The following is a 137,462-nucleotide window of genomic DNA, read 5'->3' as shown; positions in this document are numbered from 1 at the left end:
CAGGGTCCCAAATGTTCAGGCTTCAGTTAAAAAGCACTCATCATATCAATAAGAAAGATCTTGAATTGAATGAAAACAGACAATACCTAGATGATTGAGATGGCTGAATTATCTGACAAAGATTTTAAGGCCATCATCATAAAAATATTTCAACAAGCAATTATGAACATGCTTGAAACAAATGAAAAATTAGAAAGTTCCAGCAAAAAAAAGTTTAAGCAAAGAAATAAAAAATATAAAGAAAAACTGAACAGAAATTTTATAACTAAAAAATACAATAAAAACTCTCAATGGATGGGCTCAACAGCGGAGTGGAGGGGACAGAGAAAAGAATTGGTGAACTGAAAGATAAAAAAACAGGAATTATTCCATCTGAACAACAGAGGAATTGGAATTTAAAAAAAGCAGGGTCACAGGTACTTGTGGGATTATAACAAAAGATCGAACATTCATGTCATCAGATTCCCAGAAGGAGTAGAGAAAAAGAACAAGACTAAAAAAAGTACTAGAAGAAATAATAAGTAACTCCTCAAATTTAGCAGAAGTCAAACCTACAGATTCAAGAAGCTGTGCAAACCCTAAAGAAGATAAACCCAAACAAATTCATGCCAAGAAAGATCATCATCAAATTGCTGGGAACTAAAAACAAAAAAATCTTGAAAGTGGTGAAAAATGACACCTTGCCTACAACAGATTAGCAATTTGAATGACAGCAGATTTCTCTTCAAAGACCATGGAGGCCATAAGAAGTGGCACAATTTATTTCAAGTACTGAAAGAAGACTGTCAACCCAGATTCCTATATCCAGCAAAAATATCCTTTAAGAAGGAAGAAGCTACCACTCAACAACAAAAGACAAACAACTCAATTAAAAAATGAGCAAATGATTTGAATTTAATTTCTCCAAAGAAGATATTCAAATGACCAGCAAGCATATGAAAAGATGCTCAATGCCATTAGTTATTAAGGAAATGCAAATATATCACAGTAAGATACTACTTCACACTTTCCAAAAAGGCTATAATTTTTAAAAATGGAAAATAACAAGTGTTGATGAGAATAAGGTGAAATTGAAACCTTAATCCCCTTGTGGCAGGAATATAAAATGTTGCAGCTGCTGTGGAGCACAGTTTGGCAGCTTCTCAATATGTTAAACATAGAATAAATCCAGTAATTTCTCTGCTTGGTATAGATCTCAAAGAACTGAGAGCAGGTACTCAAAAAAATACTTGTACATGCACACTCATAGCAGCATGATACTAGCAATAGCCAAAAGGTAGAAATAGCCCCAGTGTTCACTGATGAATAAATGGATAAACAAACTGCAGTATATACATACAATGGTATACTATTTGGACATAAGAAAGAATGAAGGGACTTTCCTGGTGGTCCAGTGGTTAAGAGTCTGCCTTACAATGCAGAGGACGTGGGTTTGATTGCTGGTTGGGGAGCTGGGATTTCACATGCCATGCAGCTGCTAAGCCCTGGTGCCACAACTAGAGAGTCCGGTGCACTGCAATGAAGGATCTGCATGATGCAGCACGGACCCTGTGTGCCACAGCTGGGACCTGACACGGTCAAATGAATAAATATTAGACATTTTTAAAAAAGAAAGAATGAAGTACTGACGTGCTACTACTTTGATGAACCTCTAAAACATGCTAAACGACATAAGCCACATATGATTTCATTTATATGAAATGTCCAGAATGGACCAATCCATACAGACAGAAAGCAATCAGTCATTGCCAGAAGTTAGGGAATGACTTCACAAGGAACAGGGCTTCCTTTTGGGGTGATGAAAATGTCTGGAACTAGATAATGGTGATGGTTGCTTAACAATTCAAAGGTACTAAACTCAACGGAAATGTATACTTTAAAATGGTTAAAATTGTGAACTTTGTGTTTTATGAATTTTGCCACAATTTAAAACTTAGTAACAGGGAAATCCTAGCAAGATTTTTTTTGTGGACATAGACAAAATTATTATAAAACTTGTATGGAAAGGCAAAGGAACTAGAATAGCTAAAACATGTTTTGAAAAAGAATTAAGTGGGAAGAATCAGCTCATCCACTTTCAAGGTTTATTAAAAAGCTACAGCAGTAAAGATGGTATGGTATTGGCAGAAAAATAAATATCAGATCAATGAAACAGAATAGCGAACTCAGCAGCAGACCAAAACAAATATGCCAGTTTATTTTTTTTTTACAAAGGTGAAAAAGCAATTCAATGGAGAAAGAATAGCTTTTTCAATACATATTGCTGAAGAAACTGGATATCCATAGGCAAACAAAGAGCAAACAAACAAAACTTTCAACCTAAGCCTCATACGTTATTAAAAAACTAACACCAAAGTGGACCAACAGTTTAAACGTGAAGCATAAAATTTTTAGAAAAAAACAGAAGAGAAATTCTTCATGATCTAAGGTTAGACAAAAATTTGACACCAAAAACATAATCTGTAAAAGGAAAAATTGAAGAAGAAGATGTCATCAAAAGTAAATATATTTGCTCTGCAAAAGATACTATTATGAGAATGAAAAAGACAAGCTAACTGGGGAAAAATATGTGTAAACCATATACTCAAGAAAGGATTATTGTGTAGAATATACAAGAACTCTCTAACTCAATGATACAAAAAAAAAAATACAATGAGAAAATAATCAAAAGACATGATGGAACATTTCCCCAAAGAGGATATACAGATAGCAGATAAACACATTAAAGGATGTTCAGCATCATTAGCCATTAGGGAAATACAAATTAAAACCACTAGATATCACAACATACCTATCAGAATGGCTAAAATTTAAAATGACAATCTCAAATGCTGGTGAGAACAATGCAGAGAAACTGGATCAGTCATACATTGCTTGTGGGAATGTAGAACAGTACAACCACTGTGGAAAACAGTTCATTTACCAAAAAAAAAAAAAAAAAGTTTATTTAAAGAAAAACCCTAACTATGCAATTTTTACATGATCCAGTGTTTACACTCCTGGGCATTTATCCCAGAGAAATAAAAACTAATGTTCACACAAAAAAACCTATGTGCAAATCTATTAATGAAAAGCCAAAAACTGGAAACAACACAGATGTCCTTTAACAGGTGAATGGTTAAAGAAACTGTGGTACATCTATAGCATGGAATAGTACTCAGCAATAAAAAAGAACAAACTATTGATATACACATAACTTGGATGAATCTCCAGAGAATTCTGCTGTGTGATAAATGCTAATCCCCAAAGGTTATATACTCTAACCTGTTTATATAGCATTTTTATAGAAATGGAGATCAGATTAGTTGTTGCTAGATATTAAGGTGGAGATGATGATAGGAGGGAAGTGAGTGGGGCTACATAGGGGATCCTTTGATAGAAATGTCCTGTATCTTGCTAAAGCAAGGATAGTCCCTATAGAGAAAAGACTTCTGCTAAACCAGTTTAGGTCATGGTAGTATGAGACCACCAAGGATTGAGAATATCTGTCAGTATTCCTCAACCAGAGTGGTACCACCTTTTAGGGGGCCTTTGGAAACATGTAGGGGCATTTAAAAATTTACATTGACTGGGGATGGCACTTGACAGGGGAGGGGAGACAAGAATGCTAAATGTACTGCACTGGGCAGGACAGTTCCACACACACACACACACACACACACACACACACAAAAATTGTCCCTCCCATAATGTTAATAAGGCCCCATTAAGAAACCCTGAAGGCAGTTTTATACTCAAGTGCCTATGACACACCTCACTATGCTTTGAGCCCTAATCTCCCTTTTTCATTACTTTCACTGCCTCTGCTCTACCCAACTCAGTTTCTCAAATTCATCTTCATGATTGAGAGGATAATCCTTTTTCAGATTTTAGAAGATCCACAGTTTCCATGGAGATCAGGAGCCTCTGGTCCATAAAATAAATAAATAAGTGTGCTAGTGATCCAGATGCTGAATACACAACAAAAGAAACATGAAATATGAAAACACTTTATGGCAACATGACAGGATTTTCTATCCAACTAGTTAATTCTCTCCCCTATAAGACCTCAAGATAGAAATTAATATAAACCCAAATAAACAAAACACAATCTGTGAGGGTATATATCTGTGAGTGGATATTCTTCAGCAACTGGGGTAAGTTTTTTAGAGCTACTCAATGCATACAGCCCCCCAACCCACCCCCACCATGGGGCTTTCCCGGTGGCTCAGTGGTAAAGAATCTGCATGCAATGGAGAAGATGACAGATGGATCCTTGGGTCAGGAAGATCCCCTGGAGGAGGAAATGGCAACCCCACTCCAGTACTCTTGCCTGGAGAATCCCATGGACAGTTGAGCTTGGCTGGCTACAGTCTATAGAGTTGCCAAGAGTTGGATGAGACTGAAAGGACTTAGCATACTCGCACAATGTCCATAGTATAATTGCTTCAAAGAGAATATAAAATATTCTTTGAGCAGGAAAAGCACAGACATACTTGAGCATTCTCTGAGGATGGGGCTCATATCTCTCATTAGATTTTCAAGAGGAGTTTGTGATCCAAAAAAATTAAGAATTATTGATTTATAAATTCTTAATCCCAAGTAATCTCATATGGCCACCATCCTAAGCAGTTCAATGAAAGAACACCTGTCTTTTGCTCACTTGCAGTCTTTGATTTTAGAAACATTTTATTTTTGGAGCGCTCATCTTAATACAGGGAAATGCAAACACTGCATTCTTCACCTTTGCAGGAATTGATAAAAACATTAAATGTGAGGTGGTACAAAGAATACGTCTTTATGTAATAGCTCCAAATGAGTAAAACAGCAACATACCAAACTATGAAAAATGAATGCCTTTATATTTAATTTAAATTTAAACTCATGTGTACTAAGTCGCTTCAGTCGTGTCTGACTCTTTGTGACCCTGTGGGCTGTAGCCAGTCAGGCTCCTCTGTCCATGGGATTCTCCAGGCAAGAGTACTGGAGTGGGTTGCCATTTCCTCCTCCAGGGGATCTTCTTGACCCAGGGATCAAGCCCACATCTCCTGCATTGCAGGTGGATTCTTTACTGCTGAGCCCCTGGGGAAGCCCCTCCATCTCTCTAGTCTACATCAAAAACCTTGGGTTATGGGACTTCCCTGGTGGTCTAGTGGTTGAGAATCTGTCTGCCAATGCAGGGGTCACGGGTTTGATCCATGGTCTGGAAAATTCCCACATACCACAGAGGAACTAAGCTCCAAGTGACACAACGACTGAGCCAGTGCTCTAGAGCCCATGAGCCACAATCCCTAAGCCTGAGGAGCTGCAACTACTGAAGCCCATGTGCCTACAGCCCGTGTTCTGCAACAAGAGAAGCCACTGCAATAAGAAGCCTGCACACTGCAAGGAAGAGTAGCCCAGCCCCACCACCCCCAGTCACAGCCAAAGTCTGTGCACAGCAATGAAGACCCACCAAAACCAAAAATAAATAAGTAAATCTTAAAAAAAAATCCTGGTTCACAAAGACACTAACATTATTACTCATTTGTTTTATCCAATAGTATACCCACAATCCTCAAGGATCACATCCTGGTTGGAGCAAAGAGGCTTATGTAATTCAATGAAGCTATGGGCCATGCTGTGCAGGGCCACTCAAGACAGACGGGTCATAGTGGACACTGACAAAATGTGGTCCACTGGAGGAGGGAGTCTCAAACCACTCCAGTATTCTTGCTGTGAGAACCATGAACAATACGAAAAGGCAAAAAGATATAAAGATGCCCAGTATGCTACTGGGAAAGAGCAGAGGGCAATTACTAATAGCTCCAGAAAGAATGAAGAGACTGGGCCAAAGCAGAAACAGTGCTCTGTTGTGCATGTGTCTGTGGTGAAAGTTCTTCGATGCTGCAAAGAACAATATAGCATAGGAACCTGGAATGTTAGGTCCATGAATCATCATAAATTGGACATGGTCAGGCAGGAGATGGCAAGAATGGACATTGACATCTTAGGAATCAGTGAACTAAAATGTATAGGAATGGGTGAATTTAATTCAAATACCATTATATCTACCACTGTGAGCAAAAATCCCTTAGAATAAATGGAGTGGCTCTCATAGTCAACAACAGAGTCTGAAATGCAGTACTTGAGTGCAATCTCAAAAACAACAATATGATGTCGGTTCATTTCCAAGGCAAACAATTCAACATCACAGTAATCCAAGTCTATGCCCCAACCATTGATGCCAAAGAAGCTGAAGTTTACCAGTTCTATGAAGACCTACAAGACCTTCTAGAACTAACACCAAAAAAAGATGTCCTCTTCATTATAGGGAATTGGAATGTAAAAGTAGGAAGTCAAGAGATACCTGGAATAATAGGCAAGTTTGGTCTTGGAGTACAAAATGAAGCAGGGCAAAGGTTAACAGAGTTTTGTCAAGAGAACACAGTGGTCATACCAAATACCCCTCCCAACAACACAAGAGATGACTCTACACATGGACATCGCCAGATGGTCAATACTGAAATCCAATTGATTGTATTCTTTGCAGCCGAAGATGGAGAAGCCCTATACAGTCAGCAAAAACTGGAACTGACTATGGCTCAGATCATTAGCTCCTTATTGCAAAATTCAGACTTAAGTTGAAGAAGCTAGGGAAAACTTACTAGGCCATAAGGCCAATCCCTTATGATTATATGGTGTAGGTGACAAATAGATTCAAGGGATTAGATCTGGAAGACAGACTGCCTGAAGAACTATGGACAGAGGCTCATGACACTGTACAGGAGGCAGTGATCAAAACCATCCCAAAGAAAAAGAAATACAAGAAGGCTAAGTGATTGTCTGGGGGGGTTTTACAAATAGCTGAGGAAAGAAGAGAAGGGAGAAGCAAGGGAGAAAGGGAAAGATATCCCCAACTGAACGCAGAGTTGCAGAGATAGGAAGGAGAGATAAGAAGACCTTTTTTTTTTTTTTTCCAATTAGCAATAATCGCACCTTCGGATAAACCTCATTGGCTACGATACTGCCACTGCACAAAGCTAAGAAGACCTTCTTAAATGAACAATGCAAAGTAGAGGAAAACAATAAAATGGGTAAGATCTCTTCAAGAAAATTGGGGGAAGAAAAGGAAAAAAAAAGAAAATTGGAGATATCAAAGGAACATTTCATGCAAGGACGGGCATGATAAAAGACAGAAATGGTAGGGACCTAACAGAGGCAGAAGAGATTAAGAAGACATGGCAAAAATACATAGAAGAACTATACAAAAAAGGTCTTAATGACCCAGGTAACCACGATGGTGTGATCACTCACCTAGAGCCAGACATCCTGCAGTGTGAAGTCAAGTGGGCCTAAGGAAGGGCAACAAATTCCTGCAAATTCTCTTTTCATTTTTATTCTATTACAAATATTTTCTAATTTCTCTTGTTATAGCCAGTGGAGGTGATGGAATTCCAGCTGAGCTATTTTAAATCTGAAAAGATGATGCTATTAAAGTGCTGTACTCAATATGTCAGAAAATTTAGAAACTCAGCAGTGGCCACAGGACTGGAAAAGGTCAGTTTTCATTCCAGTCCCAAAGAAGGGCAGTGCCAAAGAATGTTCAAACTACCAGACAATTGCACTCATTTAGCATGCTAGTAAGGTTATGCTCAAAATCCTCCAAGCTAGGCTTCAGGAGTACTTGAATTGAGAACTTTCAGATATACAAGCTGAATTTAGAAAAGGCAGAGGAACCAGAGATCAGATTGTCAGCATTCAGTGGATAATAGAGAAAGTAAAGGAATTCCAGAAAATCTTCTGCTTCATTGACTACATGAAAGTCTTTGTGTGGATCACAACAAACTGTGGAAAATTCTTAAAGGGAAGGAAATACCTGATCACCTTACCTGTGTCCTGAGAAATCTGTATGCAGCTCAAGAAGCAACAGTTAGAACCTTACATGAAACAACTGGCTGGTTCAAAATTGGGAAAGGAGTACAACAAAGTTGTATACTGTCACCCTGCATATTTAACTTCTATGCAGAGTACATCATGTGAAATGTTGGGTTGGATGAATCACAGGCTGGAATCAAGATTCCCAGGAGAAATATCAACAACCTTACATATGGAGATGATACCACTGGCAGAAAGCAAAGAGGAACTAAAGAGTCTCTTGATGAGAGTGAAAGAGGAGAGTGAAAAAGTTGGCTTAAAACTCAGCATCCAAAAAACTAAGATCATGGCATCCAGTCCCATCACTTCATAGCAAGTAGAAGAGGAAAAAGTGGAAGCAGTGACAGATTTCATTTTCCAGGACACTAAAAATCACTGTGGACGGTAACCGCAGCCATGAAATTAAAAGACTCTTGCTCCCTGGAAGGAAAGATATGACAAACCTAGACAGCATATTAAAAAGCAAAGACATCACTTTGCCAACAAAAGTCTCTATAGTCAAAGCTATGGTTTTTCCAGTATTCACATACAGATGTGAGAACTGGACCATAAAGAAGGCTGAGCAGTGAAGAATTGATACTTTTGAATTGTGGTGCTGGAGAAGGCTCTTCCCCTGGACTGCAAGGAAATCAAACCAGTCCATCCTAAAGGAAATCAATCCTGAATATTCATCGGAAGGTCTGATACTGAAGCTGAAGCTCCAATACTTTGGCCACCTGATGTGAAGAGCTGACTCACTGGAAAAGACCTTGATGCTGGGAAAGATTGAAGGCAAAAGGAAAAGTGGGCAACAGAGGAAGAGATGGTTAGACAGCAATACCAACTCAATGGACATGAATTTGAGCAAACTCCAGGAGATACTGAAGGACAGGGAAGCCCGGCATTCTGCAGTCCGTGGGGTCACAAAGAGTCAGACACAACTTAGCGACTGAACAACAACAACACCTAGAATACTTTCAGAATAACAATGCCAATTCTACCACCAATAATATGACTACTTAAAATATCTTTGCACTTCTTTTTGTCCTTAAATGTATATACCGCTTGGGATGTCACAGTCAAATTATTGATTTTAAATCACTTGGATTGTTTGGGTGGGGTCATTTTACATTTCTGTAATAAAACCCTTGTGATACGGCTTTATGTGGTGAAGAGAAAAAAATTTTATTCTGTGGACTTCTGGATTCTGAATTAAATGTAGAGCAAATTAGTGCACGTGCCTCAGTGACACTATTTGAAATCAGTCCTTGTGTTAATTTCACTTGGCAGGTACTAAGAAATGATGATCCCTGACGCCTATGACTGCAAAAATACAACGTGGCTAAATTCCTTGGTTGCAATCTCTTAAAAGGTCACAAGATTATGTTACTCCACAAAAGTATCTTTCTGAATCTCTTTTTCTCTCACTTTATCTAAGTTCCTCTCCCCTTCAAAAAATTGTATCCCCATTCCTTCTTTCCCTCATTGACTTTGCTGGCCTCCTCCCTCAGCAACTCAGAAGCTTATGTGTTTGTGTGTATACCTGCAAAGAGGAGCTGCTATATATATAAGGTAATGAAAATGAAGGCGGTTGGGGAATAGACAGCTGCGAGGATCTGAGCTGGTAGACTGAAACAAACACTCATCCTAAACAACTCAGAGCTCAGATTTCTTCTCTAGACAGCTGGCTTTTTAAGGCCTTCTGAAATACTCTACAAAGATGGGGGAGGGGCTGTGAACTACCTCTGCTATGGACCTTATTTAAAGTCAGCTACCTCCTAGATATGTTCTGTAGAAACTAAATGCAATATTCAATATGGCAGGGATAAGGGTGGTGAGCTAAAGGTATACAGTTGTCCATTCTAATTTTTAAAGGCCTGAGGGCTTTTAAATTATTGACAGTGCTGGAGGGCTGCTTGGAGTAGGCAGTGACTAGAATCATGTAAGCTCACACTGGATATCTGATTTGCTGGTCATATTTCTATCCTTGCTGTGCCACTTGGCACCCTATACTCCATATTCTTTCTAATCCTCCTACCCTCTCCACCCTTCCCACCCCCTTGCCAACACTCCAACAGCCTACCCCCATCAACACTCCTGGAATTTTGGACTTAGCTATTTTTAAAACAGTCAACTCAGTAGCCACCTCCCTCCCCCGCTCAGCTGTCCAGTACTCCGGCCAGCCATCTAGTCCCCCTTCCCCCCACACCAGACCTTCTCTGGTTCCCTGACCTCAGTGAGACTGCAGCCGGTCTGGGGACCTAGGGGAGACATGGAGAAAGAGACGGGGGATTCCCTGGCTGGAGCTGACTGATACAGTAGACAGTCATGGCTGGAGAATTGGATATCAGACTAATGTTTGACCTCTGGAAACAGTAAGTCAAAATTAAATTGCAATTCCTTTAAAAAAGCTTCTAAATTGAAGTTAGAATCTCATAAAATTATGACATCAACTTGGATGTCTCTGGTGCAAATCTAGGATCTCTTCCATACCAAGGTGCCCCAGTCTCCATTTCTCCTTCTGTCTTAAGCTTTCTGGCCTCTGGCCACTAGAAGTTTAAACCTCCATCTCTCCTCTGGGAGTCTGAGCTCTCTCCTCCTGTTACCTCCAGACTTCTGATGAAGTCTCCTTCTTTAGTAGAAGTTTCCTACACCTCCTATTCTGTGGTTTCCTCGCCAAGGCCAAATTTAGCTTCAGATGATTAGTCACGGATACCCTCTATCTTGTTCCTACTTATCAGTGCCCTTCACACTGGGCTTCCAAGGGCGGGGATTACTCCTTGTGATTTCTCCCCACAACCCTAGTCCCATCGTCCTATTCTCCCTCCTGCACGACTCTCCCTCAGTCATATCCCTGACTCCAGAGAGAGTGGTCTGGCAGGAGGGAGTTAGCCCCTCCCCAAGCCTTGTCCTCATCAAAAGACTGACTTCTAAACTTGCAAAGTTAAGATCGATGGAAAGGTAAGATCAATGGAAAGAGTGGTTCTTCAGTCAGATTTGAAGAAATGTTGACTCATGAAGAAGAAATGTTGACTCATAACAAATATTGATTTGCATGCTTGGTTTGCATCCATTGTTCCATGAGACAGAGGGATAATTTTAGCTCTCTACAGTAGATGAAACAGACTGGCTCCCTTTTCATTTGAATACTGATTCCAGAGATGGGATGTGTATCCCACCCTTACTCCTCCTTACTGAAAATTCTGACACAAAGGAGGAAAATCAATGAATGACCTCTGGAGGGTGTCCTCTCCTGATTGGGAAGAGCAAATAAGAGGTAGTCTCTGATGTATTTTCAGATCCTAATTCTGTTGGGGAGCCCACTGGTACGACTGAGATCTGATCTATCCACATGATTCCTCTTTTTGACATTTCTGCTGTTTGGTAGCTCAGTATGGGGCAATACAGTGGACTCTGCCCCCCGAGTCCACTCAACCTTTCTTCCACCCCCACCTAGGGGTATTGCATAAGGGGCCTGAAAGTGGTCACAAAAGCAGGGCACAGAGGCTTAACAGCCTCATGTTTAGTTCAGGGAGTCTCATTTCCCCTAAACTCCAGTTAGCTCATTCTTTTCTTGATCTTCCCAGATTCTCTTCACATCATTCTGAACAATCTTCAACTCTTCTCTTCCCCATGCCCAGCCACATTTCTTTTTTCAGTCCCTTACAGGACGTCCGGTCAAAATTCACTAGGTAGGAGGGTCATCAGCTGGAAAGAACCGGAACCTGGGGGGACCTGGCTGGATAGGTATGGGGGACCCAGGCGAGTCCCCTAGTCCCTGGTCCCCCCATGGCAGTCCCCCAACTCTAAGCATTCTCACTCTCCTGCTGCTCCTCTGTGGACATGGTAAGGAAGGGTTAGGTAAGGCTTTGGGGGACCTAGGGGGTAGGCTGCTATGTAGGGGTGGGCATGTGAGCTTGGGTGAATGAGATGAGATGGGTGCTGAGGGGTCCCAGTCACTTGCCCCACTCTCAGATAGGTATATTTTATTCACCATTCAACTTGGGGAAGGGCACTGGGAAAGCCCTTGATCCACAGGCAGAAGAGATCTAGCAGGGCTTACCCATCTTTAGCAAGACTGAATGAGGACAAGACTAGGAAGCTGGGGGCTGGCGGCTGGGGACTGGGAACTGAGGGAGGCTCTCAGCTGGGTTTTAGGATCTGCTGCTATCCCCCCATGAGACCTGGGAGAATTATGGTTGAGGTTGAGCGGGGATCTGGGGACCAGCTCACACTCCTCTCTCCCTTCCTCCCTCAGCTTATTCTCAATGCAAGATCCTCCGCTGCAATGCTGAGTATGTATCTTCCACTCTGAGCCTTAGAGGTGGGGGTTCACCAGGAGCCCTTCGAGGAGGAGGCCGGGGTGGAGGGGTGGGCTCCAGCGGCCTCTGCCGAGCCCTCCGCTCCTACGCGCTCTGCACTCGGCGCACGGCCCGCACCTGCCGCGGGGACCTCGCCTTCCATTCTGCTGTGCACGGCATCGAAGACCTGATGATTCAGCACAACTGCTCCCGCCAGGGCCCGACGGCCCCTCCCCCACCCCGGGGCCCCGTCTTTCCAGGCGCAGGCCCGATCCGCGCCTCTGGCTCCCCAGCCCCGGACCCCTGTGACTATGAAGGCCGGTTTTCCCGGCTGCACCGACAACCCCCAGGCTTCTTGCACTGCGCCTCCTTCGGGGACCCTCACGTGCGCACCTTCCATCACCACTTTCACACGTGCCGTGTCCAAGGAGCCTGGCCCTTGCTGGATAACGACTTCCTCTTTGTCCAGGCCACCAGCTCCCCCGTGGCATCGGGGGCCAACGCCACCACCACACGGAAGGTCAGGGACTCAACTGCTCCTCCATGGTCACCCCAGGGTTCCACTCCCATGCCAACCCCACCAGTTTTCAGCAGCGCGGCTCTATTCCCTTTCCTCCTCAACCACTCCCACATCTTGAAGCACTCCCTCTTACCGAACACTTGCTCCTGTAAATCCCTTTCCCTCCGAGGAGAGGAAAGTTGAGAAGCCCTGGGTTGAGGAGTTACAGAAAGGAAACTTTTCCTTCTCCTATGGCAGGAGCTGAGGTTGAGCCCAAACAGGAAGGAAAGGGATGGAGCAGGGATGAAACAGTATCGGAACATAAAGACAGGATCGAGGAGTGAGGCCCATGATAAGCCTTGCATCTCTGCTGGGATCAGATCCCTGACTATGTACAATAATGAGGCCTGGTTGATGGAAGCGGGGAGGGTTGCACTGAGCCCCAGATAAACTGTGTTTTCCCTCTTGCCCTTACAGCTCACCATTATATTTAAGAACATGCAGGAATGCATTGATCAGAAGGTCTACCAGGCTGAGGTAGACAACCTTCCCGCAGCCTTTGAAGATGGTTCTATCAATGGAGGTGATCGACCTGGGGGCTCAAGTTTGTCCATTCGAACGGCTAACCCTGGGAGCCATGTGGAGATCCGAGCCGCCTACATTGGCACAACTATCATCATTCGGCAGACAGCTGGGCAGCTCTCCTTCTCCATCAGAGTGGCCGAGGACGTGGCCAGGGCCTTCTCAGCTGACCAGGATCTGCAGCTCTGCGTTGGGGGATGCCCTCCGAGTCAGCGGCTCTCCCGTTCAGTGCGCAGTCGTCGGGGAACTATAACCATGGATGCTGCCAGGCAGCTGTGCAAGGAAGGGCTGCCGGTTGAAGACGCTTACTTTCATTCCTGTGTGTTTGATGTTGTCATCTCCGGTGACCCTAACTTTACTGTGGCAGCTCAGGCAGCTCTGGAGGACGCCCGAGCCTTCCTGCCAGACTTGGAAAAACTACACCTCTTCCCCTCAGATGCTGGGGTTCCTCTTTCCTCAGCAACCCTCCTAGCTCCACTTCTTTCTGGGCTCTTTGTTCTGTGGCTTTGCATTCAGTAACCAGGCCAGCATTCAGTAACCATGGTGGGTCTAGAAGTGATTTGCAGATAGAGATTGGCAAGGGAGAACATAAGAATCACTGAAGGGAAACGATGAGGGTAAGAAACACATGAAACAATAACATTTTTCCAGAGTGAGAGAGGACTTCAGTCTAGGGTTGAAATGATCACAGAATAAGGATTCTGGGCAAGGTTTCTGCATTCCAGACCTCAGTAGGGGCTCTTCACTAATTTTCCCAGTCTCTTTTATAGTAAGCAAATTGTTCCAGTCCATCTCCTCCTGAGACCACCCCTGCAAGCATAGAGGTTATGGGGTCCTGAGGATCAGTAGAAAACTTAAGGGTTGAGACTTTTAATAGAGAAGAACTGAAAGAGGAAGACATGATCATTACCCATCAGAAACTCAAAATCGAATTATATTTTCTCTTGGAAGGTAGAAAGAGGAGGAAATGATGAGGAAAAGAATCTATTTGATAAGTATGATGTGGGAAAGATGTATTCTGCTTTCTTGGTTCATAAATGAAGTGGGAGTTGCTTGGATTTTTGGTGAAAGGAATCTCTTGTCTTTGGAGAATGACACAGGTAGGAAAGAAGCTATCATCCCCACCCCTAACTAATCTGATATTAAAGCTATGGAGTCTTCACATTGCTGTCTATGTTGAATCTCTTTACAGACGCTTAAGATGGCATAAAGTCAATGTGTTCACTTCACCGAAAGAGGGCTCAAAAGCATGAGATATTCTGCCTTCAGGAAGTTTACAGGCTATTAGGGAGACAAACTGACTTACATGGAGTGATGAGTGTGTAATTATTCACTAAATTCCATGATACTATGAATTCAAATGGGAAGATGATTGAGAAGAACTCAAATAATAAATAATAAGAGGTAATGGAGGAGATAGGATCTGAAGTGATCTTTGAAGACTGGGTAAGATTGGTTTTGAATTAAGGATCTTCCAGGCAGGGGAAACCATCTAGACATTCACAGATTCATGATTCAGTGAAGAAACCAGCAAAATTCAAATGAAGTAGATGAGAAGTAAGGGATAAATGGATAGAAGCGAGATTATGAAGTGCCTTGAAAGTGGGGCCAAGGAGTTTAAAATTCAATTAACAGCTAACACTTATTGAGAGCTTAAAACCTGCCAGTCCATTTTCTAAACAATTTAAAATTATTAATTAAAAAAAATAAAATAAATAATTAATTTATCTAATACTCACAAGTCTCTAAGGAAGGTAATTTTCTTATCTCTATTGTTATATAAGGAAAATGAGGTACAGGAAGACTAAGCAACTTTTCCACAGTAACGCAGCCTACAAATGGTAGAGCTAGAAACTCAATCCAGGAAATCTGGCTTCGGAGACTTAATTTAATCTTGACACTATACTGTCCTGTCAAGAAAACAGCTACTGAAGATTTTAGTTGTGGACTAGGCAGGGAAAGGGAGCTGCAGGCAGTGGCTGCCATCACAAAAACTATTTTCTTCTTCTGTCATATGAAACCCAAAAGGGAGAGCTGGAAAGCAGGGGGAAGCCCCAGATAGAAGGAATCTAGTTTGCAGAAGAAAAGCAAATAGAAGCTGTTCTAGTCCAGGATGTTCTAAGGTAACAGTGCTTCAGTCCTCCCTCTTCTCTCAGTCTCACCCATCTAACCTAACTCCCCAGGGCACACATACACACCAGCCAGTGCTTGTTGGTCTGCTATTTCAGATTTCTTTTGCAATTCTTTACCTTCTATCCCTAACTATCTTCTCTAAGGACCACAGCCACTCTGCCATTCCCCCAGAGAACAGTCTCTTTACTTTTAAAGATGACCTGCTTCCCTGATGGCTCAGATGGTAAAGAATCTGCCTGTAAGGTATGGGTTCAATCCCTGGGTCAGGAAGATCCCCTGGAGGAGGAAATGGCAACCCACTCCAGTATTCTTGCCTAGAGAATTCCATGGACAGAGGAGCCTGGCGGGCTACAGTCCATGGGGTCGCATAGAGTCGAATGTGACTAAGACACTTAGCTAATCCAGAAAACAATCTGTTCTAATGGAAGACAATTAGAGGAAACATATCCATTGCTGTCCTCACTTACAGATAACTTAGGCATTTTAACTCATAACATCTTTTTGAGAAACTGCTCTTTATATTGGTTAACTCAAAAGAGTACATAACTTCATCCCTCAAGTGTGGGAATTTCAAGTAAGTTAAGAAGAATTTCATAGCCAATCGGGGAGTGAGATTCTTTCATGGCAGCTGTCATTTGCTTCATTTGCCCAAACTCAGGGTTAACCCTATTATCAATGGAGTATTTAAAAATGAATAGTTCAAAATAAGCACATGAAAAGATGCTCAACATTATTACTCATCATGGAAATGCAAATCAAATTTGAAAAACAAGGAGAAAACACTACATAACCACTGGAATGGTTCAAATTAAAAAGACTGACCATATCAAGTGTTGGCAAATTGTGAAGCTCTGACATGCTATTGGTGGGAATATAAATTAGTACTACTTTGTAAAATTTTTGGCAGTTTCTTCACAAGTTAAGCATATACTTACCATACACTCTAAACAGTCCACCTCTAAGTGTTTCTCCAAGGATAAAGACTTGCCTACAATACCACTCAGCAATAAAGTGAAATAAACTACTGATACAAACAATAATATGATGAATCTCAAAATAAGAATGTAAAGGAAAGAAGCCAAACAACAACAAAAAAAGAGTACATACTGTATGTTCCCATTTGTATAAAATTATAAAAAGTGTAAACTAATATATACTGACAGAAAAAAGATCAGTGGTTGCCTGTGGATGGTCTGGGGAGGGACAGAGGGATGGTTTACAAAGACACATGAGGAAACTGGAGTAGAATGTTCATTATCCTGATTGTGGCAATGATTTAAAAAATCATGAAACTATACACTTCAAATATGTGCAGTTTATCAAACATCAGTACATCTAATAAATGTGTAAGTAAAATAAATAGGTAGCTGGCCTTTCCCTCTTCCTTTGGTGGGTAAGTCAAAGGCTTAGAAAGACCACTGTATAAAAAGGAAGATTATAACAGAATTTCCTTCTTCTAGGAAAACAGGAAAGAAGAGGATGACAAGGCAAAGAGAGCATTTAGGGATTTCCCTGCTGGTCCAGTGATAACGACTTCGCCTTCCAGTGCAGGGGGTGTGGGTTTGATCCCTAATCTGGGAACAAAGATCCCACATCCCTGGAGGCCAAAACACTAAAACATAAAACAGAAGCAATACTGTAACAACAAAACATAAAACAGAAGCAATATTGTAACAAATCCAATACTTTAAAAATAGTTCACATAAAAAAAAGGAAAGAGAATATTTAAACATTTTATACTCTCTCTTCTATCACAAGGACCATATTCCTTCCTCCAGATTCTCAAGGTCAGAGATCATGGAAAGGACATTTTCTGGTTTAAAAACAAGCCAGTGCTTCATTTTTGTCTTTCCACTTCGCTAACAGTCAGCAGATGGCGCTGATGACTAAAAAGAATTACCCAGTGGGGCTGGCGCCCCACTTCAAGAGAAAGAAAACTAATTTCTTAGATTGTCTAATATGTTGACTATCTGAGAGAAAATATTAATAATTGACATTTCTGAATTGGCATTTCAGAAATAAACTTAAAGGAGGCAGGTTCAAGAGGGAGTGGACATATGTATATACTTATGGCTGACTGACGTACAGCAGAAACTAACACAACACTATAAAGCAATTACCCTCCAATTAAAAATAAATTTAAAAAAGAAATAAACTAAAGGTAGGTGCATAATAAACTAAATAAATTGCTTAAATAATTATGGCTTCATAACAAAGGGTTGTTCAAGACATGAAACAATCAAAATATACTACTTGACTCCACAATTGATGTTCTTTATAGTGATAATTTAGAATTAATATAGTCATAATTGGATTGTGGTGCTGGAGAAGACTCTTGGGAGTCCCTTGGACTGCAAGGAGACCAAGCCAGTCAATCCTTAAGGAAATCCACCCTGAATATTTATTGCAAGGACTGATGGTGAAGCTCTAATACTTCAGCCACCTGATGCAAACAGCCAACTCACTGGAAAAGATCTTGATGCTGGGAAAGGTTGAAGGCAAAAGGAGAAGAGGGCGGCAGAGGATGGGCTAGTTAGATAACATCACTGACTCAATGGACATGAATTTAAGCAAACTCTGGGAGACAGTGAAGGATAGGGAAGCCTGGCGTGCTGCAGTCTGTGGGGTCACAAAGAATTGGACACAGCGGCTAAACAACAATAATAGTGATAATAATGTTAATATTGACTACTGACTTGGCCAAAATTGTGATATAACTCTATCAGGAGGATGAGGTAGGAGGAATGGGAAGGTAGGGATAGGGAGTATAAGACACATAAAATTTCAAATACTGTAGCAAAAAGAGAGTATGATATGTCTAATATTGGGCTGCTCTGGTGACTCAGATGGTAAAGAATCTGCATGCAACGCAGGAGATCCGGGTTCTCTCCCTGGGTGGGTAAGATACCCTGGAGAAGGGAATGGTTATGCACTCCAGTATTCTTGACTGGAGAATCCTATGGACAGAGGAGCCTGGGGGCTACAGACCAAGGGTCGCAAAGAGTTGGACATGATGGAGCGACTGACCCCATGGACTGCAGCACGCCAGGCTTCCCTGTCCTTCACTATCTCCCAGAGTTTGCTCAAATTCATGCCAAATACTTATAAATTAAGAAATAAAAGAGAAATATATAATTTAGAAATATGAGAGGCTTCCCTGGTGGTCCAGTGGTTAAGAATCTGCCTTGCAATGCAGGGGACACTGGTTCGGCCTCTGGTCTGGGAAGATCCCACATGCCAAGGAACAGCTAAGCCTGTGCACCACGAATACCGAAGCCCGAGAACCTAAAGCCTGTGCTCAACAGAGAAGCCACTGCAACAAGAAGTCCGCGCAGCGCAACTAGGGAAAGCCCTGCAGCAACGAAGATCCAGCACAGCCAAAAAAATATCAATTAATTCATTCACGAAAAAGAAATACGAAGTAAATACCAGATTAAAAAGTTGAAATAATTGAAAGAGAAATAATTAGAGTGAACTGAGAACTGCTGTTTTTTTATGTAAGAATTAAAATTATGGGATTTTTGACTAAGTTATATTACATTATTTTGATTTTAAAAAAGAGACTGCGGCCGCCAGCGGGTGGCAACCCCGGCTCGGCCACGGTGCTGCTGGCCGTGCATGCCGTGGTGAGGCCGCTGGGCGCCGGCCTGGACGTGGAGGCCCAGCTGCGAAGGCTGCAGCTGAGTGCGGACCCCGAGCGACCAGGGCACTTCCGGCTGGAGATGCTGGGCGTGGGCCCCAGGGCGGTGGTTTGGAGTGGCCCTTGGAGTCTGTCTCCTACACAGTCCGAGGCCCCCGCCAGCATGAGCTGCAGCCTCCACCGGGGAGGGCCTGGGAATCTCAGCCTGCCCCTCGCCAACCCTCAGGAGGCTCAGCGGAGGGCAGCCCTAGTCCGAGATGCTACCACGGTAGGACAGAATGGCAGTGACATCTTGCCCCCAGCCCTACCCCCAGAATCGCACCCTGTCTCCCCACCCAGTCCCCTTGAAGTGCCCACACCCAAGGCCCCCCAACCCAAGGTGGATCGTCCTTGGAGCCCTGGAGACCTGCTGGAGAAAGGAGAGCTGGCAGGGCGCCTGACCCGGGCTGTAGAGGGTGGGGATGAGAAGCGAGCAGCCCAAGCAGCAGCCATCCTGGCACAGCATCGCGTGGCCCTCAGGGTCCAGCCCCAGGAGGCCGGCTTTCCTCCTGGCCCCATCAGGCTCCAGGTCACAGTTGAAGACGCTGCGTCCTCTGCCCATGTCTCACTGCAGGTTCACCCCCACTGACCATCAGGGCCCTCCAGGAGCAGGTGTTCTCAGAGCTCGGCTTCCCACCGGCCGTGCGGCGCTGGGTCATCGGGAGGTGCCTGTCTGTCCCTGAACACAGCCTCGTTTTCTATGGGATCCGGCGGGACGGAGACCCTGCTTTCCTCTACCTGCTCTCAGCTCCCCAAGAAGCCCCAGGACACAGTCCTCAACGCCCCCAGAAGGTGGATGGGGAACTAGGCCGCCTGTTCTCGCAGTCATTGGGGCTGCCCCCAACCCCTCAACCAGCCAACTCTAGCCTGCCCAGCCCCCTTCAGCCCGGCTGGCCCTGCCCTTCGTGCACCTTCATCAGTGCCCCAGGCCGCCTCGGCTATGAGATGTGCAGCACCCAGAGGCCCTGTGCTTGGGACCCCCTTCCCACAGCCTCCACCCAGCAGCTCCCAAAGGTCACGCGGAGAGAGGATGGCCCTTCCCTTCCAGGCCCAAGGTCCCTGGACCCCCTCCTGAACCTCTCAGGAAACCTCTGCTGATTGCTCGCTGGGGTCATTAAAGACACTTCTGAGCTGAAAAAAATAAATAAATAAAAAAAGAGACTGCATTTCTACCTTGGCCAGTCCTGAGTATTTCCCCTTAACTTCTTATACTTGTGGACATCTCCATCATTTTTCAAGCCCACCCAACCCCCTTCCTACCCACTTTACCCCACCTTGTATACTTCATGGCAAGTTCCTTCCCACATTTCTTCTCGAGGAAGTAGAGATAATTTCCATGGTCCAGTAATTGCAGGTTCTCCAAATCAGTGCCAAGAAACTGCAGCAGCACTAAGGAAAGGAAGGAAGGCAGAACATTAGAAAATAATAGGCCTTCCTCAGTTTTCCTGCCTACTCCCAAACCAAATTATTCATCATCCTCCTAATAGTTATTAGGAAGAAATAAGTCACATGTGTTTCCTGAGATATAATTTCTGTGTGATTGGAGGGTCAGCTTTGAGAAAGTGAAAGAGAAATCAAGAAATATAATTGGATTCTGCCTCTACTGCAGGGTTACTGTGGAATCATTCTTTGCTACTGGTTCAAAGAACCAATCTTTTGAATATCAAGGGTTTTGTGGACTTCCCTGGTGGTATAGCAGGTAAGAATACACCTGCCAATGCAGGGGACACAGGTTCCATCCCTAGTCCGGGAAGATTCCACATGCCTCGGAGCAACTAAGCCTGTGGGTCTGTACTGTAGAGCCCACAGGCCAGAACTGAAGCCTACATGCCTAGAGGCCGTGCTCTAAAACAAGAGAAGCCAAGGCAATGAGAAGCCTGTGCATTGCAATGAAGAGTGGTCCCGGCTTTCCACAACTAGAGAAAGCCCTTGCACAGCAACAAAGGCCCAATAAAAACTGTGTAATCGGTCTTTGATACAGCATTCTTCTTCCACTTCTACCTATGAGGAACTAGTTAAGCTGGATTTTTTAAAAAATTAATCAGTCTTTCATCCTGCCTTCCAACCCCACCTCACTCCAGCAAAGAATCAAAAAGTCCTTTGCTGAAAACTGTAGCACCTGAAACAGAAAATGTTCTGCCATGGTTTAATTTTCTCTTTATGGAGGTCACTGCCCTGCATCTACCACGACCAAGCCTACAGGGAGAATACCATCAGTGCTGGAGAAGAAACCAAAACCAGAAGAATGGGCAATGGGATGTGCTAAATGTGCGACACATTAGCTGATCAGGCTAAAATAATCCTATGGATTGACTTTGACCCTTATTTAGAATTTTTGTAACACCTAAACTATGCCAGACCATAAGAAAATATGGCTCCTATCTTTGGGGAACTCAGTTTAGTGGGGAGGAACAAATAAACAGATATATGATTAACATTTATAATATAGAGAAATATGTCCAATATGCTATTGAGAATACAAAGAAAGTGACAAATCTGCTTGTAGAAATCAGAGAAATCTTTACAAAGGAGGTGACTTTTTTTAAGGATCAGAGATGTGCTAGTGGCAAAATTTTCAAACCATAAATTAGACGAATTTCTTCCTAGTTCTGTGAATTAAGCAAGCCTCTTGAGCTCTCTATATTGCAATATTCCTTTCTGCAAAAATATCTCCTTCTTCTTGAGATCAAAAAATCATCTTCCTCACTCAGGGGAGCCGTCTGGTCAAGTTTCTGGTCTCAGAAATGCTTCTGTGTGGCCTAAGGATCTTGATTTTGTTGTTGTTGTTCAATCTCTCAGTGGTGTCCAACTTTTTGAGACCCCATGGACTACAGCAAGCCAGGCTTCCCTGTCTTTCACCACCTCCCAGAGCTTGCTCAAACTCATGTCATTGAGTCGGTGATGCCACCCAACCATCTCGTCCTCTGTCGTCCCCTTCTCCTCCTGCCTTCAATTTTTCTCAGCATCAGGGTCTTTTCTAGTAAGTCAGCTCTTTGCATCAGGTGGCCAAAGTATTGGAGCTTCAGAATGAGTCCTTCCAATGAATATTCAGGATTGATTTCCTTTAGGATTGACTGGTTTGATCTCCTTGCAGTCCAGGGGACTCTCAAGAGTCTTCTCCAGCACCACAGTTCAAAAGCATCATTTCAATTCTATACTACCTAGGTTTGTCATAGCTTTTCTTCCAAGGAGCAAGAGTCTTTTAATTTCATGGCTGCAGTCACCATCTGCAGTGATTCTGGAGCCCAAAAAAGTCAAGTCTGTCACTGTTTCCACTGTTTCCCCATCTATTTGCCATGAAGTGATGGGACCAGATACCATGATCCTAGTTTTCTGAATGTTGAATTTTAAGACAGCTTTTTCACTCACCTCTTTCGCCTTCATCAAGAGGCTCTTTAGTTTCTCTTCGCTTTCTGTCATAGGGTGGTATCATTTGCATATCTGAGGTTGTTGATGTTTCTCCCAGCAATCTTGATTCTGGCTTGTGCTTCATCCAGCCCGGCATTTCTCATGATGTACTCTGCATATAAGATTAAATAACCAGGGTGACAATATACAGCCTTGACGTGCTCCTTTCCCAATTTGGAACCAGTCCGTTGTTCCATGTCTGGTTCTAACTGTTGCTTCTTGACCTGCATACAGGTTTCTCAGGAGGCAGGTAAGCTGATCTGATATTCCCATCTCTTTAAGAATTCTACAGTTTGTTGTGATCCACACACAGTAGACTTTAGCATAGTCAGTGAAGCAGAGGATCTCGATAGTACTTTAATTTATCCACTGGGTGGCACGGCTGAGCCAACTGGATTACAGAATTGTGTAAGAAAGAACTTCTCAGAAAAGCGGAAGTTGGGTTAAGCACAAAATGTCCCAGCTCCCTCATATTTATAAACTCAGTACAGTCCAACTTTCCCTCATAGGAAAACAAACCATCACCTCTCACCGCCTCACCACCCTTGCTCTATACGTAACTGGGCCATAGGCTTTGAGGAAGAGGGACTGGTTATGTTCAAGTGTAGCAGAAGAAACGGAGATTAGGTTTCTTATTGTTGATAAGAAACAATACTAGGTTCTGAATTAGTGGCATATTCTATTGCACAAACATATCCCAATCTATCAATTCAATTTCTATTTAATAACATATTTTCTCTATGAAATGTACTCTTCTAGATGCTATGAAGAATAAAAATATTTAAAAGGATACAGATCCTGCTCTCTAGGAATTCATTCCATAGGAGAAAAAAGACACTTTACATGTAAGTTCCATATGAGAAATATAAAAAAAATGTGGAATGGAGTATTCAAAGAGAATGGAATTCTATTTGGCTATAAAGTGAGAGATAAGGGGATTTGGGAATCAGGAAAGGTTTCATAGAGGAAAAGTTATTTGGCCATCTACTGAAGAGCGGGTAGGATTTTAAAAAGTAGAGATGGGGAGGAAAGTCAGGCATTCCAGGTAGAGAGAAAAGTATAAGCAAATGCAGAGAAAGATATATTAGGGGAACACAGTGTACTCAGGTTTGGCTGAGGAGTAGGGTACATTTCTGAGGAAATAGTGGGAAATAAGACTGGAAAGTTTAGTTGAGGTCACTTTGTGAAGGCTTTAAGTAGATTGAAGTATTTTAATCTGATTCAGTAAGCAGAGGGTTTGGGAGCATCAAAGAACAGATAGGAACTCAACTGTGTAAGATTAATGTAGTTGAGGTTTATGGATTACAGCAGAAAGATCAGTTTAAAACTATTCAAAATAATTTATGCAAAAGTATTAATAACAAGGATATGAATCAGAGTGATGGCAGGACAGTAAGAAATAACAGCTTCTAGGAAAACACTGGAATGATGGCCTCTTCAGAATTTGGCAATTGACTGAATGTGAGGAATGTCAGAAAGGAAGGAATTGAAGACAGTTTCTAGATTTTATGCCTTGATATCTAGGGGAACATATAATGGTCCCATTAAAAGAAACAAGGGTAAGAAGTGAGTTTGAGCACAGGGAGAAGATTATGAATTCCATACTAGACAAGTTGAGTTTGAGATGCCAACTAGAACTTTCAAGACAGGCTAGAGGTTTCCATGAGTGATGTACAGATGGAAAAACTGAACAACAAAGCCTGAAGACAGAAAAGGAGACAGCCAAGAAGAAAAACTTTCAGCGGGGCAGAGAAAAAAGGAATTTCTGACAAGGGAGAAAAGGATAAAGTCCAAAAGAACATTTAAATTTACAAAGATGGCAGTTTTCAAATTATATAGAAGTCAAGGGGAATATGACCTAAAAAATGACTCTGGTTTCCTCTGGAAACTTAAAGAAAATCATTTCAGTGACAGCAGAAGCCAGGCTACAAAGGGACAAGTTTAGCCAACAGAGAAAGCTGGCAAAAGTTATTCTCTTAAGAAATTTGACAGTAAATGAAAGAAAACATATGGGGGATAGCATGAAAAGGGAAAAAAGTATTTTATATCATAAGGCTACCTTAAGAAATATCTTAAAGGAGTCTGCAGTGGTTTTGAACAAATTAATTCACCTCCTCTCTCCATCTTTCCCTGAAGTTGGACAACTCTCAGATCTTCATTCCTTCCTCAACATAGTAGAAAAATAGAGACACCAATAAACATAAAATATGGACTTCAAGATGAGATGATTTCTTTTTTTTAATGGCTGTTCTGGGTCTTCTAAACTGCTGGGGCTTATCTTTAGATGAGGCAAGCTGGGGCTACTTGCTAGCTGCAGTGCTCAGACTTCTCACTGGAGTGGCTTCTTTTGTTGCAGAACACAGACTTCTCACTGGAGTGGCTTCTTTTGTTGCAGAACACAGACTTCAGTAGTTGCAGCTCCTGGGCTCTAGCGCCCAGGCTCAATAGTGGCCCACAGGCTTAGTTGCTGCAAAGCATGTGGGATCTTCTCAGATCAAGGATCGAACCCGTGTCTACAGCATTGGCAGGCTGATTCTTTACCACTGAACCACCAGGGAAGCCCCAAGATGAGTGTTTTTTAAATTGAGGTATGTTTGACATACAACATTATATTAGTTTCAAGTGTACAATCTAATGATTGACATTTAGATATGTTGCAAAATGATCACCACAATAAGCCTAGTTAACATCTGTCACCATATATAATTACAGGATTTTTTCTCGTGATGACAACTTTTAAGATCTACTCTCTTAGCAACTTTCACATAGGCAATATAGTATTATTAACTATAGTCACTATGCTGTGCATTACATCTCTATGACATTTATTTTATAACTGTTAAGTTTATACCTTTTGACTCCCTTCACCCACTTCACCTACTCCCTACCCCAGGCAACCAGCAATCTGTTCAGATGAAGTGGTTTTTTTTTTTTTTTAATAATTAAAGCTAAGCTGAGAAACAAGAACCTTCAGAAAACAAACTAGAGACAAGACTCTAGATTAAGTATTAAGAATCCTCAGTTTAAACTGAGTGGAGAATGGCTCCACCAGTTACTAGCTATACGTCCTAGAGCAAGTCTACTTAACTAAAATAAGGAAGTTCCTCTCTTTAAAAAAAATATGACTGCTAGAGTCCCCTTTAACTTTAATATTTTATGAGTCTTATCCTAAACCCTTTAAAGTGAAGATCAAACAAGAAACCATGTGTTAAAGCACTGAGAAGCAGGATAACACATTAGAAAGAGTATCTAGTTTATTTATTTATTTTGGCCACACCACACTCAAGGCATCTTAGTCCCTGATCAGAGTCTAAACCCACACCCCCTGCAGTGGAAGCAGGGAGACTTAATGGCTGGGCTGCCAGGGAAGTCCCCAAGAGTATCTACTTTAGATCAGACAGACCTGGGTTCAAGATTTTGCTCTACTTACAGAATCAGTGACTGCAGGGAAATTACTTAACCCTCTGAGCCTGACTTAACTCTGAGTCACAGAGTTATTGTGAGAATTAAATGAAATAATCTAACCTTAAATCCTTCTATAACAAGGTGACAGATGAACCTATAAATAAAATATTACTGAGATAATTATGTAAAGGACCTGGTCCATTACAGGTGCTCAGTGACTTGGAGGAATAGCCAAAGTTGATCAGCCTCAAATGCCACACTCTCTTTTAAACCTTTATTTGTCTCTAAATTAATATTCCCTAGAGGAAAATGGGAAAGATAAGAGTAAAAGGGAAATTTTCAGAGTGAAATGAAAGTAGTGATTAAAAGGGAAAAAAAGGGGGCTATTAGGAACCTTGAGTCTTTAGAGTCCTAATGTTTATCAGAACATAAGTTAAAGAAAAGCGAAATGCAACCAGCTCTTTGTATTTGATCGGAACTGAGCGTAGAGGGCACTTCTCTCACTAAAAGCTTTGGCTTTGCTCAACCACCTCCTGTAAAGCAAACAATAATCATCGCTTGGCTTCCTATTGATACTGGGATTGAAGAGGGTGGGGAAGGAACAGGTAAAGATGATCTAATCTGCAAAACTCTTGGATTTAGCCCTCCTTTGCTGTTCCTTACTGGACCTGCTGTTTTCCTCCTTTGCATCCCACAAATGTTTGTACTCGGTTTTCAGGACAGAAGTTTGTAAGATTTTTTCTTCTTTGGCACAGGAACTGAGAAAAAGAATCAGAAGGCACGTTTTTATCAGAATACCAGGTTATAAGGTGAAAGGTTGTAAACAACTCTGTCCAGGACAACTCCATTTCAGAACATATCTTGGCTACAGGCCTGGTAGGCAGCAGCTGCCAAAGTGAAATCGTTTTCTGGCATTTAAGGGAACCCAGGCACAAAAGAGCGCAAACAAGTGGTCTGCACTAAGTTTTGCAAAATGGGAAAGAAAGAAGAAACTGGAGCCCAAGAGAGGGACTTAAAGCAAAAGAAAATGGTATTAAGATTAAAAAAAAAAAATCAAGTCAGTACTCCATAGCTGTGCCCAAGTAAATATTGGCATTCCCCTTTCTCTAAGATGTTCCAAATATATACCACCCTGGTCTGTCACACTCACCTCTCCTCCCTGCCCCTCAACATTTATGCAGTTACACATCACACACTGTTTAATAATATTGTCATTATGTATGTACTTATTTGTCAACATTTTGGTATTTCAGATTTACATACACTTGCTCATCTATCAACCTAAAAATTCTCTCAGAAGCTACGATTGAACATTTTAAAATTACTTTAGTGAGAGTCTCACCTTCCCTGCTCTACCTACTTCAACCAATATTGTTGACCAACTAAAAACAACACAGGCCTTATTGGTTAACTTTCTTAAACAGGGTGCCACCTCAAACCCACACACCCTAAGGATCAACATGTTCCCCTTTTTGTTCTGGGGGTTGGTCCTGTGGGTGTGTGTTTTCCAATAGTCTTGATGTCTGATTCTTGAGCTTGCTTAATAGTGCAGTTGGGTTGTAACTTGTTAGCCTTAAGGTGTCAACCCAGTTAGGGTGTGCAAGCAATAAGAAGGATCCTTCACAGCAACGAATAGCCATCTTCTTGCTAAGAGGGTAGGATCTCTACATATCCTAATGCTTGTTTACTTCCCCATCTCAATCTCTGGAACACTGTCTTCCTCTTTCTAGCACAAGAAATGAGGTAATAATCTCCTGATTCTCCAACCCATGGGAGGAACTCAGGAATCAAAGAAAAAGAATTCCTCTATCTGTGCATACAAGTCTTTCTTATTGCATCTATGAAAAATTTCTCAGGAGTCAGCTCCTAAGGCACCTCACGGCCAGCTAGGGAAAAACCCATCTGACAGAGAGCCAAATAACACAGGATGAAGAGTCAGGGTTTCTTTTAGCTTGAACATACAGTGTGCTAAAGATCCTTTTGTCTTTTCTTCCCGTTCTTACTTATTTCTAAACAGTCTAGGGGGAAAAACTTTTCAAAGACTGCAGAATGGTTCCTTCTAACAGAAATACGGCCCTCTTTCCCGGACACTTTCTCTCTGACAAATGACAACTTTCCTGCTTTTAACTAACTTGAAGGCTGTGAGGAGTGTGAGCAGCAGATTTAGAGGTGTACCTTTGATTTAGTAAGTTGGAAAGGGGAGAAAGACGAGAGAGTTAAAATAACTCAGGGAAAAGATGACTAGAGTGAAGCATCTTTTTTTTTTTTTTTTTTTTTAATTACTTTCCTGGAGAAGCAGCGAGTGAGTGAGATACTCAAGAGAAAGAACACACTTTAACGAAGAGGTAATGAGGTAACTGGGAGAACAAAAATAAAATGTTCCCTAACTCTGCAGATAGGGACTGAAGAGATGACGGGATAAGAGGCAGGATGTGGACACGCCCGTACTGTACTGGTCCAGAGAACAGAGAGAACCGAGTGGAGGACGCAGGGAGGGGCAGGGGCGCACAGACCAGAGCCCCCAGCCTCCAGCCCAAGGGGCTAGAAAGGGAGTGGCGGGTGGCCAATCAGTCCCACACATGCGCTTTGCTGTGACCACTGGAGAGGTTAAAAATTTGTGACAAGTTCTCCTTTCCTTCCACACAGCCGGGATTTTTTATGGGGGGAACGGGAAGTAACAGGGGGTTGTTTGTTGATTTTTAAGAGCGATGGGGGGCAAGAGAAGGACAAAGGGGATCTTCCGGAACAGTAACGACTGAACTCCCTGTCCTCCGCCCCATCCTAAAGTATTCTTGGAGCTCTGGGATTGTTTTTCACACGACTTGCGATTTGTGAGCCGGGAATAAACAGTCGCTTCTAAATTAATTACATTGGCTGAGGTTAGGCACGAAATTCCATCATAAGCACATTTTCTTTTTACCTCAAAATATAGCTCCCACTCCAAAAGCATCCGCACCCGCCCTTCGAAGACCACTGGCCTCGGCTAAATTTTGGAGTCAGCGAAGCATTCCTTCCTTGGGCACAGGGGAAGCCGCCCTATAGCCCCGCCGCCCCCTCCTCCCAGCCCCGCAGCGATGCACAACAACCATTTTCCCCGCCAGGAGCACACTGTGTCCACGCGCTGCTGAGACCTCGCTGATTGGTGGGGCTCCTGGTAAACAAGGAGCGGGCAGCCAATGGGAGAGCTGTGCACGAGGGCAGCACGAGCCTCCAGGCCAGCGCTCGCGTGGACCTGCCTGCCGGGCTACTATATAAAGCAGTTTCCGGCTCTCAGTTGCAAACTATCCTTTCGTCTTCTGAGGTGGGGCTCGTGAAGCCTTCCCGCTGAGATTTGGAGCTTTCCTCCAGCTGTTAGAGGGAAAGAAAGCAAAGAAAGCTTATTTTTCTCTTGCGATCTCTTGATATAATTCGCGGCTTACATTTTTGGGTGGACGTGTTTTCAAAAATTTAGTAGAGAAGTGAAAAGTGAAAAAGTTTTAACAGCAAAGGATCCTTTGAGAGTTTTGTTTTGTCGTCATTTTTAACTCTTAAGCAAACCCAGCCCAACATGGTGATGTTCAAGAAGATCAAGTCTTTCGAGGTGGTCTTTAACGACCCGGAAAAGGTGTACGGCAGTGGGGAGAAGGTGGCTGGTCGGGTGATAGTAGAAGTGTGTGAAGTCACTCGAGTCAAAGCTGTGAGGATCCTGGCTTGCGGAGTGGCCAAAGTCCTGTGGATGCAGGGATCCCAGCAGTGCAAGCAGACGTTGGACTACCTACGCTACGAAGACACGCTTCTCCTGGACGACCAACCAGCTGGTGAGTGACCCAACTGTTTGCTGGAGGGTGAAAGCGGATTGATACAGATAAAGCCCACACTGTAGATCCTAAGTTGCTTGCTTGGGTTGTGAGGTTTGAATTTTGTGTGGCTTCCTTATCTTCTTTAGTTTTAACTTGCAGACTCCCCCCCACCCCCCAAAAAGGGTGATTTGTGCAACTTCTCAGGGTGCTGTGTTCTGCGGGTGATCCTGAGGGATGTTGACTTAGCTATTGAAAGATTTTTATGTCTTCATAAATTGCTTGTTCTTTGCTTGCTTCTTGTTTGAGATGATAATAGGTTAATAGTGCTTTCAGCACTGTAGGGCTTTGCAACTTTTTGCCCAGCGAATGCATCAGAATCTCATTTAAGAACATAAGGGGTTCTGCAATAACTCTTGCATGCTGCCCAAAAATTCCTTATAGCACAGATGCATTTTAAGTGTAACAAGAAACCTAGAAACTACTCCTTTTTCTCTCCCTTCAGGTGAGAATGAGATGGTGATCATGAGACCTGGAAACAAATATGAATACAAGTTCGGCTTTGAACTTCCTCAGGGGTAGGTTATGAACTAAATGCATCTGTGATCTTACCTGTCTGTAAAAATCTTCCCCACTTTTGATAGTTACTCTTCTTGGAGAGCATTTTTAAATTGTTTGCTTTTTCTTGATAAAGGCCTCTGGGAACATCTTTCAAAGGAAAATATGGGTGTGTGGACTACTGGGTGAAGGCTTTTCTTGATCGCCCCAGCCAGCCAACTCAAGAGACAAAGAAAAACTTTGAAGTGATGGATCTAGTGGATGTCAATACTCCTGATTTACTGGTGAGATTCATTTTAAGAGTCTATTCTTCTGGGTTTCAGAGATAAATAATCAGGTTTTTAGGGCATTAAAGTGAAGCCAGTCAGGGAATAAAGTCCTTAAGTCATCAAGGTGGGAGGGAAAACGACCTAATTTAAGCAGTGGAAAGAGAAGCAGAGAAAGGATCTCTAGAGATTCTCAAAACGCCTTTTTACACTTCATTGTACATAGGAACCTGTGTCAGCTAAAAAGGAGAAGAAAGTTTCCTGCATGTTCATACCTGATGGGCGGGTGTCTGTCTCTGCACGAATTGACAGAAAAGGATTCTGTGAAGGTAAAAATCTAGTGCTTTAAAATGGGAGACTTAAAACAGGAACTGTGGGTTTGGGAATAAGGGCAGGAGGCAGGGACAGGTTAAAAGTCATGGACTGCTCTGAGCATCAGTTTTCATCTTTCTCATTGCCAGGTGATGAGATTAACATCCATGCTGATTTTGAGAATACATGTTCCCGTATCGTGATCCCCAAAGCTGCCATTGTAGCCCGCCACACTTACCTTGCCAATGGCCAAACCAAGGTGCTGACGCAGAAGTTGTCATCAGTCAGAGGCAATCATATTATTTCCGGAACCTGTGCATCATGGCGTGGCAAGAGCCTTCGGGTGCAGAAGATCAGGCCTTCTATCTTGGGCTGCAATATCCTGCGAGTTGAATACTCCTTACTGGTGAGTGGGTGGATGGGGTTGGAGAGAGAAATTGTTCATTCGTCAAAATGATAGTGGTGTTTCTCCAGATTTATAGCCTGAAAAACTGATGTCTTCCTTTCTAGATCTACGTTAGCGTCCCTGGCTCCAAGAAAGTCATTCTTGACCTGCCTCTGGTTATTGGCAGCAGGTCAGGCCTCAGCAGCCGGACGTCCAGCATGGCCAGCCAAACCAGCTCTGAGATGAGTTGGGTAGACCTGAACATCCCAGATACCCCAGAAGGTGAGCCAGACACCTAATATCATTTTTTCCCCTCTGGCCTGGGTGGGTTTGTAAAATTGTGATGGTTAGGCTTTTCTTGGCTGGGTTTCTTATCTCCATGCTTTCTCTCTCTAGCTCCTCCTTGCTATATGGATAGCATTGCTGAAGATCACCGGTTGGAGAGCCCCACTACTCCTCTGCTAGATGACACAGATGGTTCTCAAGACAGCCCTATTTTTATGTATGCTCCGGAGTTCAGGTTCATGCCACCACCTACTTATTCTGAGGTGAGAATTGTCATTTACCACATTTGTGCTAAGCCTTTTATAGGAAGTTAACTTCTTGGGATTGCCAGACTGGATTGTTGTTTTTTTCCTTACCCAAACTAAAATACTCTTTTTCTTCTCTTCCTCCCAGGTTGATCCCTGCATCCTGAACAACAATGTGCAGTGAACATGTGGAAGAAAAGAAGCAGTTGTACCTACCTGTTTCTTTTTATCTCTCTTCCTGGACTCTTTAATTTTTTAGAGACTCAACAGTCTCCACAGTGGGGTACAGGTCCACCCCAGCCTCTGACTCTCCAGTATAGGAGGTGATCTGCAGGCAATCTCCTGGGCCTTAAAGGGTGCGCATTCATCTTCAGCCAGCGAGATGATGTGGTAGAGTTTTTTGCTAGATGGGTTTAAAAACACATTAGAAAAAAAACTAAGGCCCATCCCATTTTCTTGAATCTCTTTGAAAATTGAGGCATTTTCAGTAATTTTGAGTAAGGGGTAGAAATGGCATCCTGGAATGGTGTTCCTACGGTTGAATGGAGGGAATTATGTAATAGATATTGTTATAACAATAGATCTTGAACCTCTGCCATGTGGAGGAGAGCCCATTTAGAAAACTAAGAAAGTGAAAAGAAAAAATGGTCATGGCCAAAACTTTGGGAAAACGATGTTCTTAAAACCATTGTTCCCCATTGTTTGTACACTTACAGAAAAAAAAGAAAAGCCCGCCAGAATTGATTGGGTTTGGACTTTGGAGCAAGCTTCCCCTGTGAATTAAAGGGGAGGAACTCTTAAGTTTCTTTGTTTAGAAAGTATTTTTAATCAGTCATAAAGCAGTAGTAACTGTGCCCCACCAGAGGTCTTAAAAGCCATTTTTAGAGCCTATTGCACTGTGTTCTCCTGTTGGCAAACATTTTTATGTGGGAGAATGTTTTTTTTTTTTTTTCCATGTGACTCCTTGGAATTGATTCTGAGGCAATGTCCTTAGCACTTTAGTTTGTGTCAAATTTGGGGTTTTTTCCTTTCTCAGATGGAAGTTAAAACTGGTCTACTATGTCTCTAGGGGTAAGCACAATGACAGGGAAAAAAAAGTGTTACTGCTTTTGAGACTTTGTCCAGTGTTCAGAATTCTGCAGTTCTGACACTGATTACGTGAGAAGGGTTGCTGCTATCAGCCTTGCCCACTGTGACTTCTCCAAACCCAAGGAGAAACCCTAGATAAAATGCCCCAACACTGTGATCAGAGCATCCAGATGTTGCCATGAGAAATCAGAAGGCAGATCTTCACAGAAGCCCCAAGGGCTCACTTCCTGCCCAGTGTTAGGAGACAGGGTTGTTGACAGCCCCTGTCTCAACTGCAGTTTTTAGCACTTGGTCAGTCACTCTCCGCCTTAGCACTTTGTTCACTGTCCTGTGTCAGAGCTCTGAGCTCTATCTACCCTTTTCTGGAAAAGTATGTGGGCTGAAGGTGGTTTCATTTTTTGTTTTTTAATTGTATATCTTTTTGTATGAGAAAAACTATATTTTGTACTTAACCAGATATATTTTTCACCCCAGGTGGGGGTATTCTTTGTAAAAAAATAAAAAGTTTTTTTTAATGGCAAAAAAAGTTTCTCTTCTTGTCTGTGAGATAATATTGAAGTTATTAGAAAAAAAATGTGCCTAAAGGAGCTTTCCCCCTTACTTCACAACTCAGATTGTTGAAAACCCTATAGAGAAACCATTTCTTATTGATCCTAAGGACTATAGTCAGCATGGGGGTTAGGAGGGTCATGAGAGAAGGAATTTGAGCTACATTGTCTTTTGTCCAATTCACTGAAGAAGTTCAGTGAATAGTGGGGTCTTTTGGTGGTCTAAGCTAGTTTTCTACATCTTTAGTTAATCATTACTAAACTTCTTCAACTTTGGAGTATATAAGGCTTCTTTTGCTTGTTTAATGAGCTCCTGAAATACAGAGAAATGAATTTTGTAAGGGCATTTGGGAGGAAAGTGTTATGGTACTTTGATTTCTTATTTTGGTTTCATCATAGTTTCTTGCCAGTAAAAACGTGGTTTATATGTAGGAAGACAATACAGGACTAAAGGGTTTTTACAGTTAAGAATATCAAGTTTTTTGAAGACAGCTACCATTTTCTTTTTTAATCGCTGCATCTCCTACAACAATTCCTATCCAGGCACATGATCATAACTCAGTAAATGTTTGCTGAACATTCAAATCCACCTTCATCCTTACAGTATGCTTTACCGTTCCTGTTACTTCTTTGTAGAGTGATAACAGATTGATACCACAGCTCCACCTCTAATTGAAATGATTATTATTCCTAAAGGAGTGACTTACAGTGATAAAACCCCAAGATGGCAGAGATTAACATACTTTCTGATTTCTGTTGCATTTAAACTTCTGCAGACAAATCTAGCCTTAGCCTTTATTGGGAGAGGGGGGTTGGCTTTTCTGTGGATCTCCACATAGTAATTCCCAACTTCAAACTCCTGAAAGTTCATTAAAAATGAAAGTGTTAGTTCAGTTGTGTCTGACTCTTTACAATCCCATGGCTGTAGCCCACCAGGGTCCTCTGGAATTCTACAGGCAAGAATATTGGAGTGGGTAGCCCTTCCTGACCCAGGGATCAAACCTGTGTCTCTGCATTGCAGGCAGATTCTTTACCGTCTGAGCCAACAGCGGTCATAAAATCAATGTAAATTGAACAGAAAGTGAGATTGAAAAGATTATTTTCCAGTTCAGTCTTAGTGTCTAGCTTTCATTCTCAGTAGCTCTTTTGTGCCTCCTGTTTTTTCTTTATCAAGGCATCAGGGTCTAGCTCTGGTGCCATGGTCACCTTCACTCTCACCTTTGCCTCCTCCATTTCTTACCTATTCAAGAATTTATGGCCTCCTCCCTCTTTCAAATCTATGACCAGATTTGAAACCAGGTCAAAGTTGATGGAAAAGTTTTTCTGGAGCTTGTTTTCCAGGGACTGGAGGGGTGGGGCAAGGACAAGAGCTGGCCAGAGGGCAGGACAAAGAGAAGGGGAGACCATGGAGCACACAACTCTGGTTGATTGTGTACACAGCCTGGCTACTGGAGTGTGATACAAGAAGGGGATGGAGAGGGTAGATAACTTACAGCCAAGTTCTCATAGAGACTTGAGCCTTGAAGGGCCAGAACATATGCACCCCCTCCTGATAGCAGGAGCCTAATAGCTCAAATCCAGTACAGTCCAACAGAACTGTAATGATGGAAAGGTGGTACATTTGCACTAATACAGTAGGCACTGTTCACACGTGACAAGTGAGCTCTGAAATGTGTGGCTGCTTTTTACTGACAAACTGAATTTTTTTTTTTGTTTTAAATTTAGTTGGTTCCATGTGACTAGTGACTGTTGAACAGCACAGAAAAATCTGAGGAAGGAAGTAGACAGCTATAGCTGTTCACCCAGAGGAAATACATCCCTCCCTTAAAAAGCACAAAAGTCTCTACTGGACTTCCTTTTGGGTTTGATACACAACTCCTACCTCACCTCAGGACATCTACATATGGGCCCACTTAAGGAGTCTTCCTTGGGTCCTAGCCCAGCTGCTTCTCCATTTAAGTGGGTCGATATTTTGGGTCTTCCTTTCCCATACTCTTCTCATATGTCTATTAATTTTTAAGGAACTATAACCTACACATACACCCATTAAAGGAGATCCAGTTCTTAGTACCATTTATTCATTAGGTCTAACCTGGTATAGGAAGATCTAAAAGAAGACAGAAATAAAACTATCTAAAGAGAGAAAATAGCCAGAGAAAGTAAAATTAATAAGAAAATAACTGATACTTCTACAATCAGGATCCTGGACCACCCTGATAACTCTGAACAGACTGGAATAAACAAAGATATAATTTGGGAGAGAAAAGTATGGAGAAGATCTGCCCAAGCACCTGGTCAATAAAAAAAAAAATCACATAAGAGCTAAAGGTTATGAACTGGGCTGAAGAAGTGACTTTTGCCCAGTTTCTTCACTACTATATAGACCTTTTCCTAGAATTCCTTCCATGGACTATCTCTAGGTGACAAAATGCGTAAGATGGATAAGGAAAATGTTTTGCCGACCCTCCAGTGGCCCAACCCTTGTCTCAAGCATCCTGAACTCAGTAGTTCTGGAGTTCAGTCTCTGTTCTGTCCCTATATCCACTTCCATTTCCTAAGCTGAAAAACTCCCTCTCAAAGATAGCTACAAATCCAGGGCTGCGGTCCTGGCCCAATAGGTGAGTCTATAGCCTAGAAGAAGTTCAAGATCAGCCTTCTTATACTATTAAGGAGAAACAGTATAGAGTGGTAATTAAGCACATGTACCCTGGAGTCAAGCTATCTAAATTCAAACCCTACTTCCACCACTTAACAAACTGTATGACCTTGCAATTTGTTTAACCTGTGCTACAGTTTATCTGTAAAATGGAAAATAATACTACTACCTACCTTAGAAAATTGCTGTAATGATTTAAAAAATCTGTGGGAAGTGTTTCAACAATGGCAAACAAGTGCTTTTTAAAAATTTTAAATATTTATTTATTTTTGGCTGTTCTGGATCTTCATTCTTCCCATGGGCTTTCTCTAATTAACGAGAGCAGGGCCTACTCTCTAGCTCTGGTGTGCACGGGCTTCTCATTGTGGTGGCTTCTCTTGTTGCAGAGCATGAGCTGTAGGCTCACGGACTTCCATAGTTTCAGCTTGTGGGCTCTAGAGTTTGGGTTCAGTGGTTGTGGCAAACAGGCTTAGTTGTCCTAAGGAAGATGTGGGATCTTCCTGTACCAGAGATCGAACTTATGTCCCTTGCATTGGCAGGTGGATTCCTATCCACTGTGCCACCAGGAAAGTCTGGAAACAAGTGCTTATTATCTAAAATATTGCGAAGGCATATTCACCACCACCAACCACCTTGATTAGCTCAGTCCCAGGCATGTCCCCAGAACTGTCTTCCTCTGACCTGTCATAAATAACACTACTCTCTGTTCCTCTGAATTCCCTTCCCGTGTTGGGGGAACAAAGGAGTCTGAGAAGAGGTCAGGGTACAGAAGCTGACTCCACCTTAGTTAATTTTGTGGTGGGAGAGAGGTGGCCCGTTATTGGGACTCCCGACCACTGGGCCAGGACAGGCCCTCTGCACACTCCCATGGTATAGTTCTTTCACACTCCTGTGTGCTTCACAGGCCTCTGGAGTTACTCCACCTTCTGGAAATTAGTTAATTGAGTTCTCAACTTTTCAGTACTGTGGTGTTGCCAGAGTTGGACACGACTCAGTAACTAAACAACAACAATCTTTTCAGTACACAATTTCAGGGGAAAGATTCCCACTTGAAGTGATAAGCTGAGAAACAGAGAGTGATGGATATACAATGTGACACTATGAAGAACTCTCAGACTCTTCATTTGAAGGCATTGCATCTCATTTGATTTACTTCCCTAAGGTAAATGCATGACTGAGTAGCACAAAAACCAGTGGAGGTGAGCTCCACTGATGAAGCTCAATTTAGCCAATTTAGGCTATTCCTGTCTTGTCTTGACCCTTCCCTTGGTGTGACCCTGCTGTGTCCCCTAGGGATCCTGTTATGTATGGAGAAAAGAATGGACAGGCTCTGAAGGCTGGAGTTTTTCTGACTACCAATCGGTTGGTCGTCTTCAGGTAGTAAAGTGATGGGAGAAGGAGGAGGAGAGGCAGAACACGGGGATGGAATTGTGAAACCCACAGGCTTTGGGTCCTGAGATGTCACTCAGGTCCATTCTTATTCCTCGCTGAGTGATGGAGCTGCTGACCATCTCTCCAAGTCAATCAAACAGTCAGTAAACAGGTTCTTGGAAATGTCTGGCTGGGTACCCAGCTCAGATATTTTTATCCTCTTGGATAGATGGACAGAGGAAGGATTTCAGTTGCTGGGAGGAGAGGTGGTGTTCATGACTGTGAGAACTGTGTTTTCCTTGTATGGTTCTGTGGCTAAAGACCGCTCCCTCTCCAGTCCACCTGTCTATATTCCAACTTCCTCCTTCGCCTATCCAGGCTCACAGTTTCCTTCTTTCCTTCGTCTCCTGTTCTCCCCTTTCTCTGTTTCATCTTTCGTGCTTGCCTCATCTTCCAACTCTGAGGAATCTTTGATTTCTGTTTCAGACCCCAATATGTTTTCAGCTCCATATCCCTGAATATCAGGGGAAAGGTGGTTGGGTGCTGACCAATGGCTCCTTTGCTTTTGCTGGAGAAAATGTTGCCTGCCACTGGTACCCAAAGGCTTCTCTTTAATTATATTTCCCGAGTTGTCCTGTAGGAGAACTCCATTCTCTCCTGCAGCCTCATGAACCTTACTGCCCCCGACTCTTGGGAAGAGAATTGGAGGTCTTGGAAGGCCAGGTTTGGGCCACACATACCTTTGGAAAGTAGAAGAAATGTTGGTAGAGGTCAGAGGCAGCAAACCATGGGCCCATGGGTGGAATCAGCTTGCAGGTATTTAGACATTTCTACAGTTTTTTCTTAAATATCAATATTTGAATTGGTTGTAAACATTTTAAATATCCGGGAGGAGGGCATGGCAACCCACTCTAGTATTCTTGCCTGGAGAATCCCCAGGGACAGAGGAGCCTGACGGGCTACAGTTCATGGGGTCGCAAAGAGACGGGACACAACTGAGTGACTAAGTACAGCACAAACACTAAACAATCAGATGTCAGTAAACCCCACTGTCTGGCTCCCCCTAGAAAGTAACCATCTTTGGTAACACTGAGCCCACACTCCTTGGTGGCATCAACCCGCTGGAGCTAAGAGTTAAGCAGACTCACATGTATCAGTTCTCGCCATCCCCTATTGCATTCCACTCACCTGCTTCACTTCTTTATACCCTTGTCTGGTGTTAAGGTTTGTCTTAGGTTGTTACCTCTGGTCTAAGCAGAGCTTCCCTAGTATTTCCTCTGAAGGACCCCTAAGATTACGGAGACTGAATTTCCCCCCCCCCAGGGTTCCAGAACCATCCAAAGTAACCTGTCACAAGCCAGAAATGTCTTTGAAGTATCTGTTTTATGTTTAAAAACTACAAGTTTTGACTTATACGGCAGAATATATTTGTGTAGTTTTCGTATAAGAATAGTGTATCTTCCCCTACCAAATCTTAAAAGTAAATTTGACATTCTGGAAGATGTGCCATGTGTAGCCTGCGGCTCCAAATATATTCACCATATCACCCGTTGGTAAACTAATTTCAGTAGCACGATGCTAAAGACATGAGGCAAAAAGAGACATGGAAAGAAAGATGTGGCTAGAGAGTCAGAAAAGGAAAGGAATCTGAAAGACAATGAGTTGGAGGGACAAGCTTGCTTTCTGGCTCTTAGCCTCCCCTCCTGACCTAGCCCAGCCCAGCTCCTGAGAAGTTTGTAGACACCCCTGATAGCTCTGGACAGGTGTTAGAGTGGTGGCTCAGGGTGAAAAGCTAGTGTCAAAACAGGCGCCAAGTATGGGAGAGGTGAAGGGCCAAGACCAGCCAAGTATGGTCAGACAGGAATCATTGTCCAGGGGCCAAGGAAGAGGCTTGCAGACAGGAAGCGGAGGGCTGAGAAAAGGACTAGTCAGCATTTGTCCTTTCTCTCACTGAGCCCATCTTTGTTTCACATCCTCTTACCGCCCCTGCCCAAGAAAAAATGAGGCAAAGAGTTACCCTGACCTCCTTAGAAGTAGGAATTTCTTCTCCAGTATGTCTGTTTCTCTGGCCACAGAAGAATATAAGGAGGATGAGCACTGGGACTCCTTTCCCCGTCTACATGGATGTCATCTATTCTTTCCAAGATAGGAAATACCCCAGATCTGTGTCCCTGACTCAGCTTGTTTCCTCCACTCCTTTGGTGGCAAAGACAGGTCTAACCTCCCTCCTGTTCCAGCACTATTGATGCTGTCGTGGTGGTGTTTTAGTCATTAAGTCGTGTCCACCTCTTTGCGAACCCATGGACTGTAGTCCACTAGGCTCCTCTGTCCATGGGATTTCCCATGTAAGAACACTGGAGTGGGTTGCCATTTCCTTCTCCAGGGGATCTTCTAGACCCAGGGATTGAACCCATGTCTCCTGTGTTGGCAGACAGATTCTGTACTTTTGAGCCACCAAGAAAGTCCACTATTAGTGCCACCCTGAGTGTAACAGAGAATGTTAGAGACACAGTTGGATATTTCTCCTTGTCCATTTTATACTAAGGGAAATGGAATTACAGGGTGGAGAAGATTCAAGGAGAGGCAGGGGTCCAAGTTTTGGGAACCCCCAGTCCACAGCTGAGAATGCCAGGAGGAGGAGAAGTTTGAGAATGGAGAACAGTCCCAGAGTCAGAGGTCGTTGGGGCACACCACCCCCTGCATTGGTCAGGACTGGGTTGACGAATCCCTGGATTCCTTTCCCAAAAGTCTTGGTGCCCAGGCTGTTCACACTTAGCCTCTCAGGTCCTACAGTTAGGGTTGGATCACTCTCTTTCCACTGACTCCCATTAGAGTTGCAGAGGGAACCTCCTTTCCCTCCAGAATACAAAATGGCAAATTAAGTCCTGTTGGGGATAATGCAAAGCCCTTTTTGAGGTGATTCTAGGAAACTAGAACTTATTTCCAGCTTTCTAGTCCCAAATGATCTTGGGGAAAAAGTAAGTCTCAGTAGGGGAAAGGTCAGTGAAGAAGAGGTCACCACTGTTCTGGCTGTATTAGCTAAGGGAGCTATTTCTGTTTAGCTCATTTCTCCTCTTTATCCTCTGGCCAGACATGCTATGTGAGAAGGATAGAGGAGATCTGCCCCATAGGCCCCTTCCTCAGTCAGAAATTCCCTAGGAGCCTCCTTGAGTCCTGGCTTGGTGGTTGTGACCTTGAACTCTTCTTCCTTGCTAGTTAACTTGGGCTGAAGCAGTTTCTTGGAAAGGACTGCTAGATGCCTGAGATATCTTTAGCATGTCCAGATGAAAATGGGGTGGGGAAACCCAACGGATGGAATGAGTTCAGCAAAAGTTGGACACATCTTCACCTTTGTTCTCAGGACCACTTGGATTCTTGCAGCGGATCAACAACGACTTGAAAGATTCCTTGTGGATGTCTAAATTCTGCTTCATACATGAAGAATTTGAGACTCGTAGACTGGATATGACTTCCCCAAGGGCACAAAGCTATGAAATGGTGAAACTAGGACCACAAATCAGTGCTTTGCCCAGTTGAAATGGCAGCTTCCCCCTTGGCTTAGTTCTCAAACTAGGCTACGCCTACAAGTCACCCTTCCTTCCTTTCAAAGTTCAACAGCAATAAAAATGAATTGAGGGGACTTCCCTGGCAGGCCAGTGGTTAAGACTCCTCCTTCCAATGTGGGGGTGGGAGTGGGGGCTGGATTTGATCCCTGATTGGGGAGCTAAGATCTCAGATGCCTGGTGGCCAAAAAATAAAACAGAAGCTATATTGTAACAAATTCAATAAGGACTTTTTAAAAATGGTCCATATTTTAAAAAATCTTTAAAAAATGAATTGAGGAAAATATGCGTCCTTTTCTCACCAAACCATGGGTGTTCTGGGCATCCAATATTTGACCCTCTAATTTTCTTCAGTTTCCACTCCCTATCTTCTAAACTGCATGTTGCATCTCCCATTTAGCACTCCTTCAAATCACTTGAGTCCCTGAGCCCAAACCTGCAGACCCAATCTCAAGCTTCCAGCCCAAGGCGGGAGGGGAACAACAGGCTATGGCACATAGGGTAGGGAAGGATACGATTCTTGCCTAAGAATCTACCCTGCCTGGGACCAGAGCGGCCTCGGTCATGGGAATGGTAACAATCTGTTCAGCACTAGCAAACACGTAATACAGGGCTGAGCGAGAACAGTGTGGGGCCTCTCTAAGTGTTTGTAAGCAGTGTATTGACCTCAGCCCTTTCAGATGGTCCTCCAGAGGACTAGCAGTACCCATGCCATGTACTGAGCCCTAGGCTTCAGCTTCAGCCTGCCCAACAGAGCCTATGGAAAGTAGGGGAAAGGTCAATGGAAACAGTCTAGCTCATTCCTGGAACTGTTCCGGAATCTGGGGAAGCTGCTGGGTCCCTTGTCTCTGGCTTTGTTCGGCAAGGTCACCTGCCAGGAAGGACAGGCCAGATAGGAAACAGTCCAAGAATGGACTGATCTCTCTTGACACTTGGTCTCTGAGGCAGTACAACAGATTCCCCAGAGGCCACTCTTAACCTTTATCCTTTCCCCTATTTCATGGGAAAAGGATGTACGTGTAAAGAGGCAGGCAGAGGTGTGCGTTCAGTCTCTTATCTAGAATTCTTCTTTGTTCCCACTCTTTTTTAAGTACACATGCTGGCATTAGGTGGGATTAAGGAGGCCAGCTGTGCCCCCTACATAGACACAGATCTAGTTAACCAGATAAGGTCTGGTGTGTGTGTATGTGCAGGTGAGTTAGGCAAAAGGAGATTTTTTTCAGGGTCTTTTATTTTTGTTTCTTGCTGATTTCTTCCTAGCCACAATCATAGGCTGTATCTATGGAAAACCCCTGAGACAGGTCCCTTGGCCCCTCCCTCCAACACACTCACACAATACCTCAGAGAACTAGAAAAGGAAACACATCAGTCATCACAAATTGCTCAATAACTCTGGAATGTTCTGTCTCTATTTCAGTTTCCTTCTCTGTTCTCCTGGCTGCTTCTTCCTATCACACCGACTACCTAACACTTACTACCACACCCAAACCTGGCTTTTAAGGTGCCTTCCCTCAATGGACTCACAACCCCTGTTCCTTCTTTACAATGGGGTCAAAAATATCTAACAGTAGATTGCCAGTCTCTGTCACTCGATGCCACAGGGAATTCAATCTGCCTGCCTAAATATGGCTGGGGACTTTCTTGAAGCTTCTCCCGCCTCCCATCTTTATGGCTTTCAAATGTTTAGTAAGGTCGCTATGACAGCATCCACAGCTCTCTGTGGCTGCCTCCTTATCCAGTCCCTATTCTGGACACGCAGCTCGCCCGTGACTGTTGCATGTCAAGTGGCTGGAACCAATCAGTACGGCCAAGGCTTCCTCGGAAGCCAATCAGAGCCTAGGGAAGTGATCTCACCCAACGGGAGGACTGCGTGGGAGAGAAAGCACCTCTTAGAGCTGAGTGTCCCTAAGTCACTCCCTTCCTCCGCACCCTCCTTACTTCCTGTAAAGCAGTACTGCCTACCCCATCCCCCTCCACACCAAGGGAGTGAGAGAAAGGCTAATTCCACAGAAGAGAAACTGCAACTCAGCCACACAGCAGCTTCTGCAGGTGGAGAATACGATATTCAGTGGGCTCCCTCTTCACAACACACCCTTCAAAGTGAGGTTCCCAGGGTCTGGAAGAGGGTGAGTGAGTGTGCTAAAGAACAATCAGCACCTCCTCCCTCCCCACACTTGGTTTTCTTGACTCCACAAAAATTGCTGTAATCATTCCTTGTAAACAAGGACAAGATCAAGGTCAAGTGTGGGAATGTGAGAGCCTGTGTCCCATGAACACATGTGAACAGAGACAATCACGTCCCCATTGCCTGAGGACCAGAAGCTCAGAAGTCAGCTTGTCTTCAGGGCATGGGCTGTCTACAGCTCACTCCGCGGAGCCCTGCCAATGAGTTCCTGAATGTTCCTTGGCAGAGCTAGGTTGGGAGTAGGTGTCCCACCATGGGGGTAGGAGGGAAGGGGCAAAGAACAGGAAGGCTGTAATGCCCAGTGTGTTACACTGGACTCTCAACAGGGAAGGAGAGAAGAAAGGTTTACTAGTCATCCCCTTCATTCCTCCAGCCTTCTCCCAACTAGGCCTCACCCTGGACAGAGAGACAGATAAAATCATTTTATTGAAACTGTAAAACTGCCCTTATTCCTCTTAACCGCTCACACCCAGAAAGAACTATAAAAAATAGTTAGGAGTATGTGTACAGAAACCTCAGCACTAACAACTCCAGTCCTCATTTTGACCCTCCTTTTTTCCTTTCATACAACTGAGACACTGGTCCTTTGCCCTTTCCCCCAAGATATCAGAGGTGATACCACACCACAGGAGAGAGGGAGGGTAAGGGCAGAAAAGAGAGCTATCTACTGTCACTCTCCATTTCTGTCTCCAGGGACCAAACAGGTTAGCTGGATTCTAAGCAAAGGATTTGCTTGTCCACAAAATGAAATAATAGGGGACAGTTACTCTCTGTGTCCTAAATCAAGAAAGATATGAAGGTCCAGGGTATTGTTTAGAGTCCGTCTTCAGTATATAGCCTCATCCATATTGTCATCACTGTCACCCCCAAAGTCCTCCCCATTGTCAAAATATGACATGATGTAATCAGTTTCCTGAAACAGAAAAAAAGGAAGGGAGGAAGAAAGGTTAGGTCAGGCATGCTTTCAGCGTTCTCCTTTCTCCCTAGGTACTAGTCTCCTCCCCTCACAATCACAGCTCTCCAGGCTTGGGAGGTCCCTTCAAGCTGTGGTTCACTCTTAAGAAGAGCCTAAGGACAGATAAAGTGGAGGGTACTATCCTTTGTGGGCAGTATCTCCTTTGGCTCTCCAACCTTCTGAAGAGAACATCCCTGGTGGACAGAGTTGAGATCCCTAGAGCTTATGAGTGGAAAAGACGGGGTCTGAGAATGAAAGTTGGCTCCCTTTACCTCTTCATGTTCTTCTTCATCATACTCCTCTTCTTCTTCCTCTTCCTTCTCTTCTTCTTCTTCTTTCTCCTCATCTTCCTCTGAAGTCACTTCTTCCTCCTTCTTCTCCAGAGTCTTATGTGAGGATGAACAGGAAGAGAAACCAGACTCAACTTACAGACGGGAAGAACTGAGGCACCCATGGGCCAAAGCAGAGGAATGAATCTGGGGCCTCTATTCACATTTCTTCCTTACCTCTAGTTTCTGTATTGTTTCCTCCTTATCTTCTGTGGTCTTAAGGGGTCTCTTGGGGAGTATAATGGTGGTCCCTGGTGAGAGGATCACAAGGTGAACCATGAGAGAGCAAACTTCTTAGCTTTCTGTCACCCTCTTGCGTAGACCATGTCACTTTGCTGCCCTCACGTGGCCACCAGGGCACCCAGCAGCCATACTGGGTAGATGGGGTAGGTAGGCATCGGGAGAACAGGCAAGACCACCCACAGCCTTGGCCCTCCAGTTGATGAAGGAAATCTCTACTTTCCCTCCTTTTTCCAGATACACTCACGTTCCTTCTGTAGCTTCCGCACACGGATCTTTAGCTCCCGGGGCAGACGTCGCCAATCTAGAAACAGCAGGAATGTAAAAATCAGCCAGACTCTGCCTGGGGTCTCCTATGAATGGTGACTCTTTTAAAGGAGAGATAAGGATCGGGGTAAGGGTGAGGCCAGAAAGGGTTGGGTCAAAGTTGCTTGGAACAGAACTGTGGTTTGGATACCTCCAGAGGAGTAGGAGACATTTACCAGGTTTGTAGAGTCTGTGAGTACCCTGGAGCACATCTAAGCCTCCAGAATAGGGTGGAGGTTGGGGACAGAGGAGGGTGGATAGGGTGGTGGCTTGAGGCAGCTCAAGCATTTGAAAGAAAATAAGTCAATGAAAAGCCCCATCACCTACCAGGGTTCCAATCGATGGCATTGTCAATCGGCCCTGACATCTGATATTTGTCTGAGTAACGCTCCACATCTGAGGGATCAGAGGTCAAGGGTCAAAGTTTTATCCTATCAGAAGCCTCGGGTTCCTCCTGAGGGTCTCTCAAAACTCAGAAATTGTCGTTTTTCTCACCCCAAACCCAGAGCCCAGGGAGGGCAGCTTCAGTGGGGACCTTCAACACTCCTTTAACCTGTCTTTTCACCACCCCAAATTGCAATGTTTTTGCTATCTCTCTTAACCCCAAGGCATGGCTATACTGACTGGGAGTGCGTTACAGTGGAAAGCATACTAGAGCAAGAAAATAGGGTTTTTGTCTTCCCTCTACTCCTTGTTCATGGGACTAACTTGGGCAAGTCTTTCAACTGTCTGAACTTCAGCTTCTAGAGCTTTAGGAGGAAAGTACCAGTTGTCAATACACTGAAATACTATACTTCCATACCAACTGGTAAATATCCACTATCCCAGGCCTCCCAAGTATACCCCCTTCTCCAGTCCCTCCTGGCTCCGTGACCTCTCCATGAGCCACAAACCAAAGGGCTAATATTTTAATTTGTAGGGCTTCTCAGAGACCCTTCTCAACTCGTTCCGACTGGTTAGTGCCTGCAATATCCAGATTGTTAAAAAAATTTTAATACAGCTCCCCATTATATCTGTAAAATGGGCACCTTAATACTTAAGCTCTTACTGTCCAAGACTATTGTGAAACTCAAAACAAACCATGGATACCATAATGTTATTTCAAATGCAGGGGTAATTACTATGATCTCCCCAGCTAGGCAGTGAACTTTCTGTGTCTCTTCTGACCTCTCTGGGGCCCCAGTGGTGCTAAGTACAGGGCACTACTCATGAAAGGCACTCAGAACATCCAACTGACCTCTCTTGGGGACAGCAGGCCGGATGAAGTAGGGGAGCTGCCGCATGGCCCCTCGAAGCTCCTGCTTCAGGGCCAGGACATATTCCCCTTCCTCTCCAGAGGGCAGAGGCACTGGGCGGAACTCCAAGGGCTAAGAAGGCAGAGGCAATGGTCAGTTCAGAGAAAAAATGCTGGAGTATAAATCTGGGAGGGCCTCTCCTCTCCCCACACTTCTATCCAATGCTCCCACTGAGCAGGGGACCAAAGGCAAATGCTGGGAGCAACACAGCATTTTGAAAGCTGGGGAGCAGAGAGTATAAAAAGTAAGGGCAGACACTTCCTAGTCTGGAAAACATCCCATGTAAGTTGCAAGTACAGAGACAGGGAGGGACCAGATGAGGATGATTTTGATGACCCAGGAGGAATCCAGGATTGCATACAGTCAGTCAAGGGCATAAGGGAGTCTTGGGAAAGGGGGGCAGACACTCACAGGGAAGAGTGGAGAAGGCTGCAGGGTGGGTGGGGGCAAAGCATCCCCCTTCCCAATGCCCACAGCCTCCACGTTGAAGGTCAACTGGCCCCGGCCACAACCCCGGCCCCCACCCCGGCTGGCCATGATGGAGGGGGCCTGGGGATTCAGACATCCAATGGGAAAAACCTGATAAAGACAAAAACAAAGAGAAAAAGTACAGCAGAATGGACAGGAAACCAGGGAGGTACAACACACTCAAATCATTTCTCCCAGAGACGTGAAAAGCCAGTTTAACTCAATGAATTTTGAGGAAGCGTGGTGCCAGGCAAGGTATTACTGAAAATATAAATCAGGATGAGACATGGTCCCAACAGGACAGGTAATTGCAACATGGTGTAACTGGTGTAACTGAAGCACAAGGAGGAAAGTGACTAGACACTTGTATAAAATTTCCCTATGTTGCCAAGTTAACTGGATGTTTATCATCAGCTACATATCTACATATGATCTTTGAATTCTTTCTCTCCCTCACTTTCCAAACCCAACTAGGCCCCAATTCAATCTAATGCAATGCATTTCAGCAAAACATTTATTAAGCATCTACCATGAAAAAGGTAGTGTGCCAGACACTGTGAGGGAACAGAAATGAGTCATCAGTCTCACTGTCAATTGGTTGGGGGTGGGGTGTGTGTGTGTGAGAATAGATATTACACTCAAACAGATCTTTTTAAGTGCCAATTGGAAACACAGAATCTTAGAACTGGAAGGACACATGGAGTCTTCTAGCTCAATAATCCTCCCAGTACAGTACTATCTTCTGTAAACTGTCAGTCATTCAGCTTTTGGTGGCATTTTCCTAGAGAGATGGTGTCCACTTTCACCCAAGGCAGCCCCTTCCATGTAATCAACTGTGATGAATTGAAAGTTCTTCCTGCTACTGTAACTGAACTCTGCCTCTTACCATGATTTTTGAAAAACCAGTCAGATAGGATGGGGAATAAAGAAAGTCACCAAATGAAAAAGAAACTTGAAAGAAATTATATCACAGTAGCAGGGAACATACCTAGCACCCAGATCTTGGTTTCTCATACCACTCTCCAGCAAAAGGAACCAGGGCTTCTTGGAGAAATGCAGCTTCTCCAATGGGGCAGGAAATACACAAGATGAGATTGAAGTATCTTATAGTGCCAGAAAGTAAGAAAGTGCTCAAAAAACAGCACACACATTGATGGGGCTCTGTCAAAGGTACGTAAGAGGCAAATGAAAGAGCTTCCAACAGCCAAAGCCTGAACAAGTGGAACCATAAAATAAAGAAGTATTGGAATGTAATATCAAAGTATAAAATAAATATCCAACAGACTGTACTGATATAAATAAACATTTGAACAAATTAATACATGGGAGAGAAAAAAATCCCATATACTGAATTCCAAATAAATTATGTAGAAAGAAAGTGTTAGTCATTTAGTTGTGCCTGACTCTTTAAAACCCCATGAACTGTAGCCCACCAGGCTCCTCTGTCTGTGGAATTCTCCAGGCAAGAATACTGGAGTAGGTTGCCATTCCCTTCTCCAGGGGATCTTCCAGACCCAGCGATCAAACCTAGGTCTCCTGCATTGCAGGCAGATGCTTTACCATCTGAAACACTAGGGATTCCACCCTAAAAGGGGAGAGTGTAATTCCTCACTGCTTAAGTATGGCCTGTGCATAGGGAATTTTGTCCAAAACAATTTTGGAAAGGTGTGGGGGAGGGTAACTTTACAGTATAGAAATTGGACAAGCATTACTTCAGTCAGGTGACCAAGGTCAACGTGAACAACTTTAAATTGTATCATTAATATGTACCCTTGTGTGCTCAGTCATGTCCAACTCTTTGTGGCCCCTTGGACTGTAGCTCATCAGGCTCCTCTGGCCATGGAATTTTCCAGGCAAGAATACAGGAGTGGGTTGCCATTCCTTCTCTAGGGGATCTTCCCGACTCAGAGATCGAAACTGTGTCCCTAGCGTCTCCTGCATTGGCAGGCAGATCCTTTACCACTAGCAGATGTGATATCTTCCTCCCCTAAACCAATACCCCAGTCTGTAAAGAGAAGAGAAAACGCAGACAAATTCCAATGGAGAAGCATCCTATAATATACGTGACCAGTACTCTTCAAAACTGTCAGGGTCATCAAAAACAAGAAAAGTTCACACTTTCATTGTAAAAGAGAGAGCTGTCCTAGTGGTAGCATTCTTAAAAAAAAAAAACATTCCTTTTGTTTTCTAATTACAGTAGTAGTGTATATTTATTCTAGAAAACCTGAAAAGATACAAATGAGGTATAAAGCAAAATATCTACTAACCATGATGTACTAATAATCATTACAAATATTTGCATATGCATCCTTTCAATTCCATTTCTGTATTATATATACAGTTTGTGCATATATACGTGTCTATATATATAGACATAACAAGGCCATGATAACTAAATGTAATGTGGTATCCTGGACAGGATCCTGGAACAGAAAAAGAGCATTAGGTAAAACTAAGGAAGTCCAAATCAAGTACAGACTTTACATAATTACAATGTATCAATATTTATTCATTAATTATAACAAATATACCATATTAATATATGATGTTAATAATAGGTGAAACTGGTGCCAGGGTGTATGAAAACTTTTTGTACTATCTGCTCAGTTTTTCTGTAAATCTCAAAGTGTTTTAAGAAATAAAATCTATTAATAAAGAAAGAAACATAAGTATCAATTCAAAATTCACAGTTCTCTGACCTTCCTTGTTTTTCATTACCCTGACAGTTTTATTAAAGATTACTGGTCAAATATATTATAGGATGTTCCTCTATTGGAATTTTTCTGAGGTTTTTCTCTTGATTAGACTGGGGTTGTAGATTTGGAGGAGGATGATCAACAAGATAAAGTGACGTTTTCATCACATCATATAAGCGTACATACTAATAACATGTTAGTTATGGAACAACAAAAGACAATATAATACATAATCATGACCTTTCAAATTAGTGGTTCATAATATAATTGTTCCCCTAGTCCAGAGAAGAGAGAAAACTAAGAGGACTGGGATGGTGAGGGGAGGCTTTGGGAATCACAAGGTCCCAAGTTTGGATCAGACCTTAGAAATCATGTTTCCTTTCTTTCTTTCAACAAATATTTATTGAGCATCTACTGTAATCTACTATAACTTGTAGCTCAGTTGGTAAAGAATTTGCCTACAATGCAGGAGACCCGGGTTTGATTCCCAGGTCAGGAAGATCCCCTGGAGAAGGAAATGGTAACCCACTCCCGTATTCTTGCCTGGAGAATCCATGGACAGAGGAGCCTGGCAGGCTACACAGTCCATGGGGTCGCAAGAGTCAGACACGACTTAGCAACTAAACCACAACCATCACCACTATAAGCCAGACATGCTAGACAACAGAGATTATGGTGAATCCTTTACTTTAGACATTCAACTTTCCTTTGATAAACCATATCTAGTAAACTGTTAGACAGCTTCAATTTAAACTTTTTTAGCAAATCTTTTTATCTCACTTTACAAGTCATTCCATTTTTGGATATTTGTTCTTTAATCAAAATCCAACAAATAAAACAAGAAACACATGACTCAACAAAATGCACTCCATAAAAGATTAGTCAGGGAAAAAAAAGATTTAAAAATATATTCAAGGTAAGCTATTTTGTCAAACTTACACACACCCATACATATAAGTAAAAAAGTTGTTCTTTTTTTAAAAATTAATTTATTTTTTATTGAAGGATAATTGCTTTACAGAAAAGTTGTTCTTAAAGGGTATACAGCAAGAATTAACATCGGTTAATTCAAGGTGATGGGATTTGGAGATTTTTTGGTAATGTGTATTTTAAGCGTTGTTTTTCCTCTGTACCAAAAAGGTATTGCTTTTATAATGAGGAAAACATTCATTAGAAAATTAAAAATATAGTACCTGAATAGTAGATGAGATTAACAATATGTAGCAGGAAGGAGAGGGTAGGGGAATGTTTGCTTAAGAAATCTGGAAAGCTTCAAGTTCAACTGCCATGAAAAATGTGAGGAAAAGACAGCTGTTAATGAGGTATCACCTCACATTAGGCAGAATGGCCATCATCAAAAAGTCTACAAACAATAAATGCTGGAGAGGGTACGGAGAAAATGGAACCCTCTTACAAAAGTTGGGGGGAATGTAAACTGGTTCAGACACGATGGGGGAACAGCATGGAGATTCCTTTAAAAACTAAAATTAGAACTACCATATGACCCAGAAATCTCACTCCTAGGCAAATACTTGGAGAAAACCATAATTCAAAAAGATACATGCACCCCAATGCTCACTGCAGCACTTTTTGCAATAGCCATGATATGGAAGCAGTCTAAATGTACATCGACAGATAAATGGATAAAGACGGTGTGATCCATATAATATAACACAATGGAATATTACTCAGCCATAAAAAGGAATGAAATTCTGCTATTTGCAGAGACTTGGATGGACCTAGAAACTGCCATACAGAGTGAAGTAAGTCAGAAAGAGAAAAATCAATATCACATATTAACACATATATGTGGAATCTAGAAAAATGGTGTAGATGATCTTATTTGCAAAGCAAAAATAGAGACAGACATAGAAAACAAACATGGATACCAAAGAGTAAGAGGGTGGATGGGATGAATTGGGAGGCTGGGATCAACATATATACACTATTGATACTATGTATACAATAGATAACTAATGAGAACCTACTGTACCACACAGGGAACTTTACTCAGGGCTCTATGGTGATCTAAATGGGAGGGAAATCTAAAAAAGAGATGATATATGTGTACATACAGCTGATTGACTGTGCTGTAAGCAGAAACGAACACATTGTAAAGTCCAATACGAAGTAATAAACAAACAAAACACAGCTGTTAGTTAACAGATTAAACTGTGATCTGATTTAAAGAACACGTTAGGTGAGAGATCCTGTCTTGTGGATGTGAGAGAGGGAGTAAGAATTTGCCATTGTGTTTTCAGGCCCTTTCAAGGGAAAACACTTTTAACTAGCCAGCTTAGGTGTCCCTCCACCCGATGGACACAGTTCTATCAGTGGAGACAGGAGCTGTTTTGATTGCAAAGCAATGAGGAGTTAAGAAAAGGTCATGAGCTTTGAGGTTAGACAAATCTAACTCCATTTCCACATACTGACCAAGTGACCCTCAAGAAATGTGGGGTAAAAAGAAGACAAATTTTTATTTAATTAAGGCACTAAACTGGTGGTTAGGAAACTGTAAACCATCCATCTATACCCTATTCAGCTCAGGAATCTACAAGGCTCTTCTATTTAAGATTGTGATGAAGTGATTGTGACTCTTGAAGATGTAAGGTTTCCTATAATCTGGTCCCAAACTGCCCCTCCATAAATATCATGCATTCTCCTTCCCCCACAAACAACATCCCACATATGTTATACTCATTCCCAACTGTGCCATAACTGTTTTAATATGGTAGAAGTTACTAAAAAGCCTTTCTTAAATTTGATGTTATTGCTTTTCTGTATTTTTTTTTGAAAACTGCTTCTTAATAACTTCTACTACATTACACAGTTCAGCACAGTTGAGAATGAGTATAATATATGTGAGATCCTGTTGTTTGTGGGGGAAGGGGAGTGCAAGAGTGAATAGTAGGGAGGGTTGATGTTTCCTTATCTGTAAAATGGAGATAATAATAAAAAACCATCTTAATTCATTCAACGAATATTTACTTAGTTCTTATTCAGTGTCAAGCACTGTTTCAAATACTAGGGATGTAGCAGTGAGTAAAATGGACAAAAAACTGCTGCACCCATGGAGTTTAAAAGGAGCTTACATTCTAATGGAGGTCTCAATATACAAATGTTTCAAGTCATGAGACTGGGAAGAGATTCCTAAAGGAGTGGATGTGAAGAGAGAAAAGAAGAGATCCAGGGACTAAGGCTTGGAGCACTCTAACGTTTAGAATTTGCTATATTTGTAATAAATAAGACAAAGAGTTAACACTCTTATTATATTAGAACTCATGGAAATAAAGAAAAATCATCCCAATAGGATAAATATGCAAAGAACATGAATAGGCAATTAACAAGAATGGTCAAACCATTTTTTATCTATAGAATTGGCAAAGATTTAAAAATTAATCAGGCTTCCATGAGTTTTTTTGAAGTGGACACTCTCATACCTCACTGGAAGAATTATAAATATAATATTTTGGGTGAACAATTTGACTTTTTGAATCTACAGCCTTTTAAAAGTTAATATCCTTAATCCAGTAATCCCACTTTTAAAACTTATCCAAAGAAATCATCAGATACATAGTTAGAGATATAAAATCATGTTTATCAAAGAGCTATCCATGGTAGCACAAATTCTGAAATAACCTAAATAGTCCAACAAAAAATGAATGGCTGGGGCTTCCTCACTGGAGAAGGAAATGGCAACCCACTCCAGTATTCTTGCCTGGAGAATCCCGTGGACAGAGGAGCCTGGTGGGCTGCTGTCCATGGGGTCGCTAAGAGTTGGACACCACTGAAGCGACTTAGCAGCAGCAGCAGCAGGGGCTTCCTCAGCGGTCCAGTGGTTAAGAATCTGCCTTGCAACACAAAGGACACTGGTTCAGTCTCTGGTCCTGGAAGATCCCACATGCCATGGAGTAACTAAGCCCATCTGCTGCACCTACTGAGCCCACGCATTGCAACTCCTGAAGCCCATGCGCTTAGAGACTGTGCTCCTCAACAGGAGAAGCCACCGCAATGAGAAGCCCGCACACCGCAACAAAGAGTAGCCCCCATTTGCCATAACTAGACACAACTAGAGAAAGCCTACTTGAAGCAACGAAGACCCACCACTGCCAAGAAATAATCTTAAACAAAAAAAAGACCTAATGACCAACTTCAATAAGTGGGCTTTATTTTTTAAAATATGAAGGGTTAAAAAAATCAAATATCCATCTTACACTATTATGTAGACATAATAAAAATTTCAAATAATATTTAAAGGCAGAAAAATGTTCACAATATGATGTAAAGTGGAGAAAGCATGATAAAAGGTTGTATTTGTTGTATATCCCTATGTGTGTAATATATACAAAAAACACACATATATATATATGTATACATGCAGGAAATAAATTGAAGGGATATATATTAAAATAGTAACACTATATCACTGTCATGATATAATAGACATTTTATGGTTTTCTAGGATAAATGTATATTACTTCTATAAACAGAAAACATAGAGATGATTTTCTTTATCTTTAAGAATGTTACCATTAGGACAGTTCTGTCTCTTTTACAGTGAAAATGTGGAATACATTTTGTTGAGCCATATATTTCTTGTTGTATTTGTTGGATATTGATTGCAGAGCAAAGTGAGATAGGAAGTTCTCTTACTAAAAAGTTTAAACAGAAGCTGAATAATAATTTACTAAATATGGTTTATCAGAGGAAGGATGCCTATCTAAAGTAAAGGATTCACTATGATCGGCATTCTCTGGCATTATGTCTGATATATAGTAGATGCTCAATAAATATGTGCTGAAAGAATGAATACATGACTCCTAAGGTCTGTTCCAAACTTGAGACCTTGTGATTCCTAAAGGCTCCCTTCACCATCCCAGTCCTCTTAGCTTTCACCCGTCTCTGGACTTTGTGAGCAATTACACTATGAACCACCAACTTAAGAGGTCATAATGATATACTGTATTGTATTTTACTTTGTGTTTTATTAATTGCTCCCTAATTACATCAGAAGTTTAAATTCTTCCTTTCCAATCAATTCCATCCAATTAACTTTTACTGGGCACTGTGCATTTACTACATAATACATTGCATTGTATTAAATCCTAGAACTTGCCCTACAAAACTTTATACTCTAAGTAGAATAGAAACATTAAAGAGGGAGCAGGCAGTCAGGGCTCCAGTAAAAGTACGCATAAAATGCTATTGTCAGACTGGGGAACAATTAATCCTGAAAAAAAAAAAAACTGGTCCAGGAAAGCTACAGGTAGGAGGTAATATTTCATCAGAGTTTTGATAAACAACGGGAGTCTGTCAAGCTCTTAATACTAATAGATTTAGGAGAAGCTGGTTCATAGTAAAGGCTCAGAGGTACCAGACAGAGTCTTCCACTTTCTCCTTTAATATATCTCCCCTTTGCGCGAAGGAAAACTACGGTTCTCCAGTGTGTAATCAACACAGCAAAGCGAACCCACAGGGAGAGAGTGGGGAAGTAGAAGGGGGCAGATCCAACAGGCTGCCGGAAAGCGCTGTCTCTCTAGTTAGCAGCTGGTCCCCGGTGAACTAGTTCGGGAGGTGCGGGATGGCACCAGGTCAGAGCCACCCAGTCGGGGCCTTACCTGCTGCCCCTCCCCCAGGCGGAAAACACGCCGCGGCCAACTTGAAATTTGCCTGTCTTCCTCAAGCTGGTGGCGTACTAGGTCCGCCTCCCAGAGCTCCCCATTGGTGAGTTCTCCCAGCCAATCTAGGGGAAGCCGAGGAGGCCCGCCCACTTGAAGCCGAGGAAGGGAGGGAGGGAGGGAGTTAGCCGGAACTCAGGCTAGACAAGCCGAGTGAGTAGAAAGATGGGGTTGCAGAACCAAGGGGTCAGTCATTTCAGACCTCATCTCAGATGGAGGACCGCTTGGCCTGGCGACGGTTCACAGAAGGAAGCTGATCCTTAGATTTCACCTAGGGACTCGATAGAAAGAGCTTCCACAGAGAAATTAAACTCTGTGAAACCTGCTCCCTGAAGGGTCATTCTTTTCGTGGCTTCACACTTGGCCTCTCCCTCATTCCTCCAGTCTTCCCTTCAGTTCTGCGCTGCTTCCCTCCAGCACCACCCATGAGTATTTCTTTTCTAGAAAAATGTTTTCCTGTAGGTTGCTGCCATGTCTGTGAGAAGATGGAAAGAGGCTTTGGGAAAGGAAGGATTAGGAAATCAGATAACCAGAATTGGGGAGATAGGGCAGGAGTCCAGTGTTTACTGCATCTTCGACCTCCTTCCAGCTCCTCCTAGCCTTTGGTTAAAGAGGGTGGGGTTGGGAGGAGGGGTCCCACTTTCACAAAAAAAAAAAAAAAAAAAAAAAAACCAGAAACAATGGGAAAGAGATCAGAGTAGAGATAGAATCTAGAAGTTAGTCAAGAATAACCCTGAGGTCATAGACAATGGCCCTGGGAGTGAAGCCTCTGGACTGGGAAGGCTGTTGGTGTAGTGGCAAGCACCCAGCCTTCGGAATAGGACAGAAACAGAACTGTGAGGCTTTGGAGAACTGCTTAACTTTACTAAAGTTACAGTTTCTTTATAACAAGAAAATAATTCCTACCTTATAGCATTGTTGTGAGGATTGGAGATAATGTGTGTAAAGTACTTACATAATTGGCACATAGTTGGTTTTCAGTAAATGGTGTGTGCATGCTAAGTTGCTTCAGGTGTGTCCAACTCTTTGTGACCCTGTGGACTGCACCCTGCCAGGCTCTTCTGTTCATGGGATTCTCCAGGAAAGAATACCGGGGTGGGTTGCCATTTCCTTCTCCAGGGGATCTTCCAGACCCAGGAATCGAAACATGGTACCTAACAAAAATGGGTAGCTTCCCTGCAAATATTTCTCTCTCCCCCTTCTTCAGGAACATTATATCTTCTGTCTGGTGGCCTCCAGCCTCTGAATTATCTCAGGTGAGTTTTCCAAATCCTTAGGATTTTTTCCTCACCCCCCCCCCCCACTTCCCCTGACGCCTTCCAGCTGGACACAAACTCATTCCTAAAATATGCAGATGGAAGCTATGGTAACCATGGAGACAGGGCAGGTGGTGAGGAGAGGCAGAGATAGACACTGAGAGAAACCGACTGCTACAGATAGGGAGAAAGAAGACTTTAAGGAACGATTCGGAGACCTTCAAACAAGATGGGAAAAGGCCGAGAATAAATAGATGCAATGAGAGAGAATGTGTTACAAGGTTCACCCTTCTCTGCCCCTTTTCTCTCTCTTCCTCCCATCCCTCCAAAAATATGGGGAGGAGGTATCTGGGAATAACCCCTTGCAGTATCTAAAAATGACCCAACCTCTGCATACTTATCTAAGAAGTCTGTATAAGGGAGCTGAGGTCCAAGTTTATTTGTGATGCATGTTCCGGTTGCTGGGAGGTGGAATGAAGATGTATCGCTGTGTCTGACTCCAGCTCCCTCTGACATTTAAACTAGGAGAAGGCAGCCAGATCTCTTGCCTCCCTCTATACAGTAAGGACTCCAGCTGTGGATCCCATCGCCTCTCTCTCCACCTTTCTGTATAGTGTACCATGTACCGCGTGTGGCAGGTCAGATCTGATGCACAGGCGCGCATCAACGCACGAAGAGCGGAGAATGGGGATCTGTTGAAGCTAGACGAAGAATTGGGATGGTCCCAGTCTGGGTCGCGGAGGAGTCTCTTAAGGAACATTTAGGTTTGTTGTGACTGAGGGGCTAAGAAAGGGAAGTCAGGATTGGAGCCTCTAGCTTTTGAGGGTTTATGTGTGCATGGGTGGGGTAATGGTTTGGTGCCCGACGCCCCCACCCGCAGAGACTAGGCTATAAATAGCGAGGCATAGCTCCGCCCCCCCCCCCCCCCCCAGCTTCTCTCCTCCGGAGCCGGCGCTGTGCCCGGGGCGCACCGGGAGGAGGGACCAGGATTCTGTGCCCGGGCGCAGATACTGACACCAAGGGAATCCGAGTGCCCACCCCCACGCCATGTGGGCCCCCAGGAACCCGGCTCCGCCACCCCAGCTGCCCCGTGGCCCTGGCCTCAGCCCTGGCCCGGAGGAGATTCTGCGGACTTACAGGTATCTATTTGGGTGCACAACCTGGGAGGGGAAAGAACAAGGAGTGATGGGGTATATAGCAGGGGCAAAAGAACCCCCCAATTCTCCCCCCCACCCGTTTTAGGTCCCAAACGCAAGCTGCCTCCCTCCCCCCATTCAGTCTGTGGGGCTGTGGCAACCTAAAAGAGGTTAGGAATGGGACTGTGTGTGTGAATGTATGGGTGCATGTGTGTGGGTGGGTGGCGTTCAACATCCTAGAAAGGGGGATTCCAAGTGCGGATAAGAAAAGGGGGATGCTGGAAAGGTCTGATAAGCCGTGGGGTGAGGGTGGGGGTGCGGATATCCCTGCGCGTGCACGTACGCGTTTGCACGCGCGCTCGTCCTTCAGTGCGGGTGCACCCTTCTCATCTCCTCAGGCATGCGCTGGGGGGATGGGGGCGGCTCAGAGGCATGAGTTAGAAGAAGGACTATGTGCCATGCCGTGGAGATCTCCCCCATCCCACGCGGGTCCTTCCACCTGTGCCTCAGTTTCCCTGCCTGAATCAGTAAATAAGACCTTTCTCTTTTTTGCAGGGATTGGCTTCGCCACTGAGCCCGCAGGCCTCTGCCAGCCACCACCCTCACCCCCCTAGGCGTCCTCGGCAGGTCCCAATCCCGGCTCCAACGGTGCTTTCTCCCCAGCTGCAGCTATGCTGCACACCGAGGGCCACGCTCTTCTTCGGGCCGTGGGTCAGGGTAAGCTACGCTTGGCCCGTTTGCTTCTGGAGGGGGGCGCCTACGTGAATGAGGGTGATGCTCAAGGGGAGACTGCGCTAATGGCGGCCTGTCGGGCCCGGTACGACGACCCCCAGAACAAGGCACGCATGGTACGCTACCTTCTGGAGCAAGGCGCGGACCCCAACATCGCAGATCGCCTAGGGCGCACGGCGCTCATGCACGCTTGCGCGGGCGGCGGGGGCGCCGCGGTGGCCTCCCTGCTCCTTGCCCATGGCGCGGACCCCTCAGTCCGAGATCACGCCGGCGCCTCGGCACTTGTCCACGCCTTGGACCGCGGGGATCGCGAGACCCTTGCCACGCTGCTGGACGCCTGCAAGGCCAAGGGCACGGAGGTCATCATCATTACCACTGACACCTCGCCCTCCGGCACCAAGAAGACACGCCAGTATCTCAATTCCCCACCGTCCCCGGGGGTGGAGGACCCCGCTCCCACTCCTCCTAGCCCCGGGGTCTGCACATCGCCTTCGGAAATCCAACTGCAGACTGCAGGAGTGGGAGGACGAGGATTGTTATCCCCTCGCGCCCAGGAAGAAGAGGAAAAGAGGGACGTATTTGAATTCCCTCTTCCTAAGCCCCCCGATGACCCCTCCCCTTCCGAGCCACTCCCCAAACCACCCCGCCATCCTCCAAAACCCCTCAAAAGGCTCAACTCCGAGCCCTGGGGCCTAGTGGCCCCTCCTCAACCGGTCCCGCCTGCAGAAGGGAGGCCGGGGGTCGACCGCCTGACCGCCGAATTCAACGGCCTGACCCTGACAGGTCGACCGCGTCTTTCCCGACGTCACAGCACCGAAGGCCCAGAGGACCCGCCCCCGTGGGCGGAGAAAGTGACGGGTGGGGGTCCTCTCTCTCGCAGAAACACAGCGCCAGAAGCTCAGGAGCCTGGCCCCTCTTCAGGGCTGAGGCAGAAACTGAGCCGCATGGAGTCGGTGGAGCTCGATACTCCCGGAAATCTTTGCCCCGACTCGCCCGAGTGCAGCCGCCCGTCCCTGGAGCGCCGCAGATACAGCGCCTCCCCGCTGACCCTCCCTCCAGCCGGCTCGGTTTCCTCCCCGCGCCAGTCCCAGGAGAGTCTTCCTGGGGCTGTATCTCCGCTGAGCGGGCGGAGGCGGAGTCCCGGGTTGCTGGAGCGGAGGGGCTCGGGGACGTTGCTCCTGGACCACATCGCGCAAACGCGGCCAGGTTTCCTGCCCCCGCTCAATGTCAGCCCCCATCCTCCCATCCCCGACATTCGCCCCCAACCCGGAGGTCGGGCGCCTTCACTGCCCGCCCCTCCCCAGGCGGGGGCGCCAGGCTCTCCCAGGACCAAGCGCAAGTTGGTGAGACGCCACTCCATGCAGACTGAGCAGATCCGCCTGCTAGGGGGCTTCCAGAGTCTAGGCGGGCCAGGGGAGCCTGGGCGCTGAGAGGAGTGAGAGGAGCCAAGGCGGGTGGGGATCAGGACCTTGGGACGGGTGGGAAAACCAGTTCTCACACACACACTATGGACATAGAGGTCTCTTGCATGTGCTCATGGGCACGAGGCACACATACATGGGTAAACATGTGTCCACAAGCACAGTACTCGTTTTTGCAGGGAAGGGTAAGTACTCTATTTATTGGGCATATAGACTCATGCATTCATGCCCTCGTCACTTCACCGTGCATATGGGAATTTCTCATGCCCATGGGCACAGCGCACACAGGACCACTTGTGCTAGGGCCCCCAAAGGGTCCCAAACTCAACTTGCATTTGTTCAGAAGCATTAGGGAGCCCCTACTTATGGGTAATCTCCAATCTCTTTGCCCTCCTGCAATAGTAATCCCTTGCTTTCCATGTATGCCCTGCAACACAGCCTGCTCATGATTTTGGACATGCTACCGTCTTCGTGAATATCCCACCCCATTCCGCAGGTCTTGCTTTTCAATCCAGGCCTGGCTCCTTGTTCACACCCTGCTTCTAGCCCTAAACACTTTTCAGGATAGCTTCTCTACTCCCCTTGGGAATATCCTGCAGCAATCCCCAGCCTCAGTTCTGCTGCTGCCCTTCCTGCTCTCAGCTTTACTTCTCAGCTTCCAGCTTTTTCTTCCCACCCCATACCCCTAACCAATACACCAGGTTGTTTCATTTTCCCAGGAGGTGGGTCATGGGCTCTAAGCTGCTCTTCTGTCCATCTGAGCTTATGAACACCCCCACAGGTTGACATGGGGAGTAACCTTAAATCATTCCTCTCTCCACTTGATTTGTCAAATAAATGTGTTCAGAAGTCTCTGTTTTGTCACTTCTGCTGGGGGTGGAGGGTGTGGGGGGATGAGGACTAGGGAGGGAGGGTGATACTAACTATAGCTGTAAAGATCAAGGGTTTCTTCAAGGCTCCATCCACCTTCTTTCCAGGAAACCAACTGTGGTTGTAGAAGAAGAGGCAAGTGTCCCATATCTTGAAGATTTTAAGGCATCTGATAGGTTTTCATTTCCCTCAGTCTCCCCTATGCCCATCCTTAAGTTCTTTAAGATTCCTGCAAAGAATCTGCCCCCTTCACCATCAGCAGCTATATTACAGTAGATTAACTGTCCCTCTTTCAAGCTTCCTGCTTCTTGACCACTCAGTTTTTCCTTGGTGGGGGGCTAACTTTCATCTCACCAACTGCATTTCATCCTTTTTTTTTTTTTTTCTACTTCTTCTGTTTACCTATCCTTGATTTCCAAGGCCCTGTTGGGTGGAGAGAGAGGGAGGGAGAGAGAGAAATAGTATAACTTCCACCTAGGTAAAAATGGTATGATATTCAACTGACAAAGGGTGTGTGTATGTGTGTGCATGTGTGTAGTGTGTGTGTAAGAGTAACAGTAATTGGAGGAACCCAGCCTGAACGGTTCTATGAACAAAGGTGCCTGTCTTAATTTGCCCCTTGGACCTTTCAGCTTGCTGGTTTTCTTCCTATACTCTAACTCTTCCTTGCTATAACAATAGGTAAGGGAGAAATTCTACTGTTTCTTCCTTCAACTTAGAATTGGTGAAATCAGAAAATTACCCAACGATGCATTATAACAAAAAGATTAAAATATTGGAAATCAGAAGACCTATTGTCTAAACCCTCCTTTGCTACCTCCTGGCTATTTAATTTTGGACAATGTATCTAGCCTGTCAGTTTCCTTATCCATAAGATAATAAAATCTAGTTAGTGATTGCAATTATTAGATAAGACAATTCACTAAAGTACATTGTATAGTGTCTGACGTACAGTAAGTATGTGCTCATTAAATGTCAGTATCTTTCCTTCCTTTAGCTCCACTATCAACTGCATATGATCTTGAACAAGTCATATCACTTTTCTGAGTCACTTTCCTCATCTACATCTATGAAATGAAGTGATCCGACCAAGACTAAGAATCTACTCATTCTGTCTACAGTTCTCCCCAGTCATGCATCCAGGCCCCCCTTTTTTCCCCCTCTAGCCTCGCCCTGTGAGTCTGGCCCGCTTTCTAGTACTCGAAAAGATGCGCCAGAGCTAAGCTTCTCCAGGGTAGAGGTATCGCTTTTTCTCTTTGTAATTGGTTGCTCAGAACCTCCGCCCTCAATAATTTGCCTATTGTGGAGGGGCAGCCGGCCAGCTCCCGCCCCATCTCTGGTGATTGGCATAGGACTTGGCTCGTCCCCGCCCCCGTTTGACTGACGGCTGGGCTCCGGCACCTCCTTCAGTCCCTGGGCGCTCGCTGGCGGGGGCGGCTGGGACCGTTAGCTCGCCAGGCTGGCAGCCTCCGGGCCGCTACTCCACTGGCGGCCGGGATGGAGACCTTGCGAGCGCAGCGACTGCAGCCTGGAGTGGGCACCAGCGGGAGAGGCACTCTGCGAGCGCTTCGGCCCGGAGTGACTGGGGCCGCGGCTGCCACCGCCACACCCCCAGCGGGCCCCCCGCCGGCCCCGCCGCCCCCCGCACCGCCCCCGCCGCCTCTGCTTCTGTCCGGGGCCGCCGGGCTGCCGCTGCCCCCGGGCGCCGCAGGCAGCCCTGTGGTACTGCGGGAGGCCGTGGAGGCCGTGGTGAGAAGCTTCGCCAAACACACGCAGGGCTATGGCCGAGGTGAGTCTGCGGGGTCTGGCCTCCTCCGGGACACCCTCTCTGTAAGAGAGCTTTGCTCCCACAGTCCTCTGGATCGCTTTTCCTGGCTCAGAGCCCTCACATGCATTTCCTTTTGGGGAGTTTCCTTCAGGGCTACACACACACAGACGCACACACGCACAGACGCGCATATTCATACACACGTTTAAGCCTCTCACCCCTCCCCTTTATTGAGTTACTACTATATTCTCCAGGGACCCGTTTTTACAGATGTAGCCTTCTTTTCTTCCCAATCTTTTCCTCTTTAGAAATGGACTTCCTCCTGTAGCTTAGTGCTTTAACATCTCTCTGCCTTTACAGACCAGTCCCCATTGTGTGGGATCCTATCCTTTATCTCAGAACCAAGACATTTCTCAGCCACATCCTCTCAGTCTTCTGTGATCTCAGCAGTTCCTGGGCTCCCGGCTAATTTACTCTATCTCCTTAACCTTGACTTTTAAATTCTTTTCTTACTTATGTCACTCTGAGATTTCCAGTGCAACTTCAGATTTACTGGGGAATTAGGCAGGGCTTTCACAAGCCACCTGTAAATTGTGCTTTTAAATTTGGACCCCTGCCAGCTTCCTATGACTTAGTGCCCTACTTCGGTGTCTTTTTAAGTGTGGAGCCTCACACAACTCCAGCCTCTCTGTCTGTCTGGCTCTGTTTTCCTGGCCCTTGCCCAGGAACTGAGGATAAATCCCAGGCCTTGGCTCTCTCAATGTTAAATTCAGTGGAAATGAGCCAGACAGAAACCCTATTTCCTTTAGAAATCTTCATTTTAAAGATGCGTAATTTCCCGGGTTTCTGAAAAGGGGGCTGTGAGGATTTTCTTTGTTGTTTGTGTTTAACCAGTGCAGGATATCATGAGTTTGAGTTCCAAGATTTATAGTGTAAAAAGAAATATATAGTAAGGGGTGTGGAGTACAGAATTCAGGCCTGAAATTTCTGAGACATCATTTCTCTCTGCATGGTTAAGTCCTGCTTGACCTGGAAGTGACGGTATCTCTAACTTTCTAGTTTATCTCTTTGGTACAGAGAAAGGTTGCAGGGTTTTCTTTGTAGATAGTAATGACTTTTTTTTCTTCCTGAGAAAGTGCAGTGAGAACAGCACACACAAAGGCTTTGGAGTCAGACAAGTCTGGATTAAATTCCAGATTAAATCTCTGTCACTTGCCAGCTATGTCTCTGTGGAAGAGACTTAACTTCACTGAGCTTTGATTTTCTTTGGAAAAAGAAATTGTCTCAATAAATGAGATATTGCACCTGACAGATATAATGGGTACTTTAAAAATGATAAATATCCTCTCAGGTTTATTGGTTCATTTCTTTGGGAAGAACACATATTTTCTCCCACTGTTAAATCCTAACAGTGTAAAACCAATGATTCCTATGAAAATTTTAAGATCTATTTTGCTTTATTTGCACAATGATACATTTCCCATCAGTTTCCCTTTGTTCTTCATTTTGAACTGCTACCAAGGGGCTGGCACTCTGCTAGGTGCTTGGAATACAAATGCATATTATCTTGAAATGCATCATGAGGGAATCTAATTGTTTTTTCTAGTTTAACTCCTAGAGTTAACAGGGCACTGTAATGGAATTGCCATTAGTTATTGTCCTGTTACTTCAGGCCTCTTTTAAATTGAGACCAAGGGACAGTCTTTGCTTCTGAGCATAGGAGTAGCAACCCTAAATCTGATGCCTTCTTCCTAGAATCTTATAGGTGTTTATTAAAATTATAGAGGAGTGACAATTTTTTTTGTCTGTGTTACCTCAAGAGGCTCTGGTTTAAACTGAGCATCCTGTAAAAACTTTTCCACTTCCTTAGAAAAAATGAGGGTAAGGGTACAAGGGAATTATACTGACAAAGAGCAACCAGTTAGCATTCAGACTCTTCAGCAGTTCAGTCCTCCAGCTTGCCTACCTCCCACCACAGTCCTTCTCATTATTCTTGAGTTTCTCATTTCCAGTCTGGGTGTCCAGCCAGTACTTTGGGAAAGTTTGGCAGATAGTTCAGCTTCAGGCAAGCAGAATCTCTGCCGATTTGGCTCAGAAGACTTTCACCACATGGAATCACTTACTCTGCTTCAATTAATAGGCAAAACTGCCACTGGCCTGTGTCCACACACCCTTGTGACTGATGGCATGGTATTTGGGGGCTGGCTGTATTCCCCTGCATATAATTTACTTTAGTCTTTGCCCAGACCAGTCCTCAATCCAGCAATGCTTTACTGGATTATCTTCAATTCAAATCTTTCACCTTCCAGGCATGGTCTTTAGATTTACCTTCACTCCCGTAGGCTCTCAGCATTAGATTCTTCTGTTATCTCACTTATTTGTCCTATATCTCTCCCTGCAGTCCCCACCCAAGATGCACACCTAGCTCAGTATGCTGTAGGTTCTTAACCAGTTTAGTGCACAGGATGTGGAATCAGAGAATCTGGCCCTGTCAAATAGTGGCTGTGTGATCTTGGATAAATTACTTTCTCTCTCTAGGCCTCACCTGTTCCATTCATTCAGTTAATGAATATTTATTGATCACCAGGGGTGAACATGACACTCAGTCCCTATCTTCATGGAGCTCACAGACCACTTTATAGAGCATTTGTGACAATGATGCAATAAAACAGGACAATACAGCAGAAAGAGGATTGGTTTGGGAGGCAAACAAACATTGGTTCTAAATTCTGGTTCTGCCACTGTGGTCTGTTTCCTAACTTGTTCACCATTTGTACAGTGGGTATTACAATGCCTATCTTAATAGTTATACGTGGATTAAATGAATGCATGCAGCAGCTAGTTAGTACTCAATGGGTGGTTGCTATTATTATGCATGTGGAATACTTTGAAAACTGTGCATTTGATAGGTACTGTTAGCATTACCATTTCATTTACCCCTTTTCCACATGGCATAGAGACCCCTTCTTCTAATGACTCACAGCTGATAATCTCTAATCTGGCACAATTGCCTTGAACAACCAAGTTGCTTTCCTTGATCTGTAACTTCTGTTACCCTCTTCAAACCTATCTTTTAAAAAACTTATTGCCGTCCCATGGGACTTGCCTGGTGGTCCAGTGGCTAAGACTCACTGCCAACGCAGGGAACCAGGCTTTGATCCCTGGTCAGGGAACTAGATTCCCACATGCTGCAGCTAAAGAGCCTCTGCAGCCAAATAAATTAAAAAAAATTGCTATCCTTTTATAGTACATATTGTTACATGATTGGAAATTCAGCCCAGCTACTCCACTATGTTGAACAAATGAATCTTATGTGGTATTTTCTGTTTAGTTGTTCCTATTCCTCAGAATCACAGGCAGCTTCTTTGTTCTAAGTGACTATGTAGTTATTAATAAAATGATTGGTCTGGATATTTCCAATGTTTGAAATGTAGGATTAGACCCCGTATTTGTTTCCCGTGGCTGCTTTAACAAATTATCACACACTTAGCTTAAAACAGAAGAAATTTATTCTCTCACAGTTCTAAAGCCCAGAAGTTAAAAGTCAGTGTCACTGGGCCACAGTCCAGGTGTCACAGCAGGCCTGTGCACCCTCCAGAGGCTCTAGGGGAGAATCTGTTTCTTTGCCTCTTCCAGCTTCTGGTGCTATCAGAATTCCCTGGCTTGTGACAGCATCATTCTAATCTCTGCCTCCATGTTCCTGCTGCTTTCTCCTCTTCTCTTTTTCATCAAGTCTCCTTCCCTAAGGACCCCTGTGTTTATATTTAGGATGCACCAAGATAATCCATGATAATTTCTCCATCTCAGATCCCTAACTTAATCACATCTGCAAAATCTTCGCCACATAAGGTAACATTCACAAGTTCCAAGGATTAGGACATGAACCTCTCGGCAGGCACATTATTCCACTTACCATAGTCCTCTCCCAAAGTCACTGTCACTTTTCAATCCCTCCCTTCTGGAGACTGTGCACTGTGGGCTATTCAGGGGTACCTTCTACAAACTGAATTAGGAAAAGTCAGGTGAATTATTGTTAACCAGTTTCCCTATCTTCATAGTAACATGAATTAAGCCAAGCCACACTATGTTTACCATATTGTATGATCAGAGAGAACCTTCTCACTCACTTAATTTCATTATATATTTATCCATGCTGCCCCACTATAAAATTGTTTATTTTTATAAAATTTTTTATTATAGTTTCATGTGTTGTTTTAGTATTTTTACTCTGGTGTATGTGCACTCTGTCTCTCTTACCACTTAGACATTCATCTAATACTTTATCTCCTAAGGGAAAAACTGAAAGTATTCTCTTTTCATGTTGTTGTTCAAAATTATGGTACAAGCACTTAAATGTTCTTCACTACCTTGGTCTTTCCTGTCCCTTTCAGCCCAGCATATATCAGTTACCTCCAGAAACCAATTGTAGCTGTCAGATGTGTATGTCTCAGTAATTGCTACCCTTCTACCTCACTGTCCTTTAGCCATCCTTATGGAAACCATTATATCCATGGTTTGTCACTGAAAATCCTCTGATTTTCAGAGGATTCATTCTCCTACACATGCACATGCACACACACACAAATACTCATATGCACACACACACAAGAGACATGCTTAATTTTACTTAGAGTTTTAAAGGTCTGGTGAACCCCTATGAAGTTCAACCATGGACTGGACTTTGGACCCTGGGTTAAGATTCCCAAGTTGGAAAAAACATTGGCATCAGGTTCTGCTCCAGCTATGTGACCTCAACCAAGTCACTTACCCTTCCTTAGCCTGAGATAAACTAGATAATCTCTGAAGTCCCTTTTAGCTCTAGAAATGAATGAGCTTCATGGGCTTCCCTGGTGGTTCAGACGTAAAGAATCTGCCTGCAATGCGGGAGACCCAGGTTTGATCCCTAGCCAGGGAAGATGCCCTAGAGAAGGAAATGGGAGGGAAGATTCAACATTCTTGCCTGGAGAACTTCATGGACAGAGGAGCCTGGTGGGCTACAGTCCATGGGATTGCAAAGGGCTGGACACAACTGAGCGAGTAACACTTATGAGCATTTTCAAACGCAGATCACAATTCATTGCCTTTTTCCCTGATCATTTGCCCAATTTCTCATTTCATACTCACATTTCTGAAATAAGACTCCCTATTTCATTTGGCTTTGAGTAATCATTAAAAAAAAGTCCTAAAAAAATTTTTAAAAAGTCCTATGGTCTGTGCCAAAAGGGATTTAACTGGATATAGAATGGTCATATGCGTTTTAATAGGCCCTTCCCCATTATAGCAGTCTTCTCCCCTTCCTCTTTATTTCAATATTCTCCTTGTTGTTTGCATGTCAGGGGACCTGTCACCCAACACGTTGTGCTAGATTGCCTCAAAGAGGGAACTGAGCCTGAAAAGATCTCAATGAAAAGAACTAAGGTGGCTAAGCTTTCTAGGCAGCAATGACCTCTGAAGAGTCCCTGCTAAAACTAAGGGTGGGAAAGAGAAAGTTTTCTTTTCATGCTGTCTTTTAATGGAAGAATGAACATTTTTAAAAGTCAGTTAAATATAGGGTATTAGTTAAGAGCTTATGCTGCTTTTCAAACCCTGGTTGGTACATGGTGTGCTTGCTTCAGTTGCAGAGCAGCTGAGTTATTCTTGTCCACTATATTTTGAACACCTTCCTGGCAGGAAATCTATGTTACTCGTCTTGGCATCTCTAATGTCTGGAACAGAGCTGTGCACCTATTGAGTGCTCAACATTTTGCTTAGTGTGTATGTGGCAGCCATGAAAGTGTGCTGGTTCATATCTGGTGCGGCAGGGAGCATAACTGACTGACAGTCTTAAACTGCTGTCCCCTCTGAGCTCATCACCATGTTTGCATTGAGGCCATACTGCCTGCAGGCTGCTGTCTGTGACTGAGAGCAGCAGGGGACATCCTAAGATGTGTGATTCCTTTGGTTTGAGTACCTGGCCAAACCTTTCTTGGAACTGTGCTACAGTCTGAGACTCTCATATCCACACTTCCTGCCTTCCCTCTCTCCTTCCACAGGTGTCAGACCTTGAACCTGGTCTGAAAACTCTCCCTTCTCCTTTTTCCTCCCCAACAAATCTCTTGGATGTCTGACCCATCTTGGTGTCTTCTCCTTGTCAGACCTTAACTCACATAATATAGTAGAATTAACAAGTCCTTGTTGTAACAAAGGGTAGAGAGTGGTCATGGAAGATATTGGTGAATGTGTATGATAGTTTATTGTTATGAGGCTTTTAGTTAAAGCCACTTGAAATTTTGGAACCCTAGAGTCAAAGAGATCCTTTCCAAAGGCAAACTGATTTTATCCCACTGTCCATTTAAAAACCTTTCAGTAGCTTCCCATTGTTCCAGGATAAAGCCAGTATTCTAACATGACCCATCACATCTGACCTGATCTAGCCCTGGCTTTTTTTTTTTTCTTGCAACCTCATTTTGCATTATATTACCCCTCACTGTCTCTTTTCTGGCCACACTAGTCTCCTTATTCATTGTACTTCCTGCTGCTACAGAGCCGTTGTCCATGCTATTTCTTCTGTTCAGAGCACTTTTCTCTCACCTTTTTACCTAGTGATACTTATATCCTAGCTTAAATATTACCTTGTCAGGGTAGTTTTCTTGGACCTTCTTAATTAGGTCACATGTTCCTACATTTCCCACCGTTTACCACTCCTTTATAGCATTTATCTCAGTTGTAGTTTTTAATTTGTTTGAGATTATTTGGTTAATCTCTCTCTCCCTGTTTAGACTGTAAGCTGCAAGGGAAAAGGAACAGGGTTTTGCTCATGATTGTAGCCTAGCACCAGCACACAGTCTAGCACACAGTAGGTACTCGATAATTTTTGTGGAATAATTGAATCTAGGTATTAGGGGATGCAGGGAACTGTCCTGGAATACAGTGTCAAGTCTGGAGTTTGATTTTACCCTATTTACAACTAATTACTGTATGTGAGAGCTGGACCGTAAAGAAGGCAGAACGCCAAAGAATTGATGCCTTTGAACTGTGGTGCTGGAGAAGACTCCTGAAAGTCCTCTGGACAGCAAGGAGACCAAACCAGTCAATCCTGAAGGAAATTGACCCTGAATATTCATTGGAAGGACTGATGCTGAAGCTGAAGCTCCAATACTTTGGCCACCTAATGTGAAGAGCCAACTCATTGGAAAAGACCCTGATGCTGGGAAAGATTGAAGGCAGGAGGAGAAGGGGACGACAGAGGATGAGATGGTTGGATGGCATCACCAACTCGGTGGACATGGGTTTAAATGCTTCTAAATGGTGATAGGTGGGGATCTTAGAGGGGGTAGTCACTTCGTGTAAGTACAGGTTACAGATAGTGTATTGAAGCAGAGCACCATTTGGAAGCATTCTCATTGCTGAACTTAACTACTTCTCTTTTCATAGTGAATGTGGTGGAGGCACTTCAGGAATTCTGGCAGATGAAACAGTCACGAGGGGCTGACTTGAAGAATGGGGCCCTAGTGGTTTACGAGATGGTTCCCGCCAGCAGTCCTCCCTATGTCTGCTACGTCACCCTGCCTGGGGGAAGTTGCTTTGGGAGTTTCCAGGTAAGAGCCGGGAGGCAAATGCAGCAGAGATAAAGCGTAGGTGCTAGTAGTGGCTTTCTTTCTCTATCACTTTGGTCATTAAATCTCTGTCCCAAGTCACCTGTTTGAAGACTTGGACCAGTTCTGGGTAAATTATTCTAATAAGCATCTGAGGCTCATTTGACCAGAAAACAACCTTTGTAGCATGCTTTTCTTTTTAGTGTGTGTGCTAAGTCACTTGAGTCGTGCCTGACTCTTTGAGATCTAATGGAGCCTGCCAAGTGCTGCTGTTCACGAGATTCTCCAGATAAGAATACTGGAATGGGTTGTCATGCCCTCCTCCAGTGGGTTTGAGTTTTATTTATTTATTTATTTATTTTTAATTGAAAGATAATTGCTTTACATAATTTTGTTGTTTTCTGTCAGATGAGTTTGAGTTTTTGAAAGCTGAAAGAAAAGCAAACTACTAGCACCTAACTCATGTTCTGATCTGGCTTTCCAGTTTCCTGCTGTCTCTTTTTGAGGACATAGGTTAATATCCATTGCCCACACTACTTTTTCATAGGCTATGGCCAAGGAAAGCAGTGTTTGAGTTCTCTAAGAAATCAAAGGAGAAGGACTATGTATGGTGGAAATAGTACTCATCTAAGAGTTAGCAGGTCCAAATTCTCATTCCCCTGACTGCCAGCAGGGCAAGTCAAGTAATTTCTATGGGCCTCGGTTTCTCCATTTATAACATGAAGGAGATAGAGTAGATTATTTCTAGCCAGTATTTCTGGTACTGCCATTCTACAGTTATATAAAAGACTTGTGTATGATGATGAAAAGAGTTGATAAAATTATAGAGTAACAAGAAATTTGACCAGTGTGAATATTATCTACAAAGATGAACTTTTCACTTTGCAGATAGGAGAGTAGCTTCCTGAAATGTCAACTTAGAGCCTGAATAGGAATTTAGGGAGGAGACTAGACACTGCAAGGAGATCCAACCAGTTCATACTAAAGGAGATCAGTCCTGGGTGTTCATTGGAAGGACTGATGTTAAAGCTGAAACTCCAGTACTTTGGCCACCTGATGCAAAGAACTGACTCACTTGAAAAGACCCTGATTCTGGGAAAGATTGAGGGCAGGAGGAGAAGTGGACGACAGAGGATGAGATGGTTGGATGGCATCACCAACTCGATGGACATGGGTTTGGGTGGACTCCAGGAGTTGGTGATGGACAGGGAGGCCTGGCGTGCTGCGGTTCATGGGGTCGCGAAAGTCGGACACAACTGAGTGACTGAACTGAACTAAACTAGACACTTTTGTTCTGTTTTCTGTGTGGCTTGAATAACCCTTAGACAAAGTTATACCCTCCGCTATGTGCTTCCATAGCACCTTGAACTTCCAGTATCAAATCACTTACCACAACATATCGTTATTGAGTGTTTCTCTGTCCTAGTGGACTATGCTCTATGGTGGCAGAGATAGTGTCAGTCTTCTTTCTTATTCAGTTTTAAATCTCTACCGTCCAACTCAGTGCCCAGCACAGAATAGACATTTAATAAATCTGTTGCACGAATGAGTGCCATTGTAGCTCAGTTGCAGTCTCAAATAGAAACTGTCCAAAGGGAGCTTCATTTCAAATCGGGTGACTAAATGTTTCTCTCAGCACCCCAGCCATTTCAGAGAAATAAATATGTGCCCAAGGTAACTAATGTTTATCTTTTGCTTCTAGAAAATAAGATCTTTCCTTCCTTCTCCTACCTCATCATACCGTTGAATAAAGATGTAGTAATCTTATGGTGATGCCCCAAGTGAGTGGAAGTCGCTCAGTTGTGTCCAACTCTTTGAGACCCCATGGACTATACAGTCCATGGAATTCTCCAGGGCAGAATACTGGAGTGGGTAGCCTTTCCCTTCTCCAGGATGCCCCAAACTGGGCCATTATAGTAACTCAGTTTCTATTATTTCCTGAAAGAGTAGAATTATCTCTCTTGGCCTCTTTTAGCTTATATCTTTTATATCCACTTTGGCAGGTGAGATTTCTCCTGGTGGTTTTCTTCATATATGATTTTTCAGAAAGAGCACCATACAGTAGAATGGGCAACAGGCTAATAAATAGTGAGAGAAGTGGAAACAGAAACTAAATAAGCAGGAAGATGTAGGATTAATGTACCAAACTCCATATGTTGTCTCAGAGAGACCTGTCAGCTAAAGGAAATTGGGAATTACTGAAATTAAGAATGGTTAAGTAGCAAACATAATCTGGTGTACTTTTTAAAATTACATCACGTTCTTTCTTTTCTCTTATCCTAATCATAAATGACAAAGAGCATAGAGGCCTTTGAAACAGCCAGTAAAAATGAATTTTAAAGGTGGCTAGGGATCTGAAGTTGAGTGATTCAAGACTTTTGAAAATCAGACTCTTTTTGATACATATGTTGGATACAATATAAAAAATGAGTTAATTTTTAAGTTTTTATTGTTTTCCTCAAGTCAGCTTTCCTTTCCCTAGCTACCTCTCTTCTCTTTGCCTCTGCTGGGAGGGGGTGGGGGAAAGACTATAAAATCCCTCCTCAGATCTTAGACTCCATTCACGGATAGTTCCCTGGCTCACTGCGTTAGTGGGGAAACTGCCTGCACATAGCTAAGGGTAAAGTCCAAGAATCCCAAATGGGTGCTTCGGATAGAGACTAGAGGGCTCCTCTGCAGAAGTAACCTAGATACAGCTTTGTTCTAATCTTAGGTTATATAGGGGGATAAAAAAAATCTTGCCTGTCTACAGAGTAAAAGAACAAGATCCAGATTTCTAACAGACTGGCCAGAATCTGGCTTTTGAGTAATTAATTCTGCTGACAGTTTAAACAGAGGTACCTTTTGTGTCCAGTGATTGCCTGCTGACGTCAGCGGTCTCCTCCACCCTGCCTTCAGTTTGGTCCGAGCTACAGCTGTCTCCACTTTCTTAATGACTCCAGGATGTGGACTCAAACTCATGTTTCCAAGTGCCCTGACCATTTTACAATGAAAACTTTGGAGGACATGTAGAACAAACTGAGTTTTCCAGAGTATCCAAGTGTTGTCCATGCCAAGTGTTTCCTTCCACTTCTTTCTTCCTCTCTCTCAGATACACATATACACATATTTTCTCTGTTTACTGCCTAGTTTTGCCCCACAAAAGCTGAAGCCCGGCGGAGTGCTGCAAAGATTGCACTAATGAACTCTGTGTTTAATGAACATCCTTCCCGAAGAATCACTGATGAGTTCATTGAGAAGAGTGTCTCTGAGGCCCTGGCATCTTTCAATGTAAGTTACTTGGAGTTGGAAAGGAGGAGAGTGGGGGATGGGAGAACTGGCTGATTGTGAAATCTTGTGTATTACTGGGAAACAGAGCATGAATTCTTGGTTTTCTTTCCTGTCTACATTCTGTTCTGTTTATTTTCTGTCAGTCTTTTGTATTACATGTTCCAAATGCTTCAGTCTCTAAATCTATGTATGTTTTTGTTATTTTGTCTCTTTCATTATGCCTCTGGTATCTAGAAATCTTTATTTTAAGATTTATGGACTTTTAGAGATATTATAGAATAAAAATTGAACTGGAATTTTGCTTTTCCCAATTTTGGTTTAAGACCTTACTCCCTTTTTCCTTCGCTCTTTTTTTATACAACTGTTTCTATTGTCACTTGTTTCCTGCCTCCATTACTTCATCTTATTAATAAAGAACATGTTACAATATAAATGTCTTGTCTTCATGTTCCTAGGAATGTGGAGGATAATTTATTTACTCTCTTTAAAAAGAACATCTCTTCTTTCAGATGATAATGATGATAACCATAGCTAATCATAACTATGTATTTATTTTGTACCAGGGACTATTCTAGGGGATTTATATGTAGTTTATCTCATTTCATCTTCACAACAGTCCTATGAGGTATGGTGGTGGTGATGGTGGTTTAGTTGCTAATTCGTGTCCGACTCTTGCTACCCCGTGCACTGCAGCCTGCCAGGGTCCTCTGCCCACTGGATTCTCCAGTCAAGAATACTGGAGTGGGTTGCCATTTCCTTCTCCCAGGGGATCTTCCCAACCCAGGAAATGAACATGGATCTCCTGCATTACAGGCAGATTCTTTACCAACTGAGCTATGAGGGAAGCCCTCCCTATGAGGTATAAGTACTATTGATACCCCTCTTTTACAGATTAGGAAATTAAAAACATAGAAGTGAAGTTTTGCCTAAAGTAATATAGCTTGTAGATGGTAGAACCAAGACTAGAACCCAAGTCAGCTTACAAATTTTCTAGCTTAGAGGTACATCTTAAAAATTAGCACTGCCTTCATCCTTCCTCTCAAAAGACTATCGATAGGAAGATAAAGTCAGGTTAATTTTCTGTTTCTGTTTTCTTTACATTTAAGATGTAATTATATATACTAAACTGCTTCAGTTATCTGTTTTGTTGATTAGTGTTGAACACTTTGACTCATAATCCTTCTGTTACCTAGGACCCATCTGTTTTTCTCCTATTAGTCTTTGCCCCTGTCAAGCAGTGTCTGCAGGGAACAAAACATTTTATATTAATCAAATCAGTTAAAATTTCAAAAGCACATTTTTCAGTCCTAAATCATCTAATGTATTGATATTATAAAATGAAACATCAGTTCGGATTATAGAAAGCAGTGTTTATGAGCATGGGCTCTGAATTTATTTTGAAATTTTGGTTCTACTTGTTATGTGACTTTGAACAAGTTAGTCTTTTCCAGTTTCCTAATCTGTAAAATAGGATAACAGTTATGCCTATCACATAGGATTATTGGGTAAAAGAGATTATGTTCCAGCATTTAGCACATGTTATCTGTTTAGGTACCTTTGGATGCAAATAATAGAAAATTTCACTTCAAATTGACTTAATAAATAAAGGAAGGAAATGTATTACCTAACATGATAAGAAGTCTAGAAGTAGGGCAGATTTCAGGACTGGATGATTCCATGGGTTAAGAATGTCATCATTTAGGACAGTAGCTCCAACCTGGACTTCAAGCCTGAAGACCAGTCCCATTTTAACATAAAGGACGAGTTCTGTCATCCTATCTGCAGGAGCACACTCTTGGGACAGTGAAGTGGGGAGACACTCAGGTGCAAAATTTCCTGCAAAATCAGCTGTCTGGGAGTCTAGTCACCAGATCTGAACGAAGCAGACTGTTTTTTTTTGTCTGTACTAGGTCTTCATTGTTGTGTCCAGGCTTTCTCTAGTTGTGGCGAGTGTGGGCTACTCTCTAGTTGTGGTGCGTGGGCTCTTGGGGGGGTAGCTCAGTAGTTACGGTATGTGAGCCCTAGAGCATGTGGGCCTCAGTGGTTGTGGAGCACAGGCTTAGTTGCTCCTTGGCATGTGGGATCTTCCTGGACCAGTGATCCAACTGAGCCCCCTGCATTGGCTAGCAGATTCTCAACCACCAGACCACCAGGGAAGTCCAAAGCAAGCTGTAAAACAATTTTTATTTATTTATTTATTTACTTTTGGCTGTGCTGGCTATTTGTTGCTACACAGGCTTTTCTCTAGTTGCGGTGAGTGGGGGCTACTCTCTAATTACGGTATGTGGGCTTCCCACTGGGGTGGTTTCTCTTTTTGCAGAGTACAGTCTCTAGGGAGTGCTGGGCTTCAGTAGTTGCAGCCCCCAGGCTCTAGAGCACAGTCTCAATAGTTGTGGTGCTTAGTTGCTCTGCGGCATGTGGGATCCTCCCGAATCAGGGATCAAACCTGTGTCTCCTGTATTGGCAGGCAGATTCTTTAGCACTGAGCCATGGGAAGCATTAAAGCACTTTTAACCTGGAGAAAAAAAAAAAAAAGAGTATCGTCATCTACTGGCCAAAACTCTTTCCATCTCTCCACTCAGCTATCCTCTAGATATTGGCTTTGCCCTTGGGCTGACTCCCGTCAGGATACAAGATAGAGACAGAGTTCCATTTGTCAAATACAGAGAAAATGACACTCAGAGAAAGAGACCATCTTTTCTAGTATCTCCTTAGTAGTAAGGACTCTTCTCCCAAAAGCTCTCCAGCAGACCTTTCCTCTACCACCCATGCCCAGAATTCTCACCTTAAAATCAGTTACAGGCAAAAGAGATTAGGATTTACCCACTTGGAGTTAGGATAAAATCATTCTTCCCTGAGGTAATTGGGAGATGAGTAGGTCCTGTCGTATGGAAGAAGTAAATAGACATTGGGTAGGTCACCTGCAGTGTCTGTTAGAAAGTGTTTAAGAAATGTAAACTATTATTCTTCTCATGCCACTATTCTTTTTTGATTAACCTCTCAAATTGAGAACTTAGTGGATTTCTCATTAGTACCCCAGTGGAATTCCCCTTCTCCAAAAAAAATGATTTTCATTTGGTCTTAGCCATGGGTAAAGAGTAATGTCCACATTTTTTGCTTTTAACTTTTGTCCTTTAAAAGTCCTGAATCTGACACTGTATTCTGTCTTCTGACAAATAACCTAGCCTCTGTGGTTCTGAATTTCCTCATTTGTAAAATAAGTAGGTTAAATTAAATTAATTCTAATTCCTTTCCAATTATATTCTACTGTTCCTATCACTAATCAAGTATTCTGTGATTAAATGTCTATTGAATAAATAGAGTTCATTTATAACCTTGTTAGGTGTAGAAGTATCCCGTGAGATGGAACTTGCCAATGTTGGGTTGTGCCGTTTGGTATACTCCAGATAGTTTACAGATGTGCCATGATACTGATCCCCTCAACTCTCAGGGGAACTGAGAAAGGTGTGGGGCAGATGGACTCCTCTGCCCTGCAGCCTCTGCTGTGCTGTATCATGGAGGTATCGCAGTGGACAATTCTAGATAGGAATGAAGACTCTTGCTTGCTTCAGAGCCCTAAATCCTAATAATGAAAATCACCACCTTTTCCCTCCCATCCTCTAGATTTTCACTTCTAGATCCAAATTTTATGATCTTTGTTTCACCACAAAGATTTAACCACGCATGGCATGATTATTTCTCACGAGCCACAAAACAAACTGGGTTGATTTTGAGTAGTTCTGACTTCTTGTTGATTCTAGCACAGTGAAGGCAAAGAATGATAATAAACTAGCATGGTATGCTTACTAAGTGCCTGACATTATTTAAGGTGTGATACATATACAGTAAAACCCCATGATAAAGTATCCCACAATAAACTGAATTTGGATATAACTTGATTGGCTCCTGACCTCTACCTGATCCCTTTGCTCAAAAAGAGCAGAATAAATTTCATATCTTGGGAGTTTGCGGGGGGGGGGGGGGGGGGGGCGGTGGAACTGGCTAGAAAGAGCAGGAAACCTCTTAGGAAGCAAGAGGAGAAAGTTGGATCCCTGTGTTCCTTAGTTTCCTGGCCTAATGTTTCTAGATCAGGTTGACAAAAAGGATCACTAGTAAACCAGATGTCCTCATTTCGGAAGTCCCCGCAAGACCCTGGACCTAGAATTATCTTCAATAATATGAAACCAACATCCAAATGGCACAAACCAGAGCCAGTACCAGAATGGATTTGGATTGTGGAACTGGATACCAGGTCCAATATGATAATGAACTTACATTATATGCTTGGAGTTGTTAGACTAAATTTATCTTTTTTAAATTTAAATTTTTAAAAGAATATCTTTAGTCCTTAAAATAATACTGTAAGATAGATCTATGATTATTCTCATTTTACAAATAAGGTAGCTGGGGAACAGAGGTTAAATGACTCCACCAAGACCATAAGAGTAGTCCAGTCCATGTTCTTAACTTCTATACTGTATTGTTTTTCATACACTTAGGCTTACAGGTAGGACAGTGTATCTTAACTCGACCCTGGCAGGGTCATGTCACCAGTGGAAGACACACGAGGCAAATGTCCAGGAGGCCAAACTGCTACCCAGAATTTGCCATGCTTATGACTTTTACAGCCACTCTTTAAAATGCATTTGCTAATTGTCCTGTAGGTTAGTCCTGTCTTATATGCTGAACTCACTCTGTTATTTTAGCTAAATCAAGACTCTCCTCTATGTTTCAGTGCTCTCCCCTTTTATAAAATAGGAAAAATCAGATTGACTTATCTCTATCACCTAAGTTAAAATGTGTGATGGCTCCAGAGGTCTCTGGATTGTGCTGAGCAGCAGAATAGCCACTAGCCACATGTAGCTATTGAGCACTTGAATCGAGATATGCTGTAAGATGAAACAGACACCAGATTTTGAAAACTTAGTATAAGAAAAATAATGCTTCATTAATAAGTTTTACACTAATTATAGTTGAAATAATATTTTAAGTATATTAGGTTAAATAAAATATGCTATTAAAATTAATAGTTTGTTTTTACTGTAATATGACAACTAAATTAAACATGTGACTTGCATTATATTTCTCCTAGACAGTGCTGCTTGAGGTGATAATCCTGACTGAAAATCTGTTGTCTTTTCCTTTCCTCTTTTACCAGGGCAACAGGGAGGAAGCTGACAACCCAAATACAGGGATTGGTGCTTTTCGATTCATGTTGGAATCCAACAAGGGCAAGTCAATGTTGGAGTTTCAGGTACTATACTATTCCACCTACTTCCCTGGCTCTAATAACATGGATCAGACTGTATACACACACACAGACACATACATACACACATACCTCGTACTAAGACTCAGTTGGAAAGGGAGAAAAGGTTATAGAATATTTGTCAAAATATAAATATCTTCCTTCCCCCAAGGCCCCAAGGACATATCAGAGTTGGTATAAGGCATGCTCCCACAAATAAATTTTGTGAAAGTTTCCCCATTTAATTATTTTTTAAGAAACAACATTTAATTGTGTATTTGGGCACCTCAGGATCTCTTGTTGGGGTGCATGGACTCTCTAGATGTGGCAAAAACAGGCTTAGTTGCTCTGTGGTATGTGGGATCTTAGTTCCCTGACCAGGGATCGAACCTGCATCCCCTTGCATTGCAAGGCAGATTCTTAACCACTGGACCACCAGGGAAGTACTTCCCCCCCATATTTAATTCTTATGCAACCTCCATATACCACTGTCCTGGCACTTCATATTTTCTTCCTTCAGGAGTTAATGACAGTTTTTCAACTGCTGCACTGGAATGGCAGCCTTAAGGCCATGAGGGAAAGACAGTGCTCTCGGCAGGTAAGAGTTCTTGTGGATGAGGGGAGTCTGGCAGAAGGGCTGTTTTGAGGTGGCTGTTGTGTTATAAATAAGCAGGTCTACCAGGTTGTGGTAAAAAGCCTCTTGATGAAAGTGAAAGAGGAGAGTGAAAAAGTTGGCTTAAAGCTCAACATTCAGAAAACTAAGATCATGGCATCTGGTCCCATCACCTCATGGGAAACAGATGGGGAGACAGTGGAAACAGTGTCAGACTTTAGTTTTGGGGGCTCCAAAATCACTGTAGATGGTGACTGCAGCCATGAAACTAAAAGACGCTTACTCCTTGGAAGGAAAGTTATGACCAACCTAGATAGCATATTAAAAAGCAGAGACATTACTTTGCCAACAAAGGGCCGTCTGGTCAAGGCTATGGTTTTTCCATTGGTCATGTATGGATGTGAGAGTTGGACTGTGAAGAAAGCTGAGTGCCGAAAAATTGATGCTTTTGAACTGTGGTGTTGGAGAAGACTCTTGAGCATCCCTTGGACTGCAAGGAGATCCAACCAGTCCATCCTGAAGGAGATAAGTCCTGGGTGTTCATTGGAAGGACTGATGCTGAAGCTGAAACTCCAGTACTTTGGCCACCTGATGTGAAGAGTTGACTCATTGAAAAAGACCCTGATGCTGGGAGGGATTGGGGGCAGGAGGAGAAGGGGATGACAGAGGATAAGATGGCTGGATGGCATCACCGACTCGATGAGCATGAGTTTGAGTAAACTCCGGGAGTATGTGATGGACAGGGAGGCCTGGCGTGCTGTGATTCATGGGGGCGCAAAGAGTCAGACATGACTGAGTGACTGAACTGAACCAGGTTGTGAGTCTTGAAAGTCTTACGTAAAGTGCCCACTTCATTCCTATAATCTTAACTGTGATTCTTTTACCTGCCTTGCTTCTCCCACCAGGAGGTTTTCCCATAAGACTCTCCTCAGAGGACTCCAGTGCTGACTTTGGTTAAGACTCAAAGGCTGAGAGTTCCTAGTCCCGGTTGGGTTAATGAGGAATGAACCTTTACTTTGTCCGTGACTTTCACATTCCTTTCCCCCTCCAGGAAGTGTTGGCTCATTATTCACACCGAGCCCTAGATGATGATATTCGCCACCAAATGGCATTGGACTGGGTGAGCCGGGAGCAGAGTGTGCCAGGGGCACTGTCTAGAGAGCTGGCCTCTACTGAGCGGGAGCTGGATGAAGCCCGGCTGGCAGGCAAGGAGCTGCGCTTCCACAAGGAGAAGAAAGATATTCTCATGCTGGCTGCTGGGCAGTTGGGCAATATGCATTCCTCCAACTGCTAGGCATCTACCCACATACTCACATCATCTCCAGGCCCATTTTTTGTATGTCCTTTCTAAGACTTAGTGTGATTTCTGTACATACTTTCTCAATTTTATACTTTAAAATATAGATATATATATATGTGTATGTATAAATTCTACACCTAGATTCCTATTTGTTGAGATATCCCTTTTCTTACTTCTAGTTTTTGGATGTAGTTGCTTTTGAAACATATCCACACTGCTTTACAAGAGCAGGCTGTCTTCAGAGCTTTGTGGGCTCTTATCCTGCCAGTAACTGTGTAGTCATTTCAATAGCACAAAATGACTTACTAGATGTTCATGTCTCCTTTTAAAATAACAAGGAGCTTGAATAAGGACTGTGAGCCCCACCCTTATCCTCATTCCTGCTTTCTCTTGGACCAAACAGAGCATGAAAATGAAAACTTGGCTTTGGTTTTTTTTTTTTTTTTTTGGCTTTGGTTTTATCTTGAGCTGGGCCTACTTGGTACCAAGTTGTTCCCTCAGTAACTAGGTTACTTCATAACCTACACCACACACTACCACCTTACTCCTCTTCTGCCTACAAACGGTACTTTATTTTAGGGCTTCCTCACTTTATTATTTGAAAGGAAGTGGAGAGCTGGTGGTTTCTTAATTTTAAAATCATCGCTGAGAAACTTCCCAGGAACAAGAGAGGAATTATAAACACAGCCTTCAGGGGTTTATCACCTGTGTTGCTTCTGGGGCATAGATACCATACCAAGGGTTGAAGTTACTTATCTTTCAATATTCTCTTTTCACTCCTCCTCCCTGCTCACCAAGCTCAGTTAAGCCCTGTCTATAGATCTTCCTGCTGCAAAGATTGGTAGAAGGTAAAACATATTTCCCTTTCTTAAAAACCTCCTCCCATCATTTTGGTTTTTGGAAACATCTGTCCAATTTGGTGAGGGCTATGCTCCTCCTACTCCCATGAAGTGGCTACTGTTTATGACCTTAGATGTATATAACTAGATTCACATTGGTGTTCTTCTTTTCTTTCCTCTTCCTCCAAAATGATTATTAGAGCATGAGCTGATCAGGAAAATTAGAAGATACTTTGGCATTATGGCACTTCCTAATGGGAACCATGAGAAACTCCAGGAGGGGAAAGAGAATCAGTGATCAGCTACTTATGTTTTTAATATGAATACTATTCTCTTCCCCTACCTCTTCCCTGGGTAAAACAGGAGAAAGATGATCTGGAGTATAGCTAAAGCATTCCCCTTTGGGAGAATTTTTTATACATTTCTCTAAGATATATTTTCTTCTTGTTTCTGTAATCACCTTATACTGTATTATAGCTCAGTGCACTTCCTAAACTGAGTTTGGGAAATTTAATATTCCTGCAATTACACTTTCCATTTAACAATTATACACTTTGCTTTTAGAAATAGGTTAGGAAACAGGCTACAATTTGCACATTTGGATCAGATAGGGAAAAGATGAAAGTCAGCTTTCTTGCTTTTGAAATTATCTTAGTGACCAGTATATATGGGATCAGAGGTAAGGAATCTTTAACAACAATTGTATTAGTACCTGAAAGGGATTTCCTTGAATTCTCCAAGCCCCATCTCTGTATTCTTTTCCATGAACACATGTAAGGCTGGAACAGAGGCTTCTTACTTTTAAATAATAAGTGTGTCTATTCAGTTTTTATTTATGTTTATAATCCAGAAATCACAAACCCTCATTTCTCCTTTGCTGTTTTCTCTGGGAAGGGGTGTGAGCTATGGAAAGAACTTGTCTTTGCATCTCCTTGATTATTTTTCTCAAATACCAACCAGTACGATCCCAAAGAACTTGAGAAAAATTGTTCCCTGATATGTCCACTTTGGGTGTTAAATTTTTACTTATCTTTTTAGTACTCTCTATGTATTTTATATGTATAATTTTATACAATTAAAAATAGATTTTTGTCTAGTGAGCCATATTGACTCTTTCTTGAGACCCATGTATCAGAGAAATTCTAAAATGACCCTTTCTCTTAAAAAGTTCAAAAAAGAACTTTTCTTAGTATTTTTAGGGTGGAAGAAATAAGATTATATTGCTGGGAGATGGCATATGCTTCCCCTTCTCCAGATATTTGAGGAGCCTGAATTTGGTTCTTGACCCTTTCTCCTCAAGTTCTGCCCTTTTCCCCTAGCAGTCACACCCACTGCGGTGGCTTAAACTCTATCAAACGCATAATTCTCAAACCTGTTCCTTCCACCTCAACCTCTTTTGAGCTTTTACATCTGTATTTCCACATATTGCATATTACCACCTGAATGACACAAGCTCTTTGATCTTATCTAAAATAAAATCCATTTCTCTATACATGCTCCTCTTTGACTCCCATTACTGAAATTACTGCCCAGTAATCTAAGCTAGAACCTCAATTCTCCTTGAGATCCTTCAAAAAATAAAAGATATCCTGCATTTCCTCTTTGCCATCATCTAATCAATCACTTACTGTTGAGTTTACCCCTATATAAACTTCCTAATCTATTTTGTACATATCTACTGTCTTCGTTCATTCCTTTAGCATCTCAGGGCTGGACCACTGCAACAGCTTCCTAATTATCTCTGCCTTCATTCTTCACATCCTCTACATTACTATCAGATTTATTTCTAAAATACTTATCACTGTACCACTCCCTTGCTTAAACTATCATCTAGCTATCTTTACCTTTAGCAGAACTTCCCAAAGTTTTATATGTGAACCTTTGGCATTATCTGACAAGATTTTAGGTGGTAGATGGCCAAATATTTTTCATTTTTTACTAGTTATGCTTTTATCTGAATTTGTAATAGAAAAGTATGGTCTCCACTGATGGCAGTGATATTTAAACAGTATAAATTTGTTTGGTGCTTCCCTGATAGCTCAATGGTAAAGAATCCTACCTGCAATGTGGAAGACCCAGGTTCAATTCTTGGGTTGGGAAGATCCCCTGGAGGAGGGCATGGCAACCCACTCCAGTACTCTTGCCTGGAGAATTCCATGGACAGAGGAGCCTGGCGGGCTACAGTCCATGGGGTTGCAAACAGGTGGACACGACTAAGCAACTAAGCACAGCACAGCAGGTAAATTTAAAATGCCAGTCTATTTAAGGAAAAAGAGAAATCAAAAATATTATGGTGGCTACTTGCAAATGTTAAAAATTATGAATACTAAAATATTGAATTAGAAAAATTTCTTGCCTATAGGGTACGTTAAAAATTTTTAGCATGACATACAGTTTGACCCTAAACTGTATTTCCAACTTTGTTTCCTAATTAGACAGCATCAGGCATAAAAAATTTCTTGCCCTCCTGATATTCATTGGATATGTATTTAGCAATTGTCTACTATGAATCAGGCACTGGTCTGAACTTTGAGGATATAGTTATAAATAAGAATCTCTGCCAATGAGAAAGACAGACAGTAAACAAACTAGAAAGTAAACAGTAATTCAAGATTTGATTTTAAGTTCTGTGAAGGAAATAAGAGTGAAGGATAGAATAGAGAAGACTCCTTTGGGTGACAGCAGTATTTCAGGGAGACCTACAGGATGGGGTTGAACCAGCCATGTGAAAAGCTGGAGGAAGCTCATCATGGACAGAAAGTTACAAAATGTCCAGAGATAAGAAAGTGTACAACATAGTTGAGTATAGGGAGTAAACATAATTGAGAAAAGTATAGTAAAGTAATAGGTGAGAGGGAAGAATGGTGGTGAAACAGTCTGGAGACATAGGCAGAGCAGGCTGTGAGTCTGAATTTTATTCTAAGTGCAAATAATAAGTTAGGGAGATTTCAGTAGAGATGTGACTTTTTTTTTTTAAAGATCATACTATGTGCTGTAGAGAATGGATTAATATGTCTTAGTCTCAATACAACTGTTTTGCCTGGAAAGCAAAACAGCCTTACAAGCACAGTTTAAATGGAAGCCCTCCCTTAAATGCACTCTCCTTATTTCCAGTCCTATTAGAAACTTGTATTGCTGTAGTACCTTGTAATAGCAATGATCACTTTCATAATGTTATTATAAAGTGATTGTTGATACTGTATTTCCCCTTGTATTGCTAGCACCTCTTCTAATATTAGACACATATAGGCATTCACAACTGATTTAAAAATTAATAAATAAGTGACTACTTATCCACTACTGTTTGTTTAAGGCCTACGTTGGATGTGGGAGCAAAGTTCTTTTTCGCCTCAACTCCTGGGTTTTTAAACGTGAAATATCTGTACTATCCTCAAAGAAGCTAAAGCCTCTGTTTTATTTTAAATCACGACTTTTTCTTTTTACTTCCCAGAAGCGGTGGGTAGAATTTAAGAGACTATTTTAATTTGGGGGGGGGGGGGGGCGGGTGCGTGACCCTGGGTTTGCGGGATTTTAGTTCCCCCACCATGAACTGAAAGGGGCCCCCGAAGTAAAAGTGTGGAGCCGCCACGTAATTTCCTAAGACATTATTAAATAAAAAAGGAAAAGTTGATATCTGTCTCATCAATAGTATTTCACGGGAAAACAGGTCGGCTGATTTTCTTGAGAGAAAGCCGCTGCTACAGTACGTTCCAGAAGCAGCTTTTTGAAGTAGCATTGCTGACTGAATTTTTTTTTTAATGCTTCCATCACAGATCCGGCTGCTCCTCGGAACAGTATAGGCCTGCAAGTTTTTAGAGAAAAAACTTTCTTTGGCTCCCATTTCCTGGTATGGAATGACAAGAGACGAAAAGCAATCCGCTATTAAAAATTGGGGTGGGCTTCACAAGGAAATGGCAACCCCGTCCAGTATTCTTGCCTGGAGAGCTCCGTGGACAGAGGAGCCTGGCGGGCTACAGCCCATGGGATCGCAAAGAACTGACCCGACTTAGCGACTGACACTTTCACTTTTCAGTCAGTAGTTACTTTTCGTTGACTGCTCTGGTTAAGTTACTGAGTGTTAGGTGCTCAGTCTTGTCTGAAGCTCTGGTTAAGAGGAACTCACTAGGCCCGCCCACTCCCTACCTCGCCGCACACGGTTGCCGCGCTCAGCTCTTGACCCGCTCAAGATGGCTACAGAAACACTTCCGGTATCTTCCCAAACTAGGCCCGCCTCCATTGCGTATTTTTACCGCGCCGAGGGCGGGACCTAGTGTTAGTTTTTAATTGGTCAACTTGATTGATGACCTTTTCCCTCCGCGACAGTTGCCCGAAGAGCCAAGTGCCTGAGCGACACGGGCGAGAGTTGGAGCGAAGGCAAGATGGCGGACGTACTTGATCTTCATGAGGCCGGGGGCGAGGATTTCGCCATGGATGAGGATGGGGACGGTGAGGACAGTGGAGGCGGCTGCGGGAAGCGGGGAAGGTGCGAGAGAAGGACGTTTTAAGAAAATATAATCTTTCTCCCCAGTGGGGAGGATGCGAGCCGGGGAACCGGGTTCTGTTGGTTGGAGACTCCGCCCCCTTTGGGAGGAAGAGGGGCGGGCCGGGAAGGGACAGCCTGGAGGTGGTGGGGTTTGCTTTCAAATGTCTTGCAGAGAGAATATTGTTGTAAACAACTGTTACCTTTCTCACTTATTCCTTCTCTTCTGGGGCTCCAGAGAGCATCCACAAACTGAAAGAAAAAGCGAAGAAACGGAAGGGCCGTGGCTTTGGGTCCGGTGAGTGTTTGTGGGTGGAATGGGGTCGAATGGAGAGAGCTACGAGTTTTAGAATCCCCATTCAGACCTACGGTGAACAGTGGGTGAAGAGGGATTTCCGGTGATCTGCTGTGTGTTTCTAATAGAAGAGGGGTCTCGAGCGCGGATGCGTGAGGATTATGACAGCGTGGAGCAGGACGGCGATGAACCCGGACCACAACGCTGTAAGTAAATGGAACCTGTAGGGATCTGTTTGTAGAAAATTAGGGACCAATGAAATAAAATCCAGTAGGAATGGAGTCAGAGGTCGCTTAACCGATCTCTGTGGAGCCTGCACACGCTCTACTTCTGTGATCTTGCTTAAGTGTTTCTTGCGCTTAGACAACTTTCCTCCCTTCCCCTACAGCTGTTGAAGGTTGGATTCTCTTTGTCACTGGAGTCCATGAGGAAGCCACGGAAGAAGACATCCATGATAAATTTGCAGAGTATGGAGAAATAAAAAATATCCACCTCAATCTGGACAGACGTACAGGATATCTGAAGGTATCCTGAGCCACAGTCTATTGCTTCTCTTCATCATAACCCTTAGAAAGCATTGGTGGTTCTCCCACGTTGGCTGTGGTTGGCCAAGACTTGAAATAAAATGAGATTGGGAATTGATTGTTAGATAGAGCAAAGAGGCAGAAACAGACAGGTTGTATATATAATAGGGATGTGATGTGCATTTGTTGTTTAAGGTTGATAGATTTTTCTAGTTGAGTAGAAAAAAGCTTGATGGAGCTTTGATAATCTGTCTTTTTCTTGTTCCAGGGGTATACTCTAGTTGAGTATGAAACATACAAGGAGGCCCAGGCTGCTATGGAGGGACTCAATGGCCAGGATTTGATGGGACAGCCAATCAGTGTGGACTGGTGTTTTGTTCGGGGTCCACCCAAGGGCAAGAGGAGGTAAAGTGCAGAGGGCAAAACATTATCTTAGTGGAAGGAATATGAGCAAAACAGAATAAGGACATAGTATTATGTTCCTCTCATGGACTCTGCCCCTTTTCTTTTCTAGAGGTGGCCGAAGACGCAGCAGGAGTCCAGATCGGAGACGTCGCTGATCCATCCTCTGTTGTTTAGATGTTCTCTGCAGAGATTCCATCTGACCATGCAAATGGTGAAACCTTTGAGAAATAGGGCTGGGGTGGAACTCACTGTGTTTATATTTAACCTCTTACCCTGTTTAGTGTTTCTTTTGAATTATGAATAAATGTCCAATTTTTGTTTTCTAAAATTACTTTAGTTTCCTTTTCTAATATTGTAAGTTCTGGAGTACTATTTACAGTGAGGCAGTATGGGTCACTGTGAGATATTTCTCCCAGGGACTGAATTCTGTGTGAGTTTCTAGTTCGATACAGTCTCCAGTGTCAGCTAGGGTCAAGTAGAGACACTGCTCAGTATTTCTTTTTCTTTGAAGCTAAGAGAGCAGGGGTAGAAGTAAGATGTTCTCATGACAGTAAGGAATAATCCTTCTGTTCCTATATAGGCTGTCCTGAGCAAACAGTATCATAGAAATGTCTCTTTTTTCTCTCCTGCCTTTATTACTGCCAAATTTGTTTGTACTTCAATCTGTCTAAGAGCTTGAATCTGCTGTTGGGGCACTCTTCCAGAACCTCCTTCCCTGGAAGAGTCTATACTATGTTCTTGATGCCCTCTTCGGCAGCTAAAGGTGAAGGCCCCATAGAGGAGAGGATCCAGAGGAGCATTGAGAAGGCCAAAGAGGAAAAGGATGTGGCTGAGCCTAGGAGGCACTTCAGTTAGCATGGTGGGAGAGAACCAGTACCAAAGACCCAGAAGGTAATAAGGTGTCCAGCAGAAGATGAAAGTCAGCAGGACAAGTAGGGCCAGTTGTAGGGCCCAATGACGAGCACGGGAGTGATTGTCTGAGGAGCGGCGGAGGGCAAATTCACCTGCAGGCGCTGGGAATTTAGAAAATACACTCAAATTCAGAACCACTCAGCTTCTAAATTGATAGGCAAAAACTGTGAGATAGAGCTCTTCCCTCTATAAGAGACTGCTGCAAGCCCTCCTCCCCTTCCCAATCTGGGACTGTATGCTCCCTTCCCATCAGGGATTATGACAGATGTGCTGGAAAAAAGGTTTCAATTGAGGTGCTGTGGTACATGAAGCTACAAAGTCTGTTTGAAGTCTTGTTGGTGTCCAGGAGCAGAGGAGAATACTGATCATCCTTCTCCTTAATTCTTGCCTAGTTAGCTCAACTTCAGAGAAGGATGGCTAGTAGCTGGTTAGAATTGAAGGCATTCAATGAAATTAGTGTGGCATTAGCTGCTAGAGATACAGTTTGTTGTTAGTTGCTAAGTTGTATCTGATTCTTTTGTGACCCCACAGGCTATAACCCACCAGGCTCCTCTGTCCATGGGATTTCCCGGTCAAGAATACTGGAATGGGCTGCCATTTCCTTCTCCAGGGGATCTTCCCAACCCAGGGATTGAACTCGAATGTCCTACAATGCAGGCAGATTATTTACCACTGAGCCACTGGGCAAGCCCCTTGGTTTGATAGATAGCTGTCATATTAATGAGGCTAGACAATAGTTTTAGGGTATGGGTTAGGGCCTGGGGGTTGGAGTCTCACCATGGTTCCCCTTCCTTGTCTGAGGAGTGGACACACTGCAGACAATTCGGCTATAGCAGATGGTCATTGCAGTCAGTGGCAGCAGAAAGAGGCAGCAGAAGGTGAAGAGGTTATAGATGATCTCTTGCCATCGAGCCTTGAAGCTGCCTTTGGTGACACTGAGTGAAGGGAACTGGACCAGCGCGTCGGACGGTATGGAACAGGAACAGCTCGATTGGAGTCAAGGACTATTAGAACTGGTCTCCCTTCTCCCCTGCCAAGCTACCTACCAATTCAACACTGTCTCCTCCCGATTAATTCATTCTTTTTTGTGTGTGTGATTGTTATGAAATTGGGAGCTAAAACAGCACATAATCTCAATCCATTCTTAATTCCCTGCAGTGCTGAGTAATGGTACATCCGTGGTGCCATATTTAAAAGGTCAGAAATGTATCTTGAAAATCCCTATTTTCCTCTTAGGCTATGCTTATTAAATCCAGAACTTAAAGAATCCTGTCTTTTGAGTACTATCTATATCTACCATTTTACAAGAGGATATCTCTACCACCTCAACAACATGTTTTTCCCCTCACAGTTTTTAGCTGAAATAATTTTCCTGATGTGTCTAATTAATTCTGTGGAAAAAGAAATCTTGTATAAAATGGGAGGTGCTAGAGTTGCAGGCTATTTTGCAGTCACTCTCTAAAGTGACTTTAGTAATAGTCCTATGTACAATAACTATAATGGTGAAATAACATTAATAAAATTTAACATTTTCCAAATGCTGTTGGCTGCCCCTCCTTTTTTTGGTAAACTGGTTTTTAGTTTGAATCAGTAAAGAGCATTTTTCAACTGAGAGCTTCAGGGTGTGTACCTTGGTTCAGGTAAGGTAAATTTAGTCAGTTTGATAAAAGGCAGGCTTAGTAGGTATCAAATTCTTAGATATGAGGCCTTTCAGAAAGGAATTTCAGCTGGCAGAGGGACTTTTAGGAAAAGTGAATAGTATTAGTCGCAGACATATGATTTTATGAACTGCTTGGCGTTATGACCAGGCTATTCTAGTAGGGGAGTGTTCTTTGCTTTAACCCTGTCTTGAGTCCATATATTCCTGGCTGGGTTGTTTTTTTTTTTTTTTTTTTTCTTTTGGTGGTGGGGGTGGGGGGCAAGGGGGAGCAGGGGGAGCGCTGCGGTGAGGGTGGTGTTTGTGCATGGCTTGGCACTATGCCTAGAAACATCTGATTTGTGAGAAGGTTTAAAAATAGGCAAGGCTCGGGCACTTATATTTTAGTCCAGCCTCTGACTATATGCATTTTATATTTTACCACCTACTATAGAAACCTTTACTTCTGATACTTGGAAATGAGTCTACGAAAATAATTTCTAACTACACCAATATTCCTTTGACCATGCTAACAATTTTTTATTGACATATTTTAAATGCAACATATGGGCATTGCAGAATTTATACAAGAGGTTGATAATTTGGAACCCAAAATAACATCTTTTGCACCTGAATCATGTTACCATCAGTTTGCTATTGAAGCAAGTAGAAATTGCATTGTTGGATTGTCAGGCTACAAGGAAGGATGAAATTCATCTATTTCATAATCTTGTGGTCTATGCATTTCAAGTGTTTTAGACAGTTATCCAGCTAGTTAATGGTAGAGCCTAGACTCAGAAAAAAAACAGAGCAAATTAATACAAACAACAAAAACAGTCCTAGTTCCCAGTCCACTTCTAAAATTCATTTCATATAAACCCAATTTCTTTGCACTGAGGCAACAGGCAAAGGGGTCTTGTTTACAACATACTGTTGGAAGCAGTATGTTTTGTTTGTCTTAGAACTGCAGTCAGACTAACTTTTGGTAGTTACATTTCTAATATTTGAGGATTTGGGAATCCAATCTTAAATGTGACTACAATGCATTATTCCTGAGACTGAAATTTTACCCCTCTCCCTGACATAATCCCAACCGTAGGCTCAGAGATGCTGCTTTACTCCCTTCTCCCAGATTGTGTTAGTGGTTTTGTTTTTGTTTTGAAGGAATTGCTCCATATTTAGCTTTTTTTTTTCTTCTAGATTTATAGTTTGTTTTCACTACTGAGATTTAATTAATTGGTACTCAAGTTCAGATGCACCCTTTTGTTTCAGTTTTGACACAATAAAGCTAGAGTAAAAAATACAAATCTGATTATGTCACTCTCTACCTTTTTTACTTTAGTGTTTCCCCACTGCCCTTAGGATAAAGTACAAGCTTAATATTTGTGAAATTGGTTCTTCCTTCCCCTCCAGGCTCATTACTTGCCATTTTCTAGCCCTCAACTTTAACTGTGATTACTTTTGAGATTTTCTACCCTCCACCTTCTCCAGCATTCCTCCTGCTTTGTTTTAACACCTATCTTTCAAGAATGAAATTTTGATATCTCTGGGAAGTCAGGAAGCTTTCCCTGAACGACCAAAAGTGGGCCAGACAACCCCCATTGTTCCTTAGCTGTTATGCTTAGCTTTAGCATAACACTTGACATTATATTGTAATTGCCTACTTATTTGACTCTGCACTCATCTATAAATTTGTTGAAGGCAGGACTTTGTTGCTCTATCCTTGACAGAGCATTTAATGCACCTGGGGGAACTGCATTTTTTTTTTTTTTTAAATGAGTGAAGGTATCACAAAGTTTTACCCAAAGTCCCGGATTTCACTGTTTTTTTGGTTTTTTTTTTAGTTTTCTTGTCACTGTCTTCTTAATATCTTCCCATGGAGGAAACTCCATGCTCTGAAGCTTTCCTGCAATAATCTGAAGAAGGTGGGACTAGGATGATGCAAAGAGATGGAAGACAAGTGCAGTAAAAAAGACTCAACAGAAATACAAATTAACATGCAATGATCTTAACTTGAAAAAGAGCAGAGGCTCCCACCCCACCCTGAGGATTAATGTTGACCATGGCCAAGCACACCGCTTGAATCCGAAGGCTCATGTGTACTCAAATTCTTGTTCAGTCTAGCCCTGAGTCCCAAGTCACTCACCTGGGGCGAGGCGAGCAGGAGGCTGAGTCCCCAGGCTACCCCAAGCAGCTTCCTTCCAGCTGAGCGCGGTCCAAACGGGTGGAGTACAGCTGCCTGGCAGTCAAACCCAATGACCACAGGCAGGAAAGCTGCGGCATACATGGCCACTAGTTTCAGGAACGAGTGTCCGACATGCAATGTCCCCGGCCAGCCATTGAACAGTGATATTCCAGGTCGCATCTAGAGGCATAACCACAAAATGACCAGTAAGTCTGCAATGTCTAAATGGGCAAACAGTCGTCGTACCGGAGAGGGACGGAGCTGGTTGGGTTGCGGTCGTGTCACTGACCACAGCACGGCCAGGTTCCCTCCAGCCGAAGAAACAAACAGCACGACAGTCACTCCCACTAGCACCTTCGCGGCAACAGAAGGTGGGCAGCTCTGCGCCCTCCACCTCTACTCCTGATGCTACCCAGACCTCCTCCCCCGCCGCTGATGACCCCCAAGGGGTGACGTTGCCTGCAGACACGTGACCTGGAAAGAAAAGGGGTGGGGCGATGAAGTGTGGGTCTGAAGAGGTGAACTGCGTCCAATTCCTTCTCTCTCCTCAGGATCTGAGATGGTTATTTTGCGAATTTCGTCCACTAAAGCCTCCACCTGTGGAGACTCCGTCTGTAATCTGGAGGTCACCTGGCCAACTGTCAGGGGCTTGCAGGGACTAGGAATCTGGTGCTGGCTTCTACTTCCAAAGACTCCTTTAGCCCCCTGGAGCCCTGAATTCGATAGGAGCGTGAGAATGAGAGAGAGAGAGAGAGAGAGAGAGAGAGAGAGAGAGAGAGAGTGTGTGTGTGTGTGTGTGTGTGTGTGTTGCGAGTGTTCAGCTGTAAGCACCCCTGCGTCAGGGGCAACCCCATCCTAGTGGTCCTGGAGAGAGCACTGCGGCGCCTTCTCGCTCCGCCCCGACTCCTGCAAACCTCACCCTTGGTCCAGAATATTTAAAGAAGACTGTGCCTCTGGAAGCTTGCTCAGGAAATAGAGATCTTCAGATAAGAGAATGAGACGACGGAGACCACGCGCACACACACACACACACCCCTCCACCTCCCCAAATTGCCCCCCCGACCCCCCCGCGCCAAACACACAAACCATACAGACGTATGCCCAGAGACAAGTGCTTCTCGTTCTGAAATTCCGTTTCAGGGGCCGGCTCCACTCGCTTTCTTTTCTGATGATGTTTGTCCCTCGCGCGGCACCGTTGGGTCGTCCGGGAGGCGTGACTAGGGGCGGGAAGTGGGGCGGGAAGTGGGGCGGGAGCGGAGCTGCAGAACGGGTGCCGCCGCTGTCATGGACGCCTGGGTCCGCTTCAGCGCCCAGAGCCAGGCCCGGGAGCGACTGTGTAGGTGCGGCCCGAATAGGAAAGGGGGGCAGGAGGGCGGGCAGAGGAAGAGCCTCGTGAGGCGAGGTCAGTTCACACTACGGGGGTCAAAAAGGGTCAACTCGGGCTACGGGGGCCCGGACGGACCGCGAGGGGCTGATTTGAGCCGGCCGCGAGGCCTTGGTTCGTTCCTGCCCGTGAGAAAGATGGGGAAACTGAGGCACGAGTGGGCCAGCGGGGAGGCGGCTCAGGGTTGTGTGTTCACATAAGACCAACACTTTCCTCCCTGGGCGACGGTGGGACGAGGAGCGTTCTCCCCGTGACAGATAGCGATCTGGGTGGACTCTGTCCCCAGAGCTAAGGAGGCACTCCTGAGTTCCCGTTGCCTTTACCCTACTGTCACCCACTAGCTCCTCCACCTCCGCCCTGCCGTCTAGTCTTCATTCATCTCAAGGGCCTTGAAGATCTCTTAGTTCACCTATTTTGAAGACTGACCTGTTCTTCAGCCATCTCCCGCCCCTCACAGAACATTACACACTCACACTGAGGTGCTTGTGATTTTGCGATAGTCCTCCTGCCTTCTTCACTGTCCTCTTCAGGCTGCATCATTGTTAAATCTCTTATTTCCTCCATTGGAAGTAGTGTTTCCCAGCCCCTACTAGGCTCCTTTTTATCCTCAATGCCTTTCTCTTCCCTTGGCCTGGGGAAGAAACTAAGATATAGGTCTGAAGAGGAGGAAGGGGAATGGTCTCAAACTGGGAAAGGGGTGATCCATGGTTGCCTTTTGGAGGACATTTTTGAGGGGGAGATAAAGGAAGTCTCCACCTTACCTTACCTCTCTATCCTCCAGGGCTGCCCAATATGCTTGCTCCCTTCTTGGCCATGCACTGCAGAAACATGGGGCCAGTCCTGAGTTACAGAAACAGATTCGACAACTGGAAGGTCATCTGAGCCTAGGAAGAAAGCGTAAGTAACTAGGCCTTTCCTTTTATTACTCCAACACTTCCTCCATCCCCAGCCATTATTCCTTAGTCCCTCCTTCCTATTTTTGACCAGTGCCAATTCATTGTGGTTTGCCTCTGTACTTATCCTGTGCAGGCCTCCCAGCTGAGATAAGAGAGCAGGGATAAGGTCAGTGAAGGATTGGAGAGAATGAGGCAGATTTGAGAAAGCTAAACTGGGACACAAATTAATAAAAAATTTGAACTAAAAAAGATTGCATTTTCTGCTGTTTTTTAAAAAATTGTTTATTATTGTTTCTATCACTTGCCTGACTTTCACTCTCTTGCTTTCTCTCTTTCTCTGTATCTTGCTCTCTGTTTGCCTTTCTACTTTCACATCCTTGCTTTCTGTTGCTGTTCCCCACAAGTTCTACGCCTCGGTAACTCAGCAGATGCCCTTGAGTCAGCCAAACGAGCTGTGCACCTATCAGATGTTGTCCTGAGATTCTGCATCACTGTTAGTCATCTCAATAGAGCCTTGTACTTCGCCTGTGACAATGTCCTATGGGCTGGGAAGTCTGGACTCGCTCCCCGTGTGGATCAGGAGAAGTGGGCCCAGCGTTCTTTCAGGTTTGATATTCTTTTATCCTACAAGGTCTATCGTATTCTTCATACTGCCTACCTTGCCTTTCATGAGAGAACAATCTTTTAGGGTCTTCCCAGAATATACACATCTTAATCACTTGGCTTCAACCTTCATTTAGATCTTAAACCATCAGAGAAGAATGAATGGAGGCAGATGGAAGACAGATGCTCTTTCATGATGAATGACTAAGACTGGGCAAGACTAAATATTAATTATATTGCTTTAATTCTTCTGTCTATACCACAGATTTATGCCCTTCACTGTCTACACATTCATTCTAAAAATACTTAGTAGCTGCTTACTGTGAGCCAGGGAATAGAGCAAAGAGCTAAGTAGATATGGTTCCTGCTCTCATGAAGCTTCTAGTTTAGTAGGGGAGTCCGATATTAAAACAAATAATCACCAAACTGAATATTTGTGGGAAAGTATAGGATGTTAGCCCCTGGAGGAGGGCATGGCAGCCCACTCCAGTATTCTTGCCTGGAAGATTCCATTGACAGAGGAACCTGGCGAGATACAGTCCATAGGGTCAGAGTCAGACACAACTGAAGCGACTTAGCACATACATAGGATGTTAGAGCTTTATAACAGGGGGAGCTAATCTAGATAGAAAGGTCAGGAAAAAGAGAACCCTTTAAGAAAATTAAATTTTGTTTCAGACCTGAAGTCTGAGTAGAAGTTATGCAAAGCAAGCAGTAGAAAGAAGGAACAGAAAATAACTCATTCTAAGACCTTGAAGCAAGAAAGACTTCTTAGAATTAGAGAGGTAGAAAGAAAGCCAGTGTGGTTGACTAAAGCCAGGGACATAAGTTCAAACTGGAGAGGTAGACCAGGGCCAGATCATTCATGCAAGCCCGTCTAGGTAATGGTAGGATTTTTTTCATTTAGTTTTGTTTAAATTGTATCCCAAGTCCAGTGGTTCTGAGAAGGGATGTAACATGATTCAAATTGCATTTAGAAGATCTCTCTTTCTGTACTGTGGAAAATGGATTGCGGTAGAACTAAAGAGGAGAAGATTCTCTAATGAAATGGTGTTGGCTTGGATTAAAGAGCAGGCTGGTAGTGAAGGTGGAAAGGAATATGATTTGAGAATAAAATTTTCTGTCTGTATATCACCTATATATTTTTTTGCTTCCCTATGATTCGCTTTGTTATTTTACATTATATTGCTTCTTTCCATCTCTGCTTATGTCCTGCTTTTCATCTTTCTCAGTGATTTACAATTATAACAAGGCTTATGGTATGTGAGAGGTAGGGGCAGAGGCATGGCTTGAATGGTATGGAAAAGCAACTCCCTGGAAGAGTTTCTATGTCATGTCTACTCTTTCATTCCATAAATATTTATTTAGCTCTTACTATGTGCTAGGCATAAGCCTAGACACAAGGATGCAGTGGTAAAGACAAACAAGATCCTTCCTCCTATGGAACTTACATTGTAATGGGAAGGGACAAAGACACAGTAAATAAGAATAACATCAGAGAGTGGTAAATGCTATGTAGGAAATTAAAATAAGGTCAAGTGATAAGATGGTAAATGGCTTGCTACTTTAGAATGGGAGGTTAGAGAAGACCTCTCTGAAGAGGTGACATTTAAGCTCAGACATGAAGTGCAAGGAAGAGCCAGCCATGTGAAGATTTTTGAGGGAGAATATTCCCAACTGAAGGACTAGGTAATGTAAAGATCCTAAAGCAGGAATCAGCTGAATGGGATCAAAATATAAAAAGAAACCAGTGTGGTTGGAGCATAGTGGTTGAGGGAAAGAATAGTACAAGATAGAGAGGCAGAGTCGCTTGTTGAGTTCTGTAGTATTTTATTCTAAATGTGATAGGAAGGAAACCATCGAGAGTTTTAAGAAAGGGTATAATGTGATTTACATTTATGCCAGCTGCTATATGAAATTAGATTGTTAGGTGTGGTGGGCAAGAGTGACCATGGGGAAACCAGTTAAAAGACTAAGGTAGCAGTTCAAGCAAGAGATGATGGTAGGTTAGACTAATGGTCCCCAACCTTCTTGGCACCAGGAACCAGTTTTGTGGAAAATTTTTCCACAGACCAAGGGGGTGTAAGAATAGGGAGAGGCTGTAAATATAGATGAAGCTTCGCTGACTTACCTCCTGCTGTACTGCCCAGTTCCAGGGATTGGGCACCCCTGGCTTAGACTATGGTCTAAGTATAATAGATAGATGTGATTGGATTCAGGGTATATATTACAGATAGGACAGTTAAACTGAATACAGACCACTGTTCTCAGAATGGATTTAAAAAATTTTTTTTAATGTAGGCTGTTCTTAAGGAATTTACAATATATCACATTTGGCAAGCTTGGCTTCTTTTTTTCCCCCCTTTTAACAAAAGGATTGTATTTAAATTATGTGTGTGAATCTTTGAAACAACTGAAGCTGTTCTTTTTTTTTTTTTAAAGTTGCATTATTGTAGTTCAGGTTGAATGCATGTGTGCTAATGAGTTGCCAAGTGGAAAAGTGAAATTTGAGGTTAATCTTGGACTGTTTCATGATCCTCATTACTTTTAAACCAGGATCTTAAGGTACACATACATAAACACATTAGTTACAGAAAGGTGGAAGGATGTTTCTAATAGTGAGTAATAACATTCACTTCTGATATTCTAATGTATAATCTGTTTGCACTATGAGGGAAAAAAGTTTAAGTGTTCTGTTGGATTTGCTAGGTGGGTATATGTACCTGTCCTGACCCTTCTTCTCTGTGTATCCCAGGTACTATCTGTTTTCCCTCATCATGAATTTGAGCCGTGATGCTTATGAGATCCGCCTACTGATGGAACAAGAGTCTTCAGCTTGTAGTCGGCGACTGAAGGGTTCTGGAGGAGTCCTAGGAGGAATTGAAACTGGAGGACCTGGGGGTCCAGGGGCTCCAGGAGGAGGTCTGCCCCAGGTGGCTCTGAAGCTTCGGCTCCGGGTCCTGCTGCTGGCTCGGGTCCTTCGGGGTCATCCCCCTCTCCTGCTGGATATGGTCAGAAATGCCTGTGATCTCTTCATCCCACTGGACAAACTAGGCCTCTGGCGCTGTGGCCCTGGGATTGTGGGGCTTTGTGGCCTCGTGTCCTCCATCCTGTCTATTCTCACCCTAATCTGCCCTTGGCTACGACTCAAGCCCTGATATGCTGGTACAGGATAAGGAGGGGACCTGAATTGGTGAGATGGAATTTTATAGATCGTCCCTGTGTCCCAGACTCATTCTAACTCCACTCCTTGGTTAAAGTTAAAACCCAGAGAGTTGAGAATAAAAGGAAGGAACTTTGGGGAAGATGGGATGAGGAAAGGTGATTTGTGAAATCAACTGGATGATTCACATGTTCAGATCTGTTGGAGCTTTTGTTCTTTTCCTCCTTCATTGCATTGTCTGTATCTCCCCTGACTCTTTATACTGTCTCTTAAATCTGTTTAAGATTCTGTCTCTGTATCCCTTTTGTACCTTCTCAGCTCCCTGTCATAGGAATTTAATCAGCAGAATTACTTTTTGGTATGGGAAGTAGAAAGTATGGTCTGTAAGGTTCTAATTGCCTTCTTCCTTTTCCTCACAAAAGTGACTTGTGGCAGTTATTTTTGCCTCCAGACTCCAGATCATAATTTTAAAGGCTTTGTGTCCCAGTGGACTCTTCCCACCTGCACCAGAAGTAGTTTCATGCTTCCTTTTCCTCACTCATGTCTACTTCACTATCCTCCCTCATGATTTGCCATTCCCCTTCTTTCCACTCACACCTGCAAGTTTCTGCTTACACTTTGATTTCATGGTTTTGTTCTAGCCTTTCCATACCCCTTCTTTGCCTATATAGAATGATGCTATGTCTAGCATCTTGTAAATATTGTACAATGATTCTGTGTAAATAGCTGAGGCCCAAGCCCATGATGGAGAGCAAGCCTTCCAGGTTAGCAGATTAAAGATCAATTTGCTCATTGATATTTGGTCTGGTCCTGTGTGTTCTGGTCATCTGAGGCCCCTATTTCTGTTACTTTGGTTTGGGTTTTCCATGGGATTAGCCACTGGCATCATTACCTGCAGACTTTTATTGAGTGTCTACAGTATGTAGGCCATAATACTAAGTGGTAGAGATATAAAAGCTAAGAGGCACCATGGTCCCAACGGCAGAAGTTTATAACCTAGCTGAGGAGATGAGGGTATAATGGTAAAGTAATTATACTGGTTCCACAAAACATACCCCATACCAATTTATGGTTTATATTTCCTCCAAAAGCTATAACACCATAGGTAGCATAGGCTAAGAGTCACAAGCAGAACTAAGTGGAGTGGGTGAGTCTTGGTTTGTGGGTGGGCTGTGTCTTCACTTGTTAGGACTCTTTGAGTAGGTGGGGAAATGATATCACTGTTATCAACTCTTTAATTTTCCATATTCCAGATTGAGATAAGTAAGGTTAGGATGTAAAAAGAATCTATTTCCCACTCCTATCTTCTATTCCAAACTCGGGGAAAGCATTATTGCTTCAAACAACAAAGGACAGAAAAAAAGGAATAGAAAGAAATGACAATGCAAAACAGAAAAAGAGACACAGATGTATAGAACCGTCTTTTGGACTCTGTGGGAGAAGGCGAGGGTGGGATGTTTTGAGAGAACAGCATTGAAACATGTATATTATCTAGGGTGAAACAGATCACCAGCCCAGGCTGGATGCATGAGACAAGTGCTCGGACCTGGTGCACTGGGAAGACCCAGAGGGATCGGGCAGAGAGGGAGGTGGGAGGGGGGATGGGGATGGGGAGCAAATGTAAATCCATGGCTGATTAAAAAAAAAATTTAAAAAAATTAAAAAATCAGTGGAAAAAAAATCAGTGAAATATTGATAGTGTTATTTGATATAAGCTGAATTAACCCTCCATTTAGATTTCCAAATCTTTGTAAAAAAAGAAATGACAAAGTCAAGAGTTAGGTTCTCTTTGGAAACTGAAATGATGCCTCCAGGGGGCAGCACCAAGGCAGAGAAATACACTAAAATCGCTCATTCCTCCTTTCCTTGGGCTAGGGCTCCCCACAGTTCCCCACCATCACTCCTCCCATTCCTTCCAACTTTATTTTTAGCTGCTGGTGGGAGGGGGCAGGATGGGAGGGAAAGTAAAGAAAACAGAGAAGGAGAGGGACAGAGGCAGAGAGGACTTCTCACACGGACAGAGAACATCAAGGCATGGAATTCCCCCTCATCCCTCACCTGTTCTTGCCCCTGATGTTCCTGACAGGTGAGGGAGGTTAACTTCTTGGTTTCTGGTGGGAATGGAAGATACACAGATTTTTGGCCTTGGGACCTTTACAGTTAAAATTCTTTGGGAGTTAGCTGGTGAGGTTAACTGGTTCTGTGTTGTGTGTGTGTATGTGTGTACATGTGTGCGCATGCATGCATGGGTTTGCATTCTTATGCCCACACATATGACTGCCTGGCAAAGGCTGAAGCTGTCCACTGCCTTGTGTAATATTTATGTCCAATTATATAAAACTTTGTCCTAAACCTTGGAGTTGACCAAAAAGAAACATGATGTGAACTTCCACGTGGCTAGTCTGATTACTGTTACCCGCCCCCACCCCTCCCTAATTCTCCCTATCCTTGGTGGTCTGTGGGCTCCTGAGGAATAACTAACATTGTGGTCAGAACTCTGCGTTTATCTAACCAATGAGCTACAGTTACTGGTAGTATAGCCCTGCCAGCTTCCCAGATGCAGTAAGGCTCACATACAAAATACCTTTCTGAAAATGAGCATGTTTTGAGACAGAGCAATAGCCATTGGTGAAAGTGGTGGTGGGGTGGCCTGAAGGGTTATTTGAAGGAGCAAGTCTCAGGGAAAGAAGCATGGGAGGGACAAGAGGCCTGGAATTTTTCCTCATCAGTGCCCTGTAATCTTTGTTTCCTAAAATACCAGCTCTGATTTTAAGCGAGTTTGGGTTGGGAGGGAAGAGTCAGCCAGGACACGATTGCGGGGGTCTTCAGAGTGGGCTGAGAGTTAAGGAAGAAATGCAAGCAGGCAAGGGGCGTCAGGAGGGGGATGAGTTAGGAAGCAGATGGTGAGAAACTTTGGGAGTGATGGGACCCTTGGAAAGGATGGATGGCAAACTGTGTGTGTAGGCAGGCAAGTGGCTCCACCCAGTTAATTACCACTGAGGTTTCCAGGGCTGGAATCAACCAGAGACCTAGACACTGGAGAAAGAGTGAGAGAGTAACAATGATACTGGGAGTCAAGAAGAAACCAGAAGAGACCCAAACATGCAGTGTTCTCTAACCTCCTCTTGTTCTCTCTATGGTCCTGGGTTTGGGTAGAATTTGGAAAGAATAGTTGTTCTGGGGCTGCAGAAAGGCAACCCTCACTTGGCCTGGAGAGGAGGATGTGTAGGAGGAATGATATAGAAAAGAGGAAGTTGCCTCTTCCAGGCATGTCTGTGAATGAGATTTCAAGGATAGGAATGGAAATACAGCTGTGCAACAGCATGGCAGAGGGCCACAGCTTAGACATCTCTACCCAAACACAGGAAGGAAATCATCCTTGCTTGGAGCTCTGAGTGCAGGACATTGATGGAGTCCAGGGCAGCTTGTAAGACAAAGGGAATTAGGCTGAGATCAGTATGTTCCCTTTGCGGCTTCTCTCTGCCTTTTCCTCTGTGCACTCATTAGCCTTTCTGACTGGTTCCTGCTAACCTTATGATCCTGCCCCCCCCACCCCCACCCCCCAGGTCTCTGCTCCCCCTTTAACCTGGATGTGCATCGCCCACGCCTATTTCTAGGCCCACCGGAGACTGAATTTGGATACAGTGTCTTACAACATGTTGGGGGTGGACGACGATGGTGAGGAGCAAATCAGGGGGCCAAGGGGTTGGGACTGGAGTAGAGCTGTGAAAGGGGAGGCAAGGTGGATGGAAATAGAAACTAACCTGGTTCTTTGGAAATGACTGGGGCTCTAGACTTGCCGTCACCACGCCCTTTCCCTCTGGCCTATCTTAAGTGTCATATTCACACTGTGCTTATATTCATTTCCTCCCCCCAGGATGCTGGTGGGTGCCCCCTGGGATGGGCCTTCAGGTGACCGAAGGGGGGACGTTTATCGCTGCCTTGTAGGGGGCTCCCACAGTGCCCCCTGTGCCAAGGGCCACTTGGGTAAGAAGATTCCTCACTCTTCTAACCCCTAACCTTAATATACTAGTGACTTTGATCCCTTACATCTCACTTCTTTAAAAAAAATTTTTTTTGGATTATAGTTAATTTACAATGCTGTGTTATTTTCAAGTGTACAGCAAAATGGTTCAGTTATGCATACACATATATCCATTTTTCAGATTCTTTTCTGATACAGGTTATTACAGAATGTTGAGTAGAGTTCCCTGTGCTATACAGTAGGTCCTTGTTGGTTATCTATTTTATATTAATAGTGTGTGTATGTTAATCTCAAGCTCCTAATTTATCCCCCACCCCACATTTCCCCTTTGGTAACCATAAATGTGTTTTCTAAGTCTGTGAGTCTGTTTCTGCTTTGTAAACAAGTTCATTTATATAGTTTAAAAAATTAGATTCCACATATGAGTGATATCACACCTCACTTATTCACCTCCATATCCCACACACTCCTCGTTCCTGAACTGATCCTGACCCCTTCTCATCCTCTTCCAAAATCACCTTGAACTCAGTCACCCCATCTGTGACCTCGTGACCTCATGTTCTTCCACTCCCCTTCAACCAGGTGACTATCCACTGGGAAATTCATCTCGTCCTGCTGTGAACATGCACCTGGGGATGTCTCTGTTAGAGACAGATGGCAATGGGGGATTCATGGTAAGCTAAGGAAAGAGTGGTGGTAGGGTCTCTGAAGGTTCGTGGTAGAGAAAAGGGCAGTCTGGTAAGGGAAATTGGTCTATGGGAAGAGGTTAAGGAGTTAAAAACCCTAGAAAGCAAGAAGGGAAATCTCAGGGAGTGGTCTCACTGCCTCCGTTGACAAGGAGCATATTCTGAGGATGCCCTACAAGCCTAGGAGTAACTGTTTCCCTCACCAATCCCCAGGCTTGTGCCCCTCTCTGGTCTCGTGCTTGTGGCTCATCTGTCTTCAGTTCTGGAATATGTGCCCGTGTAGATGCTTCGTTCCGGCCCCAGGGAAGCCTGGCACCCACCGCACAACGTGAGCCAGGAGAAGGGCCCAAGTCCCCAGAATAGGGGGTGCAGGGTGGGAAAAAGATGGGGCCTCAGTGTATGATGCTTGACCAGGGACCTGCATGGCTATCCTCACTGTGACCTAACGTGTCTGCGAAGGCTCCATGTTTCCTAACAGATAAGAATTCAGAGTCTTTACCAGGGCATCAAGACTGCATGAACTGATTTATTCAGTCACTCAGTTGTGTCCAAACTGATTTAACCAACTTCAGAACTCAACTCTCACTATATCCCTCCATACCCTACACTTTGGCTATAGCCTTCACCTCACTTTTCTTGTGTATGTCATCTGTTTTTATACCTCCATCTCCTTTTATTTAAAGTGTTCTCAAAAAAAAATAAAAAAATAAAAAAATAAAGTGTTCTCCACCCAAATGCCTTTCCTTATGTTCTCTTCAAACATCTCCAGTCTTCAGTATTTTCTCAGTTGCTGCCTCCTTTTATCCCCCACCATCAGAACTGATCCTCTATTGTTCTCTCACAACATAAAATGGTGCTAAGTTTCCACTTGTGCTTAATTCCCTCTTCGTTGTTTTTGAGTCAATTGTATGTATTCCCATCTTCTCTTTTATTCAGTTCTATATTTACCTAGGACTGGGTAATCTTCTCTGTATGTAAGAAGTGCCTAATAGTTTGAATTAAATGTGCCCTCCTGTGACACAGTGGTAAAGAATCTGCCTGCCAGTGGTAAAGAACTCCTGCCTGCAGGAGACGTGGGTTCAATCCCCGGGTCAGGAAGATCCCCTGGAAAAGGAAATGGCAACCCATTCCAGTATTCTTGTCTAGGAAATCCCATGGACAAAGAAGCCTGGTGGGCTATAGTCTATGGGGTCACCAAGAGTCAAACACTATTGAACGACTAACAATTTCCTGTGACTTCTTTCCTTGTTGCCCCCGTGCCCAATATCCTTTGCCCTCTGTTCCCCATCACCATCACCCCTTCTCTTAGGCTGCCCCACATACATGGATGTCGTCATTGTCTTGGATGGCTCCAACAGCATCTATCCATGGTCTGAAGTTCAGACATTCCTACGAAGACTGGTAGGGAGACTGTTTATTGACCCGGAACAGATACAGGTAAGAGAAGGCAGGATGGGTGGGCATGGAGGGAAGAATCAGGGAGAGAGAAGATGAATGTAGGCAGTTTCTTCAGTAGCATCCAGGTGCTCATCTCCCCTCCCTCACATACTTCCTTCTTCCGCCCCCTGCCCATTACACACACTCCGTTAGCATGCACACTTTATTCTCAGGTGGGACTAGTACAATATGGAGAGAGCTCTGTCCATGAGTGGTCCCTGGGAGATTTCCGAACCAAGGAAGAAGTGGTGAGAGCGGCAAGGAACCTGAGCCGGCGAGAGGGACGAGAAACAAAGACTGCTCAAGCAATAATGATGGCCTGGTGAGACACTGGGAAGGGGAGTTTGGGAGGCCAGAAGGGCTAGGGGAAGGTTTGGAGTGCAGTGTGTACATTCCGACATGTGTTGCTTGCTTATGTTTGCTTCCATGCTAATGGTGGGTGGGGTGAGTCTAAATTGCCCATCATTTGCATTCCTCATTGCCTTTCTACAAAGTGTCTGTCTATGTCTCTCCATGTTTCTGCTTTATGTCTGCAGATGGAATTCTGTCTGTATACCTCCATTCCCCCTTTTTTAAAAACAGATTTATTTGCTATTTGTTTATTGATTGATTGATTGATTGATCTTTGGCTGCTCTGGGTCTTTGTTGCCACGTGCAGGCTTTCTCTAGTTGCAGCAAGCAGGCGCTACTCTTCGTTGCAGTGCATGGGCTTCTCACTGTGGTTACTTCTCTTGTGGAGCACGGACTGTAGGGCTCTTGGGCTTCAGTAGTTGCAGCTCAAGAGCTCTGGAGCACAGACTCAATAGTTGTGGCTTATCGGCTTAGCTGCTCTGTGGCATGTGGAACCTTCCTGGACCAGGGATCAAACCTGTGTCCCTTGTATTGGCAGGTGGATTCTCAATCACTGAACCACCAGGGAAGCCCATTCACTCCCACTTTGATGTTGGCCCTTGGGTTCTCCACCGCTCATGTTCTCACCCATTTTCCTAACTCTGCAAAACTCATCTCTGGGAAGACTCCCCTGACCTGACCATTTTTTATTCTACATACTGGTGGCTCAGCTGGTAAAGAATCTGCCTGCAATGCAGGAGACCTGGGTTCATTCCCTGGGTTGGGAAGATCCCCTGAAGAAGAGAATGGCAACCCACTCCAGTATTCTTGCTTGGAGAACTCCATGGACAGAGGAGGCTGAAAGGCAGGCTACATATTCCATGGGGTCCAAAGATTTGGCTGCGACTAACACTTTCACTTTTTTCCCCTCACCCTTAATATTTATCCCCCTAAATACAATATTTGCTGAATGAATCTATGAGTGGATGGATTTTATACTTATTTGCATTGATGATATGCTGCTCTGTATGTTATAGGATACCCTGACACGAGCTTTTATTACTGTATGCCAGTCTCTATGCTAGACATTTGGGGAAATGGGCTAAAAGGCAAAAGGTCTGACCTCAGTGAACAGCTGACAGTGTTAAGTACTGGGTATGTGTATCTATCTGCACACATCTGATCACACCTCACTCTTTTGTTTCTCTTCTCAGTACAGAAGGATTCAGCCAGTCCCGTGGGGGCCGACCAGAGGCTGCCAGGCTACTGGTGGTTGTCACTGATGGGGAGTCCCACGACGGAGAGGAGCTTCCCACAGCACTGCAGGCCTGTGAGGCCGGAAGAGTGACACGCTATGGGATTGCGGTGAGAATCAACTCTGGATCTGGAAGAAAGGGAGGGGGTGGGGATGGTGACACTGAGGACTGGGAACTTAAGGAAAATGGATATTGATAACTTCCCAGACCACTCACAACATACAACTAACACACCCCACCTTGATCTCCTGACCCCAGGTCCTTGGTCACTACCTCCGGCGGCAGCGAGACCCCAGTTCTTTCCTGCGAGAAATCAGAGCTATTGCCAGTGATCCAGACGAGAAATTCTTCTTCAATGTCACAGATGAAGCAGCACTGACTGACATTGTGGATGCATTAGGGGACCGGATTTTTGGCCTTGAGGGTAATGATTACTCTGGAGAAAAAGAGGACAGGGCAGGGGGAGTTCTGGGGTATAGGTGGAGTCCTGGGAAAAGTTTATTAGGTCAAAGGGGGAACCATCTTCCATTATATTGCCTCAATGTTTTCTTACACTCCAGGGTCCCATGGAGAAAATGAAAGCTCCTTTGGGCTGGAAATGTCTCAGATTGGTTTCTCTACTCATCAGCTAAAGGTTGGACAGACTCTGACCACCCCCATGACCCCTCTCAACATCTGACTCCTTCCAGCCTCTAACTCAGACAACTTCAATCCCAGTGCTCTTCTACACTGCCCCTTTAACTAACGTCCATGCTGACCTTCCCATGCCTTTCCAACCAACCCCAGTCTGCCCTCAGTGACCCTCTCACTCCTGGAGAGTTTTTTCTTCTTATTCCCCACTGTCTTCTCAATGACCCAATCTGGTTCTGCCCTACAGGATGGGATTCTCTTTGGAATGGTGGGGGCTTATGACTGGGGGGGCTCAGTGTTATGGCTTGAAGAAGGTCGCCGCCTCTTCCCACCACGGACAGCCCTGGAAGATGAATTCCCCCCTGCATTGCAGAACCATGCCGCCTACCTGGGTGAGTAGCAGAGAGCTGCAAAGGACTAGAGTGTGGCGGAAAATGCTTCCCCAGTGGGGGCTATCAGGTACTCACTGCTAACTCATGCAGTTTCTCACTGATCTGCTACTTTCCTTGAGACCCCCTTCTGTGCCTTTAGGGAACCCTCCTACTCTGACCCCATTTTCTTTCCCTTCACCCCTGATTCCTTGTCCACTTCTAGGTTACTCTGTTTCCTCCATGTTTTTGCGGGGTGGTCGCCGCCTCTTTCTCTCAGGGGCTCCTCGGTTTAGGCATCGAGGAAAGGTCATCGCCTTCCAACTTAAGAAAGATGGGGCTGTGAGGGTCGCCCAGAGCCTCCAGGGGGAGCAGGTAGGGCATCCAAGGTTGGGTCCCCAGGGACTCCAGGCTGCTGGGGGAGGGATGCCAGGCTGTGGGAAGATGGTGAAGGGGCAAGAGAGGGGCCTTAGAAATGTATGATGAATTCTGGTTGTCAGGGATGTGAGGGCCAGATCAGCAGGTGCTTCCCACTTGTCCATAATCTTGCCTTCCCTTTCCCCTGGGATCACCACTGCCCACCACTCTCCAGATTGGCTCATACTTTGGCAGCGAACTCTGCCCATTGGACATCGACGGGGATGGAACAACTGATGTCTTACTTGTGGCTGCCCCCATGTTCCTGGGGCCCCAGAACAAGGAGACAGGACGCGTTTATGTGTATCTGGTGGGCCAGGTGAGCCTTGCTGGGATGCCCTAGAACTTGTCTTTAGGGGGCAGAGGGGGGAGGGGAGGCACACACATTTGAGGGCTGGCCGACAAGTCGGGACTCTGATCAGCACCTTCGGCCTTCTCCTCACCGCCACCAGCCATCCTTGCTGACACTCCAGAGAACACTTCAGCCAGAAATCCCCCAGGATGCTCGGTTTGGCTTTGCCATGAGTGCTCTTCCTGATTTGAACCAAGATGGTTTTGCTGATGTGGCTGTGGGGGCGCCCCTGGAGGATGGGCACCATGGAGCCCTGTACCTCTATCACGGGGCCCAGAGAGGAGTCCGGCCGCGTCCTGCACAGGTCAGAAAAGCCCCAGTGAAGTAGGGGCATGGTGGGGGGAAGGGGGTACACACCCTTTTCTTATCATCGTTCCCCTGGGCTTGAGACCCAAGCTGAACAAGTGCCTTTTTTTTATTGTTTATTTTTATTTATTTATTTTTGGCTGGGCTGAGTCTGTTGCTTTTGTAAGGGCTTTCTCTAGTGGTGAGTGGAGGCTACTCTTTGTTTAGGTGCTCGGCCTTCTGACCGCGGTGGTTTCTCTTGTTGTGGAGCAGGGGCTCTAGGCTCTCAGGCTTCAGTAGCTGTGGCTCACAGGTCCGAGAGTGCAGGCTTCCGTAGTTGCAGCATGAGGGCTCAGTAGTTGTGACCCTCGGGCTCTAGAGTGCAGGCTCAGTAGTTGTGGCACATGGGGTCAGTTGCTCTGCAGCAGGTGGAATCTTCCCGGACTAGGGATTGAACCCATGTCCCCTGCATTGGCAGGTGGAGTCTTATGCACCTGGGAAGTCCAACAAATGCCTTTGTTTTTTTTAATCAGTAGTCAAAGAGGTGAAGTGATGGGGGCAGGAAACATTTGCTGTACTAGGGACTCCTGAACACACACAGGTTTTTCTCCTTCCTCCTCATGCTTGCGGTGAAGGCAATGGCAACCCACTCCAGTACGCTTGCCTGGAAAACCCCATGGATGGAGGAGCCTGGTAGGCTGCAGTCCATGGGATCACTGGGAGTCGGACATGACTGAGCGACTTCACTTTCACTTTTCACTTTCATGCATTGGAGAAGGAAATGGCAACCTACTCCAGTGTTCTTGCCTGGAGAATCCCAGGGATGGGGGAGCCTGGTGGGCTGCTGTCTATGGGGTCGCACAGAGTCGGACATGACTGAAGCAACTTAGCAGCAGTAGCAGCAGCCTCATGCTTGAGGGGAGAATTAGAAAAAGCCAGACGGGAGGCCTCAGAAACCAGGTGTGTGAGTCCCTGCTCAGTCTCTCCTCTCTCCCTCTCAGCGGATTGCCGCTGTCTCCATGCCGCAGGCCCTCAGCTACTTTGGCCGAAGTGTGGATGGCCGGCTGGATCTAGATGGTGATGACCTGGTTGATGTGGCCGTGGGTGCCCAAGGGGCAGCCATCCTGCTCAGGTGAGCAGTCCCAGCTCAGGCAGCAGTGGACAACATGGCACAGCTGTTAAAAGCAAGGGCTTTGGAGTTACAGACTTACATCTGGCTTCTTGATCAACTTACTCTGTGCTACCATTCTCCTACTTTATAAAATGGGAATAATAACTATACCTGCCTTATAGGCTTGTGGTGAGGATTAAATATGATAATCCGCACAAAGATCTAAACACCGTGCCTAGAGCACATGGCAAGTGCTTATTGAATATCAGCTATTAGCTTACTTCTGTCCAAAGGTTCAGGGGAGGGTGACTCATGTGTCAGCCCAGCTCCTTATTCTTTCCTTTGATCTCAGGGAGGCAAATACTGGGGATCGCCTTTCTCTAAGGGCTTCTTCCCGTGGCTAGACTTTCTTTCCCACCCTGTTTCCAGCTCCCAGCCCATTGTCCGCCTGGCCCCTTCACTAGATGTGACCCCGCCGGCCATCAGCGTGGTTCAGAGGGACTGTAAGCGGCGAGGCCAGGAGGCAACCTGCCTGTCCGCAGCCCTTTGCTTCCAAGTGACCTCCCGCACTCCCGGCCGCTGGGATCGCCGATTCTGTGAGTGACTAGGGTGCGCCCTGGGCAGCAGTCCAACCCCTCCCTGCCCTAGTCTCAGGACCCCTCTCCACCTGCACTCTTGCCCACCCCATTCAGATGTGCGGTTCACAGCATCGCTGGACGAGTGGACAACTGCAGCCCGGGCAGCATTTGATGGCTCTGGCCAGAGGCTGTCCCCTCGGCGGCTCCGGCTCAGTGTGGGGAACATAACTTGTGAGCAACTGCACTTCCACGTGCTGGTGAGGAGGGGGCAGGAACTGCTTGGCATCAGGGCCTGGGAGCTAGAGGAAGGCTGAATCAGAGAAGAAGATTCTGTTGGATCGGCAAGAAAGCCGAAGTGGGAAAAGTGAGAGAGTTCAGACTTTGGAGGCAGGCTGATCTGGGTTTGAATCCTGCTCTGCCATTTAGCACCTGTGCATTCTGGCAAGTCACATCACCTGCAAACCTTAGTTTCTTTGCCTGAAAAGGGGAGATTAATAACAATGTTATAGGAGTTGTCTTAGAATTAAATGTAATAGTATTGATAAAACCTTAGGACAGTACCTAGCACACAGGAAATGCTCAGTAAATGATCAGTGTAATTGCCACATTCTACCAAGATTCCTGGGTCGTCTCCCTTACCCTGGTTCCCCATGATCCTTCACTCTGGTTTCTCTCAGGATACTTCAGATTACCTCCGGCCAGTGTCCTTGACTGTGACCTTTGCTTTGGACAACACCACAAAGCCAGGGCCCGTGCTGGATGAGGGCTCACCCACCTCCATCCGAAAGCTGGTCAGCAGTGCCAAGCCCTGTCTGTCCCCGCCCTTTCGTCGCCACATTGCGATTCTCAGTGAATTCAGGAGAAAGGGGTGGGGGCAGACATGAGATCACAGTGGAATCTGACCTAGGCACCCACTCTTCTCTTTTCACGTGTCCTCCAATCCCATTTCTTTCTCCCTTGCCTTCCTCTCAGTCCTCAGCACCCTCTCTCTCCTCTAGGTCCCCTTCTCCAAGGACTGTGGCCCTGACAATGAATGTGTCACAGATTTAGTACTTCAAGCTAATATGGACATCAGAGGCTCCAGGTGGGATGGACATGAACGGGCCAAACCGGGCTGACTTGAGACAGACCTGAAGGGACTTCAAGGGAGATGGAGGGCTGTTTCTGCCCAGGAAAACAGAAGTGAGGCTTCTGGCTCTCCTTCAACTCTGGGCTGTCCTTTATCCACCACTCCTAGGAAGGACCCGTTCGTGGTTCGAGGTGGCCGGCGGAAAGTGCTGGTGTCAGCAACTCTGGAGAACAAGAAGGAGAATGCCTACAACACTAGCCTGAGTCTCGGCTTCTCCAGAAACCTCCACCTGTCCAGTTTCACTCCTCAGGTGCCCTTGGGGAAGGGAGTTCAGGGGAATCAGGGAAGGAGGAAGCCAATTGGAGTGCTGGCTCTGAGGGCCTCTGGGAAAGGCTGTGTTTGGAGGCCACAGGCAAGAGGGCAGTCGCAGCCCCAGCACAGCCTGCTTCCTCTGTTCTCAGAGCAACAGCCCAGTGAAGGTGGAGTGTGCAGCCCCCTCCCCGCATGCCCGGCTCTGCAGCGTGGGGCATCCTGTCTTCCAGATGGGAGCCAAGGTGAGTCGGGGCCCAGGATGAGAAGGGGGCTTTGAGAGATCAGGGGCTGGAATCTGCGGGGCCTGGGAGTTTAGGGAAGGAGGCTCACAGAGGCTACATTCCTCTCTAGTTGTCCCATGAAGAGAAACCTACCATGTCCCCGTGTCCCTTGCCCTTAGGTGACCTTCCTGCTAGAGTTTGAGTTTAGCTGCTCCTTCCTCCTGAGCCAGGTCCTTGTGAGGCTGACAGCCACCAGGTGAGAGGAGTGGGCATCTGCTCCCAGCCCTCTCCTTTTAGGTCTTGATGGTGGTGATGTGGGCGCGAGGGTGGGGGTGGAAGCAGCATGACTCCCTCACTCCAGAGAAGGGTGTCTGAGACAGGGCTGGGATGTGAGCCTTCCCCTTGACCCTACAGCAGTAGCCTGGAGAGAAATGGAACGCTTCGAGATAACACAGCCCAGACCTCAGCCTACATTCAGTATGAGCCTCACCTCCTATTCTCCAGGTATGGCTTAGCTCCTCACTGGGACCCCATTCTGACCCCAGACTCGTCCTCTTTATGTTCGCTCCCTCTCTCTCCATGTACTTCAGTGTTTCTGAACAGCAAACCCTTGGGGTTGCCCCATCTTTTTGGCCTTAATCCCACTCATGCTGAACCTTCCCTTTTAAGCATTTCTCTTTCGTAGGTATGGGTACACCTATACATCCTAGTTGTAGGGCTTTGCTGGGCCCTGGGGGTTGGAGCTGGGGTGGTGGGATATGGCCATAAAGTTTATGCCAAGTCTGTGTCATATTTCATTTCTGTCTTCGTTGTGTACCCCCATATCTTTATTCATGTGCTGGCCCTTCCTACCATGAATCTGTCCGTGTGCTGATCATATGCCTGTGTTTCTGTGTCACGGCTGTGACCATACACCTCCTGACTTGGTGTCCACGCAGCGAGTCCACTCTGCACCGCTATGAGGTCCACCCCTATGGAACCCTCCCAGTGGGCCCTGGCCCCGAATTCAAAACCACTCTTAGGGTGAGAAGCCAGAGGGGCCTTGGCATGAGCAGAGGGATGGAGAGGAGTCCTGGGAAAAGGATGGGAAGGGTCTCTCTTAGATTTCAGTGGCCTCGAGGGTAAAGTGGAACAGGTGAGGAAGGGTCTTTCTCTGTCTCTCACCCCTTCCTTTTCCAATCCTCCCTTTAGGTTCAGAACCTTGGCTGCTATGTGGTCAGTGGCCTCATCATCTCAGCCCTCCTTCCAGCTGTGGCCTATGGGGGCAACTACTTCCTGTCACTGTCTCAAGTCATCACTAACAATGTGAGTCTGGCCTGGGGGCCTGTGGAACCCTGCCACCTTGATCTGGTGGACTCACCCAGCTCCTCATCTGCTGGGTCTCTGCTCGCAGGGATCCTCCCTCTCTGGGGTGGTGGGGTGCTTTCTTTTCCATATGTACCTTCTTTGAGAAGAAAGAAAGGGATTACCCAGGGAAGAACTTCAAGAGTGTGGGTGGTGTGCTCCTGCTCAGCCTGGAGGGGCCGGCCTCTCACCATCCAGGGGATCCCTCAAGTTTGCTCTTCCTCTAGGCAAGCTGCACAGTGCAGAACCTGACCGAACCCCCAGGGCCCCCGGTGCATCCAGAGGAGCTTCAGCACACAAGCAGGCTGGTATGAGTCACAGAGGGGTGAGGAAGGTGTCCAGAGCAGGAATGCAGGGAGGAGCAGTGGAGTTCAGAGCTTTGGGGTGGAAGGTAGAGCCCGGAGTGGGGCATGGGGATTGTTCCTCCTCCAGGGTCCTGATCAGTCTCTCTCTTCCGGTAGAATGAGAGTAATACCCGCTGCCAGGTTGTGAGGTGCCACCTGGGGCGGCTGGCAAAGGGGACCGAGATCTCTGTTGGACTCCTGAGGCTGGTTCACAATGAATTTTTCCGGAGGGTAAACTTTTCCTTTTCTACTACTCTCCCCTGCTGCTGCTCTCTGGGACTTTAGCGTAGGCATTTTGGAGACAGATTCATGTTCAAGTTTGAGCTTTGCCTCCTACTAGCAATGTTATTTCATTTTTCTAAGCTTCTTTCTCCTCATCTGTAAAATAAGGAAGAAAATATCTACTTCATGAAGTTGTTGTAAAGAACAAACTAAGGAGATGCACTCACTCAAAGCTAGTTACTGTTATTGTATTATCCTCCATTTATCATCCCTTAGTGTTATTATCACTAAGGTATATAGGATACCTAAATTCAATCAATCCATCAAATGCCTTCTATATAAAAGGCCCTGTGTTATATATATACTCCCCTGTGATTAAGGAGAATACACCCAACATTTAGCATCATGGTTTCCCAGATGACACTAGTAAAAGGTTCCCAGGTAAAGAACCTGCCTGCCAATGCAGGAGACGTAATATATGCGGGTTTGATCCCTGGGTTGGGAAGATCTCCTGGAAAAGGAAATGGCAACCCATTCCGGTATCCTTGCCTGGAAAATTCCATGGACAGAGGAGCCTGGCAGGCTACAGTCCATGGAGTTGCAAAGAGTCAGACACGACTGAGCATGTCTAGTTAATTCATTATAGTGATTTAATATAATTTTATTAAATGAGCCAGTAAAGAGTTGATATTACATGTAGGATATGCATGGAGGGTAGTGGGAAGTGATATTGTATAGTGAAAGGGATCTAAATTATGAAATTCTTTAAAGCTGAGGAGTTGAATTTAACATGATAGGCAGTCAGGAGTCAGTGTGAGTTCCTTAGCAGGGCAATGATATCTTAATTATAACAGCTGTTTAGTACTAGGAGTTTATATTGTACTTTCCTATGTGCCATCTACTTTGAATAATATAAGATCCCTGGGATGCAGGCATTTTTCAGGAAAGTTAAGTCTGACATACCATCCTTCCCTAAGTCCGGTTCTCTCTTTATCTCTCTTTGGTATCCTTTTTTCATTCATTTATTTACTCTTTTAACAAAGGTTTATTGAGAAGTTGTGCTAGGCAGTAGGGACACGTAAGTTACTAACGCTTGACCTCAAGGATCTTATTGTTCAACAGAGGTGAAAGAGAAATAAACAGAATATTATAATCTAGTCCAGGGTGATGGGGATTAGGAGGAAACACCTTTTTACTTCCCAGAGGGGATGACATCTAAACTTCAACCTGAAGGAAGGGTGGGAGTTTAGCCAAAAAAAGAGGAGTTGAATGCACTTCCTGAGGAGTAGAGCATGCAGAGTCTACGAAGGGCCACAGGCTTTCCATCTGTTACCCTTCTTCTCTTTCCCTATCGCTCTCCAACCTTTTCTTCTGGTCTTGAGGGTCCTGGAAGTTATCCCCCCAGCCTCATCTTTGCCATTAAGGTCCTGAGACCTGTTCCACCTGATGATGTATTTGTTGTTGTTAGTCGCTAAGTCGTGTCTGACTTTTTTGCAACCCCATGGACTATAGCCTGTCAGGCTCCTCTGTCCATGGGATTTCCCAGGCAAGAATACTAGAGTGGGTTACCATTTTCTTCTCTAGGGGATCTTCCAGAACCAGGAATCAAACCCCAGTCTCCTGCATTGGCAGGCGGGTTCTTTACTGCTGAGCCACCAGTGAGGCCAATCATGGCTCACTTTATTTTATTTTTTTAATTTTTATTTACTTATTTATTAAAGAAATTTTTTTTTTCATGGCTCACTTTAAATCTCTTTCCATCCCACAGGCCAAATTCAAGTCTCTGACAGTAGTCAGTACCTTCGAACTGGGCACTGAAGAGGGCAGCGTCCTACTGCTGACTGAAGCCTCCCGGTGGAGTGAGGTAGGGCTGGAGACTGAGTTTGAGAGCTGTGAAACTAGTAAGGGTGGCGATAGCATCAGGGCACCCATGAGCTTGTTCACAACAGGGGTGTCTTCATTAGGCAGCATTCAGGGAGTCAGAAGCGATCAATCAGAATGGTGGATCCCCCTGCCTCCATTCTGACCTCAGTTTCTTCTCTTTTATTCTTCTGTTTGGGGGCTGAGTTTGCTACAGTGTGGGGTGAAGCTAATTGAGCAAAAGGGTGCAAGTAAAAACCAGCTCTCCTCTCTATGCAGAGCCTCCTGGAGGTGATTCAGTCCCGCCCTGTCCTCATCTCTCTGTGGATCCTCATTGGCAGTGTCCTGGGAGGGCTGCTCCTGCTTGCTCTGCTTGTTTTCTGCCTTTGGAAGGTAAGCACTGCTGTAGTGGACTGTGTGGGGCATGGTGCCCATGAGTTAAGGTATCCTTCATTACAGCAAGGAAAACTGGGTTTGTGCTGGGCAACTAAGCAGGCTGTGGGTGTCTCCAGATCTCCTTCACGAATCTTAGTTGAATTAAGCCAAAGTCAAATAAAATAAATTTAAATCTCATTTTTGGAAGCAGAACAAACTGAAGGCTTCAGATATCTCTAAGGGCCTTTGGCAGGGTCCCCAGGCAGGGCATTTGGTGATGACCCTTATCTCTTTCCCTACAGCTTGGCTTCTTTGCCCGGAAGAAAATCCCTGAGGGAGAAAAAAGAGAAGAGAAATTGGAGCAATGAATGTAGAATAAAGTCCATAAAGACCTCTCTTGCAGCTTCTCCAAAAGACTTGCCTAAGAGCAGAAGTTTGGGGGCTCAGATGGTGCAAGAGGAAGAAAGCCTCTGGACTGTCTCCCCCGACCTGCAGCCTGACTTGACTTTTGAGTCATGAGGATGCTGCTGGCAAGAGATGAGGCCTCACCTCAGACAAGAAGGGCTGGCACTAAAACCAGGAACATTCCCACCCTGTGCTTCCCTCCGTGTGATCCTGGCTCCAGAGCTTACTCTGGGGCCTTAGTGTAGGGCCCCTTTTTCCCCCTGTCCCTGGGAATCAAGCATTTTTTTTTTTTTGCCTAGGTCCCTGAGTTCTTTCAGATTCCCCCACTGGAAAGGACGAGGGTTATCTTCCACCATTCCCCCACCTCTCACCTTCCTGCCTTCTCCCCACTCCACAGGAGAGCGCTGACGTTGGCTTGCATGAAGTAAAGTCAACATCTGCTGCTTTCCTGTGGAGTCTGGTGATTCAGAGGGCCGGATGGGGAGAGTCAACAGGAAAAAAGGAGGGAGGAGGAAAAGCCACAAGAGACATTCTGTACAATTCCAAGAAACAGAGAAGCCTTTAGACAGGCAACTGCCATTCCCCCTGAAACCCGAGACTTTCGTGGTGCACTCGCCCGCGCTCGCCCGCCCTCAGGTGTTGGTGAAAGGGAACTGCTCCAGGCCTGCTGGGCAAGGGTGTCCCAGCTCGGCAGCCTTCCCTGGGAGCAAAGCCAGGGCTGGGCGCCGGATTCTCTGGAGCCAGGGGCCCCCATGTGGCTGGAGCTGGAATAACAGGAAAGACTGGATGCCCCAGGCAGTTTTTTCTTCTTAGGCCACACACCCTCTTAAGCCCTCCTTGGAGCCTCCTTATAGAAACTAGAGAGAAGGGACAGGATTGCTGCTTGATGGTACGAAACCCTTTCACCTTACTAGATTTGGGAGGCAGAAGCACCAAGGGGTCTGAACAAGTGGGGTCTGAATTAAGGAAGAAGCTGAAGAAGGTGGCAAGAGGTCTCTGGGAAGCAAGCCCTTACTTGCTTGGCACTGGTTATATAGCACAAATAGCTCCTACGAAATATTCCTGGGGCATCTCCAGCCATCTTGTGAGGATTCTCTGGTGGCATCAGTTTGCCAGCCCTTGCCTAATGTTTACTGGAAATTCCCAAGTTAATTTCTATCTCTGAACAACCCCCACCCTCCATCCCCTCACCCCCAACTCTCACTTTTTGGTCATGGCCAGTAAAGAGGAATGGATTCTCCTTGACAACTGGGTAACTTTCAGTTCTTTGTAACCAAGACTCTGGATACCAAAGTCAGATATTGGTTTCCAGAGAGCAGCTCTGACAGCCACTTGAAGAATCAACACCCATTTACAGCCAAGGAGAGAGGGGACTTGGCTGGGCAATTGACTAGTAGCCACAGATTCTCCTCCAGGGCTGTTCTTGAGATCTGGTCAGAGAGTTTATTTTGACTTGTCTCTGACCTTGTACAGACAGCATTGTCTCTGTTTTCTAATAGGGTGGACAGTTTATCAGATGGTCAGAACAAATGAAGTTCAGTATCAAATGACTTCTGGTTCTTCTTGAGTTCCCTGGGATATAGACTGCTCACAAATTGTGAGAGGTGGAGCCTTGATTCACCTGAGACCCTATACAGTTGAGTCCCTGGAAGATGAAGTTATGAAGGATTTGAAGTGATTTCTGTGACTCTCCTACTGGAGATATGCCCTAGCCTCCTGCAATCCTCACCTGTTTACGTGAGCATAGAGTGTAAAATGTGTAGGTTTGGTTTGGTAAGCACATAGGCCTAGAGAAATTCCAGGTCTGCCATTTATGAGCTATATGGCTTTGGGCAAGCCATGACTACCCTGAGGTTCAGATTAAGAGGTTGTGTAGAACAGTGGTTAAGAATGAAGACAGACTTGAGTTTAAGCTATACCACTTGAAGGGCTTCCCTGGTGGCTCAGTGGGAAAGAACTCATCTGCGAATGCAGATGTGGACTCAAGCCCTAGCCCAGGATGATCCCCTGGAGAAGGAAATGGCAACCCACTCCAGTATTCTTGCCTGAGAAATCCCATGGATAGAGGAGCCTCGAGGGTTACAGAATATGAGGTTGCAAAAGAGTTGGACATGATTGATCAACTAAACAACATACCACATAAAACCTGTTGGACATTGAACAGATTTAACTTCTCTAAGTCTTGACTTTCTTGACTTTAAACTTATTAAGGTTCAGACTTCCCTGGTGGTTCAGTGGCTAAGACTCCATGCTCACATTGCAGGGAGCCAAGGTTCAATCCCTGGTCAGGGAACTAGATCCTACATGCTACAAGTAAAGATCCCACATGCTGCTATGAGGATTGAAGATCCTGCAAGTCACAGTTAAGACACAGCTCAGCCAAATATTTAAAAATAAATGTATTAGGATTGTGAGGACTAAATGAGGTAATTGAAGTAAAGTGAACATATAGTAAGTACTCAATAAATGGTAACTACTGTTATAAAAATAATTTGTTATAAGAAAACCTACCCTACATAACCTGCATTGTGAGGACTGAGGAGCTATATTGAAGCACCAAGTGATGCTCATGATCTGGTGACTTGCCTGCTCTTCACAGACTCTCAAGATTTGTTTTCCTATGTGTTATTATCTCCTGCCACTAAATCTTACCCTATGCCTCATCCCCTTTGATATAAGCCCTCAAGCCCAGAAAGACGATAATTAGGTGATTAACTTAAGGCTCTAAAGGTAGAAATCTGATTGATTAGATTTCTTTAGACACCCAGGGTTCTTCTATTATCCTCAAGGGACATGGGCGCTTCAGCAATGGGCTTCTAGAGACCATGTCTCTGCCTTTGTTGCCTAACCCTGAGAATAGTGGCCTTTCTAGCTTATTAGGCAGGGACAATCATTCTGTGGCAAGCTGGTGTTATTTTGTACCTGGAGGATCCATGGTGGCCCTCAGCACATAGGCTATCATTTCATCAACCTTTATGGAGCACACTGTTTCTGGGTCAGGGACTGAGGCCATGGTTATGTTGACAGATTCCCCCTCCTTATCCCGAGTCAGCCCACAAAGGGAGATGGATATCCTCAAAGACTGGTTCATCGCATTCTCTCTCCACATGATTAATATTTTTCTCCACCTAGAGATCCCGCTCCTCCCTACTGCTCAGCTCCAGGATGGGACTTCCTCTAGCCTCAATCTATTTTTCTATAAGCCTGTTATCTCTTCCTTTGAAGCACAGCCAGTTTGAGAAGCAACTGTAGAATAACAGACTTGCCTCAGACCCACAGAAAGGTGTTGCTTTCTTCTCATTGTTGGTCCTTTGTTCCTTCATTCATTATTTTGTTCACTCATAAGACGTTAAGCACCTAATATGTTCTAGGCAATGGGAATAATATAAAATGCAACTTCTACCATCAATGAGCCCAGTCTAGTAGGGGAAAAAAGCATGTAAACAAATGGCAAATACAGAGAGCTGGTTGCTAGACAATAGTCGCACACAAGAAGTGTGTCACATACAAGAGGCATACTTTTTTTAGTTGGGGTTGGCAGAACTTTAAAAGTTTACAGAAAAAAATGTTTTGTGTCTTGAGGGGCCACCAAGTGTGAAGGACCACCAAGTGTGAGAGGAGATATTCCAGGGAGGGTTAATCACCAGTTGGAAAGGGAACTGTCGTAGATTAGAACAGCCTCAACATCAGGCTCTTTGTGAAAGTAGTGAGAGATGAGACTTGAGAAGGTAGGGTGCGGCTCCTAATAAACCTTGTAAATCACACTGAGAACTCAACTTTAATCTGTAGGCTTTCATATGCACTTGAGTGTGCTCTCTTTGGATGAAGGAGAAGAGACAGGTAGACTGGCTGCAACTGACCTAGCATGAACTGCTAAGAATGTGAATTTAAAGGGCAGTGGAAATAGTGAAGACAGTTTTGTGAGTATTTTTGTGGAAGTGAAGTGAAGTCGCTTAGTCGTGTCCGACTCTTTGCGACCCCATGGACTGTAGCCTACCAGGATCCTCAGTCCATGGGATTTTCCAGGCAAGAATACTGGAGTGGGTTGCCATTTCCTTCTCCAGGAGATCTTCCCGACCCAGGGATCGAACCTGGGTCTCCCGCATTGTAGGCAGACGCTTCACCGTCTGAGCTACCAGGGAAGCCCATTTTTGTGGAAAGGGATGCTAAAAAACAAAAAAAAACCCTTCCTCTCCCTATGCCTTTTTCTAATTTAGAGATGTGTTAGAATATTAAACCTGGTCCCCCTTCTTCAGGTTGCGGTGGGTCATCCTGCTCAGTCCTTGACTCGGTACCACGATCTCCTGCCGTTTCCAAAACGCTCTCTTCAAACCTTTTTTTGTGCCTGGGTTTGGGCTGCGGAATGGAGAGAGGAAGCAAAGGTAACTAAGTTGGCAAAGGTCTCTGGATAGAATCGGACCGTCGTCACGAGCGGTTAAACGCGACAGTTGCTAAGATCGGAGCAGTTGCGGAGAATCTCGTGTTGGTGCTCGGAGGGGCGGGCCCGAGACAGGGCTTGAGGGCGGGACCGCAGCGTGGAGCTGCGGGGAGGGGCGGAGCCAGGGGAGGAGTTTTAGCCGGAGCCGGTGGCGTCCCTTTTCGGATTGAGCAAGTCAGAGCTGGGAGCGGGTTAGGCTTGGGAGAGCAAGTTTGAGACCAAGCCCACTTCTCGGGCGGATACTGCAGGACTTCTGCCTCCGCAGCGGCCGAGCAGGGCTGGGTGAGGGGCGGAGTTTTAAGCCCAGCCCTCGGGTTCTAGTCTCTGATTGAACGCGGTAGGTCTTGGGGCGGGTCTGGGGCAGATCCCGTTCTGCATTTGACAGCTCTCTAACACAGCTGCAGCCGAGTCCTGTGGGTTCAGGAACCTGTGGCCCGGCTCTCCGCGCGTCCCCGTTCCCCCCGTGGCCCCGGCCCCGGCCATGAAGCGCATCTTCTCCTGCTCCAGCTCACAGGTGGCGGTATGTGCTAAAATGTCTGGGAGGCTGGGCATGGGGCTGAGGTCCAAGCCCTGTGGTGACAGAGTCCTGAGTCCCGACTCCACGCATCATGGCCTTGTATCTCTATCCGTCTTTCTAGCTCTTCCACTCCGTAGTGCAGCCCTCCAGCCCTACCTTCCTCAAGACCCTGTACCTTAGACTTGACTTGCCTTCCTAACCTCTGCCCTCACCAAGGTTCTTTCCCTTGACCCTTTCTTGTCCTCCTAGATTCTACACCCCAGCTTCTGATACGTTCCCTGGAGCCCCTGGTTCTCTCGTAAAGGCGCTGTTTTCTACTTCTATCCTGTTTCCCAGTACTGAACTGCCATCAGGCGTCTGTCCTATCCCCAGCCTGGGCTCAGCCCCAAGCTCCTTTCTATCTCCCACGTACTGCCCCACACTCCATTTCCCAGCCCTACTCTATCCTCACGACCCTGCTCTCCTCTATGGTCCTATCCTTGCTCTCAGTCCAACAAGTACCTGCAGCCCCGTGCCTTCCCTAGCCCTCCTTCATAGTTTTCTCTGTCCTTGTCCCCATCTCACCCCATACCACTTCCACTCCCATTCTCTTATCGCCACCGCTGGCTCTCAGACAACACTCCAAACCTCTTTCCAGTTGGGATTCCCACAGCAGCAGCCTTCTCCTGTTCTCCCTCTCCAACCTCTGCCCGCCTCTGCCCAGTGGTGGTTCAACTCCCTGATCTCTTTCTACCTGCTCTCTGTGGGTTAATCTTGCAGTCCAGTCTGGCCACACTGACAGGCACTGCCAGAGGAGGCACAGTTGCCTGGCTGCTCCCCAAGGAATGGGTAAATTGTTTGCAGATTCCACTCTGGCCAGTTCACTGCGGTGCCTGGTCATCAGACGGGTTCTTGGGTCAGTCAAGGCCTTTTGCCTGCTTCTCCCCAGAATCTTCCTTCATACTAAACCCTCACCCAGTTGTTTAGGGCTTTTACTCTGCTTCCTTTGAGTCAGCTGGGGAACGGTGATGGTGAGAGAAGAGGATAAAGTGGATTCACTCTGAGAGTTCCTAGAAGTCAATCCGCTCCCGAGGTTCTCCCAGAACAGGACACAGGGAGAAAGTCTGCAGGAGGGAGTGGCCAAGGGAGGGTATAGGTGCTTCTTTTCTGAAGTTCTCTTACAGACAGACCTCCTATCAGGGGACAAAATTTTCTGTGGACACTGAGATGGTGGCTCATTTAGAAGTAATGTGGCCAGCTACCTGTAGTAACATTGCTTAGCCTAACTTGACTTAGTGCTGTCACTCATTGAGCAAACATGAGAAATGCTCAGCTTCTTCTGCATGAGCGGGTCACAGAAATCTGAAAGCAAGCTATGAGGCAAGAGTAGGTACTCTGTTGAAGCCTGTCCTCATCCCACTTATGTTTGCTTCCCCATTAGTTTCCATGCATTAATCAACCAATCAAAAGACATTATTGAATGACTGTTAAAGGTACCAGAAACTGAGGCAACCCAGAGTGTCTTAACTCATGATGATTTTCTCATTCACATGGACTCTTCTTTGGTTACTGAAAGTCCTCCACATTGCCCTTCCCTTTCAGGTTTGTGGAGTCTGCCTGCTCCTTAGGAATGGGGAAACTGTTTCATTCTTCCTGATTCTCCAGTTGTTGGTCCATGCCTTCTTTTCAGGGAGCTGGGGTGAACAATGGGGTGAATATTGAAATTGGAAAGCATCCCTCTGTCTTTCTTCGTCCCAGCTCTACAGAGGTTTGGCCATGAAGAATTTCTACCCATTCTAAACTCTTCTTAGTACAACAAGATTATAGGTAGCAAATTAGATGGATTTAGAACTACTTAGCTGGAAAGAAAACTGTTTCCTCAGTCAAGGTAGGGATCCAATAACATTGAAAATAGACTAGTTTAAGCTGTAAATTGTTTCCTCATGAAACTTCCCCACACTTCTCATGATAAATTCCTCCACTCCCTGGGTGGCTAACCACTCTGAACCAGTTTGTCAGAGAAGTAGTGTCACAGCCTTCCTGACCACTCCCAAAGCCTAGCTTCCTAGTCATGGCAGAAGATTGCCCCTTTCCATCCTCTCTCCGACCCCTGGGTTCACTGTACTCTCAGACTGAGATGAGAACTGAAGGATCAGTGATCATTTAAAAATTAATCTAAGTCATCCAGAATACATATAGGAAGTTCAAGAAACAAACAAAAACTTAACTCCTATGATCTCATTTTGTTTTAGTCCCAAGGAGTGTCTTCTGTGTTAGCTTACTCTGCTTATGTATAAACCAGAAAATAGCTTTAAACAGTAGGCACTGAATCAGGTTAGAAAAATGTCAATTGCATTTTGTTATTTTTTAAAAAAAACTTTATTTACTTATTTGGCTGCATCCTTTGTTGCAGCATATGGAATCTTTGATCTTTGTTGCGGTATGCAGGTTCTTAGGTTGGGACATGTGAACTCTTCATTGTCATGTGGGATCTAGTTCCCTGACCAGGGATCAAACCTGGGCCCCTTGCATTGGGAGCACAGAGTCTCAGCCACTGGACCAACAGGGAATTCCCTCAATTGTGTTTTAAAAATTGAGAGTCAACTCCTGGTTTCTACAGGGCAGCAAAACCATTTCCATTTACCCATCCTATACAGTGGTAGCCATTCTCTCTACTGTTGGCATATTTCGTCTTCATAGGACGCTCATGGGCACACAGCCAGAGATAAGAAGAGGCTGCAATTACTTCTACAAAGGCACCCCTAGTCTTGGCTACAGAAATACAAAGCTTATCCTTGTTTTTGAGTTTGCTAATTAATTTGGTGATTGCTCCCTTGAGGCTGTGATGGTTATTCAGTGCCTCTTTCCCAAGGTGCTGGGATGAAAAATAGATTAGATCTTGGAATTCAGATTCAGAAGCATCCTTCTGTGTTTTGTTTTGTTTTGGCCACACCATGCAGCCATATGGGATCTTGCTTCCCCAACCAGAGATTGAACCCATGCCCTCTGCTGGAAATGCTGAGTCTTAACCATTGGATAGCCAGGGAGGACCCCCTCTGTTCTTCTTCACCCTAGCTCTGCAGAGGTTTGGCTATGAAGAATTTCTACCTATTTAAAATTCTTCTTGGTATAACAAGATTACAGAAAGTAAATGAGGTAGATTTTAAAACTATCGAGCTGGAAAGAGAATTATCCACTTTGCTAAGAAATACCATTACCATCTATACAGCTTGACTATTGGCCAGTAGGAGCAAGAACCCTTCCTCCAACTCCCCTGGATGGAGAATTCTGAACCCAGGAATATCCAGAATGTGCCCAGCAAGTTTGAGAAGCATAGTGATTAGAACTAATGTTTATTGTGTACCTCCTATGTGACAGAGCTAGGTACTTTATATAGTGTTATTTTATTAGGAAACTGGTTCAGAGAAGTTGTTACATGCCTCAGTTCACAAGGATAAAAAGTGTTAGAATCATAATTTTAAACAGAGAACTTCAGATTGAGGTCAGCTAATGGTGGTGTCCTGTGATGTAGGTGTAGTTCTAGCTCTCTGCCTTTTCTGAGGGTGACGTAGCCCCCAGGGGACATTGGATAATGTGTTATTACATCTCAGTCTGTTGAGCAGTCACTTTGCTTATTTTGTCCTTTGAGAATTAACCTGTTTGGAGACTCTTCCTCTTGCAGGGATTAGTGTCTGAATGTGGGTGGCTTTACCCTGGAGGCGGTCTTAGACTGTTTATTTGAAAATAAATAAACCTTCCATAGCTCAGTATTCATATGACCTGGTGGTGAGAACTAAGATAGGGCATTGGGTTCTAATCTCAATTTTACCACTATTCTGTGGTGTGCCCCTGGACAGTTATCTAACCTCAGTGCACTTCAGTTTCTTTTCTGTCAACTAGATAAAATAATATCAGCCCTAACTACTTTCCAGGAACGTTGAAAGGTTAATTGAAATAACACTTAAAAGGGCTACGAGGAATTACCTCAGGAGTGTTACCTCAGGAACCATTTACCTTAGATAATTTTATGGTGTAGGCATTTAAAATCTTTCCTGTTCTTGATTAATAATTTGCCCTGGCTATGTAAACAGTATTTGAAAATGAGCTGGCTTCCAGAGACTCTATTTTTCCCCACCTCCTCCTATAGCTTCTTTCTTGTTTCGATTACACCTCGTAAAATGCAATGTGCCACCACCAATCCCCCACCACTTCCTGTTTTTTTTTCATAAGGATGCCATACACTTGTAATGCTTTTTACAGTTTACAAACAGATTTTATATACATTAGCTCATTTCATACAACATGATGAAGTAGTAATTAATTTCCACATTTTATAGATGAGGAAACAGGTTAGAGGTGTTCAATGGCTTACTCTAGGTCACATAGCTGAGGAAGTGGTCGAACCAGGCCCTGAACTTAGGCCTGCTGCCAAGTATTCGCCTAGGGGTCTTTTCACCATTCCACAGATTTCTGTATCCTTCCATCCTTTCCTTTCTCTTCTCTGGAGCAAACAAGGCTTTTCTAGGCTTTCGGCTCTGGGTGCTTTTACACAGCTCTTTCATGCCCTGTAATACTTCAATTATTGTAATTACCCTACCACCTGAAAAAGTCAAGCTGGCATAGTAGAACAATGTATGCCCAGGTGTGGATCTTGTCTGGAACAGCTGCTCTCTGCCAGGAAAATGAGGAGGGAGGGCAGGGTGGAGGAGGGCAGCAGTCTCTTCTGCCTCCTCCAGCCTAGCTGGAGACCTATCTTGGCCTTTTGGTTGGTGTTGCCAGGGAAGGGGAAGAGGGACTAGCCAAAGGGCCTGGGTATGAGAAGGGAAAATGGAAACTCTGTGCTTCTCCTCCAAATTTTGCACCCCAAAGCCAATGGGTAGAGATGGTATGGCTAGGTATTTAGACTCCTAACTGTGACCCAAAGCTAGGTGCCTTGATTTCTCAAATATCTGAGAACAAAAAACAGCAGCAGAGGGGGTTGAGAGGCAAGGTGAACCCAAGTCTGGGATGGTCAATTTGGTTCAGTTTGCTCCAGCAAGACCTAACGACCAAAAGCGAAGGAGTCAAGGCTAGGACTGCTGGGAGGTTGTGCGCCTACAAATAATCACAGTGCTGATTTTAAAAAAAGACATTTGAAACACTAGCATTCAGGACTCAAACAATGATTTTTAATTCAGTAGTCCAAGCCTCTTTTGGTCCAGAGCAGGCAATAACTGGCAGTAGTCCCCAGGGGCATGTGCATTGGCGAATATTGAACTGGGCCAACTATGAAGCATTCAGTGACCTAGGGTGAGTGACTTGTAGAACACTGAAAGGACCTCAGGATGTCCCTTTTCCCTTGCTTGGCCTCCTAACCATCTTTTTTCTTCCTCGGCTCTACCCCCACCTCTTATATTCTCACAATGTGTTGCTCTGGTCCAGGTGGAGAGATGGAACCGCCGTGATCAGAAGCTGCTGGAGGCGGTGCAGCGGGGGGACGTGGGACGCGTGGCTGCCTTGGCCTCCAGGAAATCTGCCCGACCCACTAAGCTAGACTCGAACGGCCAGTCCCCGTAAGTCGTCTTGATCCCCACCTTGGAATGTGTGTCATGTTCAGTTGCTTAGTCGTGTCTGACCCTTTGCGACCCTATGGACTGTAGCCCTCCAGGCTCCTCTGTCCATGGGATTTCCCAGGGAATACTGGAGTGGTTGCCATTTCTTTTTCCCTCTTGGTATGCGGTTCTCTTTAAAAACCTCAAGCCTGGATGTGATGTAAGACTAGGAAACATCTATAACTTCAGAGCCCTTTTTTGTCTTAATTAGCAAGTATATCAATAAATCTTCACTACTTCTCAAGTGCTGCACACAGTGGGAGAAGAAGAGATTGTCCTTGAGGTCCTTACACCACATGACCCACATCAGCAAAACCGACTGAGAAAGGAATAAAGCCATGAAACAAATGGAAAACTGAAACATACATGAAGTAGGGTATTTCTTCATTGCACAAGTCAGAGGGTATGTGCTTGAGAAACTAGGAGTACAGTGGTGGCCATGAGCATCATGTGGCTGGAAGAGGTGATTAGTACAAGAGGGATATTATTCCTTGTCTCTGCCCAAGTCCGCCTGCAAATGTCCAGCCCTCTGCTCTGGCCCACTCTTACTGTGACATTTCCAGTCTGCTAAGGGTATTGGGCTCAGAGTGACAGGTAATTATGTGTACCCTGGACACCCTGAGATACTCATTGCTTAAGACCCATAGCTCTTCTTTCTACTTTGCTTCTAGCCTCCTCTGACATTATAACAGTAGGCCATTTACATAGGCTTCTCTTTCTCAGAAGGTCAGGCTAGGGGAACTTCCCTTTCTGCCTCTGGAATTGGCTTTGGGGTGATGGAGCATAGCAAGCAGGGCTTAGAAGATTCCCCCAGTTGGGGAAGATCCCCTGGAGAAATGAATGGCAAGCCACTCCAGTATTCATGCCTGGAGTATCCCATGGACAGAGGAGCTGACAGGCTACAGTACATGGGGTCACAGAGAATTGGACATGACTGACTGAGTAAAACTATTCCTCATCTTTATGAGGCCCCTTTATCTTTCTGCCTCCCGGCCTTGCCTCTGGCAGGTTTCATCTGGCCGCCTCCAAAGGCCTGACAGAATGTCTGACTATACTACTTGCCAATGGGGCTGACATCAACAGCAAGAATGAGGACGGTGAGTTAGACTGAGCACTGGGTCATGCTACTTGCTTTTCCCTTTACAGCAGCAGTGAGGGGCGGGGTGGGGCAGTGCTGGGCCCTGCTGGGTGTTCAAACTCTAGTCCCCCCTGCTTCTCTCCTTGTTAAGTCCCAGCCGGCCTGCTTTCAGGGGTTCCCCTCCTTGCAAGCTGGGCCTACCTCACTCTCACTCCCACCTCCACTGTGGGTACCAGGCACTTGGGGAACAGGAATTTCTGGCCCCATGTGGCTGAGAGTTTCTCTCTCTAATCTCCCTCTGATTATCTGTGCGTCTCTCGCCTTCCCTCCCTGTGAGTCATCAGCATCCGTGGGGCCACCTACCCCCATTCCCTGCTTCTTTCTGTTTCTAGGAAGTACCGCCCTGCACTTGGCCACCATTTCTTGCCAGCCACAATGTGTCAAGGTCCTGCTGCAGGTAAGAGAGACCCCTGATACTACTCCTGTGAAAGGAAGAAGTGGACCCAGAGACTCCTGACTGTCTTGTACTCACTAGCAACATTTGGTCAAATGTACCCCTCACATCCCCAGTAAGAGAGCTGGTAATCTCTCATTCATTAATTTGTCAGTATTTATTTAATATCTGCAATGTGCAGGCACCCAGCTTAATGTTGCCCTCCAGGGCACATCAAAAAGCAGCGTTGCCAGGGACTGACACCCAGTCAGTCAATATGCGTGTATCGAGTTTCACCACTGGCAGAGCCGCTGCAGAGACTGACTGCTGTGATGATGGGTGGGTGGAAGGATGGCAGAGGTGTTCATGTTAAACCCAAAGTCTGCTGTCTGTTCTTGAGGAGTTTGTAGTCTAGGAGTACAAAGAGAAATATATATGTGAAATGACATGTGGACAGTTCAGAAATAAGCTTCTCAAAGTTCAAAAGGCCCAGTTCAACCATGCCATTGTGCCAACAGATATTCTGCTTTGTTCTCCCTTGCTCTTTCCAAGATTCTCATTTATGATCCTAAAGTACCAGACATGGACTCAGGTGTTATTTTCCTTAATGTGTTTATTTACCTATAATCTGATTTTTCTTAGGCCCTAGGTTTATGAACCAGGGCTGAAATTCAAGACTGCCTATCGTCTGCAAGGAATAAACTGGACTTGCCTAGTAGTTGGCCATAGCCATGATCCCTCTGCCCCTCCCTCTAGTACAATGAAAGCTGGTTCTACAACGGATACAGCAGGGTGGGAGATGACAGTGTTAACACCATGCTCCATGCTGCTTCCCTTTGATTGTTTGCAGCATGGTGCCAATGAAGACGCTGTAGATGCAGAAAATCGTAGTCCATTGCACTGGGCAGGTGTGTGCCAGGGGACTAATGGGAAACGGGGCTGCTGGGACCAGAAGGTGGGGAGGGAGGGGAGGATAACATTTGTGGGGGAAGGGCAGGCCAGAGTTGACTGCTGAAAGGTTTAGAGAGGATACTGCATTGTGGTCTGAGAGGTGCCCTTCCTGCTTCCGCTGAACCCAATCATCCTGTAACCCTCCATAGCCTCCTCTGGCTGTGCCTCAAGTGTGCTCCTCTTGTGTGATCATGAAGCCTTCCTGGACGTCCTGGATAATGTGAGTGTTGGCAGGGCCCTATATGGGGAGGCTGCTGCTTTCTTTGAAGTTAACTAGCCAAGTTCCATGACCAAATGTTGTGTGGTACCACCTCTTCTTCCTTCTCCCTCTGCCCCTCCTCCTTTTCCACACAGAAAGGTTAAGGCTTAACTTCTGGAGAGTTTTCAACCCTCTGAGAAGGAGTATTTAGCCCCAGAATTGGCGTTCTTTTCCTGGAGAGGTGTGGGAATAAGGGAGTTGGTAGGACTGTGCCAAAGCCCTGGTTCCCCTGTCTCCTCATGAACCCTGTTCCCACAATCTGTGCAGGATGGACGTACACCGCTAATGATTGCCTCGCTGGGAGGTCACGCAGCTATCTGCTCACAGCTACTGCAGAGAGGTGCCCGGGTTAATGTCACTGACAAGAATGACAAGTGAGCCTTCTATCATCCCATCCCAAATCCCAACCCTGACAATCTAAAAAGGAGCCACTGGGCAAAGTGTGTGTGTGTGTGTGTGAGATGGGGAGATTGGTCTCTGTTTTCTTGGGAACCGCCTTTCTTCCCAGTGGTGTGTGTGTGTGTGTGTGTGTGTGTGTGGTGTGTGAGATGGGGAGACTGGTCTCTGTTTTCTTGGGAACCACCTTTCTTCCCAGTGGTGGTTCAGAAGTGCCCTGCTTGTGCTTCATTGTTTTCCCCTTGGTGAGTTAAGAATGTTTTCTTTATTCTTTATACTTTCCTATTCTGCTGCTGCCGGCACCATCCTTCTAGCATAGATGACTCTGGAAGTAGAATTAATACTCCTGGAACCACTATTTTAATTGACTGGCTTTCAAACTATGTTCTAAGACATAGAGTCTGTTTACCTAGTAAAGAACTTATATAGAAACTCAACATATAAAGCAGAGGAAAATGGAGCCCCTCAAATGGGCTCCCCGCTTTCTGATGTCACAGCTCCTGGAATGACATCTGAACAGTTCTGTTCTGGCCTAATGCTTTGTCACTTACTGGTGACGGTCTGTGGTTCTCCTGACCACACTTAGTGAGAGCTGGCCTTGCAAGTGGATTTTTTTTTGGTTTTTGTTTTTGGAAACCAGGACTCCAGGATTTCATGAGAAAAACCTATGCTCAGATTTGTCTCACCCCACAGATCGGCTCTGATCCTGGCCTGTGAAAAAGGCAGTGCTGAGGTGGCTGAACTGCTCCTGAGCCATGGAGCAGATGCGGGGGCAGTGGACAGCACAGGGCATGATGCTTTGCATTACGCCCTACGCACACAAGACAGGACCCTGTGGAGGCTGCTGCGGCAGGCCCTGAACCGGCAGGGCCGAGGGGGTAAAGCCAATCTGCTTTTGTGACTCCAAGATGCTCCTTGATAGCCTTAGAATCAAAGAAGCTTCTTAGAATCCCATTTGTTTCCATGGAAACAATCCATGTGATAAATAACTGTCACTTTAGTGGAGAATTTACTTATTTATTACTTCTGCTATGAGATGCCTCCCACTTCCCAAAAGCAAGGTCACAAAATTCTTTAATGCAACCTTGTCTCTCCCTGAAGGCAACTCTGGCTAGCACTACTGCTAGCATTTATGAGTTGTAATTGTACATCTATTTGTGTGATTCAATTGTCAATCTGTCTCTTGCCCCTACTATACTGTAACCCCCTCAGATAACCTCCTCTGTCTTGCTCGCCATTGGCTCCTGGTTTCTAACTGTAACAGTACTTATTGGCACAGTGTCCAATACATAAGTGAGTGAAAGAAATAAATGAGCCGACATTTCTCTGGGACAGGGAACCTACATTGCTGGCTACTTAGGGATCCATCAAATAGGGGTGGCTTCTGGCACCAGAAAGACACGTGTGGTTAAGAATGAACACAGGGGCCACTCCTTTCAGAGAAAGTCTGAAGCCAGAGTGTGGGCTAAAAGCATGTGGGCACTGTCTCCTCTCTCATCTCTCCCATGTCTTTTCGTGTAGGTCAGGGGCCAGTTCAACACTTGGATCCTGCATCCCAGGTAAGACCCTAAGCACCTACTCCTTTTGCTTCTGACCCACCCCAGTCTTTCCCGCTGGGATGTCTCCCAGGCAGGGATCGTTGGGGCATCGAGACAGTCTAAGAGAAGAAAGGCTAGCAGCCTGGGTTGACGTCACTGTTCCTTTTTCTACACAGGCCTCTCCCTCTGAGCCTCAGGTGGGTGCGCCACCTAAGAGCCCGTGGAGGGCAGAGCCTGAGGAGGAGCAGGAGGAAGAAGAGGACGAGGATCCATGTTCAGAGGAGTGGAAGTGGAAGTATGAAGAGGAGAAGAGAAAAGTTTCTCAGTTGGAGCAGGAGCTGCTGCGAAAGACGGAAGAGTGCAAGGCTCAAGCTACAGCTTACCTGGGCCTGGAGAAACAGATTCAAGAACAGGTGCGGGAGCTGGGGCTCCTCCTGTCCCAAGAGCCCAGAGCTCCAGGGGACCAGGGCTCTAGTCTCCGGCCTGGAGGAGATGGCATGGAACAGGGTTGTACCCTCAACCTGCTGGCTAAGCACATACAAGAGCTGAAGAAGCATCAGCAGGCCACAGCTGCAGCGGCAGGCAACCCAGTATTAGCTTCCAAGAAGGCTGAGGATTCAGTCCCAGGGGAGATCCAGTATGAAGCCCAGGGAAGGTCCCAACCAGAAGAACAGGAGCCACCCCAGAGCCCAAAGTCTGAGACTGTAGGGGAAACCACAGGACAGCAACTGACCAACAGTGATGGGCAGGCCCTTCGCCCTGATCATACTGACCAGCTGTTTTCTGGCCGGAAGGAGAGGCCCCAGGCTCCAGGGGCTGAACCCACAAGCACAGTGGCTGAGCCAGTGGGCACAGCAGCCATGAATCAGCTCCTGCTACAGCTGAGGGAGGAGCTGGCTGCGGTGTGGCGAGAAAAGGATGCCGCCCGGGGGGCTTTATCAAGACCCATCTTGGAGGGAGCTCTGGGGACACCCCGGGCTGAGGCTGCAGCAGCTGCCTGGGAGAAGATGGAGGCCAGGTTGGAGCAGGTGCTGGTGAGACTGGATCGAGCAAAAGCAGGATTGCAGATGAAACCTGAGGCCCCTGCCCAGGAGACCAGAGAGGGAGCGCTCAAGTCAGTCCCAGGGGCCATCACCCAAGAAGATGAAGAAGAGGAGAAAAGGGTCCCTGGGGCCCGGGGAGAGCCTCTAGGGGCTCCTGGAGGGGACCAGATGCCAGGAGGAGGCCAGGCCAGGGGACAGCTGGAGAAGGAGGTGTCCGCCCTGAGACTGAGCAACAGTAACTTGCTGGAGGAGCTGGGGGAGCTGGGCCGGGAGCGGCAGCGGTTGCAGGGGGAGCTGCAGTCCCTGAGCCAGCGGCTACAGCGGGAGTTTGTGCCCAGGCCGGAGGCGCAGGTCCAGCTACAGCAGTTGCGGAGGAGTGTGGGGCTGCTGACAGATGAACTGGCCCTGGAGAAGGAGGCCACCGAGAAGCTGCGGAAGCGCCTGGCCTCCCAGAACAGAGGCCTCCAGGGGCTGTGGGACTGCCTGCCCCCAGACCTGGTAGGCCAGGGGAGTGCACGGAGCACAGTCACCGCGCCCCTGGAAGAGCTGCAGGCCTGCATCAGCGCCTTGGTGGCCAGGCACCGCGAGGCTCAGCAGCGGCTGGCTCGGCTGGAGGAGGAAAACCAGCAGCTGCGGGGCTCCCCTTCCCGCCGTGGCGAGCCTCGCTGTGGGGAGGCCTTGGCTTCCCCTCAGGTGGAGGCTCTGGAGCAAGACCTGGGGAAGCTGGAGGAAGAGCTGCGGGCAGTTCAGGCCACGATGAGCGGGAAGAGCCAGGAGATCGGGAAGTTGAAGCAGCTGCTCTACCAAGCCACCGAGGAAGTGGAGGAGCTGAGGGCCCGGGAGGCGGCCAGCCTGCGGCAGCACGAGAAAACTCGGGGCTCCCTGGTGGCCCAGGCCCAGGCTTGGGGCCAGGAGCTAAAGGCCCTGCTGGAAAAGTATAATACGGCCTGCCGGGAGATGGGTCGGCTGCGGGAGGCGGCGGCCGAGGAGCGGCGCCGGAGCGGGGACCTGGCCGCGCGCGCGGCGGAGCACGAGCGCCAGGCCAGTGAGATGCGCGGACGCTCGGAACAGTTCGAGAAGACGGCGGAGCTGCTCAGAGAGAAGGTGGAGCATCTCATCGGCGCTTGCCGGGACAAGGAGGCCAAGGTGAGCAGGCCAGACAGCCTGCCGAAGGGAGTATCAGGGACGGTTTCTGCGTGCTTAGGGTCTGCGGCCCTGAAACGGGCTTCCCCGGTGGCTCAGCGGTAACGAACCCGCCGGCAATTCAGGAGCCGCAGGAGACACGGGCTCGATCCCTGAGTCAGGAAGGTCACCTTGAGGTAGGCATGGCAACCCATTCCAGTGGTTTTGCCTGGAGAATTCCATGGACAGAGGAGCCTGGCGAGCTACAGTCCACGGGTCGCAGAGTCGGACGCGCTGAAGCGACTTGGCAGGCACGTACGACCTGAAACCATCTTTGGCCAGTCAGATTAATAGTCCAAGCAGAACCCCAGTCAATTGCAAGGACCACACAATGTTCTCCTGGGTCTGAGGGGGTTTGGGGTTGAAAATTGGAAGTAAGGTATAAATTCAAGAGAGAAGGGAGCTTAGGTATTAAAATTTGGGGCTCAGGGTTCGGAAGCTCCCCTCTCACTTCAGAGTAGGTTCTACAAAAGAGTTTCATTGGAAAAGAGGGTGCCATGCAGAGGAAAAAATTTGAAAACCAATGTGTTAGATACTCGAGTTTACTAATGATTGCTCCAAAAGTGAATATGTCTATATATTTTTAAAAGACATGTTTTTATGAATTAAAAAAAAATAAATTTACAAATGAATTTAATAATTCTAGAACTACTTGTGCAATGAGTTCAGACTTATTAAAATTTGTGTACATGATCAAATTTAGAAGGATTAAAAACTGTAGGGAGTTACATTTGACAGAATATAAAGTACATGAACGTAGAAGGAATGTTATATAGAATAGGAATCAGTGTTGGATGGGGTTAATTAAAGAAGGAATTTTATGTTGGTGTTGAAGATGATTAGACAAATGAGCAAAAGAAAATAGTATAGTGGCTCTTAATTGAGACTGTCTGCATTTGAATTTCAATTTCAAAACTAACTGATTGAAGGGCTTCCCGGGCAGGCCAGTGGTTAGGAACTGGAGCTTCCACTGCAAGGGGCACAGGTTCAACCCTAGTCTAGGAAGTAGGATCCTGCATGCCATGAGTGGCCAAACAGAAAACAAACAAAAAACCCAAACTGATTGACCTTGTGTGAGTTATCTAAGCCTCAGTTTTCTCATATATAAAATGAGGGTAATAACAGTTGTTATGAGGATTACATTAAATATTACATTTAAAATACTCAGAAAATTTTTGGCAAATGGCTAGTACCCAGTAAAGGTTAGCTACTCCTGCCATTCCTGCCACCATTCCTATTACAGCTGGTTATGATTAAGTGCATTTGTGTCTCAACCTCACGAACCACAAAAACTCATCTCCATTTCCTTCAGTGGTCAACAGCCAGAAGTCATTCAGGATTCAGTAAGGAGCAAAGAGTGTGGGCCATGAATTCAGAGAAATCTTGATTCAAAATCAAATCTTGATTTCATCACTTATTAGCTGTGTGATTTTGACAAATTACTTAACTCCGGCTCCTTATCTATAAAACGTGAATGATAATACTTCCCTCGAGAAGTATTGTTTTTCTTAGAACAGAAGAGTTGTTTTGAGGATTAAATGAGACAATGTGTGTAAAAGCACGTGGCAGATATTAAATACCCAATAAATGGCAACTGACCTTGACTTTGAGTGGTCCTGGAGTGGGAAATGACCAGGGCCTCATTGATTCCGTTTCCTTTTGGCCTCAGATCAAGGAATTGTTGAAGAAGCTGGAGCAGCTTTCAGAGGAGGTTCTAGCTGTTCGGGGAGATAATGCTCGCCTTGCCCTACAGCTGCAGGTATGTTTGGTCCTCGGGAGATGGGCACCGCTAGAGAGGAGGGTGCAGAGTGGCAGTGATGTGTCTGTGGGAGAGATTCTGGGGATCCAGAGGCCAGGCGGTGGTCTAGGCTGAGGTACTCAGGGGCCAAGGGAGCCCACCTGCCATAGCCGACCACTTCCCTTTGTTTTCCTCATGTTTGGGGGAGGAGGGTGAGTCACATGACCTCCCACTGATGCTTACTCCCAGGATTCCCAGAAGACCCATGAAGAGATCATCTCTACCTATAGGAAGCATCTGCTGAATGCTGCTCAGGTGAGCCTGGGGGGAGGTAGAGGCAGCGAGCTGGGCAGGGGGCATTGCATTTGGTGCCTCTTCTCTTAACTGCAAAGACGTCATCTCTCAGAAAGCTGGACTTTAAATGTTCCAGTGTCAGGTTTCTGGACCTCATGAGGCAGATCAAGAGTATGAATGTGAAGGGAAGAGGTGTTTGCCCCTCCTTTCTAATTCTCTGACTGACTGAAAGGCTTTTTCCTGTCCCTATGCCCTTTCTTGGGGCATTTCCCAGGTGATGCTAGTAGTAAAGAACCTGCCTGCCAATGCAGGAGGTGTAAGAGACGAGGGCTTGACCCCTGGGTTGGGAAGATCCCCTGGAGGAGGACATGGCAACCCACTCCAGTATTCTTGCCTGGAGAATTCCATGGACAGAGGAGCCTGGTGGGCTACAGTCCATGGGGTCGCAAGAGTCAGACACAACTGAAGCAACTTAGTACACAGAACATGCCCTTGCTCAGTTTCCTCCCGAGCCAGCTTATCCCTCACCAAGGAAGAACAGGTGAGTGGCTTGCTCCTTTATTAGGAACTAATAATAACTACAAAGAATTGAACACTTATTTTTGTACCTGGTGCTTTGCTCCGTATTCACAATTGTAATCCTCACAGCAGTCCTGAAAAGTCGATGTCATTATCTTCCTTGTAAAGATTAGGCAACAGCTATGGAGAAGTACTATTAAGTGAGGTTAATAGTGAGGTACTATTAAGTGAGGTTAAGAATGCACATAGTAAGTTGCAATCTACCGCAGAAACTCTCCCTCTCATGTTCTGTTCATCTCCTTTTGTTTCTTTCCTGCCACCTACAGGGCTACATGGAACAGGACGTGTATAATATCCTCTTGCGAATCCTCAGCATACAGGAGTGAGGCAACCCATGCCCTGAAGAATATGGGATCTCTCTGTTGTGAGTTATGGACTCAGGATGATGAGGGAAGGAGCTTGGGAGAAAGGGGGTTAAGGATGGAAATTGGAGTCTCCTTTTGTCCCAGGTAATAGCTGACACTAGGGAGATAGAGTGGCACATATCTTGTGGGGGCATAGACTATTTGAAGTGAGGTCACTTGAGTAGACATGATATGGGGAATGCCTGGGTGAAGTCAGGAGTCAGTGAGCAGATAAACCGAAGGGGTCTAACTTACGGGATAAGAGATGGAAAGGAGGAGTTGAGTGACTTTCCTAAGGTCTGGGGTGGAGAGAAACCAGTTAAAGATGAGTGATGGTGGGACAGTGATGCACGGTTGTTTCCTAGAGTGGGATTCTACAGATTCCAGAATCTCCTTCACTCCCCCACCACTCATTCAAAGTGTAGTCATCCTCTGTCTTTCTCCCGACCCCCATGCAGCTGGCTATCTTCTCTAGTCTGGATAGGTGAGGATCATCTTTAGCCTCTTGGCATGGGTGGGAGGAGACTGAGGGTATAGAAGTGTGTGCATTTCATCCTTGAATTTCCTCTTTCAGGGAACAGAGCATCCTGGTTGGCAGAGGCTCCATCAGGCTGTGGTGGGTGGTGGGTTGGCCACTGGGGCCGGTGTGGGTGGAGCTTCACCTGACATTATGGACCCCAGACCTGAGAACCTGAACCCTGGAATCAGCATGGATGAGATCAGAGGAGGTGTGGGTGGAAGCCGGCTCTATGGAGAATAAAGCGGGAGGCAGGATGGTGTTGGGTGTCCTTGTTTCTTCTAAAGGGGGCATGGGGAAGGAATCTTTTCATTCTTTTTTGATCACAAATGGCCCTGTAAATTAGCTACTTTCAAACTTTGATTATGATCCAAAGAAATACATTTTATGTCCTGTGTGTACATACCTGAAATAATATTTACCCTTATTATTTCTATTCTATTCTATATTCCATCATAACATATTGGTTACGTCCACTAATGAGTCAAGACCCAGTTTGAAAAACAGCATTCTCACAGTTGGAAAAACAGCCTTCTGTAAAAATGGATATCGACACTCCTTTCTCTTAGCATCTGTTTCGTACTGACTGAACAGCTCTAGTCTTTCTACCTTGGGACTCCTCAGTCCACTGTCTTTTTTATTTTTATTTATTTATTTATTTTTTCACTCTTTTTTAAGAAGGAGAGATTAAGGGACCTAGATTTTCTTCAGGATGTACAGTCTAAAATATTCTATCATATCTTAAACTCGGTGTCTAGATTTGAGGTGCCTGGTTTCATGAAGTCACCGTCCTTTGCCCCAGGTGCAAAGAGGGTTGAAAAGTCTGATTCCTGGAAAAGGGATAAAGGGATACTCAGCTTTGGCTTCTTCCCTCCAGTTCTGTCCTCAGACTGATACAAATGTATCTCTGGGTTACTTCCCCTGGGTCTCCGCCCCTTCCCGCCCCTCCACCAGTCAGACTGCTAGGTGCGAGGGAGGCGGTCGGTTACTCAAGTATTTGGAACGGTGGCCCCCACATTGATCCCTCCCAATTCCTTCTCTCAGCCCGCCCCCTGCTGGGTTACGCTGGCTCAGGCGGCAGCGTAAAGAGACTTGGCAGTAAAGAGACTGACTGGGCTGAGAGAAGGGTGGGGAGGGGCTGTCGTGGAAGACGGGGGGCCACGCAGGGCTGCGGAGCCTGTCTTCAGGGTTTGGCCAGGAAAAGGGCAGCTATGAAGATTAGGTCCTAGAGAAGATGAGGTCAGTTCCAGGGTTTATGCGGATGGGCAAAGGACTTCTTTAAGGTTGGGAGAATGAAGAGAGGAGGAATTGATGGGGAAAAAGAAGGGTGCAGTTGCCAAAAGAGCATCAGAAGGTCAAAGTCACTTCTATTAAGGGGAACAGAACTTCTCTTTTCCTTC

At 44.9% G+C, this 137,462-nt stretch overlaps 9 protein-coding genes, 3 long non-coding RNA genes and 3 pseudogenes across 22 annotated transcripts in view; 9 read left to right on the top strand and 6 right to left on the bottom strand.

Annotated features, from left to right (window-relative positions):
* The window catches only part of LOC139035107 (uncharacterized), a 43,992-nt gene extending 14,835 nt beyond the window's left edge, over positions 1 to 29,157 (bottom strand). Inside the window, exons 1-2 of the long non-coding RNA XR_011487618.1 lie at positions 28,803 to 29,157; positions 20,344 to 20,458 (exon numbers count right to left, since the gene is read on the bottom strand). This is a non-coding gene — a long non-coding RNA (uncharacterized lncRNA). The remainder of the gene's footprint in view (positions 1 to 20,343; positions 20,459 to 28,802) is intronic.
* LOC139035401 (U4 spliceosomal RNA) lies at positions 6,878 to 7,003 on the bottom strand (annotated as a pseudogene).
* HJV (hemojuvelin BMP co-receptor) lies at positions 10,052 to 14,419 on the top strand. Of its 2 annotated transcripts, none has more exons than XM_020904385.2 (4): positions 10,052 to 10,250; positions 11,535 to 11,721; positions 12,134 to 12,696; positions 13,153 to 14,419. In XM_020904385.2, exons 2-4 carry the CDS (start codon positions 11,625 to 11,627, stop codon positions 13,774 to 13,776), a joined length of 1,284 nt encoding a protein of 427 aa, XP_020760044.1. In that variant the 5' UTR covers positions 10,052 to 10,250; positions 11,535 to 11,624; the 3' UTR covers positions 13,777 to 14,419. The 2 variants fall into 2 exon arrangements, with proteins under 2 accessions (XP_020760044.1, XP_020760053.1); XM_020904394.2 differs by having other exon boundaries at positions 11,517 to 11,721.
* LOC110144218 (sharpin-like) lies at positions 18,903 to 20,207 on the top strand (annotated as a pseudogene).
* TXNIP (thioredoxin interacting protein) lies at positions 29,158 to 33,324 on the top strand. Its single transcript, XM_020904379.2, has 8 exons — positions 29,158 to 29,679; positions 30,164 to 30,236; positions 30,353 to 30,500; positions 30,709 to 30,811; positions 30,944 to 31,200; positions 31,305 to 31,461; positions 31,576 to 31,727; positions 31,858 to 33,324. The coding sequence occupies exons 1-8, from the start codon at positions 29,430 to 29,432 to the stop codon at positions 31,891 to 31,893; spliced, it is 1,176 nt and encodes a 391-aa protein (XP_020760038.1). The 5' UTR covers positions 29,158 to 29,429; the 3' UTR covers positions 31,894 to 33,324.
* Positions 33,325 to 43,528: 10,204 nt separating this feature from the next.
* On the bottom strand, positions 43,529 to 58,428 carry POLR3GL (RNA polymerase III subunit GL). Of its 2 annotated transcripts, none has more exons than XM_020904369.2 (8): positions 58,338 to 58,428; positions 46,658 to 46,825; positions 46,189 to 46,318; positions 45,279 to 45,347; positions 44,893 to 44,949; positions 44,583 to 44,656; positions 44,349 to 44,462; positions 43,529 to 44,034 (listed from the first exon to the last, which is right to left on the bottom strand). In XM_020904369.2, the coding sequence occupies exons 2-8, from the start codon at positions 46,781 to 46,783 to the stop codon at positions 43,948 to 43,950; spliced, it is 657 nt and encodes a 218-aa protein (XP_020760028.1). In that variant the 5' UTR covers positions 46,784 to 46,825; positions 58,338 to 58,428; the 3' UTR covers positions 43,529 to 43,947. The 2 variants fall into 2 exon arrangements, with proteins under 2 accessions (XP_020760028.1, XP_020760021.1); XM_020904362.2 differs by lacking the exon at positions 58,338 to 58,428 and adding an exon at positions 55,029 to 55,132.
* Positions 56,828 to 60,485, top strand: ANKRD34A (ankyrin repeat domain 34A). 3 transcript variants are annotated; one of them, XM_020904349.2, is made up of 4 exons: positions 56,828 to 57,108; positions 57,277 to 57,483; positions 57,587 to 57,650; positions 58,036 to 60,485. In XM_020904349.2, the coding sequence occupies exon 4, from the start codon at positions 58,152 to 58,154 to the stop codon at positions 59,640 to 59,642; it is 1,491 nt and encodes a 496-aa protein (XP_020760008.1). In that variant the 5' UTR covers positions 56,828 to 57,108; positions 57,277 to 57,483; positions 57,587 to 57,650; positions 58,036 to 58,151; the 3' UTR covers positions 59,643 to 60,485. The 3 variants fall into 3 exon arrangements, with proteins under 3 accessions (XP_020760008.1, XP_020759991.1, XP_020759999.1); XM_020904332.2 differs by lacking the exon at positions 57,587 to 57,650; XM_020904340.2 differs by lacking the exons at positions 57,277 to 57,483; positions 57,587 to 57,650.
* A 1,415-nt stretch (positions 60,486 to 61,900) lies between these two features.
* Positions 61,901 to 82,215, top strand: LIX1L (limb and CNS expressed 1 like). 2 transcript variants are annotated; one of them, XM_020904278.2, is made up of 6 exons: positions 61,903 to 62,292; positions 69,685 to 69,848; positions 72,975 to 73,115; positions 78,274 to 78,369; positions 78,884 to 78,961; positions 80,028 to 82,215. In XM_020904278.2, exons 1-6 carry the CDS (start codon positions 62,001 to 62,003, stop codon positions 80,268 to 80,270), a joined length of 1,014 nt encoding a protein of 337 aa, XP_020759937.2. In that variant the 5' UTR covers positions 61,903 to 62,000; the 3' UTR covers positions 80,271 to 82,215. The 2 variants fall into 2 exon arrangements, with proteins under 2 accessions (XP_070323319.1, XP_020759937.2); XM_070467218.1 differs by lacking the exon at positions 78,884 to 78,961 and having other exon boundaries at positions 61,901 to 62,292.
* On the bottom strand, positions 75,281 to 85,391 carry LOC139035106 (uncharacterized). Of its 2 annotated transcripts, none has more exons than XR_011487615.1 (2): positions 85,259 to 85,316; positions 75,281 to 75,630 (listed from the first exon to the last, which is right to left on the bottom strand). It is a non-coding gene; the product is annotated as an uncharacterized lncRNA (long non-coding RNA). The 2 variants fall into 2 exon arrangements; XR_011487616.1 differs by lacking the exon at positions 75,281 to 75,630 and adding an exon at positions 80,702 to 84,917 and having other exon boundaries at positions 85,259 to 85,391.
* A 23-nt stretch (positions 85,392 to 85,414) lies between these two features.
* RBM8A (RNA binding motif protein 8A) lies at positions 85,415 to 87,147 on the top strand. 2 transcript variants are annotated; one of them, XM_020904321.2, is made up of 6 exons: positions 85,415 to 85,561; positions 85,834 to 85,893; positions 86,022 to 86,096; positions 86,279 to 86,415; positions 86,683 to 86,819; positions 86,929 to 87,147. In XM_020904321.2, exons 1-6 carry the CDS (start codon positions 85,495 to 85,497, stop codon positions 86,972 to 86,974), a joined length of 522 nt encoding a protein of 173 aa, XP_020759980.1. In that variant the 5' UTR covers positions 85,415 to 85,494; the 3' UTR covers positions 86,975 to 87,147. The 2 variants fall into 2 exon arrangements, with proteins under 2 accessions (XP_020759980.1, XP_020759973.1); XM_020904314.2 differs by having other exon boundaries at positions 86,019 to 86,096.
* Positions 87,148 to 87,344: 197 nt separating this feature from the next.
* Positions 87,345 to 92,838, bottom strand: LOC110144360 (gonadotropin-releasing hormone II receptor-like; annotated as a pseudogene).
* PEX11B (peroxisomal biogenesis factor 11 beta) lies at positions 92,791 to 98,394 on the top strand. The gene is made up of 4 exons (XM_020904287.2): positions 92,791 to 92,892; positions 93,718 to 93,833; positions 94,237 to 94,438; positions 97,191 to 98,394. Exons 1-4 carry the CDS (start codon positions 92,837 to 92,839, stop codon positions 97,591 to 97,593), a joined length of 777 nt encoding a protein of 258 aa, XP_020759946.1. The 5' UTR covers positions 92,791 to 92,836; the 3' UTR covers positions 97,594 to 98,394.
* Positions 98,395 to 98,495: 101 nt separating this feature from the next.
* On the top strand, positions 98,496 to 116,735 carry ITGA10 (integrin subunit alpha 10). Of its 3 annotated transcripts, none has more exons than XM_020904252.2 (30): positions 98,496 to 99,684; positions 101,165 to 101,276; positions 101,476 to 101,585; positions 102,166 to 102,257; positions 102,483 to 102,597; positions 103,579 to 103,706; positions 103,880 to 104,028; positions 105,251 to 105,401; positions 105,551 to 105,716; positions 105,853 to 105,926; positions 106,170 to 106,314; positions 106,517 to 106,665; positions 106,883 to 107,026; positions 107,160 to 107,363; positions 108,346 to 108,476; positions 108,885 to 109,051; positions 109,148 to 109,290; positions 109,711 to 109,824; positions 110,032 to 110,117; positions 110,271 to 110,412; positions 110,564 to 110,656; positions 110,815 to 110,891; positions 111,053 to 111,139; positions 111,574 to 111,658; positions 111,827 to 111,940; positions 112,207 to 112,287; positions 112,441 to 112,554; positions 114,314 to 114,409; positions 114,685 to 114,798; positions 115,083 to 116,735. In XM_020904252.2, exons 1-30 carry the CDS (start codon positions 99,633 to 99,635, stop codon positions 115,146 to 115,148), a joined length of 3,501 nt encoding a protein of 1,166 aa, XP_020759911.2. In that variant the 5' UTR covers positions 98,496 to 99,632; the 3' UTR covers positions 115,149 to 116,735. The 3 variants fall into 3 exon arrangements, 2 of the variants coding, with proteins under 2 accessions (XP_020759911.2, XP_020759904.2); XM_020904245.2 differs by having other exon boundaries at positions 111,050 to 111,139; XR_002315859.2 differs by lacking the exons at positions 111,574 to 111,658; positions 114,314 to 114,409; positions 114,685 to 114,798; positions 115,083 to 116,735 and having other exon boundaries at positions 111,050 to 111,139; positions 112,441 to 112,529.
* Positions 114,966 to 119,840, bottom strand: LOC139035105 (uncharacterized). The gene is made up of 2 exons (XR_011487613.1): positions 119,424 to 119,840; positions 114,966 to 115,110 (listed from the first exon to the last, which is right to left on the bottom strand). It is a non-coding gene; the product is annotated as an uncharacterized lncRNA (long non-coding RNA).
* Positions 119,729 to 136,477, top strand: ANKRD35 (ankyrin repeat domain 35). 2 transcript variants are annotated; one of them, XM_020904266.2, is made up of 14 exons: positions 119,731 to 120,143; positions 125,541 to 125,671; positions 126,719 to 126,807; positions 127,181 to 127,245; positions 128,072 to 128,129; positions 128,322 to 128,392; positions 128,699 to 128,805; positions 129,521 to 129,705; positions 130,349 to 130,386; positions 130,542 to 132,554; positions 134,260 to 134,349; positions 134,578 to 134,643; positions 135,468 to 135,565; positions 136,120 to 136,477. In XM_020904266.2, the coding sequence occupies exons 1-13, from the start codon at positions 120,105 to 120,107 to the stop codon at positions 135,525 to 135,527; spliced, it is 3,012 nt and encodes a 1,003-aa protein (XP_020759925.2). In that variant the 5' UTR covers positions 119,731 to 120,104; the 3' UTR covers positions 135,528 to 135,565; positions 136,120 to 136,477. The 2 variants fall into 2 exon arrangements, with proteins under 2 accessions (XP_070323317.1, XP_020759925.2); XM_070467216.1 differs by lacking the exon at positions 134,578 to 134,643 and having other exon boundaries at positions 119,729 to 120,143.
* The last annotated feature ends 985 nt before the right edge of the window (positions 136,478 to 137,462 follow it).

This window comes from Odocoileus virginianus, chromosome 5 (genome assembly GCF_023699985.2).
Source record: "Odocoileus virginianus isolate 20LAN1187 ecotype Illinois chromosome 5, Ovbor_1.2, whole genome shotgun sequence".
Taxonomy (NCBI): Eukaryota; Metazoa; Chordata; class Mammalia; order Artiodactyla; family Cervidae; genus Odocoileus; species Odocoileus virginianus.
Note: the sequence above shows the minus strand (reverse complement) of the source record. Positions and strands in the feature narration are given on the sequence as shown.

Excerpts from the sequence above, each read along its gene's own strand:
- HJV (XM_020904385.2), top strand. The coding sequence starts at position 11,625 with ATGGGGGACCCAGGCGAGTCCCCTAGTCCCTGGTCCCCCCATGGCAGT. Across the intron at positions 11,722-12,133 it reads GCTGCTCCTCTGTGGACATG|CTTATTCTCAATGCAAGATC; the intron begins GTAAGGAAGGGT and ends TTCCTCCCTCAG. Across the intron at positions 12,697-13,152 it reads ACGCCACCACCACACGGAAG|CTCACCATTATATTTAAGAA; the intron begins GTCAGGGACTCA and ends TTGCCCTTACAG.
- TXNIP (XM_020904379.2), top strand. The coding sequence starts at position 29,430 with ATGGTGATGTTCAAGAAGATCAAGTCTTTCGAGGTGGTCTTTAACGAC. Across the intron at positions 29,680-30,163 it reads CCTGGACGACCAACCAGCTG|GTGAGAATGAGATGGTGATC; the intron begins GTGAGTGACCCA and ends CTCTCCCTTCAG. Across the intron at positions 30,501-30,708 it reads TCAATACTCCTGATTTACTG|GAACCTGTGTCAGCTAAAAA; the intron begins GTGAGATTCATT and ends CATTGTACATAG.
- POLR3GL (XM_020904369.2), bottom strand. The coding sequence starts at position 46,783 with ATGGCCAGCCGGGGTGGGGGCCGGGGTTGTGGCCGGGGCCAGTTGACC. Across the intron at positions 46,319-46,657 it reads AGCCTTCTCCACTCTTCCCT|CCCTTGGAGTTCCGCCCAGT; the intron begins GTGAGTGTCTGC and ends CTGCCTTCTTAG. Across the intron at positions 44,463-44,582 it reads AAACAATACAGAAACTAGAG|ACTCTGGAGAAGAAGGAGGA; the intron begins GTAAGGAAGAAA and ends TCCTCACATAAG.
- ANKRD34A (XM_020904340.2), top strand. The coding sequence starts at position 58,152 with ATGCTGCACACCGAGGGCCACGCTCTTCTTCGGGCCGTGGGTCAGGGT.
- LIX1L (XM_020904278.2), top strand. The coding sequence starts at position 62,001 with ATGGAGACCTTGCGAGCGCAGCGACTGCAGCCTGGAGTGGGCACCAGC. Across the intron at positions 73,116-78,273 it reads AGGCCCTGGCATCTTTCAAT|GGCAACAGGGAGGAAGCTGA; the intron begins GTAAGTTACTTG and ends CTCTTTTACCAG. Across the intron at positions 78,370-78,883 it reads AGTCAATGTTGGAGTTTCAG|GAGTTAATGACAGTTTTTCA; the intron begins GTACTATACTAT and ends TTCTTCCTTCAG.
- RBM8A (XM_020904314.2), top strand. The coding sequence starts at position 85,495 with ATGGCGGACGTACTTGATCTTCATGAGGCCGGGGGCGAGGATTTCGCC. Across the intron at positions 85,894-86,018 it reads GGGCCGTGGCTTTGGGTCCG|AAGAGGGGTCTCGAGCGCGG; the intron begins GTGAGTGTTTGT and ends TGTTTCTAATAG. Across the intron at positions 86,416-86,682 it reads GACGTACAGGATATCTGAAG|GGGTATACTCTAGTTGAGTA; the intron begins GTATCCTGAGCC and ends TTCTTGTTCCAG.
- PEX11B (XM_020904287.2), top strand. The coding sequence starts at position 92,837 with ATGGACGCCTGGGTCCGCTTCAGCGCCCAGAGCCAGGCCCGGGAGCGA. Across the intron at positions 92,893-93,717 it reads GCCCGGGAGCGACTGTGTAG|GGCTGCCCAATATGCTTGCT; the intron begins GTGCGGCCCGAA and ends TCTATCCTCCAG. Across the intron at positions 93,834-94,236 it reads TCTGAGCCTAGGAAGAAAGC|TTCTACGCCTCGGTAACTCA; the intron begins GTAAGTAACTAG and ends GTTCCCCACAAG.
- ITGA10 (XM_020904245.2), top strand. The coding sequence starts at position 99,633 with ATGGAATTCCCCCTCATCCCTCACCTGTTCTTGCCCCTGATGTTCCTG. Across the intron at positions 101,277-101,475 it reads GTTGGGGGTGGACGACGATG|GATGCTGGTGGGTGCCCCCT; the intron begins GTGAGGAGCAAA and ends TCCTCCCCCCAG. Across the intron at positions 103,707-103,879 it reads TTGACCCGGAACAGATACAG|GTGGGACTAGTACAATATGG; the intron begins GTAAGAGAAGGC and ends CTTTATTCTCAG.
- ANKRD35 (XM_020904266.2), top strand. The coding sequence starts at position 120,105 with ATGAAGCGCATCTTCTCCTGCTCCAGCTCACAGGTGGCG. Across the intron at positions 130,387-130,541 it reads ACTTGGATCCTGCATCCCAG|GCCTCTCCCTCTGAGCCTCA; the intron begins GTAAGACCCTAA and ends TTTTCTACACAG. Across the intron at positions 134,644-135,467 it reads ATCTGCTGAATGCTGCTCAG|GGCTACATGGAACAGGACGT; the intron begins GTGAGCCTGGGG and ends TGCCACCTACAG.